General features: G+C 31.6%; 16 protein-coding genes and 1 long non-coding RNA gene across 22 annotated transcripts; 15 read left to right on the top strand and 2 right to left on the bottom strand.

The window, feature by feature from the left end:
- Positions 1-389: 389 nt before the first annotated feature.
- LOC114166857 (tyrosine-sulfated glycopeptide receptor 1-like) lies at positions 390-4,152 on the bottom strand. Its single transcript, XM_028051728.1, has one exon. It carries the CDS (start codon positions 3,986-3,988, stop codon positions 692-694), a length of 3,297 nt encoding a protein of 1,098 aa, XP_027907529.1. The 5' UTR covers positions 3,989-4,152; the 3' UTR covers positions 390-691.
- Positions 4,153-14,206: 10,054 nt separating this feature from the next.
- Positions 14,207-18,396, top strand: LOC114166935 (transcription factor 25). The gene is made up of 4 exons (XM_028051821.1): positions 14,207-14,557; positions 15,130-15,665; positions 16,120-17,028; positions 17,669-18,396. The coding sequence occupies exons 1-4, from the start codon at positions 14,393-14,395 to the stop codon at positions 17,952-17,954; spliced, it is 1,896 nt and encodes a 631-aa protein (XP_027907622.1). The 5' UTR covers positions 14,207-14,392; the 3' UTR covers positions 17,955-18,396.
- A 1,881-nt stretch (positions 18,397-20,277) lies between these two features.
- Positions 20,278-22,556, top strand: LOC114166107 (uncharacterized protein C594.04c-like). The gene is made up of 3 exons (XM_028050767.1): positions 20,278-20,574; positions 20,667-20,930; positions 21,739-22,556. The coding sequence occupies exons 1-3, from the start codon at positions 20,341-20,343 to the stop codon at positions 22,216-22,218; spliced, it is 978 nt and encodes a 325-aa protein (XP_027906568.1). The 5' UTR covers positions 20,278-20,340; the 3' UTR covers positions 22,219-22,556.
- A 3,217-nt stretch (positions 22,557-25,773) lies between these two features.
- Positions 25,774-29,025, top strand: LOC114166791 (probable inactive purple acid phosphatase 29). Of its 2 annotated transcripts, XM_028051623.1 has the most exons (5): positions 25,774-26,509; positions 26,754-27,148; positions 27,355-27,809; positions 28,119-28,360; positions 28,636-29,025. In XM_028051623.1, exons 1-4 carry the CDS (start codon positions 26,167-26,169, stop codon positions 28,195-28,197), a joined length of 1,272 nt encoding a protein of 423 aa, XP_027907424.1. In that variant the 5' UTR covers positions 25,774-26,166; the 3' UTR covers positions 28,198-28,360; positions 28,636-29,025. The 2 variants fall into 2 exon arrangements, with proteins under 2 accessions (XP_027907424.1, XP_027907426.1); XM_028051625.1 differs by lacking the exon at positions 28,119-28,360 and having other exon boundaries at positions 25,781-26,509; positions 28,636-28,941.
- A 299-nt stretch (positions 29,026-29,324) lies between these two features.
- On the bottom strand, positions 29,325-31,311 carry LOC114166792 (chlorophyll a-b binding protein 7, chloroplastic-like). Its single transcript, XM_028051626.1, has 4 exons — positions 31,099-31,311; positions 30,700-30,920; positions 29,818-30,332; positions 29,325-29,592 (listed from the first exon to the last, which is right to left on the bottom strand). Exons 1-4 carry the CDS (start codon positions 31,152-31,154, stop codon positions 29,575-29,577), a joined length of 810 nt encoding a protein of 269 aa, XP_027907427.1. The 5' UTR covers positions 31,155-31,311; the 3' UTR covers positions 29,325-29,574.
- Positions 31,312-37,537: 6,226 nt separating this feature from the next.
- Positions 37,538-41,460, top strand: LOC114166751 (ribosome production factor 1). The gene is made up of 11 exons (XM_028051545.1): positions 37,538-37,885; positions 37,981-38,061; positions 38,461-38,556; positions 38,720-38,803; positions 38,893-38,962; positions 39,097-39,179; positions 39,629-39,708; positions 39,954-40,052; positions 40,151-40,259; positions 40,913-41,002; positions 41,086-41,460. The coding sequence occupies exons 1-11, from the start codon at positions 37,637-37,639 to the stop codon at positions 41,122-41,124; spliced, it is 1,080 nt and encodes a 359-aa protein (XP_027907346.1). The 5' UTR covers positions 37,538-37,636; the 3' UTR covers positions 41,125-41,460.
- Positions 41,461-47,520: 6,060 nt separating this feature from the next.
- Positions 47,521-51,006, top strand: LOC114166750 (uncharacterized calcium-binding protein At1g02270-like). Of its 2 annotated transcripts, none has more exons than XM_028051544.1 (11): positions 47,521-47,808; positions 47,905-48,114; positions 48,252-48,356; positions 48,487-48,592; positions 48,786-49,003; positions 49,109-49,185; positions 49,282-49,396; positions 49,489-49,614; positions 49,903-50,007; positions 50,104-50,211; positions 50,359-51,006. In XM_028051544.1, the coding sequence occupies exons 1-11, from the start codon at positions 47,806-47,808 to the stop codon at positions 50,596-50,598; spliced, it is 1,413 nt and encodes a 470-aa protein (XP_027907345.1). In that variant the 5' UTR covers positions 47,521-47,805; the 3' UTR covers positions 50,599-51,006. The 2 variants fall into 2 exon arrangements, with proteins under 2 accessions (XP_027907345.1, XP_027907344.1); XM_028051543.1 differs by having other exon boundaries at positions 50,356-51,006.
- A 3,037-nt stretch (positions 51,007-54,043) lies between these two features.
- On the top strand, positions 54,044-57,323 carry LOC114167351 (NAC domain-containing protein 78-like). 2 transcript variants are annotated; one of them, XM_028052423.1, is made up of 6 exons: positions 54,044-54,367; positions 54,473-54,741; positions 55,445-55,558; positions 55,647-55,994; positions 56,194-56,487; positions 56,652-57,323. In XM_028052423.1, exons 1-6 carry the CDS (start codon positions 54,196-54,198, stop codon positions 56,895-56,897), a joined length of 1,443 nt encoding a protein of 480 aa, XP_027908224.1. In that variant the 5' UTR covers positions 54,044-54,195; the 3' UTR covers positions 56,898-57,323. The 2 variants fall into 2 exon arrangements, with proteins under 2 accessions (XP_027908224.1, XP_027908223.1); XM_028052422.1 differs by having other exon boundaries at positions 54,045-54,367; positions 55,442-55,558.
- A 910-nt stretch (positions 57,324-58,233) lies between these two features.
- On the top strand, positions 58,234-72,715 carry LOC114167348 (NAC transcription factor 29-like). Of its 3 annotated transcripts, none has more exons than XM_028052418.1 (5): positions 58,234-58,560; positions 58,665-58,942; positions 70,659-70,805; positions 70,915-71,721; positions 72,068-72,715. In XM_028052418.1, the coding sequence occupies exons 1-5, from the start codon at positions 58,365-58,367 to the stop codon at positions 72,332-72,334; spliced, it is 1,695 nt and encodes a 564-aa protein (XP_027908219.1). In that variant the 5' UTR covers positions 58,234-58,364; the 3' UTR covers positions 72,335-72,715. The 3 variants fall into 3 exon arrangements, with proteins under 3 accessions (XP_027908219.1, XP_027908221.1, XP_027908220.1); XM_028052420.1 differs by lacking the exons at positions 70,659-70,805; positions 70,915-71,721; positions 72,068-72,715 and adding exons at positions 59,460-59,609; positions 59,701-59,946; positions 60,029-60,877 and having other exon boundaries at positions 58,241-58,560; XM_028052419.1 differs by lacking the exons at positions 58,234-58,560; positions 58,665-58,942 and adding exons at positions 69,664-69,914; positions 70,014-70,291.
- Positions 63,339-65,397, top strand: LOC114167353 (NAC domain-containing protein 83-like). Its single transcript, XM_028052426.1, has 5 exons — positions 63,339-63,589; positions 63,687-63,922; positions 64,062-64,427; positions 64,573-64,809; positions 64,945-65,397. Exons 1-4 carry the CDS (start codon positions 63,442-63,444, stop codon positions 64,762-64,764), a joined length of 942 nt encoding a protein of 313 aa, XP_027908227.1. The 5' UTR covers positions 63,339-63,441; the 3' UTR covers positions 64,765-64,809; positions 64,945-65,397.
- A 2,703-nt stretch (positions 72,716-75,418) lies between the features above and the next one.
- Positions 75,419-76,993, top strand: LOC114165640 (NAC domain-containing protein 83-like). Its single transcript, XM_028050214.1, has 5 exons — positions 75,419-75,566; positions 75,686-75,963; positions 76,103-76,468; positions 76,579-76,692; positions 76,949-76,993. The coding sequence occupies exons 1-5, from the start codon at positions 75,419-75,421 to the stop codon at positions 76,991-76,993; spliced, it is 951 nt and encodes a 316-aa protein (XP_027906015.1).
- A 1,706-nt stretch (positions 76,994-78,699) lies between these two features.
- On the top strand, positions 78,700-80,558 carry LOC114165639 (NAC domain-containing protein 96-like). Its single transcript, XM_028050213.1, has 5 exons — positions 78,700-78,847; positions 78,954-79,231; positions 79,749-79,850; positions 79,986-80,231; positions 80,313-80,558. Exons 1-5 carry the CDS (start codon positions 78,700-78,702, stop codon positions 80,556-80,558), a joined length of 1,020 nt encoding a protein of 339 aa, XP_027906014.1.
- Positions 80,559-83,730: 3,172 nt separating this feature from the next.
- On the top strand, positions 83,731-85,754 carry LOC114167352 (NAC domain-containing protein 83-like). The gene is made up of 5 exons (XM_028052424.1): positions 83,731-83,984; positions 84,082-84,359; positions 84,499-84,864; positions 84,976-85,212; positions 85,328-85,754. The coding sequence occupies exons 1-4, from the start codon at positions 83,834-83,836 to the stop codon at positions 85,165-85,167; spliced, it is 987 nt and encodes a 328-aa protein (XP_027908225.1). The 5' UTR covers positions 83,731-83,833; the 3' UTR covers positions 85,168-85,212; positions 85,328-85,754.
- A 2,224-nt stretch (positions 85,755-87,978) lies between these two features.
- LOC114167350 (NAC domain containing protein 52-like) lies at positions 87,979-91,724 on the top strand. Its single transcript, XM_028052421.1, has 5 exons — positions 87,979-88,553; positions 88,658-88,935; positions 89,678-89,824; positions 89,934-90,731; positions 91,078-91,724. The coding sequence occupies exons 1-5, from the start codon at positions 88,358-88,360 to the stop codon at positions 91,342-91,344; spliced, it is 1,686 nt and encodes a 561-aa protein (XP_027908222.1). The 5' UTR covers positions 87,979-88,357; the 3' UTR covers positions 91,345-91,724.
- A 5,826-nt stretch (positions 91,725-97,550) lies between these two features.
- Positions 97,551-98,190, top strand: LOC114165638. Its single transcript, XM_028050212.1, has 2 exons — positions 97,551-97,816; positions 97,921-98,190. Exons 1-2 carry the CDS (start codon positions 97,622-97,624, stop codon positions 98,188-98,190), a joined length of 465 nt encoding a protein of 154 aa, XP_027906013.1. The 5' UTR covers positions 97,551-97,621.
- A 553-nt stretch (positions 98,191-98,743) lies between these two features.
- On the top strand, positions 98,744-99,139 carry LOC114166211. Its single transcript, XR_003599871.1, has 2 exons — positions 98,744-98,860; positions 98,951-99,139. It is a non-coding gene; the product is annotated as an uncharacterized LOC114166211 (long non-coding RNA).
- Positions 99,140-102,687: 3,548 nt separating this feature from the next.
- Positions 102,688-103,615, top strand: LOC114165637 (protein NTM1-like 9). The gene is made up of 3 exons (XM_028050211.1): positions 102,688-102,941; positions 103,038-103,315; positions 103,454-103,615. Exons 1-3 carry the CDS (start codon positions 102,791-102,793, stop codon positions 103,613-103,615), a joined length of 591 nt encoding a protein of 196 aa, XP_027906012.1. The 5' UTR covers positions 102,688-102,790.
- Positions 103,616-108,000: the final 4,385 nt, after the last annotated feature.

Here is a 108,000-nt window from a genome sequence, read left to right as displayed (position 1 = left end):
CTGACCACCGACTAGAGATAAGACAAATCTACAATATATGAATACAAACATTTTCTTACAAATCGAAGGTTGATTTATGCTTAAAATTCACTTTTTAATATGGTTTGGATCATAGTCTATCCTAATGAGATTTGTTATTTGTTAAACCTATCGTATCAGCTGTTAACTCACTTGTTAATGTCTAGTTCAATTGTTTTAGAACAAGATGAAATAAACATTTTCTTGTGCTGGATGGTGTGAGATATAATTGAAAAAATATCATCTTTTTTTTTCTTTTAAACTAAAACCTTGCATGTCAACTTCTAAAAGAAAGGAGCGGTAATCAATAATATGAACAATAAAAATAAAAATCAGTAAGTTTATAGGACTACAATAATAAGATTGAGATGTAAAACAAGAATATACAACATAGGTTTGCATTGTTTTAGGATTCTGCATTGATCATCAGAAAGATTTATTAGATGTCAAAAGTTCCAGCTTCCAAGAATAGAAAGTTCTCCAGCTCAAAATGGATGATCACATAATACAATTCACAAAATCTTTCTAGCAATAATGTTCTCAAGGGAGGAATCAACATTTACAGTGGTCAAATGATAATCTGTAACTATAGAAAGGCAAAAGAAAGAATTTGCACAAGTATACAATGTTGTCAAGATTTGTTGAGGGACAAACAAACATTTCCCTCAAGTCTTTATTTCTGTGTTGGCTGGTTCTCTGATGCAACATTCTTCAGCCATTCAACAACTTCTCTGATGCTTGGTCTCTTGAAAGGATTGTGGCTGACACACATGCAAGCCACATCCAGCACCTTCAGCATCTCTCCTTCAAACCCTTTCCCTCTCAGAAGAGGATCAAAAACTTGATCTTGTTTTGCTTCAATTCTCATTTGTTGAACCCAGCCAACCAACTCCCTTGTCATTTTTGGCTTGCATACATCTACAGGCCTCCTTCCAGTTAGAAGCTCGAGCATCACAACCCCAAAGCTGTACACATCTCCTCTCAGAGTAGCCACCCATGCTTGTCCATACTCAGGGGGAATGTAGCCTAATGTACCAACAAGTTCAGTGGTAACATGAGTTTGATATGGAAGAATCAATCTTGACAAACCAAAATCAGCAACATGTGCCTCAAAATTTTCATTAAGGAGTATGTTGCTTGACTTTATGTCGCGATGCACTATGTGTGGTTCACATATCTGATGCAAATAAGCCAAGCCACAGCTTGCACCTTGTGCAATCTTCAACCGAGTTGGCCAATCAAGTTCAGAAGCACCATCAGGCCTTTCATGTAACCAGTAATCAAGGCTTCCGTTTTCCATGTATGTATACATCAGAAGTCGGAACCCCTCATGCACACAATAGCCTTTTAATGTCACCAGATTCTCATGCTGTGCTGTTGACAAAGCCTCTACTTCTGCTTTGAATTCCCTTTCCATGAGGCCTAAGTCTCCTGAAAGTTTCTTGATGGCAAGTGTGGTTCCATTTGGTAGTGTTGCTTTATAAACCAAACCAAAGCCTCCACATCCTATGATGTTTGCCTGACTGAAATTCTCAGTGGCTTTTAGGATGTCAAATATGGTAAGGTCTTTAGTTTCATTGTTCTTGTTGGAAAACAATACCACTAGGCTAGCCTCCTTGTCAACTTCTGGGTGAATTCCATTGTTGGAGTAGGCAGAAATTGATTCCATTTCAATCTTGTCTAGCTCTCCACCTGGATTAACTCTTCTCTTGGACAGTATCCACAGAGTCAACACTGTTATCAAGGAACCAAAGCCAAAACTGACAGTAATGACAAGTGCAATCATTACTCTTTTGTTTGTGCTGCGACTAGCTGCAGTAGTATTAGTAGTAGTATTTTGTTGAGAACAAGAACGCTGAATGACTGGACCACACAATTGCGAGTTTCCTTCGAAGCTGGAATATGAGAAAGTATCAAATTGACCACCAGTTGGTATCTGTCCTTGAAGATTATTGAAGGCTACACTGAAAAAAGACAAGAAATGTAATCTTCTAAGGGAATCAGGAATTTCACCAGATAGTTGGTTTCCTGAGAGGTCTAGTTTCTCTAAGTTAGTGAGGTTTGAAAACTGAACTGGTATATCACCAGAGAAGCTGTTATTTTTCACGTCCAGCTGATGAAGGGCTTTGAGTTTTCCAATCTCAATAGGGATAGTGCCATTAAGGTGATTGTTTCCCAGATATATTGCAGGGGGTAGGGCTGAAAGCTGATTATATTGCAGTAGTGAAACATTATTTGCATTTGCAAAGACAGGTAGCTCAAGATAAGTCCTTTCTACTTTATCATTTGCCTGTTGTGATGCCAGTGCTGGGAGTTCTGTGAGCTCTAATGGAAATACTCCTGTAAGGAGGTTAACAGACAAGTCCATGTAGAAAAGCTGAGGAAGTGTACCCAACCATGGAGGAATTGGACCACTGATTTGATTAAAGGACAGGTCCAAGGCCTCAAGCTTCTTAAGTTTCACAAGCCAACCTGGTATTTGACCTGTGAAATTACAACCACCAAATCCTAAAACCTGCAGTTTTTGAAATCCACCTGGCTCTATTATGTTCACATCTTGAGGTATCATTTCGTTGAAAAAATTCTTGGAGAGCATAAGGGTACTAAGGTTCTTGAGCCCCCTGAGTATTGTCAGAGCCCCAGTAACATTCCTCAACTTGTTAGTAGAAATTGATAGGAAAGACAAAGACTCTAGTTCAAGAATCCTGGGCGAAATCTCTCCCTCAAGCTTATTAGATGCAAACCTCACAGCTGAAAGTGACTTGCATGCATAAAGGGTTGGTGGTAAACCACCGATAAAGTAATTGTTGCCAAGGTCAAGTGTCGTAAGGCTGAGGAATCCTGAGAAGTTGAATGCAGAGAGATTTCCCTCCAAGAGATTGACCCTTAAATTCAACACCACAAGATTGACACAGTTCATCAGAGACGGGGGCATAGTACCTGTCAAATTGTTGACATGAAGGAGTAGCCGTTCTAACTTGGAGAGTTTACCAATTTCACGAGGGATGAAACCTGTGAAATGATTGGAGTATAGCTCCAAAACTGTGAGGTTGGTAAGGCCAACAATACCATCACCAATTGTTCCATTGAGTCTATTGAGGGGCAATGAGATTTCTGTGAGAGAAACAGCATCAAAAAGATCACTCGGGATAGGCCCTGACAGAAAATTGAAGCCTGCTCTAAATTTCTCAAGCTTGGAACATGCTCCAAGGCCAGGCTGAATGGCACCATCAAAATCATTGGAGGAATAATCCAGGAATCTGAGAGAGGAGGAGTTATGGTCATTAATGCAAAAGAGGGAAGTGGGAATATGACCTACGAAGCTGTTATTACTAACATTCAAAGACACCAAACTCCCTCCAGCTGCAGCAGCTGCTAAGTTCTCGAGCAAAGAATTTGGAAGTGTCCCATTGAAAAAGTTGCTGGACAAATCCAGCTCCTGGATAACAGCACCACTGTTATCACCAACAAAAGGTGGCAATTCACCGGAGAGATGATTGTAGCTGAAATCAAGAACCAGCAAGTGAGTGAGCAATGAGAAAACACGGTGGTGGAGAGTACCAGATAATCTGTTATGGGAGAGATTAAGGTGAGAGAGAGAAGAGAGGTTTGTGAGAGAGGGGGAGATGAAGCCAGTGAGGCCTCTAGAAGGTAGCAAAAGATGTGTGACTCTAAGATCCCCATCACAAGTAATGCCTTCCCAAGCACAGCAATCAAGAGAATCAGACCAATCGAGAGAAGGAAAAGGTGGAGTGGTGGATATGTTCCGAGAGAAGGCCAAGAGGGAGAGTTTATCAATCTGATTACAAGAGGAAACATGAACAACAAAGAAGGAGAAGAGGAATAAGGGAAGTATGATAGAGACCATGAAGTTGGAAACCATGTAAAGGGAAGATGAAGATGAAGATGGAGATGGTGATGACATGAGAAAAACTAAGGGAATGGAGTGTGTGAAGTGATGGTTGGTCATGAGAGAGTGGAAATGAGAAGGAGAAGGAGAAGGGGGACATAAGGGGGTGAAGAACCAATGTAAGAAGAGATAGTTGGGGTGGCATGGGAGCAAGGAAGACCATGGCCATCCATTGACAAGGGAAGCAAAATGAAGGGTGGGAGAGAGAGAGAGTGGAAGGGTGACGTTGACAACTTGGTATTTAGATATACACATAGATATAATATTTAGATTTTAATTCTCATTATCACTGTAACACATCCATAGTAAATATAATTCATCTTCTGATTTACTATCTTGTGTTCATGTTTATTCTGGAAAACTTCTACTATTGATCTTAAAGAAATTCCGGTGATATTTTTGTGAGTTAGGCTTAAATTTTATTTTTAATATAGTATTAGAGTCTGATTAGAGTCTATCTTAAAATATTCTGTTTCATTTGATATCGAATTGTTAACGGATCACTCACTAATGTTTAATTTTACGGATGATATGAATATAATTCGACGTGAGAGGATGTGTAATAATAATATAAAAGTAGGAGTGGATGGTTGGCATTAAAGAAATGAATAGAAAAATAGAAATGGGAGCGTTTACTTTAGGGTTGGAAGTGGAGGAAGAGTGGAAAATGTGAAAGATGATGATGAAAAACATGATTGAGAAGTACGCCAATAACAACGTGTGAAGCAGACAGACAACAAAAGATGTACAATGGTTTCTCTTCTCTTCTCTTAGTTGCTACATATGATATGCTATGCAGACACACCAAAGAGAAGCACCTACCAGTTTCTTTCTGATGGAGGCCTTATTCTATTATTATTTTCTCTGTCTCAAATGTCTAAATATATCGGTCTTCCAAAATGGCTCTTACCATCTACAGTCAATTCCCCTGTTTGGATAGCTTAACATGTCATACTTGGTCGTTCAAGAGTGCCTTGTCTCTCTCTACCTCTGCAACTATTCAATTATTTACATGTGTTTTGTTTGTATATAAAAAAATTGGAATGTATTGTAATTTTTAAAATTGTTAAAGATGGCTTTTATTTTAAAATTATTTAAAAAAGTTGTGTTTTTTCTATAAATTAAATTATATATTTATTTTTTACTTGTATGTTTATGAAGATCCTGTAAAATATTTTAGTGAAGTATAACATACATAATTTTTATATGTATTGTTTCCTCCAAATTATATTGTACAAAATTTTTATAAAGCACATAAACAAATAAATACGAGTTTGAATTTTTTATTGATATTTTTTTGTCTATTATTTCTCTATTGAGATCTCAAAATATACTAATGACTATTAATTTTTAAAAAAATTTAAATATATTAAAATTCTTTAAAGTACCAAAACAATGTATTTTTAGTGATAAGCAGAGAACGGTATAAAAAATTCAATAGAGAAACTGAACTCAGTAAATAAACAATTTAATTTAAAGATGTAATATAGATTTTGAAAATAATTTAGAAATATTTAATCCTTTTTAAAATTTGTATTTAGTAACTAACAAGTTGATTAAGCAAACTTATTACAATTTGTGATTTAAATTAATGATATTATTTCTGACATGGTTAGCACTCAGTTTGAAATACTTTTAAACTGATTTTATGGAGATCAGTTTGGTATAAATTTATATTTTAATGTTGAATATTTTAACGAGAATTGCTAAATATATTATGTACGATGCTATTAAATCACAATCAAATTTCCTACAAACTTTGTTTATATTATATTTACATGTGGGAGTAAATTTCACCTTTCAAATGTTAGTTGTGTGAAAATAAATTAACCGAAACTCATGAGATTATTAGTTTAATTATTATAAAAAAAATCATATTAGATTTTTAACCTTTTATACATAAATGATAATAAGCTTGAACGCCAAATTAAATTCAATCAAATGTATAAATAAAATAATAAATTTTAATTTATTGTTTAAATTAAGCAATTTAAACAACCACTTTATGGTATTAATTGGAATTTTGAAAACGGTAAATTTACAGAAAATTTATCCTTCTGATGATGAAAACTACTGTTCTAAGTTTAAAATTCATTAATGTCAAGAGGTCAACCAATAAAAATAGAGGTTACAGACCCTTAAGTAATCCACTTTAAACCATTAATAGATATTTCACTTTATTTAATCCTTAATCTATAAAAATAAATTATATTTTTTATCCCAAAGAAATTATAACTCGTTCTACTATTAATAAAATTACTAATTTTCGCTTTGAATTTATAAGGATTAGTTTAGAATTTTAAAATATAATAAAATTTTAAAACATGGTCACTTCCTATAAAAAAAATAATAAGGATTAGTTTAGAATTATCATGCTAACATAACATAAGTAAAAAACAAAGCTTTGAATCAGTAAATTAATAATATTAATAACACCGATTATTTTTTAATTCATTATGGTTATACGTCACTCTTCTTGTGAAAGACAACTAACAATTTTTTTTTTTAAATTGTGATAGAAAATAATTAATGTTATATAATTTCACATCTAAAAAAATATTAGTAATATAAGAAAAACAAAAACACTTTTAAAGTTAGTTTCAACAAAACACGATGATTCAGATTTTGCATCTTACAAATACTTACTTCAAATAAGGTTATACTATAAACTTTATATTATAAACTTTGATATCTCTTACAATAATTATTCCGCACAAGACTAATTTTATTAAAAAAATTAACTTTATTTACACTCAAATTACATATAACTAACTTTTTTTATTTTATGAGATACACATTTTTTCTTTTGAGTCAAGTTTAACACGTTATTTATTTTAAGACAAGAGACATGTTTGTGACAAAATAAATAAAAATATTCTTTTATAAAATTATGTTATTACTATAGTTTTGTTCATTGATTTTATTGATAATTAATGTCCAAAAAGTTTTTATATTAAAAAGCTTTATTTGCATTGATTGTTATATAGATATTTCTTATACTTATATTTATGATAGATAGATATCTACTACATTATACTCGTACAAAATTCAGTTAACATAGGTTTGAGTTTTATTTTTCATAATTTATTATCTTTTTTATAAAATTATGATACTAGTATAAACTTGGTTATTGATTTTATTGATAATTAATGTCCATAAAGCTTTGACGTCAAAATACTTTATTTGCATTAATTGTTACATAGATATTTCTTGTACCTGTTATTATTATACATAAATCTATTATATTATACTTTCACTACTATATAAATCTACTAACAATAATAGTTTTGAGTTTTTTTTTTTATAAATCTTCTATAGGTATTTTTTATGGTAAATAAATTAAATTATATAATGATTTTTTTAGTGAACAAAATTCAGTTCACGCTAAATAAATAGTTCGATTTAAATTTAACTTTTTAAAAACTTTTGTACTTGACTCAGCCAAAACATTCATTTTAATTAATTTTTTCAAAATTGAGTTCAAGAGTGTACTTAATTTTTTTATTTTATTTTTAACTTGATTATTTTTTTATTGAAATTCAGCAATAAAATATACACATTGTATTTATTATAAAAGAATTTATAAAAATTTTGCTCAATTTCTTTTCTATAAAAGTTCAATATGTTTAATTTATTTACTCAAAACTTAAAAAAATATTAATTTAAAGAAAAATGGATCAATATAAATAAAATTAAAATAATTCATTTCTATACTCCTCAATTCCAATAAACTATGTAATCAATATATCATTATGCTCTATAAAATAAATTTTAGTATAAGAAAACATTAAATAACAATATTAAAATAATTAGTAATTATATTCACTATGTTAAATATCATTTTTAAGATGTAAAAAAATATAAATATATATAATTGATTTGTAATTTTGAGTCTAAACGAGTCTTTCTCCTTCTACCTACTATTATTGATTTTAAATTAGTTTTTAATTTTATAATTTGTAAATAGTAATTTATAATTACTAATATAAATGATTAAAAAGAAAAGTAATAATTAACCTTAAACATAAGTATGTATTGATCATAAATCTAATGATCTAGAATTGTAAATTGACATAATAAAAAATTCTAGAATGTCTTATATCAAAATTTACTATTTTTTTAAATTCTTTATGAAAGTTTTGTTGACTTTTATAATAATTGTCACAGATATTACATTAACAATGGTTTTTAATCATAATTTAATGTTTTTAATACTAACAATATAGACATCAATCCTAACAATATATCAACTTAAAACAGTATATGAAACATCTATAGTCAATTTTAAAAAATTTAGAAGATGCATTAAGTGATTGCAATCTTAGGTTAAAAGCCAAGAGGGTTTTTCAAGAGTTCTAAAGAATTTTTAAGGATAAAAAATGAAAGTGACTTAAATTGATAGTCATAGCTCCATATTTATCAATCATTATAATAGTTGAAATGATAAATTTGTGGACGGTTGATAATATTTGGAAATGACTAACCAAGCAACCTTTCGATAATTATAATAATAATAATTATTATTTGTTTCTTTTGGTCTGTTTACATAACAACCACTTCTTTAACTACCATCAAAATTATGCATATAAGAAAACTTAGACTTTGACATATACAATATAATACTCTAATTTAACCACAATTCCATGTATAATACATGAGAATGTGAGGAAAAAAAAAAGGAGACAATAATAGAATTAGTAGGATAAGCCAAGTAGTGAGAAGTATAAGTTGTTGCATGACTCTTGAAATTTAAACTTTGTTAGCATTGTATACAAAAAGTTTTAAAAAAGTGAGAAAAATAATATAATATTCTGTTTTAAATTAATAAATTACTCCATAAATATATTTTAAGATGATTTTAATTACAACTATAGATCGGTAGTATACTTAATCTCATAAAAATATATTAATAAGTTAACATATGTATTATATATATATATATATATATATATATATATATATATATATATATATATTTTGTCACATTTCTATTCTCAATTTTACTCTTTAATAAACAATGTTTTTTAAATTAAAATAATTTTTTTATTAACTTTATCTTTCAAGTAACCATTTTGTTAAATTTAACTTTTTATTCAAGTTAATGTTTTAAATTAAAATAAGTACTTTTAATTAAAAAATTATCTAATAAATAACCAAAAAATATTTCTAATAAAATTTAAAAGGTTATTTAAATTTATTTTTAAAATTAAAAAAGTGAACACACGAGTACGTGTTTTCACTCATATTATATCAACATAATTTATTTTTTGCGTTCACAATTTTTTAATTTTACCCTTTAGTAATTGTATTCTTAAATTTAAATAATTATTATCATATAAAAATATATTTATTAATTTTATCTTTTTGATAACTAATTTTTTAAATTTAAATATTTACTTATAATAAAAAGTTATTTATATAATAAAAACAATTATGTAATTTTTTTATTTTTATAATTATTTTATTTAAATTAAAGTATTTTGTAAACACACTTTAACACTTACCATTTTTTTTCTCGTTTAAACTTTTTCTTCTAATTTTAACTACTTTATAGAGAACATTTTTAGATATATGGTACATCTAGTATCTAAATGGAATTAATCTCACATTCAATGGGTATATTTGTATTTGAGATACCTTTTCAATAGAAAATTGTCCCTTTCTTTCACAGTATTTGACTTTAATTTTTTTCCATTGAATATTGATAAAAAAAAAGTCCTATTTGTTTTATTTTTCTTTCTAGCAATCAATTTGACCTTTTATAAGGTAAGAAATATCATGACATGAAAAATCAAACATAGTGTAATACTTTGAATAATGGTTAAGTAATGATGCAAGTCATATTTTTTTCAAGGACACGCAATTGTCTTGTTTAATTTAATGTAGCAAAGTTTAGTGTGCGAAAAAGATAGAGATTAATTTAACAAATGATAGTGTAATACTATTAAAAAAAATTATATTTCCTAATAATTTTGTTTTGAAATTTTTTCGTAGAAAATACTTACAAATTTTATTGTGAAAAAAAATTGTAAAATATTGTTACCAATTTTTTTGCAAAATATTTTGTATAAAATACTTTTCGCAACAAATTTTGTAAGAAATATTTACAAATTTTATAATTTTGTAAAAAATATTACCTACGAAAAAATTACCTGTCAATTAAAATTTAAAAAAAAAATGGCAGAAAAAAATATTTTTTTTGTAAATTTTTTAACAAATTTACAAAAAAAAAAGCTCATCTAATACAAAAAATTTTTAGTACTGTAATAGACTTAAATCATAACAAACATAAAAGTTGAAAGTGTTAATTAAAACCATTAGCGATCCTATTGTTGAATAAGGTGAAAGCTTCAATAAACAGAAATTAAAGTACAATTGAACTTTTAAATTTTAGAACGAAGATAAAACTTTTCGTAAAAAAAAAACAAAAAGAAAAAGTGTTGACATTAACACATTGGACAAAACAATATTACTATTTGTTTTGCTTTTCCTTTAAGAGAAAAAATAAAATAAACATATACCTGTTGACATTCTTTTTATTTTTCTAAAAACAAGTACGACTTTTAAATAAAATTAGCATTCAACACTGGAATATCCAACGTATATGCAAATACTTCAAATTATTTATTCATCATATGTATATAAATATTAGGTTTGAAAATGATTATAATATATATTATATAAAATGACGTTGACTTTATTAGGGCATTTTACAAGGATAGTGGGGGAGGAAATTGACCTGTACCAGATAGAGAGCAACATGTTAATATAAAATCGAAGCAAAGTGTTTTCAATAAGTACAAATATTTTAAAATTTCTAATTATAATTTTAAGGTTTAAGGTTTAATATGAAAGAAATATCTTTATTTACGTTCAGATTTTACATATGAAAATGTGGATAGTTACTAATTTGTTATTATATACGAAAAAAGTCGTATGTAATGACATTTTATATATGGGTACAAATTCGTATACAAAATTTATATGTAAATTAAAATTATTTATGAATTTTAATCTGTATGTAATTATCTGTAGATAATTTTTACTTTTTTTTAGTGAAAAGTTGCAGGGAACCAAATTATGAAATAATTTATACATTTTTATATCTAATAGTCCACTATTCTCCTTATTGTTTTTCTTTTTTGTTCTTCTTTTCTATTAAAATTGAACTCGTATATTGTATCTCTTCGGTAAATATTATTAAAAGACATATTAGAACCTAAATTGTCAAATTGTATATTCCACTTTTATTTTGCTAAAAAAATTATATTAAAGAGAAAAATATCCTTCACAACCACTCTCGTGATCCTTTAGACAATCCCATATATAATACTGAATATGTTACTATAAAAAGAAGTATTATGGGTTAAGTAAAGAAAAATAAACACGTTGGAAATATTTCTCTCTCAACACTTTTAATAATAAATAAATAATTCTGTTTATACAAACAAAAATTATTTTATACATAAATTAAAAATAATAGTTTAGAAAAAGTATATATATTTTTTTGTTATAAATTAATCGAGGTATACTTAAATTAATTTAATTTTATAAAAAAGACTAATTTTTTAAGTATTTATAACATAAAGTCTATTTCTTCCTCACGTGTGGTCAAAATTCAGAAACTCATTCTGAAGGTCAAATCAAAAGGCTAAAATTACTTTCAATTATTCTAGACATCTTTTTCAAATATAACACTTATTTAGTGTCAATAGTCAATATTCCCATCTGAATACTGTATTTAACAAAACACTCTCACATTAAATAAATAAATAAATAACATCCTTCAATATGTTTTTATATTGAGTGTTTTCTAGAATGGCGTCTACATTTAATATTTACGCTAATTCTAACAAAGAATTAGCCCAACTGAATTTCTTATCTAAGGGCTAACATGGATGCTTTTAAATTTCATTAATGAATAAAAAAAATACGAATATATATTAAATATATTTGATGTTATAATCTGTATATTATTTGACAGAACCATAGACACAAGTCACTATTAAAAAAAAAATTCAATTCATACTTTTTGTTAGTTTTGTTTTGAAAATTTTTTCGTAAAAAATATTTATAAATTTTGTTGTAAAAAAAATTACAAGAAATTACTACCAATTTTCTTGCAAAATATTATGTATAAAACACTTTTCACAATAAATTTTGTAGAAAATATTTGCAAATTTTATAATTTTATAAAAAATATTATCCATAAAAGAATATACCTGCCAATTAAAATTCTTAGACAAAATGATAGAAAAAAATCTTTTCTTACAAATTTTTTAACAAATTTATAATAAAAATTTTATATAATATGAGAATTTTTAAAAGTGAATATATATAAAATAAATTAAAAAAATATGGAAATGAAAAAAATTTAAACAATGAATGTATTTTAGTTTTACATGATAAATTATGGATTTTTTTTGTACATTACGTGAGATTTATTTATTACTACTTAAAGAAATTGAATAAATACTTTTCCAGAACAATAAATATAATCTTTTAATGAACATGGATCTGGATAGTTCTCTGAACAAAAATCCAATTTAAACGTATGAAAAGATGAACTTAAGCTTAATTTATTTTTAAGTTTAATTTATTTTTATAAAACTAGTTTATAAAATAAAGATTCTCTGAATCTATCCAGAATCTCCAACGAGATGTAAGAGAACAATAAGTTGATTTCTACGTCTTTTGTTGTAAGGAAGACCCGAAAAACTATTTTTCACGAATTGAATGGAAACTTTTTCATGGTTTTCATTCCACAGCAACTTTTCTTGAACTTATATCTTATCTTATATCTTATGCATTGACTTTTTATTCCATAAGTAAAAGGAACATTTACTAAAAAAATAAAAAAGTTATTCAGATTATACTCTCAAAAAAAGAGTACATGAGAAATTCTAACACTCAAAATCAACATTATAGATGCAGAGTTAGGTTTAATAGAAGATAGAATTCGATATTTTCTTTTCCAGATTGTGTAGTAAAAGATTAATTTTATGCATGAAAAATTCCAAAAAAAAAAAGAGACAGTAAATACAAATATAAAAGGTTAACATGTAATAACTTTATCTAAGGATTAGTGTATAATTAAGAACATAGGCAAAATCCTTAAAAAAATACATAAATTTATAATTAAGGAAGCTGAAAGATCACATGCACACAAACGAGGATGACCACAATGTTCCAGAAATGTATGTTTCAGACTTTCAAATTAAGTGGGCGCATATGGGACAACATGGTCAGCGTAAGTGTGTTAAAATATTTATTTACAAAATATTTTATTAAAAATACGTGAAGATTAGTTATACAGAAGTGTATTTTTATGCTAGATTTTTTAATGATTGATTCATTTACTAAAAGAGGAATATATTATATAAAAACAATTTGGTAAGCAACATGTGTAAAAAATATTTAGGTCTATCTTCTTTACATTATATAATAAACATGGTAAACTACATTGCCAACTTCAAATTCTTCCAAAACTGAAAATTTGTTTCTTGACATAACAAATTATGAACCTATAATAATATATACAACAACACATTAATGAAAAAAAAAGATATGATGAATCAAATTTAGCCAAACAAAAATATAAAGACACGGATTATTTATATTCCTTGATATGTGTAAAATAAAAGAAAGAAAGTAGTAGTAGTTTAAAACAAATTGAGAGTTTTTTTTTTTTTGTGTTTGTTTTTTATGTGGCATGGATGAGTTCTTATTTTTCTATAAGGCTTTTTCTTTCTACAACCTCAGAGTTTCTAAATGCAGCTCCATAATTTTTCAATATGTTTTATAAAAGTAACTTTTGAATCACCTATTCTAGAAATCTTTTGGAATAAGTTTTCTGAAATTTTCAGAAATTTTTTCTTGAATATAATTTTCAGAACAAAACTCCCGGAACAAACTTGTATGAAATGCATTTCAGAATAAATTTTCTAAAATTTGTGTAATACTTTCTAGAAATTAGTTTTTTGAGACGAGAAACAGAAAATGTATTTCGGAATGAACCTTTTAAAACGATTTTTTTTTTTGTTTTTTTTTTTCCGAAACAAGCTCTCTTTTCTTCTTAGAAGCGATGATAATGTGCAGTGAGAAAAGATATTTTAATCTTCTTTCGTTAGTGAGACGTGCAATTAGTAATAATGGGGTGGTGGAAGAAAATGTTTGTTCTCTGTAACTTTGGGCTAAAACTTGTGGAAAGCCCACTAGAGAGAACTTGGGCAACTCTCTAGTGAGCCCACTTCCTTCTCTTTGCGCCACAACGTGAAGGACAGCTAACACAGGACAGAATGAACTGAGTAACACCAACGCTGTTTTCTTTCTCTCTTTCGTTCATTCGAATTTGTTCTGTTCCTTGCAATTGAATTTGAGAAGCATCATCCATTTTTTCTTTCTGGGCACCTCCGAATACCCCTGCATCGCCCTGAAAGTGGTTCAGTTGGAACAACAAAAACGATGTCGGCTCGATTGATGAAGAAGGTTCTGAACGAGCAACACCACCTTCAGCAACACGTGAGCGAAGAAGAGGAAGAAGAAGAGAACGATTCTGAGCCCATCACTCGTTCCTCCATCAACCCTTTTGACCTCCTTAACGACCAAGATTCTGAACCCGAAAACCAGGTTTTTAAAAAACCTCACCTTTTTCATTTCGATTCAAACTTTGATTTTGTCAAGCATTACCCTGTTTACCCTTTTGAGTTTTTCATGTCGTTCCTATCTTTTTGTTGCTATCATGCACCACGAAATTGGATTAGCTGGGTTTTGTAAATCTACCTTTGTATTTGCGAATAGGTCAGAAACAAACAACTATGGAATCTGAACTTAGGTTGAAGATATAATTATCGTTATTCTTTTTTGTTAATTAAATGTCTCAACATTTAGTATAATAGAATGGTGTAGGCCCCAAGTTGATTAAATGCCTCACTAGTTGGATGTGAGGAGCTTCTACATGGGAGGAGTCCAATTCATTTTACGCTTTCCTATTTTCTTCTCTTATAAGTGATTATAGAAACTTAGAATCGCATGAAATATTGCTTTTTTTACAAGAAAAATATAGTATTAATTTTTTACAAGAAGAATTAATTGGATGCTGAACCTCAAATTTATTCTTGGATTCTTTTTTGTTCAAACGAAGGTAAAGATTAAGGAGTATGCTTCTTAGTTGTTACATGATGTTGCTGTTTTGGCTGCAGGGAAATGAGTTGGCATCCTCCCATGAAACAATGGCGAGTTATGATGAGAAAGAGGAGTCATCATCTTCATTGAAACCTACTGCTGAGGTTTCCACATCAAATCCAAAATCGAAGAAAAAGAAAAAGAAGAAAACCAAGGATAATGCTGCTGCAGCAAATAAAACGGCAGATGATAAAGAATTGGACTTGATTCTAGAAGATTTATCTCTGAATGTCAACTCATCGGCTGAGCAACCTGTTTCTGCCAAAGACAAAATTAAATCTGTTAAACAGCAAGCAACCTCCGTATTGAAAGTGGATCCTAAGTATTTGAATGCTGAAAATGAGCTGAGAAGAATATTCGGATCCAAGGTTATGAAATCATTTGAGAGCAGTAATCAAGCGAGCAGTTCTAGGCAGATGCGAGGGGTGAGGGGGCGTGTACATTATAATCTTAGAAAGAGCGTTCTTGTCACTCCATCAGACAATTGGCTCCGCTGTGATGACTCTTTGTCCATGGAGTTTTTGGAGATGAAAAATGGATATAACTACTTCAGGTAAGGAACTAAGGATCATTCTTGTTCATTCAATTGATAAAATTTTCTGCTTCGTTTTGTATATAATAAACATACAACGAACTCTGGAGTCTGGACAAATACAAGTTTCCAATTAAGAATAACCTTGAGTGGAATAAAAGTTCCTAATGGGTGAGTTATGAAAAATAGTAATAGAGAGGAGGGGAAATTTATCAATAGCATAGGAACTTACGTACTTTTGCCTGGTTATTGATTTCTTTCATTACCTACAGTCTCTCTCTTCCTCTTCATATTGTTGATGGTTTTTCTTTTCATAAGGAGGGCATGCATGATTGAGTCCTCTACTGTGGGCTTTTGTTATTATTCATTTTCATTGTAAATGACCTCTGGGTTGACTTAGTGGATTATTTGTGAAGTTAAGAGTTTAATATGCCTTTTGTACTTGGCATTTAATTTCGTATTTTTTACGATGTAGATATGTACACTCGCCATCTTACTCCCAATCTCAGAGAGCATTTGAAGCTGCCAAAGCAATTAATGACATAAATGGCATAGCAAGCATATTACAGCACCGTCCTTATCATATCGATTCCCTTCTAACAATGGCAGAATATTTTGCAGTGCTGGGTGAACAGCCTATGTCTGCAGATGCTATTGCCAGGTGTCTGTATGCCCTTGAATGTGCATGGCATCCCATGTTCAATCCACTGCAGGGAAGTTGCCAGTTGAAGTTCAAGCATGATACAAACAAACCTATATTCACAGCTCTTTTCACTCACATGAAAAATTTGGACAGGCGTGGCTGTCATAGATCTGCCTTAGAGGTCTGCAAATTGTTGCTTTCCCTGGATTCTGATGATCCCATGGGGGCTATTTTCTGCATCGACTACTTTGCTTTAAGGGCTGAGGAGTATGCATGGCTGGAGAAGTTTTCTGAAGAATATAAAAGTGATAACTCCATTTGGTTGTTTCCGAACTTCTCTTATTCCCTTGCCATTTGTCGGTTTTACCTTGAGTGTGAGGCCTGCAAAGATGACAATATGAATGATGAAAAGTCTTCTTCATCTGATCTTATGAAACAAGCATTGATGCTTCATCCTTCAGTCATAAAGAAGCTAGTCGCAAAAGTACCATTGAAAGATCGCACATGGACAGATATTCTCAAGCATGCCTTTTTCCGGTCAGATCAAACAGGAATTCCATCTGTAGATCACTTGATTAATATATATGTTGAGAGAAATTATCTTATATGGAGGCTTCCTGATCTGCAAAAACTTCTTAGTGGTGCCGCAAAAACAGTGATTGAAACACTAGAAAGTAATAAAAGTGAAGTTAAGGATTGGGCTTGTGTCAGAAAAGAAGCATTTTCGTCTGAGAAAAATGAGTAAGAAATTATGTTTACTTTTTTGTTGTTTTAGCTTGATTTTGCATGTTCACTTTGTTGTCATATCTGTTTGAAGTAAATTTTTATCTTGACCTGAAAAAGCCTCAAATATTTGAGGGCCCACTTAGTGTTGTTTCTAATTTTTAGTTTAAAATTTTTTCAAAAACTAAAACTGCTTCTATTCCGCTCTCCCTTGCTCCCCTCCCAAAAATAAACTCCACTTTGAAAGTTTCTCACCATGTTAAGATTAATGTAAGGTTGTGTGGTATTGTCTTCAAGACTTAAAAAACTTATTTCAACTTAGAATGAGCATTTGTTAGTTGAGCAATTGAAATTATGATTGAGAACTCTGCAATGAGCTGATAACTTGAAACTGAAAGTTGTTGCATGAAGTATTCAACACAGAGTAAAAAAGTTATGCATACTCATGTCATGTAGTTATGAAGGAGGGATAATCAAGGAGTAAGGAAGTAGCAATATGAATCTTATTCATTTTGAAGCAATTCATTGGCTTGTTTGTAATATGGCAGCACTCTTCTACCATCTATGTGGTCATCTGATGGTCATCTTGATGTGGCAACACTCTTTTAACATATATGTATAATATGTGGTCATAATCATGGTTGGTTTATTATATTAGGTATGGACATTTGCTGGTATCTGATTTCTCTGATTCACTTTCATCAATTCCTCGAGAAAATCTTCAACAATTCATGGGTGTTCCAAGGATGATGGAGGATGGTATGCAGGATGAAAACCAATTTGCTAATCTGCCTGGTAATGGCCATGCTCCTCGTGGTGTTGCAAATAGGAATGCATTAGCCGTCTTGTTTGAGTCAATGCTACCGTGGGTTACTTACGAAGACAGAGAGGATGGTGAACCTGATGATAACCAGCATGATGACCACATGCAAGACCATCAATGATTCTGGAGAGGCAACCGACATTCCTTCTGCCCTAATGTCATGTTTGGTTGGTTCCTTCTGCCCTAATGTCATGTTTGGTTCGAGTGTTGAACTAAATGGAGGCAACTGACATCCCTTCTCTGCTCTAATGGCATGTTTGGTTGGAGTGTTAAATGATGAGATGACTTTCTTGTACAGAGAGACGCTGAGGGAGCTTGCGACGCTGAGGGAGCTTGATGTCTTTTCATTGTCAACCATGTGGAATTCTATATGCATAAAAATAACATATAATTTTGTGGTGTCGAATGTTAGGATATCGATATAAAATGTTATACCATTTTCATATGATTTACTTTCAAAATTTTGTCACTGCTTGATAATGTAATGATCACACATGAGATTAAAAACATGATATGGACAACTTGAGGTCAAATCTTTATTACAACGTTGTAGTTGGAAAGTAGTTTTGAATGGGTTAGTTTTTTGCGCTCCCAATTCTTCTCGTTCGAAGGGAAATAGATTTGTTTTGAGAGTATTTGGATGTGGAAATTGAATGTTATGATCTAGATTTTCTGCAACATAACAATGTATCTAATATTGAGTTAAAGTCACAATTATTTGAATTTGGAATGAATTACATCCTAATGTAATAAAGTATACACATCATAGATCCGATAATGATACAGAATAACTCCTCCATACATAATATTGTGGAAACAATGATGATACAAAGATTATACACTATCATTGACACGATTTCATGATTTTTTAAAGTTGGTTTACCTTACTTTGGGTGAAACTATATGCCAGAAGCAGAGTACAATTTGTAACTGCAATGCCACAAATAATGGTAGAAGAATAAGCTAACAAGAAATTAAGACCTTACAATGTGCTTGATTATAAAAAGTAGAATACAATATTGTAGACCCTATGATGCCTATAATTATTTCTCAATGCAAACTTTTTACAGACTAAATAGAGAAAAGCCATTTAACACGCCGGCCTAGGCATGCCGAGGAGGAATAAGAAATGCTTTCCTGACCCTAAGGTAGGTGGAACATACTTTGTTATAAGTTCCTCCAGCTCAAGCATGCAGAGCTGCGTCACATTCTTTTCCTTTTCCCTTCTTTCTTAGCAGATTGAGTGGATCAGTGTCAGGTTAGCCTTCAAACACAATATAAGAGAAGTGGGGGACCGAGTATGGGATTGAATTAGTATGATAAAGTTATCATGTGAGTGAATTTTAACATATCATTAAGGTCACAACTATATGCAGCTAACATCATTACAACACTCCAAAGCATTATTGTCAATATCACTTAATTTATGGATTTTTGGATTCTCTTATTGTCTGTCTTGTAAGTTGTGACCATCTGTCCACGCTCATCTACTTTTCTGCTTTCTTCCCCAACTTGTCATCATGCTCAACCTTCTTACCATGAAGTTTTTCACCTTAGTTTTTTCACTTTTTGGTGCTGGTTTGAGTTTAAAATGAATGAGATTACTACAAATAAAAAACAATACTCAACTTGCATGGTTTAACTTTTCTTCATCATGTTTGTTACTTAAGAAAACAAGAAGTACATAATATTGTTTGACATATTCAGCATTGTTTTCACTTACCATATAAGTAAATGCACCCTACACAATCAAGAAAATGCGTCGCTGTCACAGTGCTTCAACTAGAGCAAACACGAGTTAGTTTACACTAAATTTAAGCTTGTCTTGCTAACAGAAATAAATAGACACATCAAACGTGAATACCTATTGGATTTTACTCCTCGAGGTACTGAAGACATCACTATCACTAGTTAAGAATAAAAAACATATACATGTATAATATAATATATTATCAAAACGTTTAATCAAACAAACATGTAATTGAACCACCCTAGTAAATAGGGCTCATGGAATCGGCTAATCATTGTGTGGGAATAATGGATCATATATAAGTAGGCGAACATGACTTTGTGCGGGAGCCACAAGCAGAAAGCAAGTTGTGCTACTGTTTTGGTATTGAGATGGCATTAAGAATAAGTAAGAATTAGTTTTCATATGTTACATTGTGTTGCACACAAACTTAGGATGGAAAAAAATAAAGTTATTAATCAAAATGAGAAATAAAAAAAATAGCATATTGTATTGTAATATTATATGACACTTACATTAAATATCTCTTCCAAACGACCTTCTCACGAACTTATCTGCAAACCAATAATTCGACTCTTTGTTTAAGAAGTTCAATATAATTTTACTACAACAAGCATAATGTATGTTATTTAATATAAATTAGTGAGATTTACAGAAGTATTTGTCCTAATTCCTCTATAAAAGAGGAAGCTATAAACACATACATTCAATACAACATAGGATCAAATCAAATTGATTCAGAGGGCCAGACAACAATATGTCAAGTTGCCGCAATTTGAAGAATGCTGTGATAGCATTTTTGGTTCCACTTCCCTCCATCTTTTTCTACCTCTCATTCCTCAACCACTACGACCCACCAAATTCTTCGTCACCTTGGTCAAGTTTGTGGTCATGGTGCTATTACCACCCTCTTCTATTAGCCAACACTCTCTTCTTCCTCAACGTCAATGTTCTGTTCTGGGTCATAGGCCTAATCCAGTCCAGCCACTGGGTACACTCAAAGCCCCCAATTGTTTTTCCTTCTTCATTCACCCACTTCCACATTTCCTTCCAAATTGACGTCTTTTGATGTTGATGGTGCAGATGATTGACCCCTATTGGACTGTGATACCAGTGATGCTTGTTCACTACTATGCCACTCACCCTTTGGCTAATTATGATTTGTGGAGGTCGAAGATCGTGGTTTTATTGACTTGGGTGTGGAGCGTGAGGCTCACTCATAACTATTTCAGGAGAGAAGGGTGGCAATGGGGTGCCAGGGAAGACTGGCGTTTCACTGAGATGAGTGAACAGTACGGAAAGCAATGGTGGTGGATTTCATTCTTTGCAGTCTATGTTTCTCAACAGGTAAACTTTTTTCATTGGTCTCCTTTTAGTCATTGGTCTCGAAATGAAGTTTAGATGAAGGAACAGATTCATGGACACTCACATGCTAGGGTACACCAAGTGAGAAAACTGTACGGTATGGATGATATTATGTGACAGGCAGAAAAAGATAGAGAAAAATACGAGTGACAATGTGGTGTTTTCACTATTAAGGTGTCTACGGAAAACTTAAATGAACCTAATGAGATTTCTTGAACTTTATGTAAATGGGACGATCTCAATCCTGATCTGACTTGACATTTTGGAGCTGACAGTAGGAACCTGAACCAATTTTGATGTTGCCTTGTAATTCGAGACGATTTATTGCATTGTGCAATAAGGGAAGATAATAGAGTTCATTCATTATATAAGCATTGTGTTAGGTTTACATAGGGATTTCATTGGAGAGATATAAATATCAATGAGACTTAAGCTTAATCACATAAAACATTGATAACACTCTCAATCCAAAATCTTAAGATAATGAGTTTATGGGTCTTTATCCTTATATAGTGTTTTACTTCCTCATTTCTAGCCAATGTAGGACTTAGACTCACACTTCTTAATACATTGTTCTCTAAAGTATATAATAGAAATTTGTTGACTGCCAGTGGATGTAAGGTACATGACCACGTTAATTCTGTATTTTTTCTTGTACGGTTTCATTGTTGAATGATGTATATTCTGTAATAGAACAACTTGAACCTGTTTGTTACGTGTTTGGTTTGTTTGTTTTTCTGAATGAATTGAGTGTTTTTTTCATTTTGGTATGTGATTCTTGTCTATGCAGATGTTTTTGATTGCATTGTCCCTTCCCTTGTATGCGGTCCATACTGTCAATCAGCCATTGAGCATGTGGGACTTGGCGGCTACTGCTGTCTGTTTATGTGGCATTGTGATAGCATACTTTTCTGATACACAGCTCTATGAGTTTATGAATCGAAACAACAAGCTGAAGGAGGTTGGTAAACCTGTGGTTCCTGTTCTTGACAGTGGCTTGTGGTATTACTGCCGGCATCCGAATTACTTTGGTGAGCAGCTGTGGTGGTGGGGGCTGGCTGTGTTTTCATGGAATCTGGGACTTGGGTGGACATTTATTGGAGCTTTGGTTAATACTATGTGTTTGGCTTATGTGACTAAGCTTGTGGAGGACCGAATGTTGAAAAAGGAAAGTAGAGCAAAAGCATTTAGGCTATATCAAAAGACAACTTCTGTGTGGATACCTTGGTTCAAGTCCTCTCCTTCAGGAGTTAAAAATAAGAATGCTTGATCTTTTCTTGGTGCAGTGATTATGGTTGGTTTATCATTTTGCATCGTTCTTATTTATTTAATGAAATCAGAATTTGTACGTCTTTTATATATGTATTTTGATGTAATGTTGTATAAAATCTTAATGCATCCGCTACATTTGGAGTTGTACTCCTTGAATCTGGCTTTTCAGCTTCAAAATGTCTGATGGTGTATTTGGCTGTGCAATATACATTCACTAGCCCTTTTATCTAGGCTTCTTTCTGTTCACGAGAAAGCCTGGAGCCCTAAAGAAATATTTTACTGTTATTGGTTGGACGACAATTGAACCATAACTGGTGTTTTTAACCAGTTCGATTACTTGTGTTGTCTAATTTTGAAAATATTGCTATTTCAGATCATGATTTCATATTATAAAATGTGCCATCAATTTAGATGCTCTGTCATGGTTGCAAATTGATACCTAATGAATGTCTATTTCCCTAACCCTCAAACATTGCCATGAATCGTGAGTGCCCCCAAAAATACAGAAGTCAAAGAAGTAGAATATACCACCATGTAGGGTGGGAAAGAGCTATATCCATCTAAATTTTCTTGCATGGAGAGCTTTGACGTGTGTGTTAGCCATTTACTTTAGACCTTTGAACAGAATGCATATGCCAAAGGTTTTGGTTTGAGATTCTGAACCATGTAAAGAAAAATGTTTGCTCAGGTTGGTGCCTATTAGCATATTCCATAATGTAGAGGACATATAATATTTTCAGTGAAACAAGAGTCACCAAAATTACATTTTGACTCAAGAATGTAGTGAGTTCAGGGATGTTTTGCAGGTATAGAGCAAATGCTATTGTCCAAAAAAACAAATAAGCCCAACTACTAAGGGTGTTTGGATATCTACTATAAGGGTGTGTCTGGATATACACTAGAATGATGATGAATAGAAAATTATTCTTTCCAATAAGTAATGTGAGTGTTAGATTGAATTGAAAGTGGGTGATGGAGCTCGAATTCAAATACATATTAGGTGTGTCCTACACTCGCTATACACTGCAGCAGATTTCTTAAACATCAAGCAACCACTACTGAGAATCAAAGGATTGAAAGGATCACATATAGGTTTGGTATTACCTCCATGCAAGGATGAAAACTGAACATTGGAAGACACACTTTCTTCCCAAAATTTTGTCATCTCTTTATTATTGCTATTACTGATTAGGGCATTAAAGTCTTGTAGGTATCTTGCTACCAACATTCATTTGGGACCGCAGAGGAGGACTTCCATACCATTGTGAATTTGAAGCAGAGGTTATTGTAGAAGAAAGTTGTTGGAAATTTCCACGTTGTCTATCTCCTTCATTCTTGAAGTGTTTCTTTTATATATGTGTGTGTATATATATATGTTGAACAACTTTGATTAATGTTAATTAAGATCAAATATGACAAAAGTAGTTTTCATTGTATTTAAAATTACAATTCTACTTCGTACATTTCTTAGCAGTCTCAGCACTTCAATTTGCCATTATAGGCTGGTAACTGCAAGCAACATAAGGAGAATCACATCTCTTCATTCATATTTGTTCTGACACACTCTTGTAGACACACTCTTGACATTTATGTAGACACACTCTTGGACATCCTTTCTTCAACACGCTTTAATTTTTTGATGAATTAAGTACAGACATTAAAAAATAAATTGTGTTGGAAATTTTGTATCGGTAACATTTCTCTATCCCAAATGTGAAGAACAGTTTAGTAGTGAAACGTTTACCTTCTGTTTTTCCTCCTTTATGGTATGTCTTAAAGTAACGAAATACCAGTAACAAAGTCTTGGTCTTCGACATCCTTTTTTTCTACATGCTTTATCATTTGGCGAACGAGCTGCAGAAATTAGAAAATTGTGAGTCAAAGTGTGCTTTGGAAAAATTGTATTGTTAACATTTTTCTATCCAATACCAAAAGAAAAGTTAAATAAGCCAGTGTGGAATGTGGAACTATAGTGATCTTATTCCATCATGGGCATGTTGCATGCTTCTGAAATTTTTGATGCACATGTAGAAAGTTCCCTCCATTTTCCACTATTATGGTGTCTCCAAAGGAACAGAACTTCCCCCTAAGGTTAATGCTTTTGTTTTTTCCCCTTACTGATTAGGATGCTAATGAGTGATGTGTTAATGAAGATGACTTAACAGAGGATGATGTGTCACAGACTGAACAGTGACACCACTGGTAAGGGAAAAAACAATGAGATATCCCAAATTCCTTCCATGTGAGGAAAATCAACTGCTATTATCCAGACAGGACTATTAACTTTTTTAATTTTTAAAAGCAGCATATAAGCTAAAGGGAAATCCAGTAGAAATTAGGTAAGGTTCTTAAGTGAGATTCTCTTTACACACATATTCTTATTTTAATTCAAACTTTATTATGATCAAAATTCACAAGTATTATAATCAAAATTATTGTATAATTTGAGCTACATGTAAAGATCAACTTTGAAACTGTTTGATTCCGAATCAGGGTTGAACAGTGAAAGAATCCTGACCATAACTACGAGCATTGAGCATTGGTTGTCATTTTTGTACTTACGTCCAGAAGACACGCTATAGATGCATACTTGTGAAGGGAAGTGGTATTATTAAATGAATAAAATAAGATTAAACTGACCAGGCCAAGAGACAAAACATAAACCAGTGGATGAGAAAGAATGAAGGAAAGTTTTGCGAAAGATCCTTGTGTGATGGACAATTTACATACTAGTGGTGCTATTTTTCAATTAAAGTTAATATTTTATTAGATAATTGTAACCTTCATTCTGGAATCTGAATTCAATAACAGTTATCCATTATAATTGGAAAATACAATATGGTTCTATATTGGGGTTTTCTATAATTTTTGTTTTCCTTTAGTGACCACTTGTATATTCAGACAAAACAAAACCAGAGGAGGAAATAATAGTAAAATCCAGATCCTTAATTTTGTTTATCATTTGTTTGCATGTGAGACATTGTGAGTTGAGATCCCTTTCTGTAAAGTTTCACAGATAATAATTGCCACGAGTGTTCAATGGAGACAGTAGCATAGGTTGACACATTCAATGCTCTCTTAAATACATAGTAAATGCCATATGCCACACAGTCTAGTTTTCCACGCATATTAAATTTGTTTTTTACTGTCTTGGTTTGAGTAGCTACATAATTAGGTGAGTCTTAAATATGCAGATAACCTTTGAATTAAATTCAAAGAAAAAATCTTTGCATTAAAATTAATTAAGACATTAATTAGTACCAAAACAAATCAAGACATTTACCATAATTCTAGTTCTTTCTTTTATTGTTAAACCTTTTGTTTATATAAAAGTGGAATGTTTTTTATTTGTTTCCTTTTTTTTCTCTAGAAGCGACTAATTCTTGACCAGCCACCTCCAGAAAAGTGAATTTCATTAGTTTATAGTATTTTTTTCTAGTTCTGTCTCCAAGTAAATTTCCCATAGTTAAAAAAATCATACGAAATTCCATGAGATTATAAAATGATCATGCACTACACATTTTCTGATGGAGGAAACAGAATCATGTCATGAGTCTGCATTTGTGCCTGAGAATATCCTTTGGCAGTTGCCAGTTGGCCCATAATTACTTTGGTTGGTTCAATCTATCTAACTAAGCTTATCATCAACCTGACACTCAGACAAGGACATCCCCTAAAAATTTTTGGTGTTCCAAGTTCACACAAACACATTCTGATGTTACTGTTCATTTCACCTTGTCTTCTTCCTATATCAAAAACCAAAGCCATGAAAAATATTTAATTACCAAAGAAAAAACAGATAAGGACCTTACTTTACTTTCCAAAGTGGCCAAGCTCAAGCCTTATATATCTTCTTGCTACTTCAACCCCACAAGGATTACTGGTACAAGTTGAGTTTTTTTTGTTTTTTTTTTTGTGTTTAGCTCCCAAATTCCCAAAGTCAGTGATGATTTCTGGTAAAAGAAATGGGTTTGGCACCAAGGGGAGAACGGGTTTAGATTTCATGGTTTTGGTGTCAACAGTGTTGTGCCTTTGTTTGACTGGTATAAGTGTCTCAGCTACAACACAAGCAGAAGCCCCATCACCTCAACCGAGCCAAAAGCTAAGGTTTAGCCAAAATGGAGAATTCAAGATATTGCAGGTGGCAGATATGCACTATGCAAATGGCAAAACCACACCTTGCTTGGATGTGCTCCCTTCTCAGAATTTTTCTTGCTCTGACCTCAATACTACAGTCTTTATTAACAGAATGATCAAAGCTGAGAAGCCTAATCTTATTGTTTTCACCGGTAACTAGTCTTGGTTTTAGTTATCGTTTCATTTGATTTCTAATTGTTTGATTTTTTGGCTTCTTAGTTTTAAGAAAATTACCTTTTTCCCTTCATCCCTTCGAGTGGAATGTTTCTTTTTGTAGAATCTTGTTTTGGTAGCTTGTAGTTTCTTTTTTACTTTGGTTAATGATACACGATATAAGTTTTCTTGGTTAATGATAGATGATATAACCTATGGAGAATGTTTGTTGTGGTGTGACAGGAGACAATATCTTTGGGTTTGATTGCACGGATTCAGCTAAATCAATGGAGGCTGCATTTGCTCCTGCAATTGCATCAAACATTCCTTGGGTAGCTATTTTGGGCAACCATGACCAAGAAGGAACCCTCTCTAGGGAAGGGGTGATGAAGCATATTGTTGGGATGAAAAACACCTTATCTAAATTCAATCCTCCAGAAGCACATATCATTGATGGTTTTGGGAACTATAACTTGGAGGTTGGAGGAGTTGAAGGCTCTGATTTTGAAAATAAATCAGTGCTCAACCTATACTTTCTTGATAGTGGAGATTATTCCAAAGTTTCTACAATTTTTGGTTATGATTGGATCAAGCCCTCCCAGCAACTTTGGTTCCAACGAACATCTGCAAAGCTTAAGGTTCTGTCTTCATTTCCTATTCCATAAAAAAAGTTACAAACCCACCACTTTTTCAACATTTCCAATAGAAACCTTTGAAAGCAGGAAAAAATTTGAAACTATGACATATTTCTCATGTGGAAGGAAATTTCTGTGGATTCTCATTAAACATGTGGCTTATTGTTCAGTTTTCATTGCTAATATCTTATTTTTTTGTTATCCTGCAGAAAGCATATATAAGTGGACCTATGCCTCAGAAAGATGCTGCTCCTGGTCTTACATATTTCCACATCCCTCTGCCAGAATATGCTAGTTTTGACTCATCAAACATGACTGGTGTGAAACTGGAAAATGGCATTAGCTCAGCATCTGTGAACTCTGGCTTCTTCACAACTTTGGTTTCAGCAGGAGATGTGAAAGCAGTTTTCACTGGCCATGATCACCTCAATGACTTCTGTGGAAATCTTATGAATATACAACTTTGTTATGCTGGGGGATTTGGATACCATGCTTATGGAAAGGCAGGGTGGTCTAGGAGAGCAAGAGTGGTGGTAGCTAGCTTGGAGAAAACAGAGAAAGGAAGTTGGGGAGATGTTAAGTCTATTAAAACATGGAAACGCCTTGATGATCAGCATCTTACTGGAATTGATGGTGAGGTACTTTGGAGCAAGAACTCTCAGTGGTAAGATATCCTGTGATACTTATAAGACTACTCTTGTTCTGCATGCAATTTATCATAAGATTTGTCTGAGAGATGCTTGTTGGTCCCAAAGAAAATGAAAAATTAGGAAACAATTGCGCATAGAAAGAAATGTTAAAACTAGATGTCATAATTGAACACTTTATCATAGGAAATGTTAGAAATGTTGCTATTTCATTCTCAGATTTTCTCATCATCTTTCTATACTTGTTTACTTCTTTCTTTTGTTTTGAACTCACAAAGGCCACACATTACACTTCTCTTATTTTTTTTTCTTTTCACTTCATTTAGTGACAATTCACAGACAGTTCCATTGCACTGGCCCATGCTTCAGCTCCTTGGATGGGTTTCCATCATTTTGGCTTGGTAGGAGGAGTCCCTCAAGGAGCTGCTGTGTTTGAGTGTTCTATTAACCTAATGAGGAAATTCATCACTGTACTTCTGCAATAAAGATACCAAGTTTCTACCACTTACTAATGAATATTTCAGCAATGGCATTGCATTTGAAATAGTTATGGACTAGAATTACATAGGTAAATTAGGAAGATGTATAGAGCTATGTGTTATCAAGTATTCTACTTTGCTTGTATGGAAAAGAAAAGTTCCAATAAGAAAAGTAAATTAGATGGTGTCGTAATCGTTAGAAAAAGGGAGTCAGAAAAATTATAGACGAAACAGCGAAGAAAGTTTAGGAGTCAATAATTTATCTATAATATCATTACTCACGTTACATAATTTCTTTGTTTTCTAATTTTATTTCATGTTATCTACTTGGATTCATCTCATCGTATTTTTGTTTTCATTGCAGATGCCCAAAGATAACAACCAAACGGAGGTGCTTGAGAATTTGAAAATTATGCAGACAGATATTGATTTCCACGAGGCTATTTTGTGTTGAGTTCCATACGATAAATCTTGTTCAGGGAAATTTGATACTCTTTATTATACATGTCTTGTGATTTTATACTGTAATAGAAGTTAGCTTGCTAAGAGTAAAATAGGAGTTAAAGGTTCATAGACAAGGAAGTAGAATTACAACTATCCATACTCCATACCAACTTGAAGGATCATGTCATTAATTTCAAGTTTTTTTATGTGACCTTGAACCAGAAAATTTTTGTTGTTATTTTTGTCTAAGGATACAAGAAACGCAATATCATAAGAAAATTCCCTTAAATTAGTGCGGGTTGCTTCAAAATTTGTGTTCTAATTTACTTTCTTCTTATAAACGCTTCACCTTAGGAATTGTTAACAGGCATTGCGTGATATTAAAAGTGGTTCTCGGGGAGAGAAAAGTTCAATGGTTTTATATTTGGTAAATTTATTGTGAAGATTTCATGATTATAAGATAAAAATGAAATTATATGCTTACTTTTTACATATTTTTCGGTCCGTTTTCTCTGAATCGATTAAGAGCATTGAATTTTAGGAAACGTGAATGAAGATTAAGTAGGCTTTCAGGACCATCTAATATCCCCTGTGCGAGTTATCATCACATAGTGTTGCAGTCCTATCATGCATGCAAAAATTGTGATTACTTCCTGAATTTACACTGAATGCATCTAAACTTAAATAGGTATTTGTACATTGAATCATCAATCTGTGCATGATAATAGAAGTAGCCATTTTACAAGCTTTCACCCACATAAATTCTCCTCCTTAAACACATTTAAGCCTTACAACTTAGTTAAACAGATTTGCCAATGTTCCTCCATGGCTTGCAATCACAGAGTTGTTCCAACCCTTCTCACTTGGGAGTGAAAGCCTGCAGCAGTAACAGATAAAGTCAGCAGAAACAACAATGAATGAACAAAACTTACATAGTATATTATTCTCGAATCAGAATTTTATTTTGACAATCCAGGTAACTAAGACTTCCATGAAATGTCAACAGATTAGAGAAATAAAACTCTGATTTTTATAGGGAAAATCACCACCAAAAAAAATTAGTCAAAATATTAGGCAAGACCCAGTTGTAAAATGAACTTACAGCAAAAATAGTAGCATGGCCTGGATCTGCAAGGTGAGCAAAGAGGTTGTCAATAGGACCAGTGCCAGTGTATATGTGCTGGAACCATGCACCCATCACAGCCAACATGGCCAACCTCCCATTCTTGATCTCCTTTGTTCTCAACTCCTTGATCTTCTCGGGAGAGCCACTTCCCCAGCCCAGTGGATCAAACCAAAGCCCACCTGGGTACCCAACATCAGTTCCTGTGAGCTTGTTGTTGGGAAAGATGGGGTCAGTGTTGACACAGCCTGGTTTGATGATGTCAGCCCATCTTCTACCCTCAGCCCACCCAATGAAAAAGAGCTCAACTATGAACAGTGTGGTGGTGTCTGTGAAGTACTCCAACTCTCCAGCAGTGTACCATGAAGGGGTGTTAAGGATACCAATCTTTGTGAGGAATTCTGGGATGAAAATTCCAGCAGCACCCAACATGGCCCATCTGCAGTGCACAAGCTCTGCCTGAACATTCCATCTCAAGCTCTCAGGATCAGATCCTGCCAATCACAACATACTTTTGTTGTCATTCACTTGAATTCTGGGAGAGATAAAGTGACTTGGTAGTTAAATAGAAGAAAGAGAAAAGAAAGGTCATAGGTTCAAATCTTCTACTAAAAATTTAGAGAAACATAAGGTTAAAATGTTAGTTTGGTGGGTTTAGAATGGAGGATAGAAGAGGTTCTAAGAGTGTTAAAGTGAAGGTGAAATAGATTTTGAGTTCAACTCTCTTGTTAACAGAAACTAACAACTAACATTTGTGATAAAAAAACTCACTTTGAATTTGAATTCTCAAGAAAGAATAGTGTGATGTTATTGCTTCATCTTATTCAGTGACAGAATATTTAGAAAGTGATGATTGCTTACCAAGACCGAGAGGATCAAAACCAAAATCTCCAGGCAAACTGCCATCTAGCCATGGAGGAGGGGTGCTTCCTGGGAACCACAGAGGCCTATCAGGGTCAGCAACTGCACACACTGTAGTGCTGGATCGTGCTCCAACCGGTGCTGTGAAACTGTTCATCTTCAGTTTCCTTCCACTGAGAAAAGAAGCTTTTGCGGTTCCCAACAGTGATCCATTTTTTGAACTGCATGCAGTTATCAGTGAATGATCAAGCTAAGGATCACGTTATTATATGCATGAATCGAATCACAGGTTCGCAAAGTTTCATCATTTTTAGTTACAGGACAATGCATGAAACATTTGACGTAGCGTTTGTATTACATGTAATAATATGCATGGGCACGTGGGAAGTATGAACTTGCCTTGGGGTGGAGATTGCAACAGCTGCAATGGCAGAGGAAGCACAGGAGGAAGCCATGGCAGGCTTTGGCCAAGAGAGATGAAGTGTGAGTTGCTGTGTTGTGGTGATTAAATGACGAGAGGGAAGAGAATGGAATTTTGTTAAATGTATGTTCTTATCTCAAAGGATAGGAGTGTGAATCAGAAATTAGATGGTGAGTTGCCACGTAGCATGCAGAATCTCATAGGATAGGTTTTCTTTGCAAAAATCAGAATCTGGTGGTTCACATTTGTCACACGGAGAAACCATGTTTTTGTGGCATACATTGCCACTGCCACAAGACAGATTCTTCCATGTTGACTGTGTCTCTACTCCACACAACACCAATGACCATTTGTGTGGGAATCATTGACCTTAGGTAGATATAAATTAAATGATATATGTAAAGAAGATTGATATAATAATATTTTAAAATCAGGTTAAGATTTGTGAAAAATTGAAAAATAATGGTTAAAATTATATTTTTAGTTTTTGAATGTTGATATGGAATAAAAATTTATCTTTTCTAAATTTGATATATTTTGTTCTTCAAATTAAAAAAAGGAATGAATATAATCTTTAATCCAATAAATATTGAAGTGGAGATATGTCAAAAGATGTAACCAAGTTAAATGCAAATAATGCAAATATGAATCATATTTGACAGAAAAAAAAAGTAGAAAATTAACTCGTAATTAGATTAAAGGGATTATACTATATTCATTATTTTTTCTGAAGTTTAGAGATACAAATATATTAAAGTTTCAAGTCTCTTACAAAAATAAATTTCAATTCGATTCAAAGATCAAATACTAAAAATATTCTTAACTCTTAAAAAGATTGAGATGTAAAAATAATTTAAAAGAAATCTTAAATAGTTTCTTTGTAAATAAATTACTCTAATTTAGTTCTGAATAATTTGTATATAAATATTATAATATTATTTCTGAAATTATTTTTAAACTAATTTTATTTAAAAGGATTTTTAATAAGATTAAATTTATATTTTACATCCAACCTTATATAAATTTTGTTTTAAAATTATAATTTTAAGCTTATTTTAAATATATTTATTTCAATTATATTTGAAATTTATATTTCAAAAAATTTATAATTCAAATAATTTTATATATAGCAATTTAAAATATAAATTAAAATGAAGAAACAATATTAAAATATGATGGAATAAATTTATTTGAAATATAATTTTTAAATAAATTTAAATTTATAATTTTAAAACAAAATTTACATAAAGTTAAATTTAAAATACAAATTTAAATAAACTTAATCCTATTTAATAAAAATATTAATTTGAATAAAAATATGATATAATATTTATATAAAATTTAAATTTGCTATCAATTTGCTGTGGAGGAAATTGGTTCATTTTTAATAAAAAATTAGATTAAATTGATATTAAATCATAACAAATATAAAAATTAAATTGAGACTAAAATAACAAATATAATATAGAAACTAGATTAAGACTATGTTAATGACACATGACACTACTTATGTCACAATACATCACTACAAGAAAACTCCTATGTAGTAACCGATTATAGTGACCAATAATAGTTAGTAATTAAGGTGGCCAATTTACAAAAGTAAAAATTATTCCTTATTAAAATAGTTATTATTGTGAATAAAAAATTATAATATGTTACTAAATTGGTCTTTAAAATTAGCTACCAAAGTTTTGACTAGAGATGACAAATAAATCCGTTTCCGTGGGTATTATCCGAACTCGTCCCCGTTTTGACGGGGAATCCCTGCATTAACTAGGCATGGGTATGGAGAATCCCCGACTTTTTCAGTTAGGTATGGGTATGGGTATGGGAATGTACATATCCCCGCCATAATATTCGTCCCCGCCATATCTCCATTCTCGTTTAAATTATTAAAATATTCACAATTAATTAAGTAACTTATATATATATATATATATATATATATATATATTCTATTCTTTATTTCTTTTAATTATTTGGTTTGTTGTGAAACTCATCTGCATCTCCAATATATTTGTTATCTTATCATAACATTTATGTCATTATGTTAAAATGATGTATGTTAATTAAAAAAGTTTTATGCCTCACATTTGAATATTTCTATTATTTTTTAATATTTTTATTTATTATATATTTTCCTTTCACATTAGAATGTTTATATTCTCAATTTAAGGTAATATAAAAAAATTCTTTACTTATTATTATTATTATTATTAATTTTTGTTTAATTTGAAGAACTCTTTTGTTTCATTAAAATAATTATTTTCGTTATTTTTCAACCATTGAATATATATGTTGATATTTGAAAACTTTTCTTAGTTCTCTAAAATATTTTTCATCTTATCATACCTTAATTATATATTTGATTTCCTTTGTGCGATTCTTTCGATAGTCTCTCAAATTATTTCAAAAACACACATTTGTTAATTTTTTAATATTTTTATTTATTGTTTTTATTTTCATCATGTAGAATAATATTTCGATATATTCTATCTAATTATCTTTTATTTTATAACTCACTGTTAATCATACTGTAATTTTTTCACTTTAAAATATTTTTGAAGTGGTTAAAATTATATATATATATATATATATATATATATATATTTAGGAATAGAATACTTTGAAATAAATTATAATTGTCTACATTTTATATTACAATACCAAATAAAATTTCATGAGAACCAAAACATTTATTAAATTTGCAAACTACAACATTGATGAACTTAGTTGCTAAAATTAAAAAAAATATTTCAAAAAAATATAAAAGGAAAACAAATATTCAAATTAAAATATATTTTAAATGTTTGTTTACTTCAATTTTTTAAATTCTAATGAATCTATTTTTTATACACTAATAAAAGTTATAATACATCACTTTATCAAAATGACACAAAGAACAAATAATAAACATAATAATAAAATTTTGACATAGATTTTGTATCTTTTGAACTTCAATATATGTTAGATAGTGACAAAAAAATTTTCATAGCAATTACATTAAATTTTTATATTGTAGTAAATAAAGTTATTTATACAATTAAAGTGAAAAAACTACAACATGATTAATAATGAGTTATAAAATAACAAATAATTAGATAGAATATATCAAAATATTATTCTACGTGATGAAAATAAACAATAAATAAAAATATTAAAAAACTAACAAATGTGTGTTTTATAAATAATTTGAAAGACTCTTAAAAGAAATCGCACAAAGGAAATCAAATGTATAATTAAGGTATGATAAGATGAAAAATACCTAGAGAACTAATTATTAAATTATGTTTGAAGTGATTAAAATTAAATAGAAATATCATTAGTCACGAAAATATTTGTCATTAAATTACAAATAAATTAGTAATTAAATTGGTCACTAAATCAAGTACCAATTCGATCATTGAATCGGTCACTAATTTAATCATTGATTCAGACAATAAATCAACTACTACCACCAATGACGAAAAATAGTGACTGATATGGGTTACTGACTAAATCAGTCACTATTTCATATTTTTCTTGTAGTGAATTATCATATACTATTCCTAAATATCATTATATATATATATATATATATATATATATATAATTTTAACCACTTCAAACATATTTTAAAGTGAAAAAATTACAGTATGATTAATAGTGAGTTATAAAATAAAAAATAATTAGATAGAATATATCGAAATATTATTCTACATGATGAAAATAAAAACAATAAATAACAATATTAAAAAACTAACAAATGTGTGTTTTTGAAATAATTTGAGAGACTATCGAAAGAAATCGCACAAAGGAAATCAAATGTATAATTAAGGTATGATAAGATGAAAAATATCTTAGAGAACTAAGAAAACTTTTCAAATATCAACATATATATTCAATGGTTGAAAAATAACAAAAATAATTATTTTAATGAAACAAAAGAGTTCTTCAAATTAAACAAAAATTAATAATAATAATAATAATAATAAGTAAAGATTTTTTTTTATATTATCTTAAATTGAGAGTATAAACATTCTCATGTGAAAGGAAAATATATAATAAATAAAAATATTAAAAAATAATAGAAATATTCAAATGTGAGGCATAAAACTTTTTTAATTAACATACATCATTTTAACATAATTACATAAAGGTTATGATAAGATAAAAAAATATATTGGAGATGCAAATAAGTTTCATGACAAACCAAATAATTAAAAGAAATAAAAAATAGAATATATATATATATATATATATATATATATATATATATAAGTTACTTAATTAATTTTGAATATTTTAATAATTTAAACGAGAATGAAGATATGGCGGGGACGAGTATTATGGCGGGGACGAGTATTATGGCGGGGATATGTACATCCCCATACCCAACTGAAAAAGTCGGGATTCCCCATACCCATACCCATGCCCAGTCAATGTGGGGATTTCCTGTCAAAACGGGGACGGGTTCGGACAATACCCATGAGGACGAGTTTATTTGTCATCTCTATATACTACAATCTTAGACAAAGTTTATGTTTATTGCTATAAACAAAGTTCCTAGTATGCTTAAATGTGATTGTAGTGAAAATGGATTGTAGTTAAGCTTTAACCACAAATAAGGTAAATAATATGTTTAATTTGTTGTACTAATAATACAAGTGACATGTATTCATGTTGTAATGTATTTGTTCAAGCGTTAGGTGCACAAGATAACCTATTTGAATGAGTTCCTAAGGTAAGAATTTAAACTTAAATTTGTCAGGATCAAATACAACAACTATTGACAAACAAAAAAGAAAAACATACATGTTGTCAAGTTGAAAAGAGGTAGTAAATACAAGTGCTAAAAAGTGATTCTAACTAATCGTATCAACATGCAAGGTTAAACCCAAAGTATCACACAAAAATTTGAACTAAAAAGAGTACTTCAGAGTATGTCTTTATGCTTGACACAGTTGTTGTTTCATGGTAATCTAAAAAGCAATCTATTGTCACTTTGTCAAGTACAAAAGCTGAATTTGTTTTTGCAATAACATGTGCTTGTGAAGCTATTTGGCTAAGTAGGAATACTTGAGGAGCTGAAATTTAAACAACCAGAAGTCACTACAGTTTTTTGTGATAAAAATTCAACAATTAAGCTTTCCAAGAATCTAATACTACATGGAAGAAGCAAGCACATTAATGTGAGGTTTTGCTTTATAAGGGATTTCATTAACGATGGAGTAATTGACTTGAAGTTCTCCATAAGTGATGAGCAATTGGCTGATACATTTATAAAATCTATCAAGGTTTCAGTTTTTCAAAACTTAAGGAGGTTAACAAGAATATGTACTTTGGATGATCCAGTTTGAAGAAACTTATGTATAAATAAACTGAATGAATCAATTTAAGAGAAAGAATATTAGAATATTTGTGTTGTGGTTTATGTCATGTTAATGTTTCTTTTAAGTTATTTAAATATTTTTAATTTTAGGATTTTGTTATCTTGTATAAAACATGGGTTTGTTATGTTTAAGTGACTGAATCTATTATTTATAAACTTGTAAAAAGGTTTTTATCTTACATGAATAAAACAATTTACTCTAAGCTCTCTTTTATATATTTTTTGTTGCCTACCATTTTATTTAACACTATAACCAGTTTATTATTTTTACATGTTTTAAAAAAATTAAATTGAAGTCATATGAAAAATATTAGGTTTAATATTTTATATAAAAATTAAATTGTTAAATATATTTTTATTCTCCTCGTAAAAATTAGAATTAATTTTTACTTAAAACTTTTATTTAATTTAATCCTAAATTTTAAAAATGCATAGATCGAATCTTTCTAACTAAATTTTTTAAAATTTATTTAAAATTTCAAAACGTATTTACGTTTCATGATAGTTAACATTTTTTTTAATTTTAAATTTAGAAACAAGATTTAAACGTGAAATAAACTTAATAATATAGGTTAAAAAACTACGTTTGAGACTGAATTAAAAAAAATATAAAAGAAAATTATTATTTTAAATTTTTACTTATATTTAATCCAAAATTAAAATATAATAGTAAAGAAACAAAATACACGTGACAATAAAGATAGCATATAAATACTTACGACATTGTCTAAATCTACTAACTTTTTGACCAGTAGAAATTTCGAATAGATTATAATATTTATGTCAGTACTGCACCTGTTTAACATAATTAATAAAAATACAATATTTGATTTTATTAAGAAAATAAAACGATATTTCTTCGTAGTATTTGATTTACCAGTAATTCTTTCATTCATTATAGATAATATTTTATAATTTTATATTATTATTATTATTATTCAGTATTTTTATTTGTTTTGTTTATAAATAATTTGTTTATTTTAGCTAAAATTTTAAATTATTTTCTTCTATCACAGCAATAGTAGAATTCTTGAGAAAGGGCAAAGAGAAAAAACCAATTACCCCATTTTTCATAAACCCTATACTGTAAACCCACCCCTTGCCTTTTCTCTGCGTTTCCGAAACCCTAACCTAGCATTCCAATGGGGGGAAAGAGGAGGAAGAACGACGATGACTCAGATGTGGAAGAATCAGAAACAGCGTTCTCCAAGAGGAAGAAGACTGTGGCAACGGAGGAGAAGAAGGACCAATTACGTCCTTCGATGATAAAGAACAAGGAGAAGAGATCTGAGGTGCACGCGAAGTTGAAGCACCAGAAGAAACTCGATAAGCGCGCTAAGGCCAAGGCTCGTGATGCAGCTGTCAAGAAAGCTCTTGAACTCGGTGAAGAGGTAGTTTCTTAATTCCCCGAATGTGAATCTAAATTGTTGTTGCTGCTGTGTTCGATACGTATCAGAAACAATAACGATTATTCATGGTTATGCAGCTTCCGGAGAAGAAGGTCCCTCGCACAATTGAGAACACTAGGGAGTTTGACGAGACCGTTTGCAAGCCCGACGACGAAGAGGTTTTGAATTTTGTGCTTTGTCATTTAGAAATCATTACCGTGTTTTTATTGCTATATATTGGGTTAGATTGAATTGAGTTAGAGTTTTTTTTAAGCTAAGTGATAATTCCACATTTTTTTTTCTGAGAATCACGGATGAGCTAACTGATTGCGCCAATCTAAGTTGGAACATTTCAATCCGAGTTTGGTAGTATAGCAACAGCATGAGTGGGGGTTTAAGGTTGAAAATAGCGGGGAACAAGAACATGTTGCAAACTATGGAATTCAGTCAATTTTAAAATGGAGTAAAGGTTTTGACGAGGGGCTTGTGTTTACTATTTCTATGTGCGCAGTGCTGATGTTGTTCAAAATTCAAACATCATTTGTTTTGACTAATGAATAATACTTGTTTGTTTGCAGTTGTTTGCAGGGAATGATGCTGATGAATTCAGTTCAATTTTGAATCAGCAACAAACTCCCAAGATATTAATCACCACTTGCCGCTTCAATTCTAGTGTATGTTTGTAATATCCGTCTAATCTAAAATGAGTGTTTCTGAAGCAATAACTCTTTACTCCTTAGTTTCTTTGTATTCTAGATTCACTTTTTTTGGGAGAATATCGTCATTCTTAATTGTATAACTTTTCTGACCTTGGCTGAGACATGACTTGCTCTGCAGAGGGGACCTGCATTTATATCGGAGTTGCTATCTGTTATACCAAATGCTCATTACTATAGGAGAGGAACATATGATCTAAAAAAGGTGCTGGGTTTCGGACTGTCTTAACCTAATAGCCGGGGAAATTAAAACATGTTTGAGAGATTTTTTCTAATTTTGTTTTTTGATCACAGATTGTAGAATATGCAAAGAATAAGGACTTCACTTCTATTATAGTTGTTCACACCAATCGTAGGGAACCAGGTAAGGTTTTCCTTCCAGTGAAAATTCAGTCCATACAGATTTATACATTTAAAGATTGTTTTTTAGGTATGTTGGTCTTTCTCCCTTAGATTTCTGGGCAACATGCCCTACATGATTCTTGCTCCCATTTGCAGATGCTCTTCTAATAATTGGTGTACCTAATGGGCCCACTGCTCATTTCAAGCTGTCGAAGCTTGTTTTGCGCAAGGATATTAAGGTATGCAATAATCTGCTTATTTTGAATTTTGGGGTAGATAAGTTAAAAATGTCTCTTAAAATTTTGATTGAGGGAGAAATAAATCTAGTTGCGACTTGTTAAGTGTATAGATGCTCAACAGTTGAAGTTACTTTTTGTCTCCTTTGTTTTTTGCTTATCGGTCACCTATGAATTGATACTTCAATTTAGGTCGTATATCTAATCTATAAAGCAGTAATATTTTTGTGTTGACAATAATTTATAATTTTTTATTTATTTTGAAAATGTCTACTAAATGTGATTTTAATTTGCACTCACAATTGCAACTTGTTATTTTATTATTAATAATTGTCTATCAGCAGTAGAGATTGATACAATTTCATTTACGTACTTAAATTAAGCATGCTACTTTTTGTCGACAGAAATAAATGATTTAAACTTTGATTGCATGCATTTGGTGTCCGTTGCAGAATCATGGAACTCCAACCAGTCACAAGCCTGAGCTTGTACTGAATAACTTCACAACACGTCTAGGGTCTCGAATTGGAAGGTGATTATTTTATCTTATTGTATGTTTCAGCTGTAATGGTTTTTTCTTATAATTTTGCTTTATTCAAATGGTAGGTCTTATAGAAATACTTTTATGTACTTCCTGTCTGGTACTTTTATATAAATAATATGCAAATAGCCTAAAAGGAATCTAAAGATTTGTTCCCCATTTTGCTTATAGAATTTTTCATAAACAGATATCTACTCTGTTTCTAGTTTCAATATAATAATGGTTTGTGTTAATAGGTTGATACAGTCTATTTTTCCTCAAGATCCAGAATTTAAAGGCCGACGAGTAGTCACCTTCCACAACCAGAGAGATTTTATTTTCTTCCGTCATCACCGGTATATATCTGTTAAAACATACAATATTGCCACTTGCTTCAAAATATTAGTAATTTTCACTCTCTTGACACTGTGTTATGTTCAACCATACTTAAAAGGTACATTTTTGAAAAGAAAGAAGTTAAAAAAGCTGAGTCCAAGGGTAAAAAGGACAAAGATGGCAAGAGTGATAATGTTCCTGAACAGAAAGTAATTGCTCGGCTTCAGGTTGGTCTTGGCTCTTTTTTATTTTCCTTTTACTTTCCACCGCCATTTAAAAACTCAATAGATGTTGACCACTGTATTACATTTAGTTATTATGTTCCTCATTACTTTCCTTGTTTGTCAATCCAAGTGGTATAGTATGTATGTGGAGTGTTGTTCTGTCTATATTAGATATTGTGAACTGGCTTTTCAGATTGTTGACGTCTGTGATCTTGTCAGAGGGTATAGAGGAGAGATTGTGCAGATTATGTAATTTGTTTATGCCAGTTGTTTGTTATTTAATCTTTATTTAGATGTGGACTCTAGAGAGTTAATCATGAGTGTGATTAACTAAAAGTTGTCTCCATGGTATGGATGCTTACAAATTCTTATAGAGACTTTGCAACTTGTGTTACCAATGTCCGATGACATCTATTTTACAATTCAATCTGAATCAGGAAAGATCGGTAGCCAATTTTATTTATGTATACTAAGATTAAGGATGTCACATTTTGTTACAAAATTAAATTATTTCATTTTTTTTGTATGCATTTTACCTTCAAAACGTCCAATGTTTATGATATTTTCAAGTATTTAAATTCTTGATCTGTTCAAGCTGTAATATTTGTTGTTTCATATGAATAATGGTCTTCAAACTTGGCCCTTCACTTACGTAGGAATGTGGCCCTCGTTTCACGTTGAAGTTGATTAGCCTGCAGAATGGAACCTTTGACACAAAGGGTGGGGAATATGAATGGGTTCACAAGGTAATTTGTTTGCTAACTAACTCGCTTTTTCAATTCTTGGTCTGACTTTACTTGACTCTTTTGTCTCTTTTTTTTTCTTTTAGGCGGAAATGGATACAAGTCGAAGAAGGTTTTTCCTATGACTTGTTTTGGAGAGTTGAATTTTGGACATCATTTTTGGTGGAATAGTTCTCTTGCGTCAACTTGTTTTTAGTTAAATTTGATGTATCATTTATTTTTATTTTATCTGGGCTAAAGTCCTATCATCTTTGTATACCCGTGAACAATCTTTAACTCAAAATGTATTGGTGGTTGGGAAAGAGATAACGTATTGGCAGGTTTATTGTAACCAATATAATTGATTCTATAGCGGTCTCTTTCTATGTTCACGGTTTCGTTTCTTTCTACTGTGTTGTATTCTGAGTTTATTGATGTCACAGGATTGACTCCATGTGGCGATGGGTGTATTATTAGCATTACCTGAAACGTGTCACGATTTGTGCTCTGTTTAATCGCCGCCCAAAGAAAAATTCTCAGGACGAATTTTAACTGACAGAGACCGAATTTTAAATGGTCACCAATGATTTTCGTCAACTACAGGTATCTTATCTTTTTTAATGATTAAACACCTAGTTCGTTCAAAATTCTGTATTAAAGGTATCTGCACAAATCCCTTGCGGCAAAAGGGTAGGAAACTGCATCCACATATTTGAATGATTATTTTTTATTTTTAAGACTAATTTTATAGCAGTAGAAGGAGTTAGTTCAATAGTTTTAGGAAATTTTTAATTTTGTAAGGTAAAGGGTTATTTTTAATATATAATAATAAAATTTTGTTTATTTTTTATCCAACATTGATTTTTTATTAAAAGGTTTAATAATTTGGTTGCATTAGTATGTGAAATTATAAGTAAAGTTGTTTTGCTCTCTTCCGTTGTAAGTAGAATTACTTGAAGTGTACTTTTGCCTTTCGGCACAATCTTTTCAAACATTCCTCTGAATTCTGCATATTTTGGTAGCCGAAAGAATTTGTAATGGTGGCACTCTGGCCCAAGTCAAGGATAACTTTTGAATTAAAAAACACTTGTGAAGATAATTGTATTTTAACATAATTCTCAAACTACGTTTTTATTTCTATAAGTGATTCTTTCATCTTAAAACTGTTGAAGGTTATCCAAAAATGCTTATAGGAATGATGGATCTGAAATTTCATTACCCTACAACATTATTAGAATATATATTTGATTTTAAGTAATAGAATCTGTTAAAGGTAATTAAAACTGTTATTCACGCGTTCAAGAAGAAACATTTAAACATAAGAAATACTCAATTCTTCTTCATCACTTATTATAATCAGCTATAATAATTTTTAAATTTTTATGTACATAAGGAAATCTTCTATAGATGAATCTTTTTTCAACTTGATTCAAGAATTCAATATTTCATCAACTTGTTCATGAGAGTTTCGTTCTTTCACATTGGAAACATTTGCGTCCATTGATAAAGAGAAATGTTGGAAGTGGTGTTAATGGTTCCATTGCACAACTGTGATTAAAGATTTGGGAATAATATTGATGAATGAGTGAGGAGGTGGATACGATGAAAACAAGACATCTGATGCAAAAGTTTGCCCTGGATTAGGCCCACACGTTTTGGGTATGAATAAACGCGTGTTACAGAGGAGAAAGGAAAATATAAGGTGGTGAAGACTTGCAAGTTCCTTCCTTCATCTTTTATACATCTGTATGGATAAGCTGTATTGACCGATAAATAAAGCATTTTATGTGTTTAGTCTATAATAATTTGAAAAAAATAAATTAGACATGTATAGTTTAAAGATCATATTTTTGTCTGGATAATAATATTTTAATTTAATTTTTTTATTCACTTTTAATTCATTATTTTAATTACTTTTAAATCATTCCATTATATTATTTCAAAAATTCAAAATAAATAATTTAACAATAATAAAAATAATAAATTAAAAATGGATAAAAAATGAGTAAAAATATGATTATCGTTTTTATTTTATCGAACTTATTATATACGATAAGAGTATTGGTTTTTATAGTAATCATCGTGTTATAAATCTTATTAATAACGATTTGTTCATTATGTACATTCTTTTTAATATTATTAAACATATTCTTTTATGTGTTTAGCCACTATTTATTAAAAGTAAACAGTCTTACTCCTTGTTAAAGAAAAAAACAATATCATAATAAATACAAATCATTTTATTGAAAAAATATTTTTAATATCTGTTTTATTATTCATGTTCTTTCAAGAGTTTTCTTTTTTTTTCCACATAAAATGATTTTTTCCATGGTGATACAAACATTTCATTTTCTACTATACACTCACTTAACATCAATCAATGATGACATCTTTATTTTACAATATAAAATAATTTAAAATATATCAACTTAAAAAAAGTAAAAGCATTATTATCTTATTAAATGTCTAAAAAAAATAAAAAGTATTCATGTAACACCAGTCTCGATGTCATAACAACAATAACAACGCCATTGAAAGTAATCATATTTCAAAGTTTCCATTTATACAATACAACATGTGAATAAGAATAATAAACAAATCTATATGTTTTTAAATACTATCGGAACTTGTCTTAATACCGAAAAAATACATCCAAAATAATTAAATACAAATATTTTAAAATTAAATGTAAAGAAACAAACATACACATGCATAAAAATTTACAAAATCTTTATTTTATGTATTAACAAAATTTGTCTCATTTTAATTTTTTACATTAATAAATACACGTACCTAAATATTCGGCTGCCGCCATAGCCGTGAGTCTCACACGCTCTTATACTTAGTTTTCTGTCACTGACAACCTTATTATTTAATTTGAAACACAAACTCATCGCTTCTTGCACCTCTTCTCCATTAATCAAATTATCTGAATCTGTCGGCACAGTTAAGTATTAATGAATCCAACATTTTTTAATTTCTTAAGCCCCACAAACCCATAATTGCTGCAAACCCAGAAGAATTAAAGAAAATTTTTGTTAATTATCTATGTTTTTCTCTTTCATTTCTAACCCTAATTTAATAGTTGGTGTCTGGTTGAGGCATGTGGTTGGTACTTTCTTCTTCTCAATATCTTTCTTTCTTTCCTACTTTTATGGCGTCACCGACAACTGATGCATGTTTCTGTTACTTCTCAGAACATTGTCTGATTACAAAAGCTGCATTAAATTTTAAAGTTCCCTTTTAGACATAAATGGTACGATCTCCACATGCATCATTAAAAAACTATGAATAATTTTTTGACAATTTTTTTTAATAAAATTAACAATTTTTTCATAAATAGAATTTAATAGATTAATTTTTTGTTTTTTAATCAAAATAAAATAATAAAATAATTTTTTTTATCATATTAAAAAAAATGTAATTTTTTTTGTCAAACTATCATATTTTTTCGTAAAAAAATTATGAATTCAGTATTCAGAATACTCATTCCACCTCTTACTCTATTTTTAGCAATAAGAAAGAAAAGAAAAAAAAAGTATGAAGAAAAAATTGAATAAGGTAAGATATAGGTGGGTGGCAATATGTGGACTATTCGAAGTTTTATTTTTTCAATAAATTTAAGAAAATTCTTCAAATAAATATAATATATGGATTTATTATTTATTAAAAATTTAAATATGAGTTTAAATATAGATATAAAAAGGTTAAATTAAGATTGAAAACTTTTTTTTTTTAAAGTAATATTGATCTCTTGCATGGTTTAGACTCAAATTGTATTGATTTATATTTTTTTTTTATAAATTGTCATTTAAAAGATCCATTAATAATGGCTCCGGCTATGATCAAAACCTTCCCTATTTACTTTTTATATTTTAAAACTCGAATATAAAAAAATATTTGCTATATGAAATAATAATATTGATATTGAAAAATTAGTTAATGTTTAATTTTTGAAAAGTCGAGTTTTCAACTTTGAATATAGAAATATTTTTCAAATTCAATTTTTAAGAAATTGAATTTCTAAATATGAAAAGTGTTGTCAAATGTTAGAAGTTGAATCGGAATTCGTTTCCGGACAATTAAATTTCAATGGGATTTTTTATTTTCTTTTCAGAAACTAATAAAGAATTTGGAAAAAAATTAACTCGAATTATGCACTCGAATTCCTAAAATTTGGTCAATTTTCTAAAAAGGCGTTATTTTACATTATGAACTCGAATTCCTTCAAATTAAATTCTGAACCTGAATAATGAACATATATACTATACATATCGTAATAAATAAGATTACATTATAAAAATATTTTATTCATAATTAATTTAATAAAATTATTAGTCATTTTAATAAATAATTTAAATATTAATTTATAAAATAAAGATTATTAATTATTAAAATAATTATTATTATGAATAAAAAATTATAATTGATCTCTAAATTAATTTTTAAAATTGTATTTATTAAAATTTTAATTTTCTAAACAATTTAGTCACTAAACAAGTTAAAAGATTTTTACTATTAAAGAAATTGATTTGTAAATTAATTCATAAATAAATAAATGTTTATTTATAATATAATTATTTTAATAACCAATAATTTTTTAATTAATAAATTAATATTTAAATTTATTATTATAATGATTAATAATTTTTTTTATTTAAATTCATCGTTAATGAATGATTTTATTATTTTAAGTATTCATATAAATTCGTTTAAATGTTTTTAAAATAATTTTATTACCGAATTAGTTTACTTTTGAGCAAATTTATTTTGATACATTTAAAAAAATGAAAAATAAAAACTTTAAAATATTGTAGCGTAAGAGTTACTCGTGTATAAAGCAAAACAAAAAAAAACATTTTGATGCCATGTTAACATATTTTTGATTTGACAGTTATTTGTTTATTTGTGATGATTTCGATGTATTTCAGTCATGCATTTTATTGTGGGCTAAAAGAATTTCAACACATTTATTATTGATATTTAACACCGAACAATAGAAAATGAAGGGTCTGAATACATTCAGTGATTGTGTTTTCAATCATAATCAACCTGCTATCATAGTGTTGGGTGCTATCATCCTCCGTTAATTAGTCTCTGCTTCACATTATACATAATATAAGCATTAAAATTAATTCAAATAATAAAATCTTTAAATTTTTCGTTATTTCTTTTTATGTTACTGAAAAAAGTATACATGGGACACTTTTTTTTTTGGTGTGTCTATTTATTTCGTATATGTTTCTCTATCATCTCCTCCACCATACCAAACACATAACATTTTGCTGCTGATAAAAAAAAACATAACATTTTGCTAACTTTGCGATTAACACTTGACTCGTGACATTAATTTATGATATAAAAAAATGTAAGACATTGAAAGAAGACCAAATTAGTTTAACGTTAACGTTACACTCAATCAAACCACCTAGGTCTGTTATTAATACGATGATTAATTATATTAAAGCATTAATTTTTACGAAAAAGTGTGAGACATTGAAGGAAGACCAAACTATAAATAGTTAAGTAAACTAACCCAATCGTTACACTTCAAACATCATAGAACCGTCACGTGCAACTGAAGCTTCAAATTTATCACCTTTTTTTTAAACGGTATAGTTTAGTTTTTAAATTAAGGAGTTAATTGATTTTTAAAATATCATAATTTTAATTGACTTATTTAACTTATTTGAAGGTTTTCTTTTACTTTTATATAAAAAATTATGAAATAATAGTCAAAACACATTTTTAAAATAAAATTAATTTCACTTAATAGTATTAATTAGCTTTCTAAATTAACAAATTATTATTGTTTCTTATATTAAAACCGGGGAGATTACGTTTTAAAACAGTTTTTGGGCTCTTTTTAACTTTTTTTCCACCCTTTTTTGAGAAGGTGAAGATTTTTCTGCCATAAACGGAAATAAATTAATTTTGTAATGTTGAAGAGGATCGGAAAAAATTGTAACAAAATAAAATAACAATACGTTTTAAATAAACGAAAAAAACAGATAAGAGATGAAGAAAAAGTAAATAAAAACAATAAAAAGAGTTAAAAAAAAAATTTAAAAGTTGTTTTTTTCTCTAACATTAAATAACTTATATTAGTTTTACTTTTTCCCTCCTTTCTTGCAAACAAATGAATGTACCACCATAAAAATTTAATACATAAAAACAAGAAAGTTCTTGGTTTTGATTTCCCTTGAATAAAATAACGTGGGCGTCTCTGATAAACCTTGGATCTTTGCGTTTCGGCTGCGGGATAGATATACTGTGGGCAAAGAAAAAGGTTGATGATGAAGATGAAATACTGTGGAATGAATAATGATCTTTTAACTTTAACCGAATCCCAGTTGAGGAAATTGTCGTTTTTATTGAGATGTTATAGACGTGTGCGTTGCGTTGCAGAGTCAAGTGTGTGTCTCTGAAATCGATAAAAAAGTGATAACCACAACACAGAAAAAGATTCCTTCATGAAGTCATTTTATCACATGAAACGGTAATGCTGAAACCCTCAACTTGTCATGTCCTTGTCGTGTCTCCTTGCCTTTTTCTGCACCCACAATCCAAAATCAAAACCTTCTCTCTCCTCACCTTAAATATTTATATATATATATATATATATATATATATATATATAATATAATTGCGTTTGCTTGCTCATCACAACGCCAAAAGAGAGAGAACGAAAAGGCGATCATTGTGGAAAGTAAGAGATAAGAGAAGAAGAACAAGCAGAAGCTCCCTGACTTTTCGAATTTCTTCTTAAAGTACTTAAATTTAAGTTCAAAGTATTACCTTTATTGACTGTGGCGAGGATCTGGAGAATGGTAGGTGATTGGGTCCTTTTTTTTCTCAATTTTATTTGATTTGGATTTTTTGGAGGGTGGTTTTGAAAAAAGGGTCATTTTGATTTTTGAACTCAGGTGGTGGCTGCGGGCGCTAAGTTTAATTTGAGAAGAGGTAATAGTTCTTCTCATAATGGTATCAACGGTTATAGCGGTGATGCAGAACTTTCCAGAATTAGCAGGGGTGGCCGTTTCACACCAGTGACAGAGGTGGAGAGAGACCCTTCTTGCGTTTCATTCACCACTTTCAACATTCTGGCTCCGATTTACAAACGGATGGATCCACAGGTGTTGTGTGGTGCTCTTTTCCTTAGTTTTATTGTGTTCACACTGTTCACATGGTGTGGATGGAGAGTGATCCTATGATTAGATTTTGGAGGGTTTCACTTTGAAATCTGAATTTGCTCTGTTATTGTTGTGAACAGAACCAAGGCCTACGTGAAAGTAACTGCAGATCATTGTGGTTGCCGAGGAATGAGATGATTCTCGATTGCTTGCTTTCTGAATCATCTTCCATTATGTGTCTCCAGGTAGCAATTTCTCTCCTTTCTTGTGGGCATTGTCTCGTGAAAAAAATATTTTTCTTTGGTCGTGAATGGTGTTTTTCGTTATCAGCTCTCACTCACTCACTCTATACTATGATGTCTGTTTCATGTATAGGAATTCTGGGTTGGAAATGAAGAGCTTGTTCACATGTATGAGGAGAGACTTGGAGATGCCGGCTACAATCTCTTCAAGCTTGGTCGAACCAACAACCGTGGAGATGGTAAGTGTGTGAAGATTACTTTGATCCTTATGGGTATTTCCAAATTATTGTACTTATGTGTTTGATAATTGTTAGTGCCAATGTTCCATGTGATTCTGGAGGAATGTTTCATTGTTTTTTCTACAAGATCCATGCTTCTGTCTCCGTGTAGTTTTGTTGCTCTTTGTCTCAAACGCTCGTGTATATTATGCAGGTCTATTGACTGCTATACATAAAGAATGTCTAAGAGTTTTGGATTATCGAGAGTTGCTTTTCAACGATTGTGGCGATCGTGTTGCTCAATTGCTACACGTTCAGTCAGTTTCCCCCTCACAAAACCAAAAAGGAGGTGTTCCCCAAGAGTTTCTGATTGTGAACACCCACTTGTTATTTCCTCACGATTCAAGTCTTTGTTTAGTGAGATTGAATCAGGTATGCGAGACCCATGTAAATAAATCCCTTTTCTTATCCATTGATGATTGTGTATCCAACTTGCCTTCAATCCTAACACTACACCAATCATTTGCCTTGTTGTAGGTTTACCAAATATTGCAGTATGTGGAATTGTATCAGAGAGAAAACAGGCTCAAACCCATGCCTATCATACTCTGTGGGTGAGTTTATTGGTAGATTTTCTTATCATGTTCTGCTGGTATTTTAACTGGAAAAGATGTCCTTATGATGTGAACTTCATGTTCTATCTGATGCAGAGACTGGAATGGCAGCAAACGTGGGCATGTTTACAAGTTCCTTAGGTCACAGGGGTTTGTATCATCGTATGATATTGCTAATGAATACAGTGACAGTTATGCAGATGCTCACAAGGTAAATATTTCATTAAAAGATTGAATTTTACACACACTTTCCTGGTATGAAAATCATGGTCTTAGTATATTTTTGTCTCTTGGATCATGCAGTGGGTTAGTCACCGAAATCATAGAGGAAATATCTGTGGTGTTGACTTCATTTGGCTTTGCAATCCCAATCAAGCACGTAAACCTTTGAAGACCAGTTGGGCTGAAGCTGTATTTAGTATACTAAAAGTGAGTATGATTCACGCAATTTGTTATATATTTTTTTGTTGTCTTGGTATTTCTGACTTTTTACTTATAAAATGATTAATATGCAAGTCAACTGTTCAGGGTATGTGGTGTGACACATATGTAGTGGCTTTAAGAAATCGTTATGGACGAGCTTATCATAGAAATCTTAAGTATTTACACCAAAAACAATACACGGCCTTCATAATCACATAACCATATTTTTGCTGTGACGAATATAATCACGAACATTTTTTCTTTGCAGCTAATGCTATCTCTTTTTCTTTTCAGTTCCAGTTGCGAAAAGGATCAGAAAATGATGCATTTGCCTTTCTGAAGGGTGACAACTATGCTGATTCTGTGACATATTTTAGTTTCTCCGAAGCACTTCGTCAGGTACTTTCATCACATGTGATGTTATAAATTTCTCAAGCAAGAGGCAAAAACATAAAAACAGAGAAATAGACTTACAGCATATCATAACTTGTGCAGGTAAAGTTAATTGGTGTGCCTTATGGACTATGCTTTCAACAATTACAAGATCTGTGGAATCATGCAGACGTGGATGGAAATGGTGTCATCGACTTTGAAGAGTTCAAGGTATGGATGTTAAAACAGTAAAGCTTCATTGCATCATGTGCCTAATGCATGTTAAAATTTTATCATTAAACATTTCAGAAAGTTGCTATATACATATATTGTTGAGAGAGTGAAACAGTAGTAATGATTGAGTTTGCATTGCAGCAGAAGATTTGGAATTCAGCATGTCCAAATCATGTGTTAGAAAGTGTGAAAGGGTGCATGGAAGATGGTAACACAGAATTGGAGCAGCAAGAAGCCATTGGTTTTATGATAAAGAATGCAATGCTGTATCCGCGTGAAGTGGAGAAAGGACTATGGCCAGAAGATTATTCTCTCTCTGATCATGCTAGACTCACAGCTGTGTTTTCACCAGCAAGGATGAGATGTTCTGCCACACAAAACTGAACCTACCTGGCTCCTTCATGCCACTATTAGTATTTAGGCCTCTTAGAATTCACCAAAAAAAAGTTGTGAAATACAATGTCAATCTCTGGGTATATTTCAGTCCATTCTGGATAGAAATATACCCAGAAGTACAAAAGTTATATCTATGGAAAATTTTTCAATTTTGGGACAAGTTTGATGTAGGGGTAAACAAAAGTGATGTTTTTTTCACTTTCAATTTTAGTCCTTGCCAAACATGTCCTACCATTAGTTATTAATCTGTCATGTATATGAAGGTGTGGAGTCAAGTTAGTGTATGGTGTAACAAGTTTTGGAAAGCCCTGGCCATGCTTTTTTCTGGTAATGGGATAGCAATGTAAAGATATTTTTGCAATGTAGAAATGGATGTGCATATATATTTATATTATCTATTTATTTCCCTTTCCCACTTTGGATCCATTGATTTTGACAAAAAATGGCTATATACCATATAATCTTTTCTCTGGGAAATACTTTTTCAATTTTCGGAATATATGTTCTCAAAATTTTCTGGAATAAACTTTTTGAAATAGAGTTTAATGCATTCTGAAACAAGATTTCAGAAACAAATTTTATAGAATGTGTATATGATGTATTTTGAAATGAATTTTCCAAACACAAGAAATGCATTTCGCCAAAATTTACAGAACGGGCGTATTTTAGTCTTTTTATATCAATACGGGGTGCGATTAGTTATTATGGGGTGCGGGAAGTTCGGAGAAGATTGCAGTAGTGATCCAACAAGGAGAGTCCAACACAGAAATAAACAAGGAAACAAACTATGAATCTTGTAGGTTCAAATAGATACAAAATGTTTTTAAACGCTTTCAAAAGAATTTCACTTTAAACTTAAATCACAAAAATTGCCAATTATTATCATAATTTAATGTTATACTTTAGTTTCTGAAAAATATATAAAATCAAAGTCGTGAATTTATATTGTGTTTTCTCAATGCAATTTCATTCCAACGTCCAATTCTTGAGAAAGTATAAAGCATAGTTTTCCGTATGCCACAAAAATACAAAATACAAAGCGCATTTGATAATATTTTTTTTATTTTACTCTTTATCCAAAACTGAATAAAACATTTTTGCATTTAACTAAACAGCTGGAGAGAAAATACAGTGTCTATTAGGTTTCGTTTTGTTTCTATTATCAGTTTTCGTAAGTATTTACCAAAAAAAAAAAATCATCATATAGTAAATTTATCAATAAAAAACAATAGTTAATTATATTTATAGTTTCACTAATCTGAAATAGATTTGTATTTAGTCCCCAAATTTCAAATCAATCTAGACATTTATTTTTCAAATATTGTTCAAGATATTATTTACACAGCCTTATCGTCAAATATTTTCTATTTCTATTCACATTATGTAGAAAGAACAGTTTCAGCGGAAGAATAATTTTGAATTTGAAATATAAGAAAAACTTGTCGTATGTTTGTAGAATTAAAAATATATTTAAGGTAAAATTCAATTCAAAGGAATTTTCTGTTTATTGTAACTTTGGAGAATGAAAAGTCATTTGCACCAATTTTCACGGCCCAATACGTAAAGAATGGTGGAGTGACTCAATTACCTATTAATTTCATGAAAGTTATGTTCTCATTACTTTGGAAATTGTCAATGGTTAAATTTATTTAATATTTTTATTTTCATTAGATGTGATTTTTTTTTCCAAATTAGCTTCAATTATATCTATTAAGAGCGATGCTAAAGTTCCAAAACAAGAATATTTTTAGAACAATAACTTAACATTGTGAGTTTAGAGACTTTATACTCACTGTCTCAAGTGCTGGATTTTTTAGGGTTTTTAACTCGACAATAGATTTTGAACTCAAATATACATTTGCATAATCATAAATTAATGAATCATTTAATGAGGATAGAGACTTATATATAGAATAGAATGAGAAAGAAGATTTTTATTCTTACGCGGTTAATGCCATGTTTGTTTTTATTTATTTATTTATTAATACGTTATTAATGGAGAGACTTTATTATTATGTAGCTACTGCGAAAACGTATGATTCTACCTGGAAGAATGTTAGAAGCAAAAAGGCATCTTTCATGGCTTCAAAACAAAAAATTAGGTCAAAAAGCAAGTCAAGTTTCGAATACAGCCATGCATGGAAAAGTTAATACGACCAAACAGTACTCAAATAATAAATAAAAGAAACAAAACAAAGAAAAAGCAAACTTATCAATGCCAAAAGTTATTTACACTGATGGATAATTTTTCTTTACTTATTCACATATATTTTTCTATCGCCTATGGAACATGGCATCATATTTTTATTACTTCCAACTTCCAAATAAAGTAACGTTAGATATGAATATGAATTTTGATATCTCCGTTACGTTAATATTTTAAAATCCATCAATTATTTATTGTCATATTAACGTATATTTTAATTTAAGAGATTACATATATTTTTAATTTCAGGACGTAAAATTGAAATTTATTTTCAATCAAAATTTTTATATATTTTTTTGTTTAATTTAAAAAATATAATCTTTTAAACTTAATTATGTTAAATAATTTTAACATATTAAATGTGTTTCATATTAATAATTAAATATTAATAATTAAATTGTCTATACCATTTAATATATTTTTTGTTAGTTAAAAAACACATTTCACATATTAAATTTTTTTTAATGTAATTAAATCAAATAACTATATATCCATTTATCTTTTAAATTCAAATACTATAATATGTCAAATTTCATATATAAACACACAAATTTCAATGTAAGACAAATTTCAATTATGTGTTAGAGTTACGAGATAAAAAAATACTTAATTCCTTTTTTTAATCATTTTACTATAACTCACAAAATATAAATTTTTACCAATAATGTCACTTCATAAATCCCCTAATCATATTTTGACAGAAAAAAAATCCTATGTTATTCCTCACAAGTACAGAATCTCGACTTTATCTTTTCCTTTCCGATGAAAACCAATTTCGTAGATTTTTTATTTTATTCTGAACACACGCTAGATCGAATCTCATGATGTCCGAATTGAATTTTGCAAGACGTATAATTCTTTCTGAAGTTACTTAAATAACAGATGAATAAGTAATATATTAATAATGCTATATATTAATAACAAATTTAATCTTTTACTGGAAAAATAAATCTTACTTTTAATGGGTTGACCAGTTCCTTGAAAACATGTCGGAGCAAATAAAGGCAATTTACCACATCTAATTTACACAATATATGAAATATTTATTACATGCTTAAACATTATTCTGATAATTCTATCACGAATGAAAAAAAGAAGAAGAAAGAGTAACATGTATGATACGACAACTTGGGGTGTTTTAGTTTTAGTTTTTGTTTTTTTTGTATTTTCCAATGATAACTTATTAGCTAAGCCAAAAGGAAAAGAGTCATCGAGCAACTTCAAAGTCAGTCAATGTCTTTCTATTACAAATGCAGATTGGTTGAAAACACAAACAAACCAACCTCACTCTCCTTCTACACACCTTTTCTTCCAATTTTTCTTTTCTCTCTCAATTGCAAACAGCAACAACAACAGTCACTGTTTGTTGAACCAAAACAATGGAGAACATAGTTTCCATACTTGATCACGTGCCTGTGGGATTCAGGTTCCGTCCCACAGATGAGGAACTTGTCAACTATTACCTCAAACACAAGTTGCTCGGTGATGATTTCTCTGTTCAGGTCATTCCAGAGATCGACCTTTGCAGAGTGGAACCTTGGGACGTGCCAGGTATTGCAAACACTAAACACTAGACATTAACACCTTTCATCATGATGTTATGAAACCCATTACACTGTTGTTTGATTCTTTTCTTGTTTCAATTTCTTATGCCAGCAAAATCAGTGATAAAATCCGATGACCCAGAATGGTTTTTCTTCAGTTCTGTGGATTACAAGTACTCCAATAGTAAAAGGGTCAATAGGACCACCGAACATGGTTTCTGGAAAGCCACTGGAAATGACCGTAAAATTAGGATTGGTGGCACTAACAATGTCATTGGGACAAAGAAGACTCTTGTTTTTCACGAAGGCCGTGTTCCTCGTGGTGCCAAAACCAACTGGGTTATTCATGAATATCATGCTCTTACCTCCCATGAAAGCCAGGTTGGTTTGCTTTTCCAAGAAATTTTAGCAATGTTTGGAAATTGTATCTCTGAAACTTATTTCTTTTTGCTAAATTGCATGGTGTGGTTGGTTAATGTTGCCAAATTCACCTGGTAGGATAAGGATTTGCTGTTGTTGAGAATTGTTTGGATATTTTTTGTTGTGACACAACACTATGTACTTTAGCCTTTGATATCGATTCCCATCGTATTGGTTGTTCTGAAGGTTATTGGATCCTTCGTTTGAATTCCACGTTTTTTGCTTTGTCGGTCTCTAGTCATGACCTAATTTTCTCCATTTGGCCTTGGTTGATGACGACGAAGGGGGCAATTGGGAGAGTTTCTTTCAGTGAGCTTTATGTGGAAGTTTATCGAAATAAGATCTTTTTATGAGATCCCAGATAAAGCTTATGGGATAAGCTCTCATCAGATTTATCAGATCAGTGTTTAACTAAATATTTAATGTAAACATGCTCAAAATTCATCATTAGTTTTCATTTTGGACTGTTAAATGTCAAATTTTGCCATAAAACCCTATCTGAGAAATGAATTTTGTTATGCCAGATTCTCTACGAAGCCTTTTATTTTAGATTTTGCTGTGGATATTGCTGTTCAGGAAATAAGTTTCTGATTTTGAAGTTTAGCATGATATATGTGTGATTTGTGTAAAATAATTGCTGATTATGCTCCAAGTTTTGCAGAAGACTTTCGTTTTATGCCGCTTGATGAAGAAATTTGAGAAAAAAAATGAAGGGGGAATTGAGGCACCAAACCTTCCTGACTATGGAAATCCGGTACCAGCTGAAGAAATTCCATCTGTAAGATGAAGCATTCTCGATGGACACATTTACACTCTGCATGTGAAACAGGCTGAGAACTAATACTGGTTTTGTTTATTTTTTCCAGGTAGTAAATGTTTCACCTAGAGTGATTGTGGATCCAATCTCTTCGGATGATATTTTCTTCCCCCCAGTAGAACAATCTGCAGTTGGTATTGAACTGGAAGAAATTTTCCGAAACCCCTCATTGCTCGATGCTTGTTTTGGAAATGAAAGCTCCAATGCGGCGCAAATTCCATTTCGAGATACTGATGATGAAGATGACTTCGTAAATTCAATATGGGTCGATGATGAAGAGCTTGTGATCAATGAAGAAAGAAGACACTGTTTTGTCAATTCTTCCACCCAACCAAAGTCATTGAGAAGGGTATACAATGCAAGCACTGGCACAGATGCTGAACTTGTCTCTAATCTGGTAAAGATAAATTGCCCAAAAGTCTAAATGATATTGAAGTTCTGTTATGCTTCATGGCTAATGCATAATGCTTGGCACATTGCTTAGACTTTATACTCTAATACACCAGAAGTACACTTTTCTTGGTTTTTGTGACTTTTTCTTTATAGGAGCACTTCAAGAATTGACTTCATATGTTTATGTTCTAAAATTATTACAGCATGCCAACATTTGTTCTGGTGAATACTCTGGCATGAGTAGTATAGATTCTAATCATGAAGCACACAAAGAAAAAAAGGAGAGTATCATTCAAGATGATTTCTGGGCAGTGGAGACATCCTCTTGTGACTCAACTGCAGATGAACCTATTGAAATTTCTAGTTCTTCCTCCACTCGAACAAGATTGGAAAATCGGTGTAATCCAAGACCAGACAACTTCATATTACAAAAAACTGTTGCAGGAAGACCACAAACACAAAAGAAGGTTTCAAACAATGCAGTATCCCATGTTGAGGTGAGAAAATCAAGCAGGTGTTGGGAAAATTAAAATCTGTTTCTTATCCAAGTTGGAAGATGCTTCATTTGAATTGATTTCCATTTTAACATACTTCGTCAAAAAAAATTGTCAAAATATCATAGTCCTTCTTGATAATGTGCTGCATGTGATGTATTCTGCAGACTAGGAGGGAATTGGTGACTGTGAAATCAGAGAAAGATGAGAAAAAGGCTCAAAATTCTAGTTCAAGAGAGATCCTCAAAATCAGAAGCCATCAATCCTCTGATGTCAATAGCAAAGGTTCTTTCTTTCACATGGAAACGACTTCATCAAACCAAAACCTATTTCCACGTTCTGTATATCTTGTCAATGTTGTCATAGGGATTGTGTTGTTAATAGTCATTAGTTGTGATGTATTATTATGTTAGAACATAGAAGTACAGTTAGTAGTCTTGTCTGAACTTATTTTCTTTCTTATCTTCTTCATGAACTAAAAATAGAAAGCCATTTACACAGATTGTGAGATTCTGCACCCATTCACACGCCCCTCAAAAGGTCAAGGATAGAAGAACAATTGAGTAGCTAACATTAAATAGTTAAGTTAGTAGTTGGAAGTTAGCATGATCCTGTTCAAAACCTTGGAAAGTGTATCAAACTTTGCAATGATGTTTGTGCTCAGTGGTGGGGAGCATAACAAACTACTAAAAGAAAGAAAAAAAATGCATAGAAACTGTTTTATTTTTGTTCATTGAAATGGTGGGCCAAGGAAGAAACTTGGGGATCAAGGAGACTAAAACACTGAATCTATATTTCATCTACAATCACACAAATAAAGAGATTGATTTGAAAGGAAACAGTGTTAGTGTGATGGATACTCATAACAGATTATATACATATGTATTCATGAGAAAGCATGTTAAATAAATTCCTTTCAATTTCATGGAAGACCCGTGTTGTGTGGGGAAGAAGATTCTTATGACGCGGCATTTGTATATAACAAGCGTGTGTTTAAGGAGAGATAATATTACTTTATTTTTGTAAAATTTAAAACTGAATTAAAAACAAATATAAAAATCAAATTGAGTTATTTTGACATGTTAAAAAATAAAAAAATAAAAAAATCAGAAATTGAGACGTGACATTGACTTTAATATTGTCTGGTCAAATTAACAGTAAAGACTAAATGGAATCATTTTTAAATAAATAAGGATCAAATTGAAACAACAAAAAATTTGAGGATCAAAATGATAATACTTGATAAATAAAAATATAAAAAGAGTAATTTAACCTAGTTATAATAAACTTTACGACCGTATTAGAAGCACATGATTATATTGTCATTAAATAATGGAAAGAAAATTTGATTGAATGTCATTAAATCAATAAATTTATAGGTTCATTTCTTGTTTGTTGAAATTTCCAATCAGAGTACTTAATTTATAGGTTCACACAATTTTGTTGTACTTAATTATTAGTTATAAATTGCATAAAAAAGTTATTAGTCCCAAATGACGGTGACGCATTTAAATGTATATATTTATATTTTACCGAATTAAGTTTATCCAATTGATTTAAAAGAAAATTGAATGAGTGATTAAGGATGTTTATCCTTCATATTAATTTTGAAATAATTTTTTTAACTTTAATATAGATTAAGTATTTTGTAATAATTTTTATTAGACATAGAATGGTAGTGTAATAAGTGTAAGAGATCTATACATTTGTTTTCCCTGTTTTTTTTTTTTTTTTTTGTATTTTTCTATGATAACTTGTTAGCAAAGGAGTCGATGTCTCTGCAATATAAAAACGAGGAGAGACCAAAGTCACAACAAAACATAAATTCTCCTTTATCTCTGTGAACGATCTCCTCTTCCATTCTTATTTTCTTTCTTTCGATGTTTCATTCAAACTACAAACACAGAGTTCAGTGTTCACCAAAATCAATGGGTAAAATTGTTGGTGTCGGTTTCCGTCCTACAGAACAAGAACTCGTCGATTTCTACCTCAAACACAAGTTGCTGGCTGATGATTCCCGTGTCGACGTTATCCCTGTCATTGACCTCTGCCATGTGGAACCTTCGGATGTACCAGGTAATCTAGAAAAAATCGAATTACCGAACATCCCTTTTGTCATTTATATTCTTCTTCTCTTTATGTCACTGTTGTGTGAGTGATCCTTTTGTTGTTTCGAACAGGGATACTTGCAAAATCACGGATTCGATTTGGTGACCCAGACTGGTTTTTCTTCAGTCCGGTTGATTTCAAGTATTCAAACAGTAAAAGGGTTAACAGGAAAACCGAGAAAGGGTTCTGGAAAGCCACTGGAAAAGACCGTGATATTAGGAGCTGGAACACCAACACTCTGATTGCCACAAAGAAGAATCTTGTTTACTACAAAGGAAGTGTTTCCTGTGGTGTCAAGTCCTACTGGGTTATTCACGAATATCACGCTGTTACCTTTGATGAAAGCGAGGTTTGTTTTATTTTTCATTTTGCTAGAGCTTTTAACACTCATTGGAAATCATCTTTCTACTAGATTGTTATGTCTCTTTATTGTATAATTTTTAGGCTTAGGTTATTGTTCTGGCTTTTATCGTTGTTGTTGTTGTTGGATTCTTTGCTTCAATCCCATGTTTTTTGTTTCAATCTATTCATGCCTAATTTTCGTTACTTGGTATTTCTTAGTGACAAAGAGGACATGTGAGAGCTTTATTTTGCTTGTAAAATTGACTTATGACCTTTCTGTACGCCTTCTTAGCTTAGTTAAGTGAGTTTTATTTGGAAGCATATCAAAACAAGATATTTTTTGTTTATTCCAGTGGGCACCTGCATCTGTATGAGCTCTCTTAAATCTTTTATCTTCAAAATTCATCACCGGTTTTCATCAAGGACTGTCAATTTCTTCTGTATACACCATAGCCTGATTTTTGTTGACTTTTGTTTGTATGAACTCTATGAAATAATTGCTGATTGTGCTCAAAATTTTGCAGAGGTGTTTTGTTTTATGCCGCTTGATGAGAAGAAAATCTGGGAAAACAACTGAAGGGGGAATCGATCCAATAATCTGTGGTGAAGAGGAGCCCAGCATAATCAAGGTTTCTGACTATGAAAATCAGGCAACAGAAGAAGGAATTCCATATGTAAGCTGAATCATCCGTGATAGACATATTTACACTCTGTCTTGTGAAACATGCTGAGAACTGTAGTTGTTTCTTACATAAATTTTTTCAGGGAGGTACTTTGCCAGTAGTGGAAACAATCTTTCAGGCTAACCCTCAGCCAGTGACATACGTCTCCCAAATACAATCGTCTCCACCAGAAGAAGCATCTTTTCCAAATTACCCACTAAACAATGCCTGTTTTGGAAATGAAAAGAGCTTTATGCAAGATGAGTACCTGAATCGAATTATAGCCGAAGAAAACTTAGATAATGATGAAGAAAGTAGTTGTACTTTTGTTGATAATTCTTCTCAAAAGGTAAATCTTGATATTACTTATATTTCTCTTAAGCACTTCAAAAGTTGAATTAGTCTGATGTTTCCAATTGGAATGGTTACAGGACACAAATATCGTGGATAGTTCATCTGTTCACAATAAATATTTCAATTATGACGAATACCATTCATCAAAAAGGTTGAAATTATCAAAAGATGTTGCTGATGATGCATCAACAAATCAAGAAACAAAAGAAAGTATGATTGGAGATGGATTTTGGGGAATGGAATCATCCTCTTGTGATTCAACTCCAAATGGAGTTTTGGAGATTAATTGCACTGAAGTTTCTAGTTCTCGGTCCATTTCATGAAGAAAGGAAAAATAATATCATTAAAGAATAAATATGATCAAATATGATACAATCTATGATTTAAGTTAGAACAATGATATTTTGATAATTTTTTTTTTATAAGTTGAGGTGTTATATTTTAAGTAGTTTTGGAATATAGAGAAATAAAAAAAAATGAAAAAATGGAAAATTATTTAAAAGATATCACATTAAGTTATAAGATTAAGTTGTCATAATTTAGTTGTTAAAAATAATTTTCTTTTAAATTATTTTTACCAATGTATTGGTAGTAGTTAATATGTTGTGTCCTCTAGTAGGAAATCAATTTCGTATAAGATATATTGTCTATTAAGAGTATAATTGGAAACAATTAACAGTTATACATTCTAAGTTTGTTAAACTCTGCAGGATAACTGCTGGTATGTATGAGGAGTATATTTGTGATATGTAATTAAGAAATGTGTATAGTTTATTTGCACTTTATGGAGAAAGAATACTCTGTTAGACTGTTGTCCTTGACAGAGGAAAGTGTATTGGTGTATCCATGTATTGTGTGCAATTTCAGAGTTGAATTATGTAGTTTGTTAGTTTTTCTAGATTGAGAAGGAAAGAACTTTAAATTTATGAAAACTGCAGTTATCACAAGAACCTTTAAATTTATGCACTCTGAGATGACTGAGAAGGGTAAAGCATAACAAACTAGCATTCATAAATGAGCCTAAGGACATAACAGAAACTATGATCTTATGATGGCTTTAAGAAACAATCATATTTTAACAGAACTGTGTATTATTTGACAGAAGAATGAGTAAAGATAACAAATCAAACCATTAAGTGCACCAATAGAATGACTTAGATTGGTGGGGGCAACCACAAGGAAAAATTGATTCCAAAGATTTTATATTTTTGTCACAAGTAAATGGAAAAGGACAATGGATTCAGATGGTAGGGGAAGCCAAAAACCTTGTAGAGCAAGTTTCACAGTGATGCAATAACAAAATATTATTCTTTCTTTATTTAATGGTGATATGAAAAACAGTTTTTCAGTAATACCTTTATGTTATTCTATATGAAGTTTCTTACCAGTTCTAAATTATGGACGTGTCAAGTAAACAATATCAAATTTGAATTTTTAACATAATTAACAAAAAATTAATTTCTGTAATCATCTCATAATAATTTTTGGTGTACATATTTCATTATAATTTTACTTTTATTGATATTTTATTTTTTAAAAAAATTAATTATTTTTAAACTTTAATTAATTACTTACAGTAAAGAAATACTTTCAACAAAAAACTATTTATAATAAAATTTTATAAATTATTCATTATATATATACACACATTTAATACAATAACATTATTTATTTTATTATAATAATAAGAAAAAAGTATAAAATTATTTGCAATAAAATTTAATAAATTATTCATATTATATATATATATAATAATTATTTTATTATAGTAATAAGAAAAAAGTGAATATACATATGTCACATATGCATGATATATGTTACTTGCACCTATTTTATATATTCGTAATTTTTTTTTATAATTGTCTTTTCTTACATAATATCTTATAGTTTTGCTTTGCAACTGTTTTCTTATATACATTTACTCAAAATGTAAGAAGGAGATGTAAAGATGATATATAGTAATAAAAGTTAAAAGACGAAAATCTGAAATTTTTAGAGAAAAATTAAATCCTTTTAGCATCAAAGCAAATATCTTAACAACTAATATTTTTAAAAAGGACAGTGTAATGTTTTTCTCCGCTCTTTGCATTTTTTCTGTGATTGTAATGATAGAGTTTTTAACGAAACTCAAAACAATAAAATAATAATTTTGACTATTAATTATATTATTATTTTAATTATATATTTTTTTATATTTTAATTTAATTTATATATATATATATATATTTTTTGTTACAATAAAATTCTTAAGGGATTATATCTAATAAAATTATTAAAATTGGTCCTACCTTAGTCGTAAAGCAAGAGCGTGTAGACCAATAGAATTTGTCATCTATATTTTCTTTTTATTTTAAGAAGGCAAGAGTGTCAAGCAAGCACTATGGGCAATTGCTAGTTTTATCTTCAATATTAAACTTATGATGATAATAATAGCTAAAGTTAATGTTAAACATAACTATTTTTAAAAGAAAAAAAAATCAGAATTTGATATATTTAAATGGGACAAAAATAAAAGATATGAAAGTTATGTTTTTATTTATATTCTTATTTTCTCATGCACAATGGAAAATGAAAATCTACGCGGATTCTGAAACCTTACCCCATTTCCAAGAAGGGACAAAAGGTAAAGGAGAAGAAGAAGAATACTTGTGTAGCTGACATCAAACTCTTGAGTTCAGCAATGCTGAGAACATCACTTACAACTTCTAAACTCTACTCTTTAAATTAGTTTATATATTAAATTTTTTTATCTTATTATAAGTTAATTTTAACGTCGATTTTTTTTACTTTCCCTTACAAAATTGTTTAATGGAAATTTCGTGCCCAAATTTAATCTCATATCAACCACAAAGGGTATTGCATGCGTATTTAATTTTTTTAAATAGTAGATTTATTAGAAAGTTACATGCGAGTTGTGTGCGGTAGAAGTTTCTTGTTCTTAACTTCTTCATTTACCATATAAATGATGTAACGAAAAATAAAAATAAAAGAAAAATCATATATATATATATATATATATATATATATATATATATATATATTAATGTGGACATGGAGTAGACAAAAACAAATGGTTCTTAAAACAAGTCAAGTATTACAGTGAGGTAAAAAAATTTGATGTTATTATGAAACCCGAATATAACATTTTAGGATATTGTTGAATATTATATAACCTCTAGAATGTTCGGTTTTCATTTGCTACGTACCGATGATAATAAGATAACAAATATCCTTCATATAACAGCACAACATGGTTTCCTTTGCTTTTTGTTTCTTTTTTTGTATTTTCCAACGATAGCTTGTCAGCTAAGGAGTAAAGTCAGTCAACGACTTTTTTGCATTATAAATTCGTTTCCCAAGCACATCACAACACACAACACAAAAACACTGAGCTTTCCATTTTCCTTTGTTAGTAACTGCTTCACCACCTTCCCATCTTTCTTTCTTTGTTGCAATTGCAAACTACAAAGTTAAGTGTTCACCAAAACCAATGGATGATGTTGTAGGATTCGGTTTCCGTCCCACAGAAGAAGAACTTGTGGACTATTACCTCAGACATAGGTTGCTCGGTGATGATCCTCAAGTCCACGTCATCCCCGACATTGACCTTTGTCAAGTGGAACCTTGGGACGTGCCAAGTAATAATCTAAACGTTTAACACTCCATGCATCTTCATGCAACCATCCTTTCTTTTTTATCTTCCTCTTATCTTTTCTTTTTTGTTGTTTAAAACAGTGTTAGTCTTTAGTCCCGTTGATTTCAAGTATTCAAACAGTAAAAGGATTAACAGGACAACCAAGTGTGGCTTCTGGAAACCCACCGGAAAAGATCGTGAGATTAGAAGCTCCGACTCCAACACTCTCATTGCCACAAAGAAGACTCTTGTTTACTTCAAAGGTCGCGTTTCACGTGGTCAGAAATCCAACTGGGTTATTCACGAATACCATGCTGTCACCTTTCACGAAAGCCAGGTTAGTTCGCGTTTTGGAGAATTTTAACACTCATTGCAAATTATCCTTCTTCATTTTTCTTCACTCTTCTATACCCTTTGACATATATCGATGGATATTTTAGGTTTTAGCATTTATAACAAGTTTGAGCATTTTGCAGAGGACTTTTGTTTTGTGTCGTCTGATGAAGAAACCTGGGGGAACAACTGAAGGTGGGGGTGATGAAGGGGAGAGCAGTAGAATCATGGTTTCTGGCTATCACAATCCCTCCATAGGAACCACCTTTCAGCAAGACCAAGCGTCTTTTCCAAACCCCTCATTTGACGATGCCCATTTTAGAAATGAATCTAACATTGAGCACAATTCATATGAAAATACCCAGGAAGAGGAATTCGTGAATTCTTTTTTTGTTGAGGACAATTATGTTAACAATGAAGAAAGTACAAATACCTACTTCAATACTTTCACCCAATCGGAGTCATTGAGAAAGGTATATGATACAGATGTTGAGGCCGTCTCTCAACAGGTAAACATATATTGTCCAAATTTTTCCAATCATAATACAGTGAGCATCTCCATCTGTTTCTGAACTGTCCTATTACTTTAGATTTGATTTCTTTGATTTGAACACTTTGAATTCATCTGTCTATTTTCTTGTGAAATCATTGCAGGGTGATAATACTATGAATATTTCCACAGTGTGTAGTAAATATCCCAACTCAGACGAATACCATTCATCAAAAGAGTTTGATTCCGAATTATCAAACGTTGATGTCCATGAAGGTGTATGTATGTCATCTCCTATCCATGAAAAAAAACAAGAGAAAAAGAAGAAAAAGAAGAGCAAGTTTTCTTTCTTCTGATCATCACAGAGGAAGGTTTCAAACAATGCAGTATTCCATGTAGAGGTGAGAAAATCAAGCAGCTTCATTAGAAAAATGAAGATTACTTTCTTGACGAATGAGGCACAGAAGCTTCACTTGAACTGATTTTCACTTTAACATACTATTAATATACTATGCTGCATGTGATGTATTCTGTAGGCTGGGAAGGATTTTCTCATTGTGAATCAGAAGAAAAATAGTTCAAGAGCCAGAAGCCATCAATCTTGTGATAACAATAGAAAAGGTTCTTTCATCTATATGGAGACAACTTCGTGAAGCCAAAGCCTATTTCCACAATTGTTATGTCTTGTCAACGTAGTTTTAAGGGTTTTTATGTGTGTTTGATCATGTTAGTTGGGAAGTATTATCTCATGTTACAACTTAAGTACATGTAGTAGTAGTACATGGTGAGTGCTACTATAGTTCCTTTTCCCGTAGTGTGACTACGTGGAAAACTCTGTTATAAGAATTTCATGATTGTAAGATAGATATGTAAGACATGTAGTTTGCATTGATGGATGCTCACGGCATCTTTCTTAATCTAATGAAATATGTGTGCACATTTGTTTCCTTTAGTTTATTCATTTTGTAATTGCAATATTAATATCTTTTTACTATAGTGTTTCGAAGATTCTGTATCACCAAATTAGTATTTAAAAAATATATAATCTTTATCAAGTTTGTCCTTTTGTTGCTCCAGTCTAGTTCTCCATAAAGACAAACGTGATTACACTTTCAATATTTGAGGGACTATTTCGGTGACATCGTAATATTTTGAAATAAAATTTAGGAGTTTACTATTTAAACCTGTGATAACAAAAACCTTAAGGCTAAACAAATTTTGTTTTGTTTTATTAATTTTGAACTGAGATGAACTTTCTTATTCGTAGCTAATCTAATTGGTGGTTCTTAAAAGCAATGTCTAGTCGTTGAAACACATCTTACTAAGCCTATGTGGTGGCCTGTACTGAAAACGTTTTGTTGCTGTCACCCAAATTAACCATTCCTGGCTCATATTTTTCTTTTTTTTTGTCAAGGGTAGAAGATTTTGATCTGCAACATGAAATGCTTAACCATAATGTAGAAATCTAAATTTTAAGGTTAATATTTCCTTTAAACATGTAATTTTAGCAGCATACAGACACGCACAACTCATCATTTTTTAACACAACATGGTAAAAGTAAACACAACAAAGATATAACGTAAGTGTGAAATCAAATTTATATCATTAAACACTCATGTTATCCTCAGAGCTTGTATTTTGTTTTTGGTAGACACTTCAAAGAATAATAAAGGTTTAATCACGCGGAAGGTTCCATTTTCGTTACAAAATCTCAATTAGGTTTTCAATTTTAAAGTTATCTCAATTGGATCTTATTTTATAAAAATTTGTTCCAATTTAATCCTTTTTGTTAGGGCATTATTGACGACCTTAAGTGTGTGTCATGTGTCAGTTCGTGATTTTTTATTTTTTTTCTTGAAAAAAGAGCTGACACCTGTCAAATTAGGATTTTGCGACATGTAAGCTTGTGATTTTTTTAATTTTTTTAATTTTTAAATTAGAAAAAATTGTCACATATCAAAATATGATTCTGCCACGTGTCAATTATTTATTTGAAAAATCTCGACTTAATTCCTGTATTTGTTATTTTGTCTCAATTTAGTCCTAATTTCTCTTTAAAGTGAAGTAATTTCTCTTTAAACTTCAGACCAAATTTAATTTTTATATCAATAATATTTTGAAGGGGAGAAAAAGTAGTGGGGAGCATAACAAACCAACGCTATACAAACACCTTAAGGACATGGTGGGTCAACAAAGAGAATTGATTAAAAGGATTCGATGAATGAAGGGACAACGAGTTCAGAGCTTGAAATGGTAAACTTGGGAAGCAAGTCTCACAGTTTCATAAATTCATAGTACCGGCTTCAGCAATGCTACTCTTACCAATTTCCTTCTGGAACCTTCATAGCAAAGTTCATTTCCATCAAACCTTTTTTAAGAAGAATTACGCGTGGAAAGTAAAATGCATAAAAAAGTAAACTTGCTGGGGGAAAAGCTGAATATATGAAAATCCATTAACGCGTGAAAGGAGAAAAGAAAATTGAGGTGATAACATGAATCGTTGGAGTTCACTATCTGCAATTGGAAGTTAGCACATGACTGTTCTAAATCTTGAAAAATATATCCACCTTTGGAGTCATGTTCTTGACTAGCAGTGAAGAGCATAACACAACAAACCTCAAAAAATAAAAAATAAAAACGTAAATGGAAATTCACTACCAATAGTCTTGAAAGAACACTGAAATGGTGGGACATGGGAGAAACTTGGGGACCAAGGCTCAAATAACAAACCAATAATCAAAGTATTGCTTTTCTGTAGGGGTGGGCATGGATTGGATTTTTAATGATCCAATCCACATCCATTTTAGATCCAAATAATTGGATTAGATTTTCAACCCAAATCCATTTTTTTAGCAAAAGCAGTTTGGATTTTCTTAAAATCCAGATCCAAATATTTGGATCAAGATTTAAATCCAATCCAAATATTTGGATCAAGTTCAAAATCCAAAATCCATTTTTTATATAAGAAATTTAAATTGAATTTTTTAAAACTTGTGTCATTAAGGTCAACATGATTCAGTTCGTATAGGTCGTCAGGCACAACCCGTCTGAGTTGTCAGGCCGACCCATAGAGGTGTCAATTTGGCCCAGCCCACAAGGCTTGGCCCTGACCCATGCGGGCGAGGGCCAAAAAAGCCCACACTGAAAAACATCCCCCATCAAAGAAGCCCACATGGCCAAAAACCCTACAAAAGCCCTGTGAGTCAAGGCCAACTCATGGGTTTTCATCTTCGACATGAAAAATATATTATTTTTTAAAATAGATCCAGATAAGTACGACGACTCGAATAGGTCGTTCGACCCGTCCAGGATGTCGAGCTCCTCCGGGTCGTAGGGCCTGTCTGGTTCTCCGGGCCCGTTTGTGTCGTCATGCCATCCAGCCCGTCCAGCTCGTTCGGCTCATCGCGCCCGTTTGGGTCGTCGGGCCCGTCTGGGTCATCCAAGTCGTTAGGTCCGTCCGGATCATCGGGCCCATCTAGGTCGTCTGGCCCGTTCATGTCGTCGTGCCCATCTGGTTCGTAAGGCCTATGTAGGTCGTTAGGCTCGTTCGAGTCGTCGGGCCCGTCTGCGTCGTCTGAGTCGTCAGGTATGTCCGGATCGTCGGGCCCGTCCGGGTCGTCTAGCCCGTTCATGTCGTCGTGCCCATTTGGGTCGTAAGGCCTGTGTAGGTCGTCGGGCCCGTCATGGGTCGTCGGGCCCATCCGGGTCGTCAAGTTCGTCCGGATCGTCGGGTCCATCCGGGTCATCGGGCTCGCCGGACCCGTTCAAGTCATCGGGCCCACCGGGCGTGTTCAGGTCATCGGTCCCGCGTAGCCTGTTCTTATCTTCGAGCCCGCTTGGCCTATTCAGTTCTTCGAGCCCGCATATCCCGTTCGGGTCATCGGGCACATTTGGCCAGTTCGGATCTTTGGGCCTGCCTGACCTGTTCGAGTTTTTGGGCCTGCCTGACCTATTTTGGTCATTGGGCCTACCTGCCCGTTCGGGTCCGCCTAACCCATTCGGGTCTTCGGGCTCGTCTTACCTGTTCGATTCTTCGAGCCAGCCTGACTCGTTCAGGTCATCGGACCCGCTTGACCCGTTCGGGTCTTCAGACCCGCCTAACCCGTTCGGTTCTTCGAGCCTGCTTGACCCATTCGGGTCATCGGGCACGTCTGGCCCATTCGGGTGTACGAGCCCACTTGGCCCTTTCAGATCTTCGATCCTGCCTGGCCCGATCGGATCTTCGAACCTGCCTGGCCCGTTCGGGTCTTCGAGCCCACTTCGCCTGTTCCGGTCTTCGGGTCTTCGGGCCCACCTGGCTCGTCGGGTCATTGGGCTTGCCTGGCCTGTTTGGGTCATCGGGCTCACTCGAATTTTCCGGATCGTTGGGCCCGATCGACTTGTTCGGTTTGTTGGGCCTACCTAGTTCGTTCATATCTTTAGGCCCGCCCAACCTCTTATGGTTGTCGGACCTGCCTGATTCGTATAGGTCGTTGAGCAAGGCCCGTCCAAGTCTGAATTTAGCCCTAGTTCATCTCAACTTTTAGTCTAACCCAACTAAAAATTTAAATTGAAAATTTGGATTGGATTTTTTGGATTATCCATATTTAAAAATCTTGATTTGTAAGATGGATATCTGATCCATAAAATATATAAAATGTTGATTAGATTGAAATCCAGATCCATTAAATGGATTTTAAATAAATTGAATTTTTAATAAAATAGATTATAAATAAATTGGATTGAAACAAAAATGGATTGGATTAAGAAAATTAGATTTTTTTGCCTTTCCCTATTTTACTGAACTTCATGTAAAATCAGATTACCCAATTAACTTTTGTACTTTTAACTAATTTATTTGAAAGGCACTGCTCCTTGTGATAGAGACTCATAACGGATTATATCCCTATCGAATGATTAAATATGTTAAATAAATTTTTGTCCATTTCGGAGAAAGTGCTGTGAGCAGTGAGGAAAAAGATTCTCCTTCTCACGCGGTTTTAGTACAATACAGCCACTGCAGCATTTGTTATTACTTCACAAATTGAAAAACAAAAATTTCAAAAATTTATGTGCGTGATCTAACTTAAATTATATATGTTAATTAATTTTATATAGTTATATTACGAACTTTTTATGATGTTTGAAAGTCTGCCTCAAACTAGAATCTTGAAATATTATTATAATGTATTTTCCAACGACAACTTCTTAACTAAGGAGTCGAGTCAGTGAATAGTGAATGTGGCATTATATAAATTCAGTTCCGTAACACAAACACAAACACTGAAAACATTCAGTAGCATTCTACACACAACTCTGTTTCATAATCTTCCCCTGTTCCTTTCTTGTTAATTACTGAAGTCAAGTGTTCAGAAAAACCAATGAGGATTGTAGGAATGGGTTTTCGCCCCACAGATGAAGAACTCGTCGACTTCTACCTCAAACACAGATTGCTCGGTGATGATCCCCGTGTTCGCGTCATGACTGACATAGATCTTTGCGATGTTGAACCTTGGGAAGTACCAGGTAATAATCCAAAGCCAAACTCTTCATGCTTCTTCATCAAATCAACACTGTCCTTTTTCTTGCTCTGATCTTTGCTTCAATTTTTATCTTTTTAAATAGTGATGTTAGCAAAATCAGTAATACCATTCAAAGACCGAGAATGGTGTTTCTTCAGTCCTGTTAAATTGATGTCCTCAAATAGTAAAAGGTTTAACAGGAGAACCAAGTCTGGGTTCTGGAAACCCACTGGAAAAGACCGTGATGTTAGAAGCAGGGACACCAACACTGTCATTGGGACTAAGAAGACTCTTGTTTTCCAATGTGGTCGTGCTTCCAAAGGTGTCAATTCCAACTGGGTTATTCACGAATATCATGCTCTTAACTTTCTTGAAAGCCAGGTTCGTATTTCTTTTTTGTAAGAAACTTATGACTCTGCTCGCAAATAATCTCTGTACTAAAACTACAGTGCGTAGAAGGTTCGTAAACTAGTCGAACCAAGATGAGTATTTGAAGCCTGAGTTTGACATGTAAAAAAGTTTATAAATTTTAAAATATCTCATGTGACTTATGTTCTTTAATCTTGACTATTGGTAATAATTAGTTTCTCGACAAAGCTCTCATGTGACTTACTGGATGTGTTTAATTGAGTTTTTCTATCTAAGAACACTCAAAATTCATCAATAATTACGTTTGCCTCATTTGTTTTGGCTTTTTACTTTTGTGAATTGTGCAAAATGAATGCTCACTATACTCCAATTTTTTCAGAATGCTTTTGTGTTATGCCGCTTGATAAAGAAACCTGAGAAAAAAACTGAAGGAGGAACTGCTGCACTGATATGTGATGAAGGGGAATCCAGTAGAAGCGTGGTTTCTGACTATGAAAATCAGGCGATAGCAGAAGGAGTTCCATCCGTAAGCTGATGCATATTTCATGAACATACATACACTGTGACATGCCAACATACCGACAATTGATACTTCTTCTTGTAATTATATATATGATTTCTTTTTTATTTTTCAGGGAGGTACTCTAACCGGAATGGAAACAATCTGTCAGGTAACATATCAGGCAGAAAAATGCATCTCCCCTACAGAACCGTCACTAATTGAAATTGAGCAGGATGACGATGCCTATTTTAGAAATGAAAACAACAATGGGCGGAGTCCTTCTGAAATTATGCAGATTCCTTACGAAACTATGCACACTCCTTGTGAAACTATACACACTCCTTATGAAATTATGCAGATTCCTTGTGAAACTATGCAGACTCTTTATGAAACTTTGCAGATTCCTTGTGAAACTATGCAAAGTTCTTGTGAAAGTATGCAGACTCCTTGTGAAACTATGCAGACTTCTTTTGAAAGTATGCAGACTCCTTGTGAAACTATGCAGACTTCTTTTGAAAGTATGCAGACTCCTTGTGAAACTATGCAGACTCCTTTTGAAAGTATGCATACTCCTTGTGAACCTGTACAGACTCCTTGTGAAACTATGCAGATTTCTTGTGAAAGTATGCAGAATCCTTGTGAACCTGTGCAGATTTCTTGTGAAACTATGCAGATTTCTCATGAAACCAACCAAATTCCTTTTGAAATTTTGCAGTTTCCTTTAGAAACTATGCAGACTCCTTCTCAAACTACACAAATTCCTTTTGAAACTATAGAAGTTCCTTTTCAAACTACGCAAACTCCATTAGAAACTACACAAATTCTACCTAAACTCCCGAATTCATTATTAGCCGATGAATATTTAGTCAATCAATCAAAGTCACTGAAAAGGGCATATTGCGAAAGCTCTTATAGAGATGCAGAAGTCGTCCCTGAACTGGTAAATATTTATTCTGCAAAGTCCAAATAACATTGATGAGTGTATCTCCTTTCATTTCTGAACTTTCATGCTGGTTTAGTAAGTTAAAAGTTGTAGTGTGCTTTATGTTGATTTGAATTTTGTCATATTTTTCACAATGTATAAGGATTTTCTCGAGTAGATTCTTGAAAGATACTCAAGAAAAATGCCTAGTTTGAGTTGGCTTTGATGTGATTCATGATCGATTGATGGGTTATTATAGAGACTATAGGACTTGAGAACTGCACTATTTTCTTGAATTTGTTATATTGTTATAGCACTTTTAGAAATGAATTCATCTGTTTATTTTCTTTTGAAACCATTGCAGGACACTAGTTTTGAGGATATTTCAACTTTGTATACTGAGTATCTTAACTCAGAGGAATATCATGCATTAAAAAGGTTTAAAACATCATATGATGTTGGACATGGTGACACACATCTTCTATTTTCCAGCCAAGAAGCAAGTGAAGAGAAACAAGAAAGTATATTTCAAGATGACTTATGGGGATGGGAGACATCCTCATGTGACTCTACAACAAATAAACTTGTGGAGATCAATTACAGTGAAATATCTAGCTTTCCTTGCACTTAAAGGCCATGGGAAGATCAATATCATCTAAGACCGAGCAACTTCATAGGATGCGAACTATGAACTTCGTACCATGAATGGATTAGTAGAGGAGAGTATATGTTATTAAAAATAATTTGCTCTATAATAGCCAATTTATTAGAAATTGCATAACGATATTTATGCATTAAAATTTAAGAGTATGTATCATAGGAAATCTATTAGAAAGTATTAGAAACTGCACGATGAAGTCGTGTATATTTAAGATAGTAGATTGTGTAACTGGAAGTTTGTGTGGTTATTTGTAGTTTCTGGAGAGAGTACTTTTTGTAGTGAACTTTTGTCTCTAGGATACCAAGTGTATTGGTGAATCAATTTATTATCTGTGATTTTAGTATTTAATAATGTATTTTATTAGTATTTGGAATGCATGAAGAGTTTATTATGGATCATAAAATGGTAATTAGGTGCCTCATTATGTTCTATCACTCTAGAGAAATATTGAAATTCAGAAAATTCCCTTTGGTGCTACTTGAAAGTTTAAGAAATTCAGAAACTAAGCTTAAAAAGAAAGTGCAGCCTAAGGACAACTGAAACTTGGATCTTATGAAACAATCATATTTTGATAGAATGAGTTTCCGTGTGTTTTTGGAGAGAAGCTTGAGGGAGCACAACAAATCACACCATTAAATGCAGCCTAAGGACAAATACAATAACTTGGATTGGTGGGAGCAACCAGAAAGAAAAATTTGACTCTAAAGATTCTATATTTCGTCATAAGTAAATGGAAAAGAACACTGGATTCAGATGGTAGAAGCAACCAAAAACCTTCGAGAGCAACTTTCACAGTGATGAGATAACAAAATATTACTCTTTTTTTTTTTTTCTTTGACGACGAGTGTTTCTTTTTGTATATGTTGTCATTCTATATGAAATGTCTTACCTGTTCTGCATAATGCATTAAGTAAACACTATCAAATTTTAATTCTCAACAAGAATAAGAAATGACTGAATTCCGTTTGGTTTAGAAATTCGTAATCTATAATCAAAATTATTAAGCTCTATAGAATCCACATAAGTAGAAGTTAATTTAAATATTTTGGTTGTAATGATTTTGACAGGAATTTATTAAAATGAATCAAATTCATATTTATATTTTTTAAATTATATATATATATATATATATATATATATATATGTATATTTTAGACCTTTAATAAGAGAGAATATTTTTAAATTTGTCTTTTTTTACACAATCTCTTATAATTCTAGTTTTTATACTCACAATGTAAGTAGGAGATATAAAGATCATATGTGAAAAGACCAAAATTTGAATTTTTGGGAGAAAAATTAATTTTTTTTACCGACAAAGCAAATATGGTAGCACCTCAATCTTGACAAGACAAACACAAAATCTAATTTTTTTTTTACATTGAAATGCTCAAATTCATTTGTCTAAAAACTTCCACAATTTTTATAATAAATAACTAACTTCAAATTAAAATCATTCCATTTAGACCCTTTTCGGCATAAAATAGAGAGAAATCACCTCACATCAAGTTACACATTTTATATCCTTTATCTCCTAGCAACAAATACACCAAACCATTCTAATTTCACATCCTAAATGCAAAATCAACCACAATTGCATAGTACCCTATTAAGATTATCACATTCCTCACCTCATTTATCAATTTGGACACATGATGCATATTCCACATTTTGCAACACATACCATATTCAAGATACTCACCACATTCAACAACAGAATCTCATGCACCTCAATCCAAACTCAATGTAAGACTCCTGTACCAATTTCAACATACCATCATAGTCCAAGGCTCAACAACCATTCAAATGCAAGATTAAACATGGAAGTGCTATAATTAGTTCATCTTCCCTTAGCCAAAGACGTTCCCTAAAAAAAATTTCCTTAGAACACCATAACACACTTGATCCCATAGACAAAATAATGAAAGCCTTGATTAGACTTCTAAACTTACTATTCAGAGCAACAGAAAATCATCAAGAACCACTCTGAGTCACATGCATGACTTTAGTGCCATATACAACTCTATGGCTCAAAACCTAAAAGAGGGAAAAAAAACAAGACTTATTCTGTTCAACTCTTTAATTGGTAGTTGCGTAGAGCTCCTAATGAGGATCACAACTATGGTTCTTGATCTTCAAGAAAATAAAGAATGGGTGAGATAAGCTAGAGAAGACAGAGAAAGTTTAAAGAATTTGATTATGGAGATGATAGTTTTATAAAAATGAACTTTAATTATTAAAAATCTTTATATAACTTAATCCTTTAATATTTAAATATTATAATGTTCTATAATACAACAATGAATACTCTTAAACCGTTTTATAGCCATCACATGCCCATTGAAAATGAAAACTTATGCGAATTTAAAAATTTCACCACATTTTCAAGTAGGGCAGAAAAAAGGTGGATGGAGGAGAAAAAAAGAGTAATTGAGTACCTGCCATCAATTTTTTGAGTTCAGCAGTGATGCGAACATCACTTATAAGTTTACATCACTCTACTCAAATCTTGAAAAGGATATCAAACTTTGTGATGAAGTTCTTAGCAGAGAAGCATCGCAATAAAAGCAAAAGTGGCCATATTTAATTAAATAAATTTCTGTTTATTTTTTGTTGTTGGGAGAGCAAGGAATTGAAATGATTGGTCATGGAATAAAGAAGCGTAGGTATCAAGACTAAAATAATAAACCACAAATAACAGAGTTAAAATTAGTTTGTCAACAAATAATTTTCCTGTTGATTATTATTATATATATCCTCTAGAATCTTCTTTTTTCATTTGTTACATATCATACATTCGTCCACATGATAATAAGATAACAAATATATATCCTTCACCTTAACATCACAACATAGTTTTCTACGCGTTTTGTATTTTCCAACTATAACTTGTGACCTAAGTAGTAAAGTCAGTCAATGACTTTTTTGCATTATAAATTCGTTTCCACAGCACAACACAACACAACATAAACACTGACCTTCCTTCGTTTTCCTTGGTTAGTAGCTTCTTCACCACCTTTCCTTCCAATCTTCCTATCTTTGTTACAAACTACTACAATGGATGATGTTGTAGGATTCGGTTTCCGTCCCACAGAAGAAGAACTTGTGGACTATTACCTCAGACATAGGTTGCTCGGTGATGATCCACAAGTCCACGTCATCCCCGACATTGACCTTTGTCAAGGGGAACCTTGGGACGTGCCAAGTAATAATAATCTAAACTTTTAACACTCCATGCATCTTCATGCAACCATCCTTTCTTCTTTATCTTCCTCTTTTCTTTTCTTCACTGTTGTTTGTTTTTCTTTTCTTGTTTGAAAACAGTGTTATTCGGGGAATCAAATGTACAATTTGATTTCCCAGAATGGTTTTTCTTTAGTCCCGTTGATTTCAAGTATTCAAATAGTAAAAGGATTAACCGGACAACCAAGTGTGGCTTCTGGAAACCCACCGGAAAAGATCGTGAGATTAGAAGCTCCGACTCCAACACTCTCATTGCCACAAAGAAGACTCTTGTTTACTACAAAGGTCGCGTTTCACGTGGTCAGAAATCCAACTGGGTTATTCACGAATACCATGCTGTCACCTTTCACCAAAGCCAGGTTAGTTCGCGTTTTGGAGAATTTTAACACTCATTGCAAATTATCCTTCTTTATTTTTCTTCACTGTTCTATAGCCTCTGACATATATCAATGGATATTTTAGGTTTTAGCATTTATAACAAGTTTGAGCATTTTGCAGAGGACTTTTGTTTTGTGTCGTCTGATGAAGAAACCTGGGGGAACAACTGAAGGTGGGGGTGATGAAGGGGAGAGCAGTAGAATCATGGTTTCTGGCTATCACAATCACTCAATAGGAACCACCTTTCAGCAAGACCAAACGTCTTTTCCAAACCCCTCATTTTACGATGCCCATTTTAGAAATGAATCTAACATTAAGCACAATTCATATGACGATACCCAGGAAGAGGAATTCGTGAATTCTTTTTTTGTTCAGGACAATTATGTTAACAATGAACAAGGTACAAATACCTACTTCAATACTTTCACCCAATCGGAGTCATTGAGAAAGGTATACGATACAGATGCTGAGGCCGTCTCTGAACAGGTCAACCTATATTGTCCATCTGTTTCTGAACTGTCCCATTACTTTAGATTTGATTTCTTTATTCGAACACTTTGAATTCATCTGTCTATTTTCTTCTGAAATCATTGCAGGGTGATAATATTATGGATATTCCAACAGTGTTTACTAGATATCTTAACTTAGACGAATACCATTCATCAAAAGGGTTTGATTCTGAATTATCAAACGTTGATGTCCATGACGGTGTATGTATGCCATCTCCTATCCATGAAAAAAAACAAGAGAAAAAGAAGAAAAAGAAGAGCAAATTTTCTTTCTTCTGATCATCACAGAGGAAGGTTTCAAACAATGCAGTATTCCATGCAGAGGTGAGAAAATCAAGCAGCTTCATTAGAAAAATGAAGATTACTTTCTTGACGAATGAGGCAGATGCTTCACTTGAACTGATTTTCACTTTAACATATTATTGATATACCATGCTGCATGTGTTGCATTGTGTAGGCTGGGAAGGATTTTCTGTTTGTGAATCAGAAGAAAAATAGTTGAAGAGATAACTTGAAACCTGAAGCCATTAATCTTATGATAACAATAGAAAAGGTTCTTTCATCTATATGGAGACAACTTCATGAAGACAACGTAGTTTTAAGGTTTTTATGTGTGTATTATCAGTTAGTTTTGAAGTATTATCACTTTAAGTAGATGTAGTATATGTGAAGGGGTGATGTGAGTGCTACCATAGTTCCTTTTCTTTTAGTGTGACAATGTGGAAAACTCTGTTTTAAGAATTTCATCCTTGAAAGATTGGTAAGACATGTATTTTGCATTGATGCATGCTCACTGCATCTTTCTTATTATAATTGAGTAGCTAACATTAAATAGTTAAGTTAGTTGTTGGAAGTTAGCATGATCCTGTTCAAAACCTTGGAAAGTGTATCAAACTCTGCAATGATGTTTGTGCTCAGTGGTGGGGAGCATAACAAACTACTAAAAGAAAGAAAAAAATGCATAGAAACTGTTTTATTTTTGTTCATTGAAATGGTGGGCCAAGGAAGAAACTTGGGGATCAAGGAGACTAAAACACTGAATCTATATTTCATCTACAATCACACAAATAAAGAGATTGATTTGAAAGGAAACAGTGTTAGTGTGATGGATACTCATAACAGATTATATACATATGTATTCATGAGAAAGCATGTTAAATAAATTCCTTTCAATTTCATGGAAGACCCGTGTTGTGTGGGGAAGAAGATTCTTATGACGCGGCATTTGTATATAACAAGCGTGTTTAAGAGGCATAATATTACTTTATTTTTGTAAAAATTGGGACTGAATTAAAACTAAAAACAAATATAAAGATCAAACTGAGTCATTTTAACATGTGATACAACGATGAAGTGACATGTGTAAAAAATAAAAAAATCAAAAAATCAAAAATTGACACGTGACATTGACTTTAATATTGTCTGGTCAAACAAACAGTAAGGACTAAATTGAATCATTTTTAAGTAAATAAGGATCAAATTGAAACAACGAAAAATTTGAGGACCAAAATGATATTACTTGATAAATAAAAAGATAAAAAGAGTAATTTAACCTAGTTTTAATAAACTTTACGAACTTATTAGAAGCACATGATTATATTATCATTAAATAATGGAAAGAAAATTTGATTCAATGTCATTAAATCAATAAATTTATAGGTTCATTTCTTGTTTGTTGAAATTTCCAATCAGAGTACTTAATTTATAGGTTCACACAATTTTGTTGTACTTAATTATTAGTCATAAATTGCATAAAAAAGTTATTAGTCCCAAATGACGGTGACACATTTAAATGTATATATTTATATTTTACCGAATTAAGTTTATCCAATTGATTTAAAAGAAAATTGAATGAGTGATTAAGGATGTTTATCCTTCATATTAATTTTGAAATAATTTTTTTAACTTTAATATAGATTAAGTATTTTGTAATAATTTTTATTACACATAGAATGGTAGTGTAATAAGTGTAAGAGATCTATACATTTGTTTTCCCTGTTTTTATTTTTATTTTTTGTATTTTTCTATGATAACTTGTTAGCGAAGGAGTCAATGTCTCTGCAATATAAAAACGAGGAGAGACCAAAGTCACAACAAAACATAAATTCTCCTTTATCTCTGCGATCGATTTCCTCTTCCGTTCTTATTTTCTTTCTTTGGATGTTTCATTCAAACTACAAACACAGAGTTCAGTATTCACCAAAATCAATGGGTAAAATTGTTGGTGTCGGTTTCCGTCCTACAGAACAAGAACTCGTCGATTTCTACCTCAAACACAAGTTGCTGGGTGATGATTCCCGTGTCGACGTTATCCCTGTCATTGACCTCTGCCATGTGGAACCTTCGGATGTACCAGGTAATCTAGAAAAAATCGAATTACCGAACATCCCTTCTGTCATTTATATTCTTCTTCTCTTTATGTCACTGTTGTGTGAGAGTGATCCTTTTGTTGTTTCGAACAGGGATACTTGCAAAATCACGGATTCGATTCGGTGACCCAGATTGGTTTTTCTTCAGTCCGGTTGATTTCAAGTATTCAAACAGTAAAAGGGTTAACAGGAAAACCGAGAAAGGGTTCTGGAAAGCCACTGGAAAAGACCGTGATATTAGCAGCTGGAACACCAACACTCTCATTGCCACAAAGAAGAATCTTGTTTACTACACAGGAATTGTTTCCTGTGGTGTCAAGTCCTACTGGGTTATTCACGAATATCACGCTGTTACCTTTCATGAAAGCGAGGTTTGTTTTATTTTTCATTTTGCTAGAACTTTTAACACTCATTGGAAATCATCTTTCTACTAGATTGTTATGTCTCTATATTGTATAATTTTTAGGCTTAGGTTATTGTTCTGGCTTTAGAAGGTTATTGTTGTTGTTGTTGGATTCTTTGCTTCAATCCCATGTTTTTTGTTTCACTCTATTCATGCCTAATTTTGGTTACTTGGTATTTCTTAGTGACAAAGAGGACATGTGAGACCTTTATTTTGCTTGTAAAATTGACTTATGACCTTTCTGTACGCCTTCTTAGCTTAGTTAAGTGAGTTTTATTTGGAAGCATATCAAAACAGGATATTTTTTGTTTATTCCAGTGGCACCTGCATGTGTATGAGCTCTCTTAAATCTTTTATCTTAAAAATTCATCACCGGTTTTCATCAAGGACTGTCAATTTCTTCTGTATACCATAGCCTGGTTTTTGTTGACTTTTGTTTGTATGAACTCTATGAAATAAATGCTGATTGTGCTCAAATTTTGCAGAGGTGTTTTGTTTTATGCCGCTTGATGAGAAAATCTGGGAAAACAACTGAAGGGGGAACCGATCCACCAATCTGTGGTGAAGAGGAGCCCAGCATAATCAAGGTTTTGACTATGAAAATCAGGCAACAGAAGAAGGAATTCCATATGTAAGCTGAATAATCCGTGATAGACATATTTACACTCTGTCTTGTGAAACATGCTGAGAACTGTAGTTGTTTCTTACATGAATTTTTTCAGGGAGGTACTTTTTCAGGAGTGGAAACAATCTTTCTGGCTGATCCTCAGACAGAGACATACGTCTCCCAAATACAACCGTCTCCACGAGAAGAAGCATCTTTTCCAAATTATCCACTAAACAATGTCTGTTTTGGAAATGAAAAGAGCTTTATGCAAGATGAATACCTGAATCGAATTTTAGCCGATGAAAACTTAGATAATGATGAAGAAAGTAGTTGTACTTTTGTTGATAATTTTTCTCAAAAGGTAAATCTTGATATTACTTATATTTCTCTTAAGCACTTCAAAAGTTGATTAGTCTGATGTTTCCAATTGGAATGGTTACAGGACACAAATATCGTGGATAGTTCATTTGTTCACGATAAATATTTCAATTATGACGAATACCATTCATCAAAAAGGTTGAAATTATCAAAAGATGTTGCTGATGATGCATCAACAAATCAAGAAACAAAAGAAAGTATGATTGGAGATGGATTTTGGAGAATGGAATCATCCTCTTGTGATTCAACTCCAAATGGAGTTTTGGAGATTAATTGCACTGAAGTTTCTAGTTCTCGGTCCATTTCATGAAGAAAGGAAAAATAATATCATTAAAGAATAAATATGATCAAATATGATACAATTTATGATTTAAGTTAGAACAATGATATTTTGATAACTAAATTTTTATAATTTTTTTTATAAGTTGAGGTGTTATTTTTTAAGTAGTTTTGGAATATAGAGAAATAAAAGAAAATGAAAAAATGGGAAACTATTTAGAAGATACCACCTCAAGTTATAAGATTAAGTTGTCATAATTTAGATGTTAAAAATCATTTTCTTTTAAATTACTTTTACCAATGTATTGGTAGTAGTTAATATGTTGTGTCCTCTAGTAGGAAATCAATTTCGTATAAGATATATTGTCTATTAAGAGTATAATTGGAAACAATTAACAGTTATACATTCTAAGTTTGTTAAACTCTGCAGGATAACTGCTGGTATGTATGAGGAGTATATTTGTGATATGTAATTAAGAAATGTGTATAGTTTATTTGCACTTTATGGAGAAAGAATACTCTGTTAGACTGTTGTCCTTGACAGAGGAAAGTGTATTGGTGTATCCATGTATTGTGTGCAATTCAGAGTTGAATTATGTAGTTTGTTAGTTTTTCTAGATTGAGAAGGAAAGAACTTTAAATTTATGAAAACTGCAGTTATCACAAGAACCTTTAAATTTATGCACTCTGAGATGACTGAGAAGGGTAAAGCATAACAAACTACCATTCATAAATGAGCCTAAGGACATAACAGAAACTATGATCTTATGATGGCTTTAAGAAACAATCATATTTTAACAGAACTGTGTATTATTTGACAGAAGAATGAGTAAAGATAACAAATCAACCATTAAGTGCACCAATAGAATGGCTTAGATTGGTGGGGGCAACCACAAGGAAAAATTGATTCCAAAGATTTTATATTTTTGTCACAAGTAAATGGAGAAGGACAATGGATTCAGATGGTAGGGGAAGCCAAAAACCTTGTAGAGCAAGTTTCACAGTGATGCAATAACAAATATTATTCTTTCTTTATTTAATGGTGATATGAGAAACAGTTTTTCAGTAATACCTTTATGTTATTCTATTCGAAGTTTCTTACCAGTTCTAATTATGGACGTGTCAAGTAAACAATATCAAATTTGAATTTTTAACATAATTAACAAAAAATAATTTCTGTAATCATCTCATAATAATTTTGCTGTACATATTTCATTATAATTTTACTTTTATTGATATTTTATTTTTAAAAAAAATTAATTATTTTTTAAACTTTAATTAATTACTTACAATAAAGAAAACTACCTTCAAAAAAATATTTATAATAAAATTTTATAAATCATTCATTATATAATAATAACAATAATAATAATAATAAATACGATAACATTAATTATTTTATTATAGTAATAAGAAAAAAGTGAATATACATTGTCACATATGCATGATATATTTTACTTACACCTATTTTATATATTTGTAATTTTTTTATAATTGTCTTTTTTTACATAATATCTTATAATTTTACTTTGCAACTGTTTTTTTTTTTTTATATACATTAACTCAAAATGTAAGAAGAGATGTAAAGATGATATACAGTAATAAAAGTTAAAAGACGATATCTGAAATTTTTAGAGAAAAATTAAATCTTTTTAGCAAGCAAATATCTTAACAACTAATATTTTAAAAAGGACAGTGTAATGTTTTTCTTTGCTCTTTGCATTTTTTTTTGTGATTGTAATGATAGAGTTTTTAACGAAACTCAAAACAATAAAATAATAATTTTTGACTATTAATTATATTATTATTTTAATTATATATTTTTTATATTTTAATTTAATTATATATATATATATATATATTTTTTTTTTTTTACAATAAAATTCTTAAGAGATTATATCTAAAAAATTATTAGAATTGTGTCTTACCTTAGTCAAATGGTGTGTATAAAAGCAAGAGCGTGTAGACCAATAGAATTTGTCATCTATATTTTCTTTTTATTTTAAGAAGGCAAGAGTGTCAAGCACGCACTACTGGCCAATTGCTAGTTTTATCTTCAATATTAAACTTATGATGACAAGCAAAATTTTGACAAAGTTAACAAAATTTCTAAAATATAATTAAAATTGATTAATTTTTTATTTTTTAATTAAAATAAAATAATAAAATAATATTTTTTTATCTAAATAGGAAAGTTTGTCGAATCTTTGTTAAAAATATTTTGTTAACATATCATAACTCTGATAATAATAGCTAAAGTTAATGTTAAAAGTAACTATTTTTGAAAGAAAAAAAAATCAGAATTTGATAAATTTAAATGGGACAAATAAATGTGTTTGAACTTTAGAGATATGAAAGTTATGTTTTTATTTATATTCTTATTTTCTCATGCACAATAGAAAATTAAAATCTACGCGGATTCTGAAACCTTACCCCATTTCCAAGAAGGGACAGAAGTAAAGAGAGAAGAAGAATACTTGTGTAGCTGACATCAAACTCTTGAGTTCAGCAATGCTGAGAACATCACTTACAACTTCTAAACTCTACTCTTTAAATTAGTTTATATATTAAATTTTTTATCTTATTATAATTAATTTTAACGTCGATTTTTTTTACTTTCCCTTGCAAAATTGTTTAATGGAAATTTCGTGCCCAAGTTTTAATCTCATATCAACCACCAAGGGAATTGCATGCGTATTTAATTTTTTTTTAAATGGTAGATTTATTAGAAAGTTACATGCGAGTTGTGTGTGCGGTAGAAGTTTCTTGTTCTTAACTTCGTCATTTACCATATAAATGATGTAACGAAAAATAAAAAATAGAAGAAAATCATATATATATATATATATATATATATTAATGTGGACATGGAGTAGACAAAAACAAATGGTTCTTAAAACAAGTCAAGTATTACAGCGAGGTAAAAAAATTTGATGTTATGATGAAACCCGAATATAACTTTTTAGGATATTGTTGAATATTATATATAACCTCTAGAATGTTCCGGTTTTCATTTGCTACGTACCGATGATAATAAGATAACAAATATCCTTCATATAACAGCACAATGGTTTCCTTTGCTTTTTGTTTCTTTTTTTGTATTTTCCAACGATAGCTTGTCAGCTAAGGAGTAAAGTCAGTAACGACTTTTTTGCATTATAAATTCATTTCCAAAGCACATCACAACACACAACACAAAAACACTGAGCTTTCCATTTTCCTTTGTTAGTAACTGCTTCACCACCTTCCCATCTTTCTTTCTTTGTTGCAATTGCAAACTACAAAGTTAAGTGTTCACCAAAACCAATGGATGATGTTGTAGGATTCGGTTTCCGTCCCACAGAAGAAGAACTTGTGGACTATTACCTCAGACATAGGTTGCTCGGTGATGATCCTCAAGTCCACGACGTCATCCCCGACATTGACCTTTGTCAAGTGGAACCTTGGGACGTGCCAAGTAATAATCTAAACGTTTAACACTCCATGCATCTTCATGCAACCATCCTTTCTTCTTTATCTTCCTCTTATCTTTTCTTTTTTGTTGTTTAAAACAGTGTTATTGGGGGAATCAGATGCACAATTCGATTTCCCAGAATGGTTTTTCTTTAGTCCTGTTGATTTCAAGTATTCAAACAGTAAAAGAATTAACAGGACAACCAAGTGTGGCTTCTGGAAACCCACCGGAAAAGATCGTGAGATTAGAAGCTCCGACTCCAACACTCTCATTGCCACAAAGAAGACTCTTGTTTACTACAAAGGTCGCGTTTCACGTGGTCAGAAATCCAACTGGGTTATTCACGAATACCATGCTGTCACCTTTCACCAAAGCCAGGTTAGTTCGCGTTTTGGAGAATTTTAACACTCATTGCAAATTATCCTTCTTTATTTTTCTTCACTGTTCTATAGCCTTTGACATATATCAATGGCTATTTTAGGTTTTAGCATTTATAACAATTTTGAGCATTTTGCAGAGGACTTTTGTTTTGTGTCGTCTGATGAAGAAACCTGGGGGAACAACTGAAGGTGGGGGTGATGAAGGGGAGAGCAGTAGAATCATGGTTTCTGGCTATCACAATCACTCAATAGGAACCACCTTTCAGCAAGACCAAACGTCTTTTCCAAACCCCTCATTTGACGATGCCCATTTTAGAAATGAATCTAACATTGAGCACAATTCATATGAAAATACCCAGGAAGAGGAATTCGTGAATTCTTTTTTTGTTGAGGACAATTATGTTAACAATGAAGAAAGTACAAATACCTACTTCAATACTTTCACCCAATCGGAGTCATTGAGAAAGGTATATGATACAGATGCTGAGGCCGTCTCTGAACAGGTAAACCTATATTGTCCATCTGTTTCTGAACTGTCCCATTACTTTAGATTTGATTTCTTTATTTTGAACACTTTGAATTCATCTGTCTATTTTCTTGTGAAATCATTGCAGGGTGATAATACTATGAATATTTCCACAGTGTGTAGTAAATATCCCAACTCAGACGAATACCATTCATCAAAAGAGTTTGATTCCGAATTATCAAACGTTGATGTCCATGAAGGTGTATGTATGCCATCTCCTATCCATGAAAAAAAACAAGAGAAAAAGAAGAAAAAGAAGAGCATATTTTCTTTCTTCTGATCATCACAGAGGAAGGTTCCAAACAATGCAGTATTCCATGTAGAGGTGAGAAAATCAAGCAGCTTCATTAGAAAAATGAAGATTGCAGAAGCTTCACTTGAACTGATTTTCACTTTAACGTACTATTAATATACTATGCTGCATGTGATGTATTCTGTAGGCTGGGAAGGATTTTCTCATTGTGAATCAGAAGAAAAATAGTTCAAGAGCCAGAAGCCATCAATCTTGTGATAACAATAGAAAAGGTTCTTTCATCTATATGGAGACAACTTCGTGAAGCCAAAGCCTATTTCCACAATTGTTATGTCTTGTCAACGTAGTTTTAAGGGTTTTTATGTGTGTTTGATCATGTTAGTTGGGAAGTATTATCTCATGTTACAACTTAAGTACATGTAGTAGTACATGGTGAGTGCTACTATAGTTCCTTTTCCTTACGTGGAAAACTCTGTTTTAAGAATTTCATGATTGTAAGATAGATATGTAAGACATGTAGTTTGCATTGATGGATGCTCACGGCATCTTTCTTAATCTAATGAAATATGTGTGCACATTTGTTTCCTTTAGTTTATTCATTTTGTAATTGCAATATTAATATCTTTTTACTATAGTGTTTCGAAGATTCTGTATCACCAAATTAGTATTTAAAAAATATATAATCTTTATCAAGTTTGTCCTTTTGTTGCTCCAGTCTAGTTCTCCATAAAGACAAACGTGGTGACACTTTCAATATTTGAGGGACTATTTCGGTGACATCGTAATATTTGGAAATAAAATTTAGGAGTTTACTATTTAAACCTGTGATAACAAAAACCTTAAGGCTAAACAAATTTTGTTTTGTTTTATTAATTTTGAACTGAGATGAACTTTCTTATTCGTAGCTAATCTAATTGGTGGTTCTTAAAAGCAATGTCTAGTCGTTGAAACACATCTTACTAAGACTATGTGGCCTGTACTGAAAATGTTTTGTTGCTGTCACCCAAATTAACAATTCCTGGCCCATATTTTTCTTTTTTTTGTTGTTGGGTAGAAGATTTTGATCTGCAACATGAAATGCTTAACCATAATGTAGAAATCTAAATTTTAAGGTTAATATTTCCTTTAAACATGTAATTTTAGCAGCATACAGACACGCACAACTCATCATACATGGTAAAAGTAAACACAACAAAGATATGACGTAAGAGTGAAATCAAATTTATATCAACTCACAGCTTGTATTTTGTTTTTGGTAGACACTTCAAAGAATAATAAAGGTTTAATTATACGGAAGGTTTCCGTTTTTATTACAAAATCTTAATTAGGTTTTCAATTTCAAAGTTATTTCAATTAGGTTCTATTATATAAAAATTTGTTCTAATTTTGTCCTTTCTGTTAGAACATCATTAACGACGTTATGTGTGTGTCATGTGTCAGCTCATGGTTTTTTAAATTTTTTTCTTGAAAAAAGAGCTGACACATATCAAATTAGGGTTTTGCGACATGTAAACTTGTGATTTTTTTAATTTTTAAATTAAAAAAAAAATTGCCACATATCAAAATATGATTCTGCCACGTGTCAATTATTTATAAGAAAAATATCGATTTGGTTCCTGTATTTGTTATTTTGTTTCAATTTAGTCATAATCTCTCTTTAATCATAATCTCTCTTTAACCTGAAGTAATTTTATCTCTTTCATATATAATATTATAATGATATTTTGAAAGAGAAAAAGTAGTGGGGAGCATAACAAACCAACACTATACAAACACCTTAAGGACATGGTGGGTCAACAAAGAGAATTGATTAAAAAGATTCGATGAATGAAGGGACAACGAGTTCAGAGCTTGAAATGGTAAACTTGGGAAGCAAGTCTCACAGTTTCATAAATTCATAGTACCAGCTTCAGCAATGCTACTCTTACCAATTTCCTTCTGGAACCTTCATAGCAAAGTTCATTTCCATCAAACCTTTTTTAAAAAGAATTACGCGTGGAAAGTAAAATGCATAAAAAAGTAAACTTGCTGGGGGAAAAGCTGAATATGAAAATCCATTTACGCGTGGAAGGAGAAAAAAAAATTGAGGTGATAACATGAATGGTTGGAGTTCACTATCTGCAATTGGAAGTTAGCACATGACTGTTCTAAATCTTGAAAAATATATCCACCTTTGGAGTCATGTTCTTGACTAGCAGTGAAGAGCATAACACAACAAACCTCAAAAAATAAAAAATAAAAATGTAAATGGAAATTCATTACCAATAGTCTTGAAAGAACATTGAAATGGTGGGACATGGGAGAAACTTGGGGACCAAGGCTCAAATAACAAACCAATAATCAAAGTATTGCTTTTCTGAACTTCATGTAAAATCAGATTAGCCAATTAACTTTTGTACTTTTACCTAATTTATTTGAAAGACACTGATCCTTGTGATAGAGACTCATAACGGATTATATCCCTATCGAATTATTAAATATATTAAATAGATTTTTGTCCATTTCGTAGAAAGTGCTGTGAGCAGTGAGGAAAAAGATTCTCATTTTCACGCGGTTTTAGTACTATACAGTCACTGCAGCATTTGTTATTGTATCTCTCTATCTGTTATTACTTCACAAATTGAAAAACAAAAATTTCAAAAATTTATGTGCGTGATCTAACTTAAATTACATATGTTAATTAATTTTATATAGTTATATTACGAGCTTTTTATAAAGTTTGAAAGTATGCCTCAAACTCGAATCTTGAAATATTATTATAATGTATTTTCCAACGACAACTTCTTAACTAAGGAGTCGAGTCAGTGAATAGCGAATGTGGCATTATAAATTCAGTTCCGTAACACAAACACAAACACCGAAAACATTCAGTAGCGTTCTACACACAACTCTGTTTCATAATCTTCCCCTGTTCCTTTCTTGTTAACTACTGAAGTCAAGTGTTCAGAAAAACCAATGAGGATTGTAGGATTGGGTTTTCGCCCCCACAGATGAAGAACTCGTCGACTTCTACCTCAAACACAGATTGCTCGGTGATGATCCCCGTGTTCGCGTCATGACTGTTTTTTTTTTTGTATTTTTCTATGATAACTTGTTAGCGAAGGAGTCGATGTCTCTGCAATATAAAAACGAGGAGAGACCAAAGTCACAACAAAACATAAATTCTCCTTTATCTCTGTGAACGATCTCCTCTTCCATTCTTATTTTCTTTCTTTCGATGTTTCATTCAAACTACAAACACAGAGTTCAGTGTTCACCAAAATCAATGGGTAAAATTGTTGGTGTCGGTTTCCGTCCTATAGAACAAGAACTCGTCGATTTCTACCTCAAACACAAGTTGCTGGGTGATGATTCCCGTGTCGACGTTATCCCTGTCATTAACCTCTGCCATGTGGAACCTTCGGATGTACCAGGTAATCTAGAAAAAATCGAATTACCGAACATCCCTTTTGTCATTTATATTCTTCTTCTCTTTATGTCACTGTTGTGTGAGTGATCCTTTTGTTGTTTCGAACAGGGATACTTGCAAAATCACGGATTCGATTTGGTGACCCAGACTGGTTTTTCTTCAGTCCGGTTGATTTCAAGTATTCAAACAGTAAAAGGGTTAACAGGAAAACCGAGAAAGGGTTCTGGAAAGCCACTGGAAAAGACCGTGATATTAGGAGCTGGAACACCAACACTCTCATTGCCACAAAGAAGAATCTTGTTTACTACAAAGGAAGTGTTTCCTGTGGTGTCAAGTCCGACTGGGTTATTCACGAATATCACGCTGTTACCTTTCATGAAAGCGAGGTTTGTTTTATTTTTCATTTTGCTAGAACTTTTAACACTCATTGGAAATCATCTTTCTACTAGATTGTTATGTCTCTATATTGTATAATTTTTAGGCTTAGGTTATTGTTCTGGCTTTTATTGTTGTTGTTGTTGGATTCTTTGCTTCAATCCCATGTTTTTTGTTTCACTCTATTCATGCCTAATTTTCGTTACTTGGTATTTCTTAGTCACAAAGAGGACATGTGAGAGCTTTATTTTGCTTGTAAAATTGACTTATGACCTTTCTGTACGCCTTCTTAGCTTAGTTAAGTGAGTTTTATTTGGAAGCATATCAAAACAATATATTTTTTGTTTATTCCAGTGGCACCTGCATCTGTATGAGCTCTCTTAAATCTTTTATCTTCAAAATTCATCACCGGTTTTCATCAAGGACTGTCAATTTCTTCTGTATACACCCGAACCAAGATGAGTATTGAAGCCTGAGTTTGACATGTAAAAAAGTTTATAAATTTTAAAATATCTCATGTGACTTATGTTCTTTAATCTTGAGTAATGGTAATAATTAGTTTCTCGACAAAGCTCTCATGTGACTTACTGGATGTGTTTAATTGAGTTTTTCTATCTAAGAACACTCAAAATTCATCAATAATTCTCATCGCAGACTGTCTGTTTCTTTTGCATACGTTTGCCTCATTTGTTTTGGCCTTTTACTTTTGTGAATTGTGCAGAATGAATGCTCACTATACTCCAATTTTTTCAGAATGCTTTTGTGTTATGCCGCTTGATAAAGAAACCTGAGAAAAAAACTGAAGGAGGAACTGCTGCACTGATATGTGATGAAGGGGAATCCAGTAGAAGCGTGGTTTCTGACTATGAAAATCAGGCGATAGCAGAAGGAGTTCCATCCGTAAGCTGATGCATATTTCATGAACATACATACACTGTGACATGCCAACATACCGACAATTGATACTTCTTCTTGTAATTATATATATGATTTCTTTTTTATTTTTCAGGGAGGTACTCTAACCGGAATGGAAACAATCTGTCACGTAACATATCAGGCAGAAAAATGCATCTCCCCTACAGAACCGTCACTAATTGAAATTGAGCAGGATGACGATGCCTATTTTAGAAATGAAAACAACAATGGGCGGAGTCCTTCTGAAATTATGCAGATTCCTTACGAAACTATGCACACTCCTTGTGAAACTATGCACACTCCTTATGAAATTATGCAGATTTCTTGTGAAACTATGCAGACTCTTTATGAAACTTTGCAGATTCCTTGTGAAACTATGCAAAGTTCTTGTGAAAGTATGCAGACTCCTTGTGAAACTATGCAGACTTCTTTTGAAAGTATGCAGACTCCTTGTGAAACTATGCAGACTTCTTTTGAAAGTATGCAGACTCCTTGTGAAACTATGCAGACTTCTTTTGAAAGTATGCAGACTCCTTGTGAAACTATGCAGACTCCTTTTGAAAGTCTGCAGACTCCTTGTGAACCTGTACAGACTCTTTGTGAAAGTATGCAGATTTCTTGTGAAAGTATGCAGAATCCTTGTGAACCTATGCAGATTTCTTGTGAAACTATGCAGATTTCTCATGAAACCAACCAAATTCCTTTTGAAATTTTGCAGTTTCTTTTTGAAACTCCTTTTCAAACTATGCAAACTCCATTAGAAACTAAACAAATTCTACCTAAACTCCCGAATTCATTATTAGCCGATGAATATTTAGTCACTCAATCAAAGTCATTGAAAAGGGCATATTGCGAAAGCTCTTATAGAGATGCAGAAGTCGTCCCTGAACGGGTAAATATTTATTCTGCAAAGTCCAAATAACATTGATGAGCGTATCTCCTTTCGTTTCTGAACTTTCATGCTGGTTTAGTAAGTTAAAAGTTGTAGTGTGCTTTATGTTGATTTGAATTTTGTCATATTTTTCACAATATATAAGGATTTTCTCGAGTAGATTCTTGAAAGATACTCAAGAAAAATGCCTAGTTTGAGTTGGCTTTGATGTGATTCATGATCGATTGATGGGTTATTATGGAGACTATAGGACTTGAGAACTGCACTATTTTCTTGAATTTGTTATATTGTTATAGCACTTTTAGAAATGAATTCATCTGTTTATTTTCTTTTGAAACCATTGCAGGACGCTAGTTTTGAGGATATTTCAAGTTTGTATACTGAGTATCTTAACTCAGAGGAATATCATGTATTAAAAAGGTTTAAAACATCATATGATGTTGGACATGGTGACACACATCTTCTATTTTCCGGCCAAGAAGCAAGTGAAGAGAAACAAGAAAGTATATTTCAAGATGATTTTTGGGGATTGGAGACATCCTCATGTGACTCTACAACAAATAAACTTGTGGAGATCAATTACAGTGAAATATCTAGCTTTCTTTGCACTTAAAGGTCATGGGAAGATCAGTATCATCTAAGACCGAGCAACTTCATAGGATTCGAACTATGAACTTCGTAGCATGAATGGATTAGTAGACAAGAGTATATGTTATTAAAAGTAAGAGTATGTAGTGTATGCATTAAAATTGCTCTATAATAGCCACTTTATTAGAAATTGCATAATGAAATTTATGCATTAAAATTTAAGAGTATGTATCATAGGAAACCTATTAGAAAGTATTAGAAACTGCACGATGAAGTTGTGTATATTTAAGATAGTAGATTGTGTAACTGGGAAGTTTGTGTGGTTATTTGTAGTGAATTTTTGTTTGTAGGATACCAATTGTCTTGCTGAATCAATTTATTATCTGTGATTTTAGTATTTAATAATATAATTTCTTAGTTTTTGGAACGCATGAAGAATACAGTTATTTTCCCAAATCACTTGAACAGAGGATTGGTTAGACAACCACTTTATTTTTATATTGCTCAGCTGATCTTTGTTTTCTGAAGCAAAGATGGTTTATTCTTGATCATAAAATGGTAACTAGGTGCCTGATTATGTCCAGGGACTCTAGAGAAATATTCTAATTCAGCATGCAAAAATTAATAAAAAACTTGGATCTTATGAAACAATCATATTTTGACAGAATGAGCTTCTGTTTGTTTTTGGAGAGAAGCATGAGGGAGCACAACAAATCACACCATTAAATGCAGCCTAAGGACAAATAAAATGACTTGGATTGCTGGGAGCTATCAGAAAGAAAAATTGACTCTAAAGATTCTATATTTCGTCATAATAAGTAAATGGATTTCACAGTGATTCAATTCAAAAATATTACTCTTTCTTTCTTTGACGATGAGTGTTTCTTTATATATATATATATTATCATTCTATATGAAATGTCTTACCTATTCTACATTATGGATTAATGGTGTGTTAAGTAAACACTCTCAAATTTTAATTCTCAACAAGAATAAGAAATGACTGAATTCCGTTTGGTTTAGAAATTCGTAATCTATTATCAAAGTTATTAACCTCTATAGAATCCAAATAAGTAGTGTTAATTTAAATATTTTAGTTATAATGATTTTTACAGGAATTTATTAAAATGAATCAAATTTATATTTATATATTTTTTAATTATATATATATATATATATATATACCTTTAATAAGAGAGAATATTTTTAAATTTGTCTTTTTTTACACAATCTCTTATAAATCTAGTTTTTACACTTACAATGTAAGTAGGAGATATAAAGATCATATGTGAAAAGACCAAAATTTGAATTTTTGGAAGAAATTTTTTTTTTTTACCGACAAAGCAAATATGGTAGCACCTCAATCTTGACAAGACAAACACAAAATCTGATTTTTTTTTTACATTGAAATGCTCAAATTAATTTGTCTAGACCAAACCCTTCTCGGCATAAAATGCAGAGAAATCACGTCACATCAAATTACACATTTTAAATCCTTTATCTCCTAGCAACAAATAGACCAAAGCATTCTAATTTCACATCCTCAATGCAAAATCAACCACAATTGCATAGAACCCTATTATAAGATCATAAAAAAATCATCCAAGATTATCACATTCCTCACCTCATTTATCAATTTGGACACATGATGCATATTCCACATTTTGCAACACATACTCAAGATTCACACCACATTCGACTACAGAATCGCATGCAACTCAATCCAAACTCAACGTAAGACTCACATACAAATTTCAACATATCATAGTCCAAGGCTCAACAACCATTCAAATCCGAGATTAAACATGAAAGTGCTATAATTAGTTCATCTTACCTTAGCCAAAGATGTTCCCTAAAAACAGAATTTCTTTAGAACACCAAAACACATTGAATCCCATAGACAAACAATGAAAGCCTTAATTAGAGTTCTAAACTTACAATTCAGATTGGAGAGCAATAGAAAATCATCGAGAACCACTTTGAGTCACATGTATGACTTTAGTGTCATATGCAACTCTAAGACTCAAAACCTGGAAAAAGGAAAAATCAAAACTTATTCAATTCAACTCTTTGATAGGAGGTTCCGTAGAGTTTTTAATGAGAATCACAACTAGAATTCTTGATCTTCAAAAAAATAAAGAACGGATGAGATAAACTAGAAAAGACGGAAAGAGTTTAAACAATTTGATTGTAGAGATAATGGTTTTATAAAATTAAACTTTAATTATTAAAAATCTTTATATAACTTAATCCTTTAATATTAAAATATTATAATGTTGTGTAATAGAACCATGAATACTCTTAAACCGTTTTATAGCCATCACATGCCCATTGAAAATGAAAAATTACGCGGATTCAAAATTTTACCACATTTTCAAGTAGGGCAGAAAAACGGTGGAGGAGAAAAAAGAGTAATTAAGTACCTGCCATCAATTTTTTGAGTTCAGCAGTGATGCGAACATCACTTATAAGTTTACATCACTCTACTCAAATCTTGAAAAGGATATCAAACTTTGTGATGAAGTTCTTAGCAGAGAAGCATCGCAATAAAAGCAAAGGTGGCCATATTTAATTAAATAAATTTCTGTTTATTTTTTGTTGTTGGGAGAGCAAGGAATTGAAATGATTGGTCATGGAATAAAGAAGCGTAGGTATCAAGACTAAAATAATAAACCACAAATAACAGTTAAAATTAGTTTGTCAACAAATAATTTTCCTTTTGGATTATTATTATATATAACCTCTAGAATCTTCTTTTCTCATCTGTTACATATCATATATTCGTCCACATGATAGATAATAAGATAACAAATATATATATCCTTCACCTTAACAGCACAACATAGTTTTCTATGCGTTTTGTATTTTCCAACTATAACTTGTGAGCTAAGTAGTAAAGTCAGTCAATGACTTTTTTGCATTATAAATTCCTTTCCACAGCACAACACAACACAACATAAACACCGAGCTTTCTTCGTTTTCCTTGGTTAGTAGCTGCTTCACCACCTTTCCTTCCCATCTTCCTATCTTTGTTACAAACTACTACAATGGATGTTATAGGATTCGGTTTTCGTCCCACGGAAGAAGAACTTGTGGACTATTACCTCAGACATAGGTTGCTCGGTAATGATCCACAAGGCCATGTCATCCTCGACATTGACCTTTGTCAAGTGGAACCTTGGGACGTGCCAAGTAATAATATAAACGTTTAACACTCCCATGCATCTTCATGCAACCATCCTTTCTTCTTTATCTTCCTCTTATCTTTTCTTCACTGTTATTTTTTTTCTTTTCTTGTTTGAAAACAGTGTATTTCGAGGAATCAGATGCACAATTCGATTTCCCAGAATGGTTTTTCTTTAGTCCTGTTGATTTCAAGTATCCAAACAGTAAAAAGGATTAACCGGACAACCAAGTGTGGCTTCTGGAAACCCACCGGAAAAGATCGTGAGATTAGAAGCTCCGACTCCAACACTCTCATTGCCACAAAGAAGACTCTTGTTTACTACAAAGGTCGCGTTTCACGTGGTCAGAAATCCAACTGGGTTATTCACGAATACCATGCTGTCACCTTTCACCAAAGCCAGGTTGGTTCACGTTTTGGAGAATTTTAACACTCATTGCAAATTATCCTTCTTCATTTTTCTTCACTCTTCTATAGCCTTTGACATATATCAATATATAGTTTAGGTTTTTAGCATTTATAACAAGTTGAGCATTTTGCAGAGGACTTTGTTTTGTGTCGTCTGATGAAGAAACCTGGGGGAACAACTGAAGGTGGGGGTGATGAAGGGGAGAGCAGTAGAAATCATGGTTTTTGACTATCAGAATCATCCATAGGAACCACCTTTCAGCAAGACCAGACGTCTTTTCCAAACCCCTCATTTTACGATGCCTATTTTAGAAATGAATCTAACATTGAGCACAATTCATATGAAAATACCAGGAACAGGAATTCGTGAATTCTTTTCTTGTTCAGGACAATTATGTTAACAATGAAGAAAGTACAAAATACCTACTTCAATACTTTCACCCAATCGAAGTCATTGAGAAAGGTATATGATACAGATGCCGAGGCCGTCTCTCAACAGGTAAACATATGTTGTCCAAATTTTTCCAATCATACAGTGAGCATCTCCATCTGTTTCTTGAACTGTCCCATTACTTTAGATTTGATTTCTTTATTCGAACACTTGAATTCATCTGTCTATTTTCTTCTGAAATCATTGCAGGGTGATAATATTATGGATATTCCAACAGTGTTTACTAGATATCTTAACTTAGACGAATACCATTCATCAAAAGGGTTTGATTCTGAATTATCAAACGTTGATGTCCATGACGGTGTATGTATGCCATCTCCTATCCATGAAAAAAACAAGAGAAAAAGAAGAAAAAGAAGAGCAAATTTTCTTTCTTCTGATCATCACAGAGGAAGGTTTCAAACAATGCAGTATTCCATGCAGAGGTGAGAAAATCAAGCAGCTTCATTAGAAAAATGAAGATTACTTTCTTGACGAATGAGGCAGATGCTTCACTTGAACTGATTTTCACTTTAACATATTATTGATATACCATGCCTGCATGTGTTGCATTGTGTAGGCTGGGAAGGATTTTCTGTTTGTGAATCAGAAGAAAAATAGTTGAAGAGATAACTTGAAACCTGAAGCCATTAATCTTATGATAACAATAGAAAGGTTCTTTCATCTATATGGAGACAACTTCATGAAGACAACGTAGTTTTAAGGTTTTTTATGTGTGTATTATCAGTTAGTTTTGAAGTATTATCACTTTAAGTAGATGTAGTATATGTGAAGGGGTGATGTGAGTGCTACCATAGTTCCTTTTCTTTTAGTGTGAGCAATGTGGAAAACTCTGTTTTAAGAATTTCATCCTTGAAAGATTGGTAAGACATGTATTTTGCATTGATGCATGCTCACTGCATCTTTCTTATTATAATTGAGTAGCTAACATTAAATAGTTAAGTTAGTTGTTGGAAGTTAGCATGATCCTGTTCAAAACCCTTGGAAAGTGTATCAAACTCTGCAATGATGTTTGTGCTCAGTGGTGGGGAGCATAACAAACTACTAAAAGAAAGAAAAAATGCATAGAAACTGTTTTATTTTTGTTCATTGAAATGGTGGGCCAAGGAAGAAACTTGGGGATCAAGGAGACTAAAACACTGAATCTATATTTCATCTACAATCACACAAATAAAGAGATTGATTTGAAAGGAAACAGTGTTAGTGTGATGGATACTCATAACAGATTATATACATATGTATTCATGAGAAAGCATGTTAAATAAATTCCTTTCAATTTCATGGAAGACCCGTGTTGTGTGGGGAAGAAGATTCTTATGACGCGGGCATTTGTATATAACAAGCGTGTTTAAGAGGGCATAATATTACTTTATTTTTGTAAAAATTGGGACTGAATTAAAACTAAAAACAAATATAAAGATCAAACTGAGTCATTTTAACATGTGATACAACGATGAAGTGACATGTGTAAAAAATAAAAAATCAAAAATCAAAATTGACCACGTGACATTGACTTTAATATTGTCTGGTCAAACAAACAGTAAGGACTAAATTGAATCATTTTTAAGTAAATAAGGATCAAAATTGAAACAACGAAAAATTTGAGGACCAAAATGATATACTTGATAAATAAAAAGATAAAAAGAGTAATTTAACCTAGTTTTAATAAACTTTACGAACTTATTAGAAGCACATGATTATATTATCATTAAATAATGGAAAGAAAATTTGATTCAATGTCATTAAATCAATAAATTTATAGGTTCATTTCTTGTTTGTTGAAATTTCCAATCAGAGTACTTAATTTATAGGTTCACACAATTTTGTTGTACTTAATTATTAGTCATAAATTGCATAAAAAAGTTATTAGTCCCAAATGACGGTGACACATTTAAATGTATATATTTATATTTTACCGAATTAAGTTTATCCAATTGATTTAAAAGAAATTGAATGAGTGATTAAGGATGTTTATCCTTCATATTAATTTTGAAATAATTTTTTAACTTTAATATAGATTAAGTATTTTGTAATAATTTTTATTACACATAGAATGGTAGTGTAATAAGTGTAAGAGATCTATACATTTGTTTTCCCTGTTTTTATTTTATTTTTGTATTTTTCTATGATAACTTGTTAGCGAAGGAGTCAATGTCTCTGCAATATAAAACGAGGAGAAGACCAAAGTCACAACAAAACATAAATTCTCCTTTATCTCTGCGATCGATTTCCTCTTCCGTTCTTATTTTCTTTCTTTGGATGTTTCATTCAAACTACAAACACAGAGTTCAGTATTCACCAAAATCAATGGGTAAATTGTTGGTGTCGGTTTCCGTCCTACAGAACAAGAACTCGTCGATTTCTACCTCAAACACAAGTTGCTGGGTGATGATTCCCGTGTCGACGTTATCCCTGTCATTGACCTCTGCCATGTGGAACCTTCGGATGTACCAGGTAATCTAGAAAAAATCGAATTACCGAACATCCTTCTGTCATTTATATTCTTCTTCTCTTATGTCACTGTTGTGTGAGAGTGATCCTTTTGTTGTTTCGAACAGGGATACTTGCAAAATCACGGATTCGATTCGGTGACCCAGATTGGTTTTTCTTCAGTCCGGTTGATTTCAAGTATTCAAACAGTAAAAGGGTTAACAGGAAAACCGAGAAAGGGTTCTGGAAAGCCACTGGAAAAGACCGTGATATTAGCAGCTGGAACACCAACACTCTCATTGCCCACAAAGAAGAATCTTGTTTACTACACAGGAATTGTTTCCTGTGGTGTCAGTCCTACTGGGTATTCACGAATATCACGCTGTTACCTTTCATGAAAGCGAGGTTTGTTTTATTTTTCATTTTGCTAGAACTTTTAACACTCATTGGAAATCATCTTTCTACTAGATTGTTATGTCTCTATATTGTATATTTTTAGGCTTAGGTTATTGTTTCTGGCTTTAGAAGGTTATTGTTGTTGTTGTGGATTCTTTGCTTCAATCCCATGTTTTTTGTTTCACTCTATTCATGCCTAATTTTGGTTACTTGGTATTTCTTAGTGACAAAGAGGACATGTGAGACCTTTATTTTGCTTGTAAAATTGACTTATGACCTTTCTGTACGCCTTCTTAGCTTAGTTAAGTGAGTTTTATTTGGAAGCATATCAAAACAGGATATTTTTTGTTTATTCCAGTGGCACCTGCATGTGTATGAGCTCTCTTAAATCTTTTATCTTAAAAAATTCATCACCGGTTTTCATCAAGGACTGTCAATTTCTTCTGTATACCATAGCCTGGTTTTTGTTGACTTTTGTTTGTATGAACTCTATGAAATAAATGCTGATTGTGCTCAAAATTTGCAGAGGTGTTTTGTTTTATGCCGCTTGATGAGAAATCTGGGAAAACAACTGAAGGGGGAACCGATCCACCAATCTGTGGTGAAGAGGAGCCCAGCATAATCAAGGTTTTTGACTATGAAAATCAGGCAACAGAAGAAGGAATTCCATATGTAAGCTGAATATCCGTGATAGACATATTTACACTCTGTCTTGTGAAACATGCTGAGAACTGTAGTTGTTTCTTACATGAATTTTTTCAGGGAGGTACTTTTTCAGGAGTGGAAACAATCTTTCTGGCTGATCCTCAGACAGAGACATACGTCTCCCAAATACAACCGTCTCCACGAGAAGAAGCATCTTTTCCAATTATCCACTAAACAATGTCTGTTTTGGAAATGAAAAGAGCTTTATGCAAGATGAATACCTGAATCGAATTTTAGCCGATGAAACTTAGATAATGATGAAGAAAGTAGTTGTACTTTTGTTGATAATTTTCTCAAAAGGTAAATCTTGATATTACTTATATTTCTCTTAAGCACTTCAAAAGTTGAATTAGTCTGATGTTTCCATTGGAATGGTTACAGGACACAAATATCGTGGATAGTTCATTTGTTCACGATAAATATTTCAATTATGACGAATACCATTCATCAAAAAGGTTGAAATTATCAAAGATGTTGCTGATGATGCATCAACAAATCAAGAAACAAAAGAAAGTATGATTGGAGATGGATTTTGGAGAATGGAATCATCCTCTTGTGATTCAACTCCAAATGGAGTTTTGGAGATTAATTGCACTGAAGTTTCTAGTTCTCGTCCCATTTCATGAAGAAAGGAAAAATAATATCATTAAAGAATAAATATGATCAAATATGATACAATTTATGATTTAAGTTAGAACAATGATATTTTGATAACTAAATTTTTATAATTTTTTTTATAAGTTGAGGTGTTATTTTTTAAGTAGTTTTGGAATATAGAGAAATAAAGAAAATGAAAAAATGGGAAACTATTTAGAAGATACCACTCAAGTTATAAGATTAAGTTGTCATAATTTAGATGTTAAAAATCATTTTCTTTTAAATTACTTTTACCAATGTATTGGTAGTAGTTAATATGTTGTGTCCTCTAGTAGGAAATCAATTTCGTATAAGATATATTGTCTATTAAGAGTATAATTGGAAACAATTAACAGTTATACTTCTAAGTTTGTTAAACTCTGCAGGATAACTGCTGGTATGTATGAGGAGTATATTTGTGATATGTAATTAAGAAATGTGTATAGTTTATTTGGCACTTTATGGGAGAAGAATACTCTGTTAGACTGTTGTCCTTGACAGAGGAAAGTGTATTGGTGTATCCATGTATTGTGTGCAATTCAGAGTTGAATTATGTAGTTTGTTAGTTTTTCTAGATTGAGAAGGAAAGAACTTAAATTTATGAAACTGCAGTTATCACAAGAACCTTTAATTTATGCACTCTGAGATGACTGAGAAGGTAAAGCATAACAAACTACCATTCATAAATGAGCCTAGGACATAACAGAAACTATGATCTTATGATGGCTTTAAGAAACAATCATATTTTAACAGAACTGTGTATTATTTGACAGAAGAATGAGTAAAGATAACAAATCAAACCATTAAGTGCACCAATAGAATGGCTTAGATTGGTGGGGGCAACCCACAAGGAAAAATTGATTCCAAAGATTTTTATATTTTTGTCACAAGTAAATGGAGAAGGACAATGGATTCAGATGGTAGGGGAAGCCAAAAACCTTGTAGAGCAAGTTTCACAGTGATGCAATAACAAAATATTATTCTTCTTTATTTAATGGTGATATGAGAAACAGTTTTTCAGTAATACCTTTATGTTATTCTATTCGAAGTTTCTTACCAGTTCTAAATTATGGACGTGTCAAGTAACAATACAAATTTGAATTTTTAACATAATTAACAAAAAAATAATTTCTGTAATCATCTCATAATAATTTTTGCTGTACATATTCATTATAATTTACTTTTATTGATATTTTATTTTTAAAAAAAATTAATTATTTTTTAAACTTTAATTAATTACTTACAATAAAGAAACTACCTTCAAAAAAATATTTATAATAAAATTTTATAAATCATTCATTATATAATAATAACAATAATAATAATAATAAATACGATAACATTAATTATTTTATTATAGTAATAAGAAAAAAGTGAATATACATTTGTCCACATATGCATGATATATTTTACTTACACCTATTTTATATATTTGTAATTTTTTTATAATTGTCTTTTTTACATAATATCTTATAATTTTACTTTGCAACTGTTTTTTTTTTTTATATACATTAACTCAAAATGTAAGAAGAGATGTAAAGATGATATACAGTAATAAAGTTAAAAGACGATATCTGAAATTTTTAGAGAAAAATTAAATCTTTTTAGCAAGCAAATATCTTAACAACTAATATTTTTTAAAAAGGACAGTGTAATGTTTTTCTTTGCTCTTTGCATTTTTTTTTGTGATTGTAATGATAGAGGTTTTTAACGAAACTCAAAACAATAAAAATAATTTTGACTATTAATTATATTATTATTTTAATTATATATTTTTTATATTTTTAATTTAATTATATATATATATATATATATATATTTTTTTTTACAATAAAATTCTTAAGAGATTATATCTAAAAAAATTATTAGAATTGTGTCTTACCTTAGTCAAATGGTGTGTATAAAGCAAGAGCGTGGTAGACCAATAGAATTTGTCATCTATATTTTCTTTTTATTTTAAGAAGGCAAGAGTGGTCAAGCACGCACTACTGGCCAATTGCTAGTTTTATCTTCAATATTAAACTTATGATGACAAGCAAAATTTTGACAAAGTTAACAAAATTTCTAAAAATATAATTAAAATTGATTAATTTTTTATTTTTTAATTAAAATAAAATAATAAAATAATATTTTTTTATCTAAATAGGAAAGTTTGTCGAATCTTTGTTAAAAATATTTTGTTAACATATCATAACTCTGATAATAATAGCTAAAGTTAATGTTAAAAGTAACTATTTTTGAAAGAAAAAAAATCAGAATTTGATAAATTTAAATGGGACAAAAATAAATGTGTTTGAACTTTAGAGATATGAAAGTTATGTTTTTATTTATATTCTTATTTCTCATGCACAATAGAAAATTAAAATCTACGCGGATTCTGAAACCTTACCCCATTTCCAAGAAGGGACAGAAGGTAAAGGAGAAGAAGAAGAATACTTGTGTAGCTGACATCAAACTCTTGAGTTCAGCAATGCTGAGAACATCACTTACAACTTCTAAACTCTACTCTTTAAATTAGTTTATATATTAAATTTTTTATCTTATTATAAGTTAATTTTAACGTCGATTTTTTTTACTTTCCCTTGCAAAATTGTTTAATGGAAATTTCGTGCCCAAGTTTAATCTCATATCAACCACAAGGGAATTGCATGCGTATTTAATTTTTTTTAAATGGTAGATTTATTAGAAAGTTACATGCGAGTTGTGTGTGCGGTAGAAGTTTCTTGTTCTTAACTTCGTCATTTACCATATAAATGATGTAACGAAAAATAAAAATAGAAGAAAAATCATATATATATATATATATATATATATTAATGTGGACATGGAGTAGACAAAAACAAATGGTTCTTAAACAAGTCAAGTATTACAGCGAGGTAAAAAATTTGATGTTATGATGAAACCCGAATATAACTTTTAGGATATTGTTGAATATTATATATAACCTCTAGAATGTTCGGTTTTCATTTGCTACGTACCGATGATAATAAGATAACAAATATCCTTCATATAACAGCACAACATGGTTTCCTTTGCTTTTTGTTTCTTTTTTTGTATTTTCCAACGATAGCTTGTCAGCTAAGGAGTAAAGTCAGTAACGACTTTTTTGCATTATAAATTCATTTCCAAAGCACATCACAACACACAACACAAAAACACTGAGCTTTCCATTTTCCTTTGTTAGTAACTGCTTCACCACCTTCCCATCTTTCTTTCTTTGTTGCAATTGCAAACTACAAAGTTAAGTGTTCACCAAAACCAATGGATGATGTTGTAGGATTCGGTTTCCGTCCCACAGAAGAAGAACTTGTGGACTATTACCTCAGACATAGGTTGCTCGGTGATGATCCTCAAGTCCACGACGTCATCCCCGACATTGACCTTTGTCAAGTGGAACCTTGGGACGTGCCAAGTAATAATCTAAACGTTTAACACTCCATGCATCTTCATGCAACCATCCTTTCTTCTTTATCTTCCTCTTATCTTTTCTTTTTTGTTGTTTAAACAGTGTTATTGGGGGAATCAGATGCACAATTCGATTTCCCAGAATGGTTTTTCTTTAGTCCTGTTGATTTCAAGTATTCAAACAGTAAAAGAATTAACAGGACAACCAAGTGTGGCTTCTGGAAACCCACCGGAAAAGATCGTGAGATTAGAAGCTCCGACTCCAACACTCTCATTGCCACAAAGAAGACTCTTGTTTACTACAAAGGTCGCGTTTCACGTGGTCAGAAATCCAACTGGGTTATTCACGAATACCATGCTGTCACCTTTCACCAAAGCCAGGTTAGTTCGCGTTTTGGAGAATTTTAACACTCATTGCAAATTATCCTTCTTTATTTTTCTTCACTGTTCTATAGCCTTTGACATATATCAATGGCTATTTTAGGTTTTAGCATTTATAACAATTTGAGCATTTTGCAGAGGACTTTTGTTTTGTGTCGTCTGATGAAGAAACCTGGGGGAACAACTGAAGGTGGGGTGATGAAGGGGAGAGCAGTAGAATCATGGTTCTGGCTATCACAATCACTCAATAGGAACCACCTTTCAGCAAGACCAAACGTCTTTTCCAAACCCCTCATTTGACGATGCCCATTTTAGAAATGAATCTAACATGAGCACAATTCATATGAAAATACCCAGGAAGAGGAATTCGTGAATTCTTTTTTGTTGAGGACAATTATGTTAACAATGAAGAAAGTACAAATACCTACTTCAATACTTTCACCCAATCGGAGTCATTGAGAAAGGTATATGATACAGATGCTGAGGCCGTCTCTGAACAGGTAAACCTATATTGTCCATCTGTTTCTGAACTGTCCCATTACTTTAGATTTGATTTCTTTATTTGAACACTTTGAATTCATCTGTCTATTTCTTGTGAATCATTGCAGGGTGATAATACTATGATATTTCCACAGTGTGTAGTAAATATCCCAACTCAGACGAATACCATTCATCAAAAGAGTTGATTCCGAATTATCAAACGTTGATGTCCATGAAGGTGTATGTATGCCATCTCCTATCCATGAAAAAAAACAAGAGAAAAGAAGAAAAAGAAGAGCATATTTCTTTCTTCTGATCATCACAGAGGAAGGTTCCAAACAATGCAGTATTCCATGTAGAGGTGAGAAAATCAAGCAGCTTCATTAGAAAAATGAAGATTGCAGAAGCTTCACTTGAACTGATTTTCACTTTAACGTACTATTAATATACTATGCTGCATGTGATGTATTCTGTAGGCTGGGAAGGATTTTCTCATTGTGAATCAGAAGAAAAATAGTTCAAGAGCCAGAAGCCATCAATCTTGTGATACAATAGAAAAGGTTCTTTCATCTATATGGAGACAACTTCGTGAAGCCAAAGCCTATTTCCACAATTGTTATGTCTTGTCAACGTAGTTTTAAGGGTTTTTATGTGTGTTTGATCATGTTAGTTGGGAAGTATTATCTCATGTTACAACTTAAGTACATGTAGTAGTACATGGTGAGTGCTACTATAGTTCCTTTTCCTTACGTGGAAAACTCTGTTTTAAGAATTTCATGATTGTAAGATAGATATGTAAGACAGTAGTTTGCATTGATGGATGCTCACGGCATCTTTCTTAATCTAATGAAATATGTGTGCACATTTGTTTCCTTTAGTTTATTCATTTTGTAATTGCAATATTAATATCTTTTTACTATAGTGTTTCGAAGATTCTGTATCACCAAATTAGTATTTAAAAATATATAATCTTTATCAAGTTTGTCCTTTTGTTGCTCCAGTCTAGTTCTCCATAAAGACAAACGTGGTGACACTTTCAATATTTGAGGGACTATTTCGGTGACATCGTAATATTTGGAAATAAAATTTAGGAGTTTACTATTTAAACCTGTGATAACAAAAACCTTAAGGCTAAACAAATTTTGTTTTGTTTTATTAATTTGAACTGAGATGAACTTTCTTATTCGTAGCTAATCTAATTGGTGGTTCTTAAAAGCAATGTCTAGTCGTTGAAACACATCTTACTAGACTATGTGGCCTGTACTGAAAATGTTTTGTTGCTGTCACCCAAATTAACAATTCCTGCCCATATTTTTCTTTTTTTGTTGTTGGGTAGAAGATTTTGATCTGCAACATGAAATGCTTAACCATAATGTAGAAATCTAAATTTTAAGGTTAATATTTCCTTTAAACATGTAATTTTAGCAGCATACAGACACGCACAACTCATCATACATGGTAAAAGTAAACACAACAAAGATATGACGTAAGAGTGAAATCAAATTTATATCAACTCACAGCTTGTATTTTGTTTTTGGTAGACACTTCAAAGAATAATAAAGGTTTAATTATACGGAAGGTTTCCGTTTTTATTACAAAATCTTAATTAGGTTTTCAATTTCAAAGTTATTTCAATTAGGTTCTATTATATAAATTTGTTCTAATTTTGTCCTTTCTGTTAGAACATCATTAACGACGTTATGTGTGTGTCATGTGTCAGCTCATGGTTTTTTAAATTTTTTTCTTGAAAAAAGAGCTGAACATATCAAATTAGGGTTTGCGACATGTAAACTTGTGATTTTTTTAATTTTTAAATTAAAAAAAAATGCCACATATCAAATATGATTCTGCACGTGTCAATTATTTATAAGAAAAATATCGATTTGGTTCCTGTATTTGTTATTTTGTTTCAATTTAGTCATAATCTCTCTTTAATCATAATCTCTCTTTAACCTGAAGTAATTTTATCTCTTTCATATATAATATTATAATGATATTTTGAAAGAGAAAAAGTAGTGGGGGAGCATAACAAACCAACACTATACAAACACTTAAGGACATGGTGGGTCAACAAGAGATTGATTAAAAGATTCGATGAATGAAGGGACAACGAGTTCAGAGCTTGAAATGGTAAACTTGGGAAGCAAGTCTCACAGTTTCATAAATTCATAGTACCAGCTTCAGCAATGCTACTCTTACCAATTTCCTTCTGGAACCTTCATAGCAAAGTTCATTTCCATCAAACCTTTTTTAAAAAGAATTACGCGTGGAAAGTAAAATGCATAAAAAAGTAAACTTGCTGGGGGAAAAGCTGAATATGAAAATCCATTACGCGTGGAAGGAGAAAAAAAAATTGAGGTGATAACATGAATGGTTGGAGTTCACTATCTGCAATTGGAAGTTAGCACATGACTGTTCTAAATCTTGAAAAATATATCCACCTTTGGAGTCATGTTCTTGACTAGCAGTGAAGAGCATAACACAACAACCTCAAAAAATAAAAAATAAAAATGTAAATGGAAATTCATTACCAATAGTCTTGAAAGAACATTGAAATGGTGGGACATGGGAGAAACTTGGGACCAAGGCTCAAATAACAAACCAATAATCAAAGTATTGCTTTTCTGAACTCATGTAAATCAGATTAGCCAATTAACTTTTGTACTTTTACCTAATTTATTTGAAAGACACTGATCCTTGTGATAGAGACTCATAACGGATTATATCCCTATCGAATTATTAAATATATTAAATAGATTTTTGTCCATTTCGTAGAAAGTGCTGTGAGCAGTGAGGAAAAAGATTCTCATTTTCACGCGGTTTTAGTACTATACAGTCACTGCAGCATTTGTTATTGTATCTCTCTATCTGTTATTACTTCACAAATTGAAAAACAAAAATTTCAAAAATTATGTGCGTATCTAACTTAAATTACATATGTTAATTAATTTTATATAGTTATATTACGAGCTTTTATAAAGTTTGAAAGTATGCCTCAAACTCGAATCTTGAATATTATTATAATGTATTTTCCAACGACAACTTCTTAACTAAGGAGTCGAGTCAGTGAATAGCGAATGTGGCATTATAAATTCAGTTCCGTAACACAAACACAAACACCGAAAACATTCAGTAGCGTTCTACACACAACTCTGTTTCATAATCTTCCCCTGTTCCTTTCTTGTTAACTACTGAAGTCAAGTGTTCAGAAAAACCAATGAGGATTGTAGGATTGGGTTTTCGCCCCCACAGATGAAGAACTCGTCGACTTCTACCTCAAACACAGATTGCTCGGTGATGATCCCCGTGTTCGCGTCATGACTGTTTTTTTTTTTGTATTTTTCTATGATAACTTGTTAGCGAAGGAGTCGATGTCTCTGCAATATAAAAACGAGGAGAGACCAAAGTCACAACAAAACATAAATTCTCCTTTATCTCTGTGAACGATCTCCTCTTCCATTCTTATTTCTTTCTTTCGATGTTTCATTCAAACTACAAACACAGAGTTCAGTGTTCACCAAAATCAATGGGTAAAATTGTTGGTGTCGGTTTCCGTCCTATAGAAAAGAACTCGTCGATTTCTACCTCAAACACAAGTTGCTGGGGTGATGATTCCCGTGTCGACGTTATCCCTGTCATTAACCTCTGCCATGTGGAACCTTCGGATGTACCAGGTAATCTAGAAAAATCGAATTACCGAACATCCTTTTGTCATTTATATTTTCTTCTCTTTATGTCACTGTTGTGTGAGTGATCCTTTTGTTGTTTCGAACAGGGATACTTGCAAAATCACGGATTCGATTTGGTGACCCAGACTGGTTTTTCTTCAGTCCGGTTGATTCAAGTATTCAAACAGTAAAAGGGTTAACAGGAAAACCGGAGAAAGGGTTCTGGAAAGCCACTGGAAAAGACCGTGATATTAGGAGCTGGAACACAACACTCTCATTGCCACAAAGAAGAATCTTGTTTACTACAAAGGAAGTGTTTCCTGTGGTGTCAAGTCCGACTGGGTTTTCACGAATATCACGCTGTTACCTTTCATGAAAGCGAGGTTTGTTTTATTTTTCATTTTGCTAGAACTTTTAACACTCATTGGAAATCATCTTTCTACTAGATTGTTATGTCTCTATATTGTATAATTTTTAGGCTTAGGTTATTGTTCTGGCTTTTATTGTTGTTGTTGTTGGATTCTTTGCTTCAATCCA

Source organism: Vigna unguiculata, chromosome 10 (assembly GCF_004118075.2).
Source record: "Vigna unguiculata cultivar IT97K-499-35 chromosome 10, ASM411807v1, whole genome shotgun sequence".
Classification (NCBI taxonomy): Eukaryota; Viridiplantae; Streptophyta; class Magnoliopsida; order Fabales; family Fabaceae; genus Vigna; species Vigna unguiculata.
Note: the sequence above shows the minus strand (reverse complement) of the source record. Positions and strands in the feature narration are given on the sequence as shown.

Excerpts from the sequence above, each read along its gene's own strand:
- LOC114166857 (XM_028051728.1), bottom strand. The coding sequence starts at position 3,988 with ATGACCAACCATCACTTCACACACTCCATTCCCTTAGTTTTTCTCATG.
- LOC114166935 (XM_028051821.1), top strand. The coding sequence starts at position 14,393 with ATGTCGGCTCGATTGATGAAGAAGGTTCTGAACGAGCAACACCACCTT. Across the intron at positions 14,558-15,129 it reads ATTCTGAACCCGAAAACCAG|GGAAATGAGTTGGCATCCTC; the intron begins GTTTTTAAAAAA and ends TTTTGGCTGCAG. Across the intron at positions 17,029-17,668 it reads TTTTCGTCTGAGAAAAATGA|GTATGGACATTTGCTGGTAT; the intron begins GTAAGAAATTAT and ends TTATTATATTAG.
- LOC114166107 (XM_028050767.1), top strand. The coding sequence starts at position 20,341 with ATGTCAAGTTGCCGCAATTTGAAGAATGCTGTGATAGCATTTTTGGTT. Across the intron at positions 20,575-20,666 it reads TAATCCAGTCCAGCCACTGG|ATGATTGACCCCTATTGGAC; the intron begins GTACACTCAAAG and ends TTGATGGTGCAG. Across the intron at positions 20,931-21,738 it reads CAGTCTATGTTTCTCAACAG|ATGTTTTTGATTGCATTGTC; the intron begins GTAAACTTTTTT and ends TTGTCTATGCAG.
- LOC114166791 (XM_028051623.1), top strand. The coding sequence starts at position 26,167 with ATGATTTCTGGTAAAAGAAATGGGTTTGGCACCAAGGGGAGAACGGGT. Across the intron at positions 27,149-27,354 it reads GAACATCTGCAAAGCTTAAG|AAAGCATATATAAGTGGACC; the intron begins GTTCTGTCTTCA and ends GTTATCCTGCAG. Across the intron at positions 27,810-28,118 it reads TGGAGCAAGAACTCTCAGTG|TGACAATTCACAGACAGTTC; the intron begins GTAAGATATCCT and ends CACTTCATTTAG.
- LOC114166792 (XM_028051626.1), bottom strand. The coding sequence starts at position 31,154 with ATGGCTTCCTCCTGTGCTTCCTCTGCCATTGCAGCTGTTGCAATCTCC. Across the intron at positions 30,921-31,098 it reads GTTGCAATCTCCACCCCAAG|TTCAAAAAATGGATCACTGT; the intron begins GCAAGTTCATAC and ends AACTGCATGCAG. Across the intron at positions 30,333-30,699 it reads TTTTGATCCTCTCGGTCTTG|GATCTGATCCTGAGAGCTTG; the intron begins GTAAGCAATCAT and ends TGTGATTGGCAG.
- LOC114166751 (XM_028051545.1), top strand. The coding sequence starts at position 37,637 with ATGGGGGGAAAGAGGAGGAAGAACGACGATGACTCAGATGTGGAAGAA. Across the intron at positions 38,963-39,096 it reads CACCAATCGTAGGGAACCAG|ATGCTCTTCTAATAATTGGT; the intron begins GTAAGGTTTTCC and ends TCCCATTTGCAG. Across the intron at positions 41,003-41,085 it reads AATATGAATGGGTTCACAAG|GCGGAAATGGATACAAGTCG; the intron begins GTAATTTGTTTG and ends TTTTTCTTTTAG.
- LOC114166750 (XM_028051543.1), top strand. Across the intron at positions 48,593-48,785 it reads AACCAACAACCGTGGAGATG|GTCTATTGACTGCTATACAT; the intron begins GTAAGTGTGTGA and ends TATATTATGCAG. Across the intron at positions 49,186-49,281 it reads ATGCCTATCATACTCTGTGG|AGACTGGAATGGCAGCAAAC; the intron begins GTGAGTTTATTG and ends TATCTGATGCAG.
- LOC114167351 (XM_028052422.1), top strand. The coding sequence starts at position 54,196 with ATGGAGAACATAGTTTCCATACTTGATCACGTGCCTGTGGGATTCAGG. Across the intron at positions 54,742-55,441 it reads TTACCTCCCATGAAAGCCAG|AAGACTTTCGTTTTATGCCG; the intron begins GTTGGTTTGCTT and ends CAAGTTTTGCAG. Across the intron at positions 55,559-55,646 it reads CAGCTGAAGAAATTCCATCT|GTAGTAAATGTTTCACCTAG; the intron begins GTAAGATGAAGC and ends TATTTTTTCCAG.
- LOC114167348 (XM_028052418.1), top strand. The coding sequence starts at position 58,365 with ATGTTTCATTCAAACTACAAACACAGAGTTCAGTGTTCACCAAAATCA. Across the intron at positions 58,943-70,658 it reads TTACCTTTGATGAAAGCGAG|AATGCTTTTGTGTTATGCCG; the intron begins GTTTGTTTTATT and ends CAATTTTTTCAG. Across the intron at positions 71,722-72,067 it reads CAGAAGTCGTCCCTGAACTG|GACACTAGTTTTGAGGATAT; the intron begins GTAAATATTTAT and ends AAACCATTGCAG.
- LOC114167353 (XM_028052426.1), top strand. The coding sequence starts at position 63,442 with ATGGATGATGTTGTAGGATTCGGTTTCCGTCCCACAGAAGAAGAACTT. Across the intron at positions 63,590-63,686 it reads GGAACCTTGGGACGTGCCAA|TGTTAGTCTTTAGTCCCGTT; the intron begins GTAATAATCTAA and ends TGTTTAAAACAG. Across the intron at positions 64,428-64,572 it reads TTGAGGCCGTCTCTCAACAG|GGTGATAATACTATGAATAT; the intron begins GTAAACATATAT and ends AAATCATTGCAG.
- LOC114165640 (XM_028050214.1), top strand. The coding sequence starts at position 75,419 with ATGGATGATGTTGTAGGATTCGGTTTCCGTCCCACAGAAGAAGAACTT. Across the intron at positions 75,964-76,102 it reads TCACCTTTCACCAAAGCCAG|AGGACTTTTGTTTTGTGTCG; the intron begins GTTAGTTCGCGT and ends AGCATTTTGCAG. Across the intron at positions 76,469-76,578 it reads CTGAGGCCGTCTCTGAACAG|GGTGATAATATTATGGATAT; the intron begins GTCAACCTATAT and ends AAATCATTGCAG.
- LOC114165639 (XM_028050213.1), top strand. The coding sequence starts at position 78,700 with ATGGGTAAAATTGTTGGTGTCGGTTTCCGTCCTACAGAACAAGAACTC. Across the intron at positions 79,851-79,985 it reads AGGAGCCCAGCATAATCAAG|GGAGGTACTTTTTCAGGAGT; the intron begins GTTTTGACTATG and ends GAATTTTTTCAG. Across the intron at positions 80,232-80,312 it reads TTGATAATTTTTCTCAAAAG|GACACAAATATCGTGGATAG; the intron begins GTAAATCTTGAT and ends GAATGGTTACAG.
- LOC114167352 (XM_028052424.1), top strand. The coding sequence starts at position 83,834 with ATGGATGATGTTGTAGGATTCGGTTTCCGTCCCACAGAAGAAGAACTT. Across the intron at positions 83,985-84,081 it reads GGAACCTTGGGACGTGCCAA|TGTTATTGGGGGAATCAGAT; the intron begins GTAATAATCTAA and ends TGTTTAAAACAG. Across the intron at positions 84,360-84,498 it reads TCACCTTTCACCAAAGCCAG|AGGACTTTTGTTTTGTGTCG; the intron begins GTTAGTTCGCGT and ends AGCATTTTGCAG.
- LOC114167350 (XM_028052421.1), top strand. The coding sequence starts at position 88,358 with ATGTTTCATTCAAACTACAAACACAGAGTTCAGTGTTCACCAAAATCA. Across the intron at positions 88,936-89,677 it reads TTACCTTTCATGAAAGCGAG|AATGCTTTTGTGTTATGCCG; the intron begins GTTTGTTTTATT and ends CAATTTTTTCAG. Across the intron at positions 89,825-89,933 it reads TAGCAGAAGGAGTTCCATCC|GGAGGTACTCTAACCGGAAT; the intron begins GTAAGCTGATGC and ends TTTATTTTTCAG.
- LOC114165638 (XM_028050212.1), top strand. The coding sequence starts at position 97,622 with ATGTTTCATTCAAACTACAAACACAGAGTTCAGTATTCACCAAAATCA. Across the intron at positions 97,817-97,920 it reads GGAACCTTCGGATGTACCAG|GGATACTTGCAAAATCACGG; the intron begins GTAATCTAGAAA and ends TGTTTCGAACAG.
- LOC114165637 (XM_028050211.1), top strand. The coding sequence starts at position 102,791 with ATGGATGATGTTGTAGGATTCGGTTTCCGTCCCACAGAAGAAGAACTT. Across the intron at positions 102,942-103,037 it reads GGAACCTTGGGACGTGCCAA|TGTTATTGGGGGAATCAGAT; the intron begins GTAATAATCTAA and ends TTGTTTAAACAG. Across the intron at positions 103,316-103,453 it reads TCACCTTTCACCAAAGCCAG|AGGACTTTTGTTTTGTGTCG; the intron begins GTTAGTTCGCGT and ends AGCATTTTGCAG.